General features: G+C 45.6%; 1 protein-coding gene across 1 annotated transcript; it reads right to left on the bottom strand.

Annotated features, from left to right (window-relative positions):
* Positions 1–45299: 45299 nt before the first annotated feature.
* LOC121279269 (dolichyl-diphosphooligosaccharide--protein glycosyltransferase subunit DAD1-like) lies at positions 45300–45629 on the bottom strand. Its single transcript, XM_041190370.1, has one exon. It carries the CDS (start codon positions 45627–45629, stop codon positions 45300–45302), a length of 330 nt encoding a protein of 109 aa, XP_041046304.1.
* Between the last annotated feature and the right edge of the window lie 97978 nt (positions 45630–143607).

Genomic DNA, 143607 nt, shown 5'->3' with positions numbered 1-143607 from the left:
AGAGTGAGTGTGTGTGGTAGTGAGAGAGAGTGAGTGTGTGTGTGGTAGTGAGAGAGAGTGAGTGTGTGTGGTAGTGAGAGAGAGTGAGTGTGTGTGGTAGTGAGAGAGAGTGAGTGTGTGTGGTAGTGAGAGAGAGTGAGTGTGTGTGATAGTGAGAGAGAGTGAGTGTGTGTGGTAGTGAGAGAGAGTGAGTGTGTGTGGTAGTGAGACAGAGTGAGTGTGTGTGATAGTGAGAGAGAGTGAGTGTGTGTGGTAGTGAGAGAGAGTGAGTGTGTGTGGTAATGAGAGAGAGTGAGTGTGTGTGGTAGTGAGAGAGAGTGAGTGTGTGTGGTAGTGAGAGAGAGTGAGCGTGGGTGGTAGTGAGAGAGAGTGAGCGTGTGTGATAGTGAGAGAGAGTGAGCGTGTGTGGTAGTGAGAGAGAGTGAGTGTGTGTGGTAGTGAGAGAGAGTGAGTGTGTGTGGTAGTGAGAGAGAGTGAGTGTGTGTGGTAGTGAGAGAGAGTGAGTGTGTGTGGTAGTGAGAGAGAGTGAGTGTGTGTGGTAGTGAGAGAGAGTGAGTGTGTGTGGTAGTGAGAGAGAGTGAGTGTGTGTGGTAGTGAGAGAGAGTGAGTGTGTGTGGTAGTGAGAGAGAGTGAGTGTGTGTGGTAGTGAGAGAGAGTGAGTGTGTGTGATAGTGAGAGAGAGTGAGTGTGTGTGGTAGTGAGAGAGAGTGAGTGTGTGTGGTAGTGAGAGAGAGTGAGTGTGTGTGGTAGTGAGAGAGAGTGAGTGTGTGTGGTAGTGAGAGACAGTGAGTGTGTGTGGTATTGAGAGAGAGTGCGTGTGTGTGGTAGTGAGAGAGAGTGAGTGTGTGTGGTAGTGAGAGAGAGTGAGTGTGTGTGGTAGTGAGAGAGAGTGAGTGTGTGTGGTAGTGAGAGAGAGTGAGTGTGTGTGGTAGTGAGAGAGAGTGAGTGTGTGTGGTAATGAGAGAGAGTGAGTGTTTGTGGTAGTGAGAGAGACTGATTGTGTGTGGTAGTGAGAGAGAGTGAGTGTGTGTGGTAGTGAGAGAGAGTGAAGGTGTGTGTGGTAGTGAGAGTGAGTGTGTGTGGTAGTGAGAGAGAGTGAGTGTGTGTGGTAGTGAGAGAGAGTGAGTGTGTGTGGTAGTGAGAGTGAGTGTGTGTGGTAGTGAGAGAGAGTGAGTGTGTGTGGTAGTGAGAGAGAGTGAGTGTGTCTGATAGTGAGAGAGAGTGAGTGTGTGTGGTAGTGAGAGAGAGTGAGTGTGTGTGGTAGTGAGAGAGAGTGAGTGTGTGGTAGTGAGAGAGAGTGAGTGTGTGTTGTAGTGAGATAGAGTGAGTGTGTGTGGTAGTGAGAGAGAGTGAGTGTGTGTGGTAGTGAGAGAGAGTGAGTGTGTGTGGTAGTGAGAGTGAGTGAGTGTGTGTGGTAGTGAGAGAGAGTGAAGGTGTGTGGTAGTGAGAGAGAGTGAGTGTGTGTGGTAGTGAGAGAGAGTGAAGGTGTGTGTGGTAGTGAGAGAGAGTGAGTGTGTGTGGTAGTGAGAGAGAGTGAGTGTGTGTGGTAGTGAGAGAGAGTGAGTGTGTGTGGTAGTGAGAGAGAGTGAGTGTGTATATTAGTGAGAGAGAGTGAGTGTGTGTGATAGTGAGAGAGAGTGAGTGTGTGTGATGGTGAGAGAGAGTGAGGTTGTGTGGTAGTGAGAGAGAGTGAGTGTGTGTGATAGTGAGAGTGAGTGTGTGTGGTAGTGAGAGAGAGTGAGTGTGTGTGGTAGTGAGAGAGAGTGAGTGTGTGGTAGTGAGAGAGAGTGAAGGTGTGTGTGGTAGTGAGAGAGAGTGAGTGTGTGTGATAGTGAGAGAGAGTGAGTGTGTGTGGTAGTGAGAGAGAGTGAGTGTGTGTGGTAGTGAGAGAGAGTGTGTGTGGTAGTGAGAGAGAAGTGAAGGTGTGTGTGGTAGTGAGAGAGAGTGAGTGTGTGTGGTAGTGAGAGAGAGTGAAGGTGTGTGTGGTAGTGAGAGAGAGTGTGTGTGATAGTGAGAGAGAGTGAGTGTGTGTGGTAGTGAGAGAGAGTGAGTGTGTGTGGTAGTGAGAGAGAGTGAGTGTGTGTGGTAGTGAGAGAGAGTGAAGGTGTGTGTGGTAGTGAGAGAGAGTGAGTGTGTGTGGTAGTGAGAGAGAGTGAGTGTGTGTGGTAGTGAGAGAGAGTGAGTGTGTGTGGTAGTGAGAGAGAGTGAGTGTGTGTGATGGTGAGAGAGAGTGAGTGTGTGTGATGGTGAGAGAGAGTGTGTGTGGAAGTGAGAGAGAGTGAGTGTGTGTGATAGTGAGAGAGAGAGAGTGTGTGTGGTAGTGAGAGAGAGTGAGTGTGTGTGTGGTAGTGAGAGAGAGTGAGTGTGTGTGGTAGTGAGAGAGAGTGAGTGTGTGTGGTAGTGAGAGAGAGTGAGTGTGTGTGGTAGTGAGAGAGAGTGAGTGTGTGTGATAGTGAGAGAGAGTGAGTGTGTGTGGTAGTGAGAGAGAGTGAGTGTGTGTGGTAGTGAGACAGAGTGAGTGTGTGTGATAGTGAGAGAGAGTGAGTGTGTGTGGTAGTGAGAGAGAGTGAGTGTGTGTGGTAGTGAGAGAGAGTGAGTGTGTGTGGTAGTGAGAGAGAGTGAGTGTGTGTGGTAGTGAGAGAGAGTGAGCGTGGGTGGTAGTGAGAGAGAGTGAGCGTGTGTGATAGTGAGAGAGAGTGAGCGTGTGTGGTAGTGAGAGAGAGTGAGTGTGTGTGGTAGTGAGAGAGAGTGAGTGTGTGTGGTAGTGAGAGAGAGTGAGTGTGTGTGGTAGTGAGAGAGAGTGAGTGTGTGTGGTAGTGAGAGAGAGAGTGAGTGTGTGTGGTAGTGAGAGAGAGTGAGTGTGTGTGGTAGTGAGAGAGAGTGAGTGTGTGTGGTAGTGAGAGAGAGTGAGTGTGTGTGGTAGTGAGAGAGAGTGAGTGTGTGTGGTAGTGAGAGAGAGTGAGTGTGTGTGATAGTGAGAGAGAGTGAGTGTGTGTGGTAGTGAGAGAGAGTGAGTGTGTGTGGTAGTGAGAGAGAGTGAGTGTGTGTGGTAGTGAGAGAGAGTGAGTGTGTGTGGTAGTGAGAGACAGTGAGTGTGTGTGGTATTGAGAGAGAGTGCGTGTGTGTGGTAGTGAGAGAGAGTGAGTGTGTGTGGTAGTGAGAGAGAGTGAGTGTGTGTGGTAGTGAGAGAGAGTGAGTGTGTGTGGTAATGAGAGAGAGTGAGTGTTTGTGGTAGTGAGAGGGACTGATTGTGTGTGGTAGTGAGAGAGAGTGAGTGTGTGTGGTAGTGAGAGAGAGTGAAGGTGTGTGTGGTAGTGAGAGTGAGTGTGTGTGGTAGTGAGAGAGAGTGAGTGTGTGTGGTAGTGAGAGAGAGTGAGTGTGTGTGGTAGTGAGAGTGAGTGTGTGTGGTAGTGAGAGAGAGTGAGTGTGTGTGGTAGTGAGAGAGAGTGAGTGTGTCTGATAGTGAGAGAGAGTGAGTGTGTGTGGTAGTGAGAGAGAGTGAGTGTGTGTGGTAGTGAGAGAGAGTGAGTGTGTGGTAGTGAGAGAGAGTGAGTGTGTGTTGTAGTGAGATAGAGTGAGTGTGTGTGGTAGTGAGAGAGAGTGAGTGTGTGTGGTAGTGAGAGAGACTGAGTGTGTGTGGTAGTGAGAGTGAGTGAGTGTGTGTGGTAGTGAGAGAGAGTGAAGGTGTGTGGTAGTGAGAGAGAGTGAGTGTGTGTGGTAGTGAGAGAGAGTGAAGGTGTGTGTGGTAGTGAGAGAGAGTGAGTGTGTGTGGTAGTGAGAGAGACTGAGTGTGTGTGGTAGTGAGAGAGAGTGAGTGTGTGTGGTAGTGAGAGAGAGTGAGTGTGTATGTTAGTGAGAGAGAGTGAGTGTGTGTGATAGTGAGAGAGAGTGAGTGTGTGTGATGGTGAGAGAGAGTGAGGGTGTGTGGTAGTGAGAGAGAGTGAGTGTGTGTGATAGTGAGAGTGAGTGTGTGTGGTAGTGAGTGAGAGTGAAGGTGTGTGTGGTAGTGAGAGAGAGTGAGTGTGTGTGGTAGTGAGAGAGAGTGAGTGTGTGTGGTAGTGAGAGAGAGTGAGTGTGTGTGGTAGTGAGAGAGAGTGAGTGTGTGTGATGGTGAGAGAGAGTGAGGGTGTGTGGTAGTGAGAGAGAGTGAATGTGTGTGATAGTGAGAGAGAGTGAGTGTGTGGGGTAGTGAGAGAGAGTGAGTGTGTGTGTGGTAGTGAGAGAGAGTGAGTGTGTGTGGTAGTGAGAGAGAGTGAGTGTGTGTGGTAGTGAGAGAGAGTGAGTGTGTGTGGTAGTGAGAGAGAGTGAAGGTGTGTGTGGTAGTGAGAGAGAGTGAGTGTGTGTGATAGTGAGAGAGAGTGAGTGTGTGTGGTAGTGAGAGAGAGTGAGTGTGTGTGGTAGTGAGAGAGAGTGTGTGTGGTAGTGAGAGAGAGTGAAGGTGTGTGTGGTAGTGAGAGAGAGTGAAGGTGTGTGTGGTAGTGAGAGAGAGTGTGTGTGATAGTGAGAGAGAGTGAGTGTGTGTTGTAGTGAGAGAGAGTGAGTGTGTGTGGTAGTGAGAGAGAGTGAGTGTGTGTGGTAGTGAGAGAGAGTGAAGGTGTGTGTGGTAGTGAGAGAGAGTGAGTGTGTGTGGTAGTGAGAGAGAGTGAGTGTGTGTGGTAGTGAGAGAGAGTGAGTGTGAGTGGTAGTGAGAGAGAGTGAGTGTGTGTGATGGTGAGAGAGAGTGAGTGTGTGTGATGGTGAGAGAGAGTGTGTGTGGAAGTGAGAGAGAGTGAGTGTGTGTGATAGTGAGAGAGAGTGAGTGTGTGTGGTAGTGAGAGAGAGTGAGTGTGTGTGTGGTAGTGAGAGAGAGTGAGTGTGTGTGGTAGTGAGAGAGAGTGAGTGTGTGTGGTAGTGAGAGTGAGTGAGTGTGTGTGGTAGTGAGAGAGAGTGAAGGTGTGTGGTAGTGAGAGAGAGTGAGTGTGTGTGGTAGTGAGAGAGAGTGAAGGTGTGTGTGGTAGTGAGAGAGAGTGAGTGTGTGTGGTAGTGAGAGAGAGTGAGTGTGTGTGGTAGTGAGAGAGAGTGAGTGTGTGTGGTAGTGAGAGAGAGTGAGTGTGTATGTTAGTGAGAGAGAGTGAGTGTGTGTGATAGTGAGAGAGAGTGAGTGTGTGTGATGGTGAGAGAGAGTGAGGGTGTGTGGTAGTGAGAGAGAGTGAGTGTGTGTGATAGTGAGAGTGAGTGTGTGTGGTAGTGAGTGAGAGTGAAGGTGTGTGTGGTAGTGAGAGAGAGTGAGTGTGTGTGGTAGTGAGAGAGAGTGAGTGTGTGTGGTAGTGAGAGAGAGTGAGTGTGTGTGGTAGTGAGAGAGAGTGAGTGTGTGTGATGGTGAGAGAGAGTGAGGGTGTGTGGTAGTGAGAGAGAGTGAATGTGTGTGATAGTGAGAGAGAGTGAGTGTGTGGGGTAGTGAGAGAGAGTGAGTGTGTGTGTGGTAGTGAGAGAGAGTGAGTGTGTGTGGTAGTGAGAGAGAGTGAGTGTGTGTGGTAGTGAGAGAGAGTGAGTGTGTGTGGTAGTGAGAGAGAGTGAAGGTGTGTGTGGTAGTGAGAGAGAGTGAGTGTGTGTGATAGTGAGAGAGAGTGAGTGTGTGTGGTAGTGAGAGAGAGTGAGTGTGTGTGGTAGTGAGAGAGAGTGTGTGTGGTAGTGAGAGAGAGTGAAGGTGTGTGTGGTAGTGAGAGAGAGTGAAGGTGTGTGTGGTAGTGAGAGAGAGTGTGTGTGATAGTGAGAGAGAGTGAGTGTGTGTTGTAGTGAGAGAGAGTGAGTGTGTGTGGTAGTGAGAGAGAGTGAGTGTGTGTGGTAGTGAGAGAGAGTGAAGGTGTGTGTGGTAGTGAGAGAGAGTGAGTGTGTGTGGTAGTGAGAGAGAGTGAGTGTGTGTGGTAGTGAGAGAGAGTGAGTGTGAGTGGTAGTGAGAGAGAGTGAGTGTGTGTGATGGTGAGAGAGAGTGAGTGTGTGTGATGGTGAGAGAGAGTGTGTGTGGAAGTGAGAGAGAGTGAGTGTGTGTGATAGTGAGAGAGAGTGAGTGTGTGTGGTAGTGAGAGAGAGTGAGTGTGTGTGTGGTAGTGAGAGAGAGTGAGTGTGTGTGGTAGTGAGAGAGAGTGAGTGTGTGTGGTAGTGAGAGAGAGTGAGTGTGTGTGGTAGTGAGAGAGAGTGAGTGTGTTTGATAGTGAGAGAGAGTGAGTGTGTGTGGTAGTGAGAGAGAGTGAGTGTGTGTGGTAGTGAGAGAGAGTGAGTGTGTGTGATAGTGAGAGAGAGTGAGTGTGTGTGGTAGTGAGAGAGAGTGAGTGTGTGTGGTAGTGAGAGAGAGTGAGTGTGTGTGGTAGTGAGAGAGAGTGAGTGTGTGTGATAGTGAGAGAGAGTGAGTGTGTGTGGTAGTGAGAGAGAGTGAGTGTGTGTGATAGTGAGAGAGAGTGAGTGTGTGTGGTAGTGAGAGAGAGTGAGTGTGTGTGGTAGTGAGAGAGAGAGAGTGTGTGTGGTAGTGAGAGAGAGTGAGTGTGTGTGGTAGTGAGAGAGAGTGAGTGTGTGTGGTAGTGAGAGAGAGTGAGTGTGTGTGGTAGTGAGAGAGAGTGAGTGTGTGTGATAGTGAGAGAGAGTGAGTGTGTGTGGTAGTGAGAGAGAGTGAGTGTGTGTGGTAGTGAGAGAGAGTGAGTGTGTGTGCTATTGAGAGAGAGTGAGTGTGTGTGGTAGTGAGAGAGAGTGAGTGTGTGTGGTAGTGAGAGAGAGTGAGTGTGTGTGGTAGTGAGAGAGAGTGAGTGTGGGTGATAGTGAGAGAGAGTGAGTGTGTGTGGTAGTGAGAGAGAGTGAGTGTGTGTGGTAGTGAGAGAGAGTGAGTGTGTGTGGTAGTGAGAGAGAGTGAGTGTGTGTGGTAGTGAGAGAGAGTGAGTGTGGGTGGTAGTGAGAGAGAGTGAGTGTGGGTGGTAGTGAGAGAGAGTGAGTGTGTGTGGTAGTGAGAGAGAGTGAGTGTGTGTGGTAGTGAGAGAGAGTGAGTTTGTGTGGTAGTGGGAGAGAGTGAGTGTGTGTGGTAGTGAGAGAGAGTGAGTGTGTGTGGTAGTGAGAGAGAGTGAGTGTGTGTGGTAGTGAGAGAGAGTGAGTGTGTGTGGTAGTGAGAGAGAGTGAGTGTGTGTGGTAGTGAGAGAGAGTGAGTGTGTGTGGTAGTGAGAGAGAGTGAGTGTGTGTGGTAGTGAGAGAGAGTGAGTGTGTGTGGTAGTGAGAGAGAGTGTGTGTGTGTGGTAGTGAGAGAGAGTGAGTGTGGTAGTGAGAGAGAGTGAGTGTGTGTGGTAGTGAGAGAGAGTGAGTGTGTGTGGTAGTGAGAGAGAGTGAGAGTGTGTGGTAGTGAGAGAGAGTGAGAGTGTGTGGTAGTGAGAGAGAGTGAGTGTGTGTGGTAGTGAGAGAGAGTGAGTGTGTGTGGTAGTGAGAGAGAGTGAGTGTATGTGTTAGTGAGAGAGAGTGAGTGTGTGTGGTAGTGAGAGAGAGTAAGTGTGTGTGGTAGTGAGAGTGAGTGTGTGTGCTAGTGAGAGAGAGTGAGTGTGTGTGGTAGTGAGAGAGAGTGAGTGTGTGTGATAGTGAGAGAGAGTGAGTGTGTGTGGTAGTGAGAGAGAGTGAGTGTGTGTGGTAGTGAGAGAGAGTGAGTGTGTGTGGTAGTGAGCGAGAGTGAGTGTGGGTGGTAGTGAGAGAGAGTGAGTGTGGGTGGTAGTGAGAGAGAGTGAGTGTGTGTGGTAGTGAGAGAGAGTGAGTGTTTGTGGTAGTGAGAGAGAGTGAGTGTGTGTGGTAGTGAGAGAGAGTGAGTGTGTGTGGTAGTGAGAGAGAGTGAGTGTGTGTGGTAGTGAGAGAGAGTGAGTGTGTGTGGTAGTGAGAGAGAGTGAGTGTGTGTGGTAGTGAGAGAGAGTGAGTGTGTGTGGTAGTGAGAGAGAGTGAGTGTGTGTGGTAGTGAGAGAGAGTGAGTGTGTGTGGTAGTGAGAGAGAGTGAGTGTGTGTGGTAGTGGGAGAGAGTGAGTGTGTGTGGTAGTGAGAGAGAGTGTGTGTGTGTGGTAGTGAGAGAGAGTGAGTGTGGTAGTGAGAGAGAGTGAGTGTGTGTGGTAGTGAGAGAGAGTGAGTGTGTGTGGTAGTGAGAGAGAGTGAGAGTGTGTGGTAGTGAGAGAGAGTGAGAGTGTGTGGTAGTGAGAGAGAGTGAGTGTGTGTGGTAGTGAGAGAGAGTGAGTGTGTGTGGTAGCGAGAGAGAGTGAGTGTATGTGGTAGTGAGAGAGAGTGAGTGTGTGTGGTAGTGAGAGAGAGTAAGTGTGTGTGGTAGTGAGAGTGAGTGTGTGTGCTAGTGAGAGAGAGTGAGTGTGTGTGGTAGTGAGAGAGAGTGAGTGTGTGTGATAGTGAGAGAGAGTGAGTGTGTGTGGTAGTGAGAGAGAGTGAGTGTGTGTGGTAGTGAGAGAGAGTGAGTGTGTGTGGTAGTGAGCGAGAGTGAGTGTGTGTGGTAGTGAGAGAGAGTGAGTGTGTGTGGTAGTGAAAGAGAGTGAGTGTGTGTGGTAGTGAGAGAGAGTGAGTGTGTGTGGTAGTGAGAGAGAGTGAGTGTGTGTGGTAGTGAGAGAGAGTGAGTGTGTGTGGTAGTGAGAGAGAGTGAGTGTGTGTGGTAGTGAGAGAGAGTGAGTGTGTGTGGTAGTGAGAGAGAGTGAGTGTGTGTGGTAGTGAGAGAGAGTGAGTGTGTGTGGTAGTGAGAGAGAGTGAGTGTGTGTGGTAGTGAGAGAGAGTGAGTGTGTGTGGTAGTGAGAGAGAGAGTGTGTGCGGTAGTGAGAGAGAGAGAGTGTGTGCGGTAGTGAGAGAGAGTGAGTGTGTGTGGTAGTGAGAGAGAGTGAGTGTGTGTGGTAGTGAGAGAGAGTGAGTGTGTGTGGTAGTGAGAGAGAGTGAGTGTGTGTGGTAGTGGGAGAGAGTGAGTGTGTGTGGTAGTGAGAGAGAGTGAGAGTGTGTGGTAGTGAGAGAGAGTGAGTGTGTGTGGTAGTGAGAGAGAGTGAGTGTGTGTGGTAGTGAGAGAGAGTGAGTGTGGGTGATAGTGAGAGAGAGTGAGTGTGGGTGGTAGTGAGAGAGAGTGAGTGTGTGTGGTAGTGAGAGAGAGTGAGTGTGTGTGGTAGTGAGAGAGAGTGAGTGTGTGTGGTAGTGAGAGAGAGTGAGTGTCGGTGGTAGTGAGAGAGAGTGAGTGTGGTGGTAGTGAGAGAGAGTGAGTGTGTGTGGTAGTGAGAGAGAGTGAGTGTGTGTGGTAGTGAGAGAGAGGGAGTGTGTGTGGTAGTGGGAGAGAGTGAGTGTGTGTGGTAGTGAGAGTGAGTGAGTGTGTGTGGTAGTGAGAGAGAGTGAGTGTGTGTGGTAGTGTGAGAGAGTGAGTGTGTGTGGTAGTGAGAGAGAGTGAGTGTGTGTGGTAGTGAGAGAGAGTGAGTGTGTGTGGTAGTGAGAGAGAGTGAGTGTGTGTGGTAGTGAGAGAGAGTGAGTGTGTGTGGTAGTGAGAGAGAGTGAGTGTGTGTGGTAGTGAGGGAGAGTGTGTGTGTGTGGTAGTGAGAGAGAGTGAGTGTGGTAGTGAGAGAGAGTGAGTGTGTGTGGTAGTGAGAGAGAGTGAGTGTGTGTGGTAGTGAGAGAGAGTGAGAGTGTGTGGTAGTGAGAGAGAGTGAGAGTGTGTGGTAGTGAGAGAGAGTGAGTGTGTGTGGTAGTGAGAGAGAGTGAGTGTGTGTGGTAGTGAGAGAGAGTGAGTGTATGTGGTAGTGAGAGAGAGTGAGTGTGTGTGGTAGTGAGAGAGAGTAAGTGTGTGTGGTAGTGAGAGTGAGTGTGTGTGCTAGTGAGAGAGAGTGAGTGTGTGTGGTAGTGAGAGAGAGTGAGTGTGTGTGATAGTGAGAGAGAGTGAGTGTGTGTGGTAGTGAGAGAGAGTGAGTGTGTGTGGTAGTGAGAGAGAGTGAGTGTGTGTGGTAGTGAGCGAGAGTGAGTGTGGGTGGTAGTGAGAGAGAGTGAGTGTGGGTGGTAGTGAGAGAGAGTGAGTGTGTGTGGTAGTGAGAGAGAGTGAGTGTTTGTGGTAGTGAGAGAGAGTGAGTGTGTGTGGTAGTGGGAGAGAGTGAGTGTGTGTGGTAGTGAGAGAGAGTGAGTGTGTGTGGTAGTGAGAGAGAGTGAGTGTGTGTGGTAGTGAGAGAGAGTGAGTGTGTGTGGTAGTGAGAGAGAGTGAGTGTGTGTGGTAGTGAGAGAGAGTGAGTGTGTGTGGTAGTGAGAGAGAGTGAGTGTGTGTGGTAGTGAGAGAGAGTGAGTGTGTGTGGTAGTGAGAGAGAGTGAGTGTGTGTGGTAGTGAGAGAGTGTGTGTGTGTGTGGTAGTGAGAGAGAGTGAGTGTGGTAGTGAGAGAGAGTGAGTGTGTGTGGTAGTGAGAGAGAGTGAGAGTGTGTGGTAGTGAGAGAGAGTGAGAGTGTGTGGTAGTGAGAGAGAGTGAGTGTGTGTGGTAGTGAGAGAGAGTGAGTGTGTGTGGTAGTGAGAGAGAGTGAGTGTATGTGGTAGTGAGAGAGAGTGAGTGTGTGTGGTAGTGAGAGAGAGTAAGTGTGTGTGGTAGTGAGAGTGAGTGTGTGTGCTAGTGAGAGAGAGTGAGTGTGTGTGGTAGTGAGAGAGAGTGAGTGTGTGTGATAGTGAGAGAGAGTGAGTGTGTGTGATAGTGAGAGAGAGTGAGTGTGTGTGGTAGTGAGAGAGAGTGAGTGTGTGTGATAGTGAGAGAGAGTGAGTGTATGTGGTAGTGAGAGAGAGTGAGTGTGTGTGGTATTGAGAGAGAGTGTGTGTGTGTGGTAGTGAGCGAGAGTGAGTGTGGGTGGTAGTGAGAGAGAGTGAGTGTGGGTGGTAGTGAGAGAGAGTGAGTGTGTGTGGTAGTGAGAGAGAGTGAGTGTTTGTGGTAGTGAGAGAGAGTGAGTGTGTGTGGTAGTGGGAGAGAGTGAGTGTGTGTGGTAGTGAGAGAGAGTGAGTGTGTGTGGTAGTGAGAGAGAGTGAGTGTGTGTGGTAGTGAGAGAGAGTGAGTGTGTGTGGTAGTGAGAGAGAGTGAGTGTGTGTGGTAGTGAGAGAGAGTGAGTGTGTGTGGTAGTGAGAGAGAGTGAGTGTGTGTGGTAGTGAGAGAGAGTGTGTGTGTGTGGTAGTGAGAGAGAGTGAGTGTGGTAGTGAGAGAGAGTGAGTGTGTGTGGTAGTGAGAGAGAGTGAGTGTGTGTGGTAGTGAGAGAGAGTGAGAGTGTGTGGTAGTGAGAGAGAGTGAGAGTGTGTGGTAGTGAGAGAGAGTGAGTGTGTGTGGTAGTGAGAGAGAGTGAGTGTGTGTGGTAGCGAGAGAGAGTGAGTGTATGTGGTAGTGAGAGAGAGTGAGTGTGTGTGGTAGTGAGAGAGAGTAAGTGTGTGTGGTAGTGAGAGTGAGTGTGTGTGGTAGTGAGAGAGAGTGAGTGTGTGTGGTAGTGAGAGAGAGTGAGTGTGTGTGATAGTGAGAGAGAGTGAGTGTGTGTGGTAGTGAGAGAGAGTGAGTGTGTGTGGTAGTGAGAGAGAGTGAGTGTGTGTGGTAGTGAGCGAGAGTGAGTGTGTGTGGTAGTGAGAGAGAGTGAGTGTGTGTGGTAGTGAAAGAGAGTGAGTGTGTGTGGTAGTGAGAGAGAGTGAGTGTGTGTGGTAGTGAGAGAGAGTGAGTGTGTGTGGTAGTGAGAGAGAGTGAGTGTGTGTGGTAGTGAGAGAGAGTGAGTGTGTGTGGTAGTGAGAGAGAGTGAGTGTGTGTGGTAGTGAGAGTGAGTGTGTGTGGTAGTGAGAGAGAGTGAGTGTGTGTGGTAGTGAGAGAGAGAGTGTGTGTGGTAGTGAGAGAGAGAGAGTTTGTGAGGTAGTGAGAGAGAGTGAGTGTGTGTGGTAGTGAGAGAGAGTGAGTGTGTGTGGTAGTGAGAGAGAGTGAGTGTGTGTGGTAGTGAGAGAGAGTGAGTGTGTGTGGTAGTGAGAGAGAGTGAGTGTGTGTGGTAGTGAGAGAGAGTGAGTGTGTGTGGTAGTGAGAGAGAGTGAGTGTGTGTGGTAGTGAGAGAGAGGGAGTGTGCGTGGTAGTGAGAGAGAGTGAGTGTGTGTGGTAGTGAGAGAGAGTGAGTGTGTGTGGTAGTGAGAGAGAGTGAGTGTGTGTGGTAGTGAGAGAGAGTGAGTGTGTGTGGTAGTGAGAGAGAGTGAGTGTGTGTGATAGTGAGAGAGAGTGAGTGTGTGTGGTAGTGAGAGAGCGTGAGTGTGTGTGGTAGTGAGAGAGAGTGAGTGTGTGTGGTAGTGAGAGAGAGTGAGTGTGTGTGGTAGTGAGAGAGAGTGAGTGTGTGTGGTAGTGAGAGAGAGTCAGTGTGTGTGGTAGTGAGAGAGAGTCAGTGTGTGTGGTAGTGAGAGAGAGTGAGCGTGTGTGGTAGTGACAGAGAGTGAGTGTGTGTGGTAGTGAGAGAGAGTGAGTGTGTGTGGTAGTGAGAGAGAGTGAGTGTGTGTGGTAGTGAGAGAGAGTGAGTGTGTGTGGTAGTGAGAGAGAGTGAGTGTGTGTGGTAGTGAGAGAGAGTGAGTGTGTGTGGTAGTGAGAGAGAGTGAAGGTGTGTGTGGTAGTGAGAGAGAGTGAGTGTGTGTGGTAGTGAGAGAGAGTGAGTGTGTGTGGTAGTGAGAGAGAGTCTGTGTGGTAGTGAGAGAGAGTGAAGGTGTGTGTGGTAGTGAGAGAGAGTGAGTTTGTGTGGTAGTGAGAGAGAGTGAAGGTGTGTGTGGAAGTGAGAGAGAGAGTGCGTGATAGTGAGAGAGAGTGAGTGTGTGTGGTAGTGAGAGAGACTGAGTGTGTGTGGTAGTGAGAGAGAGTGAGTGTGTGTGGTAGTGAGAGAGAGTGAAGGTGTGTGTGGTAGTGAGAGAGAGTGAGTGTGTGTGGTAGTGAGAGAGAGTGAGTGTGTGTGGTAGTGAGAGAGATTGAGTGTGTGTGATAGTGAGAGAGAGTGAGTGTGTGTGATGGTGAGAGAGAGTGAGGGTGTGTGGTAGTGAGAGAGAGTGAGTTTGTGTGATAGTGAGAGAGAGTGAGTCTGTGTGGTAGTGAGAGAGAGTGACGGTGCGTGTGGTAGTGAGAGAGAGTGAGTGTGTGTGGTAGTGAGAGAGAGTGAGTGTGTGTGGTAGTGAGAGAGAGTGAGTGTGTGTGGTAGTGAGAGAGAGTGAGTGTGTGTGATAGTGAGAGAGAGTGAGTGTGTGTGATGGTGAGAGAGAGTGAGGGTGTGTGGTAGTGAGAGAGAGTGAGTGTGTGTGATAGTGAGAGAGAGTGAGTGTGTGTGGTAGTGAGAGAGAGTGAGTGTGTGTGTGGTAGTGAGAGAGAGTGAGTTTGTGTGGTAGTGAGAGAGAGTGAGTGTGTGTGGTAGTGAGAGAGAGTGAGTGTGTGTGGTAGTGAGAGAGAGTGAGTGCGTGTGGTAGTGAGAGAGAGTGAGTGTGTGTGGTAGTGAGAGAGAGTGAGTGCGTGTGATAGTGAGAGAGAGTGAGTGCGTGTGGTAGTGAGAGAGAGTGAGTGTGTGTGATAGTGAGATAGAGTGAGTGTGTGTGGTAGTGAGAGAGAGTGAGTGTGTGTGATAGTGAGAGAGAGTGAGTGTGTGTGGTAGTGAGAGAGAGTGAGTGTGTGTGGTAGTGAGAGAGAGTGAGTGTGTGTGGTAGTGAGAGAGAGTGAGTGTGTGTGGTAGTGAGAGAGAGTGAGTGTGTGTGGTAGTGAGAGAGAGTGAGTGTGTGTGGTAGTGAGAGAGAGTGAGTGTGTGTGGTAGTGAGAGAGAGTGAGTGTGTGTGGTAGTGATAGAGAGTGAGTGTGTGTGGTAGTGAGAGAGAGTGAGTGTGTGTGGTAGTGAGAGAGAGTGAGTGTGTGTTGTAGTGAGAGAGAGTGAGTGTGTGTGGTAGTGAGAGAGAGTGAGTGTGTGTGGTAGTGAGAGAGAGTGAGTGTGTGTGGTAGTGAGAGAGAGTGAGTGTGTGTGGTAGTGAGAGAGAGTGAGTGTGTGTGGTAGTGAGAGAGAGTGAGTGTGTGTGGTAGTGAGAGAGAGTGAGTGTGTGTGGTAGTGAGAGAGAGTGAGTGTGTGTGGTAGTGAGAGAGAGTGAGTGTGTGTGGTAGTGAGAGAGAGTGAGTGTGTGTGGTAGTGAGAGAGAGTGAGTGTGTGTGGTAGTGAGAGAGAGTGAGTGTGTGTGATGGTGAGAGAGAGTGAGTGTGTATGATGGTGAGAGAGAGTGTGTGTGGAAGTGAGAGAGAGTGAGTGTGTGTGATAGTGAGAGAGAGTGAGTGTGTGTGGTAGTGAGAGAGAGTGAGTGTGTGTGTGGTAGTGAGAGAGAGTGAGTGTGTGTGGTAGTGAGAGAGAGTGAGTGTGTGTGGTAGTGAGAGAGAGTGAGTGTGTGTGGTAGTGAGAGAGAGTGAGTGTGTGTGGTAGTGAGAGAGAGTGAGTGTGTGTGGTAGTGAGAGAGAGTGAGTGTGTGTGATAGTGAGAGAGAGTGAGTGTGTGTGGTAGTGAGAGAGAGTGAGTGTGTGTGGTAGTGAGAGAGAGTGAGTGTGTGTGGTAGTGAGAGAGAGTGAGTGTGTGTGATAGTGAGTGAGAGTGAGTGTGTGTGGTAGTGAGAGAGAGTGAGTGTGTGTGATAGTGAGAGAGAGAGTGAGTGTGTGTGGTAGTGAGGGAGAGTGAGTGTGTGTGGTAGTGAGAGAGAGTGAGTGTGTGTGGTAGTGAGAGAGAGTGAGTGTGTGTGGTAGTGAGAGAGAGTGTGTGTGTGGTAGTGAGAGAGAGTGAGTGTGTGTGGTAGTGAGAGAGAGTGAGTGTGTGTGGTAGTGAGAGAGAGTGAGTGTGTGTGGTAGTGAGAGAGAGTGAGTGTGTGTGGTAGTGAGAGAGAGTGAGTGTGTGTGGTAGTGAGAGAGAGTGAGTGTGTGTGATATTGAGAGAGAGTGAGTGTGTGTGGTAGTGAGAGAGAGTGAGTGTGTGTGGTAGTGAGAGAGAGTGAGTGTGTGTGGTAGTGAGAGAGAGTGAGTGTGGGTGATAGTGAGAGAGAGTGAGTGTGTGTGGTAGTGAGAGAGAGTGAGTGTGTGTGGTAGTGAGAGAGAGTGAGTGTGTGTGGTAGTGAGAGAGAGTGAGTGTGGGTGGTAGTGAGAGAGAGTGAGTGTGGGTGGTAGTGAGAGAGAGTGAGTGTGTGTGGTAGTGAGAGAGAGTGAGTGTGTGTGGTAGAGAGAGAGAGTGAGTGTGTGTGGTAGTGGGAGAGAGTGAGTGTGTTTGGTAGTGAGAGAGAGTGAGTGTGTGTGGTAGTGAGAGAGAGTGAGTGTGTGTGGTAGTGAGAGAGAGTGAGTGTGTGTGGTAGTGAGAGAGAGTGAGTGTGTGTGGTAGTGAGAGAGAGTGAGTGTGTGTGGTAGTGAGAGAGAGTGAGTGTGTGTGGTAGTGAGAGAGAGTGTGTGTGTGTGGTAGTGAGAGAGAGTGAGTGTGGTAGTGAGAGAGAGTGAGTGTGTGTGGTAGTGAGAGAGAGTGAGTGTGTGTGGTAGTGAGAGAGAGTGAGAGTGTGTGGTAGTGAGAGAGAGTGAGAGTGTGTGGTAGTGAGAGAGAGTGAGTGTGTGTGGTAGTGAGAGAGAGTGAGTGTGTGTGGTAGTGAGAGAGAGTGAGTGTGTGTGGTAGTGAGAGAGAGTGTGTGTGGTAGTGAGAGAGAGTAAGTGTGTGTGGTAGTGAGAGTGAGTGTGTGTGCTAGTGAGAGAGAGTGAGTGTGTGTGGTAGTGAGAGAGAGTGAGTGTGTGTGATAGTGAGAGAGAGTGAGTGTGTGTGGTAGTGAGAGAGAGTGAGTGTGTGTGGTAGTGAGAGAGAGTGAGTGTGTGTGGTAGTGAGCGAGAGTGAGTGTGTGTGGTAGTGAGAGAGAGTGAGTGTGTGTGGTAGTGAAAGAGAGTGAGTGTGTGTGGTAGTGAGAGAGAGTGAGTGTGTGTGGTAGTGAGAGAGAGTGAGTGTGTGTGGTAGTGAGAGAGAGTGAGTGTGTGTGGTAGTGAGAGAGAGTGAGTGTGTGTGGTAGTGAGAGAGAGTGAGTGTGTGTGGTAGTGAGAGAGAGTGAGTGTGTGTGGTAGTGAGAGAGAGTGAGTGTGTGTGGTAGTGAGAGAGAGTGAGTGTGTGTGGTAGTGAGAGAGAGTGTGTGTGTGTGGTAGTGAGAGAGAGTGAGTGTGGTAGTGAGAGAGAGTGAGTGTGCGTGGTAGTGAGAGAGAGTGAGTGTGTGTGGTAGTGAGAGAGAGTGAGAGTGTGTGGTAGTGAGAGAGAGTGAGAGTGTGTGGTAGTGAGAGAGAGTGAGTGTGTGTGGTAGTGAGAGAGAGTGAGTGTGTGTGGTAGCGAGAGAGAGTGAGTGTATGTGGTAGTGAGAGAGAGTGAGTGTGTGTGGTAGTGAGAGAGAGTAAGTGTGTGTGGTAGTGAGAGTGAGTGTGTGTGCTAGTGAGAGAGAGTGAGTGTGTGTGGTAGTGAGAGAGAGTGAGTGTGTGTGATAGTGAGAGAGAGTGAGTGTGTGTGGTAGTGAGAGAGAGTGACTGTGTGTGGTAGTGAGAGAGAGTGAGTGTGTGTGGTAGTGAGCGAGAGTGAGTGTGTGTGGTAGTGAGAGAGAGTGAGTGTGTGTGGTAGTGAAAGAGAGTGAGTGTGTGTGGTAGTGAGAGAGAGTGAGTGTGTGTGGTAGTGAGAGAGAGTGAGTGTGTGTGGTAGTGAGAGAGAGTGAGTGTGTGTGGTAGTGAGAGAGAGTTAGAGTGTGTGGTAGTGAGAGAGAGTGAGTGTGTGTGGTAGTGAGAGAGAGTGAGTGTGTGTGGTAGTGAGAGAGAGTGAGTGTGTGTGGTAGTGAGAGAGAGTGAGTGTGTGTGGTAGTGAGAGAGAGTGAGTGTGTGTGGTAGTGAGAGAGAGAGTGTGTGCGGTAGTGAGAGAGAGAGAGTGTGTGCGGTAGTGAGAGAGAGTGAGTGTGTGTGGTAGTGAGAGAGAGTGAGTGTGTGTGGTAGTGAGAGAGAGTGAGTGTGTGTGGTAGTGAGAGAGAGTGAGTGTGTGTGGTAGTGAGAGAGAGTGAGTGTGTGTGGTAGTGAGAGAGAGTGAGTGTGTGTGGTAGTGAGAGAGAGTGAGTGTGTGTGGTAGTGAGAGAGAGTGAGTGTGTGTGGTAGTGAGAGAGAGTGAGTGTGGGTGATAGTGAGAGAGAGTGAGTGTGGGTGGTAGTGAGAGAGAGTGAGTGTGTGTGGTAGTGAGAGAGAGTGAGTGTGTGTGGTAGTGAGAGAGAGTGAGTGTGTGTGGTAGTGAGAGAGAGTGAGTGTCGGTGGTAGTGAGAGAGAGTGAGTGTGGTGGTAGTGAGAGAGAGTGAGTGTGTGTGGTAGTGAGAGAGAGTGAGTGTGTGTGGTAGTGAGAGAGAGTGAGTGTGTGTGGTAGTGGGAGAGAGTGAGTGTGTGTGGTAGTGAGAGTGAGTGAGTGTGTGTGGTAGTGAGAGAGAGTGAGTGTGTGTGGTAGTGTGAGAGAGTGAGTGTGTGTGGTAGTGAGAGAGAGTGAGTGTGTGTGGTAGTGAGAGAGAGTGAGTGTGTGTGGTAGTGAGAGAGAGTGAGTGTGTGTGGTAGTGAGAGAGAGTGAGTGTGTGTGGTAGTGAGAGAGAGTGAGTGTGTGTGGTAGTGAGAGAGAGTGTGTGTGTGTGGTAGTGAGAGAGAGTGAGTGTGGTAGTGAGAGAGAGTGAGTGTGTGTGGTAGTGAGAGAGAGTGAGTGTGTGTGGTAGTGAGAGAGAGTGAGAGTGTGTGGTAGTGAGAGAGAGTGAGAGTGTGTGGTAGTGAGAGAGAGTGAGTGTGTGTGGTAGTGAGAGAGAGTGAGTGTGTGTGGTAGTGAGAGAGAGTGAGTGTATGTGGTAGTGAGAGAGAGTGAGTGTGTGTGGTAGTGAGAGAGAGTAAGTGTGTGTGGTAGTGAGAGTGAGTGTGTGTGCTAGTGAGAGAGAGTGAGTGTGTGTGGTAGTGAGAGAGAGTGAGTGTGTGTGATAGTGAGAGAGAGTGAGTGTGTGTGGTAGTGAGAGAGAGTGATTGTGTGTGGTAGTGAGAGAGAGTGAGTGTGTGTGGTAGTGAGCGAGAGTGAGTGTGGGTGGTAGTGAGAGAGAGTGAGTGTGGGTGGTAGTGAGAGAGAGTGAGTGTGTGTGGTAGTGAGAGAGAGTGAGTGTTTGTGGTAGTGAGAGAGAGTGAGTGTGTGTGGTAGTGGGAGAGAGTGAGTGTGTGTGGTAGTGAGAGAGAGTGAGTGTGTGTGGTAGTGAGAGAGAGTGAGTGTGTGTGGTAGTGAGAGAGAGTGAGTGTGTGTGGTAGTGAGAGAGAGTGAGTGTGTGTGGTAGTGAGAGAGAGTGAGTGTGTGTGGTAGTGAGAGAGAGTGAGTGTGTGTGGTAGTGAGAGAGAGTGAGTGTGTGTGGTAGTGAGAGAGAGTGAGTGTGTGTGGTAGTGAGAGAGAGTGTGTGTGTGTGGTAGTGAGAGAGAGTGAGTGTGGTAGTGAGAGAGAGTGAGTGTGTGTGGTAGTGAGAGAGAGTGAGAGTGTGTGGTAGTGAGAGAGAGTGAGAGTGTGTGGTAGTGAGAGAGAGTGAGTGTGTGTGGTAGTGAGAGAGAGTGAGTGTGTGTGGTAGCGAGAGAGAGTGAGTGTATGTGGTAGTGAGAGAGAGTGAGTGTGTGTGGTAGTGAGAGAGAGTAAGTGTGTGTGGTAGTGAGAGTGAGTGTGTGTGGTAGTGAGAGAGAGTGAGTGTGTGTGGTAGTGAGAGAGAGTGAGTGTGTGTGATAGTGAGAGAGAGTGAGTGTGTGTGGTAGTGAGAGAGAGTGAGTGTGTGTGGTAGTGAGAGAGAGTGAGTGTGTGTGGTAGTGAGCGAGAGTGAGTGTGTGTGGTAGTGAGAGAGAGTGAGTGTGTGTGGTAGTGAAAGAGAGTGAGTGTGTGTGGTAGTGAGAGAGAGTGAGTGTGTGTGGTAGTGAGAGAGAGTGAGTGTGTGTGGTAGTGAGAGAGAGTGTGTGTGTGTGGTAGTGAGAGAGAGTGAGTGTGTGTGGTAGTGAGAGAGAGTGAGTGTGTGTGGTAGTGAGAGAGAGTGAGTGTGTGTGGTAGTGAGAGAGAGTGAGTGTGTGTGGTAGTGAGAGAGAGAGTGTGTGTGGTAGTGAGAGAGAGAGAGTTTGTGAGGTAGTGAGAGAGAGTGAGTGTGTGTGGTAGTGAGAGAGAGTGAGTGTGTGTGGTAGTGAGAGAGAGTGAGTGTGTGTGGTAGTGAGAGAGAGTGAGTGTGTGTGGTAGTGAGAGAGAGTGAGTGTGTGTGGTAGTGAGAGAGAGTGAGTGTGTGTGGTAGTGAGAGAGAGTGAGTGTGTGTGGTAGTGAGAGAGAGGGAGTGTGCGTGGTAGTGAGAGAGAGTGAGTGTGTGTGGTAGTGAGAGAGAGTGAGTGTGTGTGGTAGTGAGAGAGAGTGAGTGTGTGTGGTAGTGAGAGAGAGTGAGTGTGTGTGGTAGTGAGAGAGAGTGAGTGTGTGTGATAGTGAGAGAGAGTGAGTGTGTGTGGTAGTGAGAGAGCGTGAGTGTGTGTGGTAGTGAGAGAGAGTGAGTGTGTGTGGTAGTGAGAGAGAGTGAGTGTGTGTGGTAGTGAGAGAGAGTGAGTGTGTGTGGTAGTGAGAGAGAGTCAGTGTGTGTGGTAGTGAGAGAGAGTCAGTGTGTGTGGTAGTGAGAGAGAGTGAGCGTGTGTGGTAGTGACAGAGAGTGAGTGTGTGTGGTAGTGAGAGAGAGTGAGTGTGTGTGGTAGTGAGAGAGAGTGAGTGTGTGTGGTAGTGAGAGAGAGTGAGTGTGTGTGGTAGTGAGAGAGAGTGAGTGTGTGTGGTAGTGAGAGAGAGTGAGTGTGTGTGGTAGTGAGAGAGAGTGAAGGTGTGTGTGGTAGTGAGAGAGAGTGAGTGTGTGTGGTAGTGAGAGAGAGTGAGTGTGTGTGGTAGTGAGAGAGAGTCTGTGTGGTAGTGAGAGAGAGTGAAGGTGTGTGTGGTAGTGAGAGAGAGTGAGTTTGTGTGGTAGTGAGAGAGAGTGAAGGTGTGTGTGGTAGTGAGAGAGAGAGTGTGTGATAGTGAGAGAGAGTGAGTGTGTGTGGTAGTGAGAGAGACTGAGTGTGTGTGGTAGTGAGAGAGAGTGAGTGTGTGTGGTAGTGAGAGAGAGTGAAGGTGTGTGTGGTAGTGAGAGAGAGTGAGTGTGTGTGGTAGTGAGAGAGAGTGAGTGTGTGTGGTAGTGAGAGAGATTGAGTGTGTGTGTTAGTGAGAGAGAGTGAGTGTGTGTGATGGTGAGAGAGAGTGAGGGTGTGTGGTAGTGAGAGAGAGTGAGTTTGTGTGATAGTGAGAGAGAGTGAGTCTGTGTGGTAGTGAGAGAGAGTGAAGGTGCGTGTGGTAGTGAGAGAGAGTGAGTGTGTGTGGTAGTGAGAGAGAGTGAGTGTGTGTGGTAGTGAGAGAGAGTGAGTGTGTGTGGTAGTGAGAGAGAGTGAGTGTGTGTGATAGTGAGAGAGAGTGAGTGTGTGTGATGGTGAGAGAGAGTGAGGGTGTGTGGTAGTGAGAGAGAGTGAGTGTGTGTGATAGTGAGAGAGAGTGAGTGTGTGTGGTAGTGAGAGAGAGTGAGTGTGTGTGTGGTAGTGAGAGAGAGTGAGTTTGTGTGGTAGTGAGAGAGAGTGAGTGTGTGTGGTAGTGAGAGAGAGTGAGTGTGTGTGGTAGTGAGAGAGAGTGAGTGCGTGTGGTAGTGAGAGAGAGTGAGTGTGTGTGGTAGTGAGAGAGAGTGAGTGCGTGTGATAGTGAGAGAGAGTGAGTGCGTGTGGTAGTGAGAGAGAGTGAGTGTGTGTGATAGTGAGATAGAGTGAGTGTGTGTGGTAGTGAGAGAGAGTGAGTGTGTGTGATAGTGAGAGAGAGTGAGAGTGTGTGGTAGTGAGAGAGAGTGAGTGTGTGTGGTAGTGAGAGAGAGTGAGTGTGTGTGGTAGTGAGAGAGAGTGAGTGTGTGTGGTAGTGAGAGAGAGTGAGTGTGTGTGGTAGTGAGAGAGAGTGAGTGTGTGTGGTAGTGAGAGAGAGTGAGTGTGTGTAGTAGTGATAAAGAGTGAGTGTGTGTGGTAGTGAGAGAGAGTGAGTGTGTGTGGTAGTGAGAGAGAGTGAGTGTGTGTTGTAGTGAGAGAGAGTGAGTGTGTGTGGTAGTGAGAGAGAGTGAGTGTGTGTGGTAGTGAGAGAGAGTGAGTGTGTGTGGTAGTGAGAGAGAGTGAGTGTGTGTGGTAGTGAGAGAGAGTGAGTGTGTGTGGTAGTGAGAGAGAGTGAGTGTGTGTGGTAGTGAGAGAGAGTGAGTGTGTGTGGTAGTGAGAGAGAGTGAGTGTGTGTGGTAGTGAGAGAGAGTGAGTGTGTGTGGTAGTGAGAGAGAGTGAGTGTGTGTGGTAGTGAGAGAGAGTGAGTGTGTGTGGTAGTGAGAGAGAGTGAGTGTGTGTGATGGTGAGAGAGAGTGAGTGTGTGTGATGGTGAGAGAGAGTGTGTGTGGAAGTGAGAGAGAGTGAGTGTGTGTGATAGTGAGAGAGAGTGAGTGTGTGTGGTAGTGAGAGAGAGTGAGTGTGTGTGATAGTGAGAGAGAGTGAGTGTGTGTGGTAGTGAGGGAGAGTGAGTGTGTGTGGTAGTGAGAGAGAGTGAGTGTGTGTGGTAGTGAGAGAGAGTGAGTGTGTGTGGTAGTGAGAGAGAGTGTGTGTGTGGTAGTGAGAGAGAGTGAGTGTGTGTGGTAGTGAGAGAGAGTGAGTGTGTGTGGTAGTGAGAGAGAGTGAGTGTGTGTGGTAGTGAGAGAGAGTGAGTGTGTGTGGTAGTGAGAGAGAGTGAGTGTGTGTGGTAGTGAGAGAGAGTGAGTGTGTGTGCTATTGAGAGAGAGTGAGTGTGTGTGGTAGTGAGAGAGAGTGAGTGTGTGTGGTAGTGAGAGAGAGTGAGTGTGTGTGGTAGTGAGAGAGAGTGAGTGTGGGTGATAGTGAGAGAGAGTGAGTGTGTGTGGTAGTGAGAGAGAGTGAGTGTGTGTGGTAGTGAGAGAGAGTGAGTGTGTGTGGTAGTGAGAGAGAGTGAGTGTGGGTGGTAGTGAGAGAGAGAGAGTGTGGGTGGTAGTGAGAGAGAGTGAGTGTGTGTGGTAGTGAGAGAGAGTGAGTGTGTGTGGTAGAGAGAGAGAGTGAGTGTGTGTGGTAGTGGGAGAGAGTGAGTGTGTTTGGTAGTGAGAGAGAGTGAGTGTGTGTGGTAGTGAGAGAGAGTGAGTGTGTGTGGTAGTGAGAGAGAGTGAGTGTGTGTGGTAGTGAGAGAGAGTGAGTGTGTGTGGTAGTGAGAGAGAGTGAGTGTGTGTGGTAGTGAGAGAGAGTGAGTGTGTGTGGTAGTGAGAGAGAGTGTGTGTGTGTGGTAGTGAGAGAGAGTGAGTGTGGTAGTGAGAGAGAGTGAGTGTGTGTGGTAGTGAGAGAGAGTGAGTGTGTGTGGTAGTGAGAGAGAGTGAGAGTGTGTGGTAGTGAGAGAGAGTGAGAGTGTGTGGTAGTGAGAGAGAGTGAGTGTGTGTGGTAGTGAGAGAGAGTGAGTGTGTGTGGTAGTGAGAGAGAGTGAGTGTGTGTGGTAGTGAGAGAGAGTGTGTGTGGTAGTGAGAGAGAGTAAGTGTGTGTGGTAGTGAGAGTGAGTGTGTGTGCTAGTGAGAGAGAGTGAGTGTGTGTGGTAGTGAGAGAGAGTGAGTGTGTGTGATAGTGAGAGAGAGTGAGTGTGTGTGGTAGTGAGAGAGAGTGAGTGTGTGTGGTAGTGAGAGAGAGTGAGTGTGTGTGGTAGTGAGCGAGAGTGAGTGTGTGTGGTAGTGAGAGAGAGTGAGTGTGTGTGGTAGTGAAAGAGAGTGAGTGTGTGTGGTAGTGAGAGAGAGTGAGTGTGTGTGGTAGTGAGAGAGAGTGAGTGTGTGTGGTAGTGAGAGAGAGTGAGTGTGTGTGGTAGTGAGAGAGAGTGAGTGTGTGTGGTAGTGAGAGAGAGTGAGTGTGTGTGGTAGTGAGAGAGAGTGAGTGTGTGTGGTAGTGAGAGAGAGTGAGTGTGTGTGGTAGTGAGAGAGAGTGAGTGTGTGTGGTAGTGAGAGAGAGTGAGTGTGTGTGGTGGTGAGAGAGAGTGAGTGTGTGTGGTAGTGAGAGAGAGTGAGTGTGCGTGGTAGTGAGAGAGAGTGAGTGTGTGTGGTAGTGAGAGAGAGTGAGTGTGTGTGGTAGTGAGAGAGAGTGAGTGTGTGTGGTAGTGAGAGAGAGTGAGTGTGTGTGGTAGTGAGAGAGGGTGAGTGTGTGTGATAGTGAGAGAGAGTGAGTGTGTGTGGTAGTGAGAGAGCGTGAGTGTGTGTGGTAGTGAGAGAGAGTGAGTGTGTGTGGTAGTGAGAGAGAGTGAGTGTGTGTGGTAGTGAGAGAGAGTGAGTGTGTGTGGTAGTGAGAGAGAGTGAGTGTGTGTGGTAGTGAGAGAGAGTCAGTGTGTGTGGTAGTGAGAGAGAGTGAGTGTGTGTGGTAGTGACAGAGAGTGAGTGTGTGTGGTAGTGAGAGAGAGTGAGTGTGTGTGGTAGTGAGAGAGAGTGAGTGTGTGTGGTAGTGAGAGAGAGTGTGTGTGTGTGGTAGTGAGAGAGAGTGAGTGTGTGTGGTAGTGAGAGAGAGTGAGTGTGTGTGGTAGTGAGAGAGAGTGAAGGTGTGTGTGGTAGTGAGAGAGAGTGAGTGTGTGTGGTAGTGAGAGAGAGTGAGTGTGTGTGGTAGTGAGAGAGAGTCTGTGTGGTAGTGAGAGAGAGTGAAGGTGTGTGTGGTAGTGAGAGAGAGTGAGTGTGTGTGGTAGTGAGAGAGAGTGAAGGTGTGTGTGGTAGTGAGAGAGAGTGTGTGTGATAGTGAGAGAGAGTGAGTGTGTGTGGTAGTGAGAGAGAGTGAGTGTGTGTGGTAGTGAGAGAGAGTGAGTGTGTGTGGTAGTGAGAGAGAGTGAAGGTGTGTGTGGTAGTGAGAGAGAGTGAGTGTGTGTGGTAGTGAGAGAGAGTGAGTGTGTGTGGTAGTGAGAGAGAGTGAGTGTGTGTGGTAGTGAGAGAGATTGAGTGTGTGTGATAGTGAGAGAGAGTGAGTGTGTGTGATGGTGAGAGAGAGTGAGGGTGTGTGGTAGTGAGAGAGAGTGAGTTTGTGTCATAGTGAGAGAGAGTGAGTCTGTGTGGTAGTGAGAGAGAGTGAAGGTGTGTGTGGTAGTGAGAGAGAGTGAGTGTGTGTGGTAGTGAGAGAGAGTGAGTGTGTGTGGTAGTGAGAGAGAGTGAGTGTGTGTGGTAGTGACAGATAGTGAGTGTGTGTGATAGTGAGAGAGAGTGAGTGTGTGTGATGGTGAGAGAGAGTGAGGGTGTGTGGTAGTGAGAGAGAGTGAGTGTGTGTGATAGTGAGAGAGAGTGAGTGTGTGTGGTAGTGAGAGAGAGTGAGTGTGTGTGTGGTAGTGAGAGAGAGTGAGTTTGTGTGGTAGTGAGAGAGAGTGAGTGTGTGTGGTAGTGAGAGAGAGTGAGTGTGTGTGGTAGTGAGAGAGAGTGAGTGCGTGTGGTAGTGAGAGAGAGTGAGTGTGTGTGGTAGTGAGAGAGAGTGAGTGCGTGTGATAGTGAGAGAGAGTGAGTGCGTGTGGTAGTGAGAGAGAGTGAGTGTGTGTGATAGTGAGATAGAGTGAGTGTGTGTGGTAGTGAGAGAGAGTGAGTGAGTGTGTGTGATAGTGAGAGAGAGTGAGTGTGTGTGGTAGTGAGAGAGAGTGAGTGTGTGTGGTAGTGAGAAAGAGTGAGTGTGTGTGGTAGTGAGAGAGTGTGAGTGTGTGTGGTAGTGAGAGAGAGTGAGTGTGTGTGGTAGTGAGAGAGAGTGAGTGTGTGTGGTAGTGAGAGAGAGTGAGTGTGTGTGGTAGTGAGAGAGAGTGAGTGTGTGTGGTAGTGAGAGAGAGTGAGTGTGTGTGGTAGTGAGAGAGAGTGAGTGTGTGTGGTAGTGAGAGAGAGTGAGTGTGTGTGGTAGTGAGAGAGAGTGAGTGTGTGTGGTAGTGAGAGAGAGTGTGTGTTGTAGTGAGAGAGAGTGAGTGTGTGTGGTAGTGAGAGAGAGTGAGTGTGTGTGGTAGTGAGAGAGATTGAGTGTGTGTGGTAGTGAGAGAGAGTGAGTGTGTGTGGTAGTGAGAGAGAGTGAGTGTGTGTGGTAGTGAGAGGGAGTGAGTGTGTGTGGTAGTGAGAGAGAGTGAGTGTGTGTGGTAGTGAGAGAGAGTGAGTGTGTGTGGTAGTGAGAGAGAGTGAGTGTGTGTGGTAGTGAGAGAGAGTGAGTGTGTGTGGTAGTGAGAGAGAGAGTGAGTGTGTGTGGTAGTGAGAGAGAGTGAGTGTGTGTGGTAGTGAGAGAGAGTGAGTGTGTGTGATAGTGAGAGAGAGTGAGTGTGTGTGGTAGTGAGAGAGAGTGAGTGTGTGTGGTAGTGAGAGAGTGTGTGTGGTAGTGAGAGAGACTGAAGGTGTGTGTGGTAGTGAGAGAGAGTGAGTGTGTGTGGTAGCGAGAGAGAGTGAAGGTGTGTGTGGTAGTGAGAGAGAGTGTGTGTGGTAGTGAGAGAGAGTGAGTGTGTGTGGTAGTGAGAGAGAGTGAGTGTGTGTGGTAGTGAGAGAGAGTGAGTGTGTGTGGTAGTGAGAGAGAGTGAGTGTGTGTGATAGTGAGAGAGAGTGAGTGTGTGATGGTGAGAGAGAGTGTGTGTGTCTGGTAGTGAGAGAGAGTGAGTGTGTGTGGTAGTGAGGGAGAGTGAGTGTGTGTGGTAGTGAGAGAGAGTGAGTGTGTGTGGTAGTGAGAGAGAGTGAGTGTGTGTGGTATTGAGAGAGAATGAGTGTGTGTGGTAGTGAGAGAGAGTGAGTGTGTGTGGTAGTGAGAGGGAGTGAGTGTGTGTGGTAGTGAGAGAGAGTGAGTGTGTGTGGTAGTGAGAGAGAGTGAGTGTGTGTGATAGTGAGAGAGAGTGAGTGTGTGTGGTAGTGAGAGAGAGTGAGTGTGTGTGATAGTGAGAGAGAGTGAGTGTGTGTGCTAGTGAGAGAGAGTGAGTGTGTGTGGTAGTGAGAGAGAGTGAGTGTGTGTGATAGTGAGAGAGAGTGTGTGTGGTAGTGAGAGAGAGTGAGTGTGTGTGGTAGTGAGAGAGAGTGAGTGTGTGTGATAGTGAGAGAGAGTGAGTGTGTGTGGTAGTGAGAGAGAGTGAGTGTGTGTGGTAGTGAGAGAGAGTGAGTATGTGTGGTAGTGAGAGAGAGTGAGTGTGTGTGGTAGTGAGAGAGAGTGAGTGTGTGTGATAGTGAGAGAGAGTGAGTGTGTGTGGTAGTGAGAGAGAGTGAGTGTGTGTGGTAGTGAGAGAGACTGAGTGTGTGTGGTAGTGAGAGAGAGTGAGTGTGTGTGGTAGTGAGAGAGAGTGAGTGTGTGTGGTAGTGAGAGAGAGTGAGTGTGTGTGATAGTGAGAGAGAGTGAGTGTGTGTGGTAGTGAGAGAGAGTGAGTGTGTGTGGTAGTGAGAGAGAGTGAGTGTGTGTGATAGTGAGAGAGAGTGAGTGTGTGTGGTAGTGAGAGAGAGTGAGTGTGTGTGGTAGTGAGAGAGAGTGAGTGTGTGTGATATTGAGAGAGAGTGAGTGTGTGTGGTAGTGAGAGAGAGTGAGTGTGTGTGATAGTGAGAGAGAGTGAGTGTGTGTGGTAGTGAGAGAGAGTGAGTGTGTGTGGTAGTGAGAGAGAGTGAAGGTGTGTGGTAGTGAGAGAGAGTGAGTGTGTGTGATAGTGAGAGAGAGTGAGTGTGTGTGGTAGTGAGAGAGAGTGAGTGTGTGTGATAGTGAGAGAGAGTGAGTGTGTGTGGTAGTGAGAGAGAGTGAGTGTGTGTGGTAGTGAGAGAGAGTGAAGGTGTGTGGTAGTGAGAGAGAGTGAGTGTGTGTGTTTGTGAGAGAGAGTGAGTGTGTGTGGTAGTGAGAGAGAGTGAGTGTGTGTGGTAGTGAGAGAGAGTGAGTGTGTGTGGTAGTGAGAGAGAGTGAGTGTGTGTGGTAGTGAGAGAGAGTGAGTGTGTGTGATAGTGAGAGAGAGTGAGTGTGTGTGGTAGTGAGAGAGAGTGAGTGTGTGTGGTAGTGAGAGAGAGTGAGTGTGTGTGGTAGTGAGAGAGAGTGAGTGTGTGTGGTAGTGAGAGAGAGTGAGTGTGTGTGGTAGTGAGAGAGAGTGAGTGTGTGTGATAGTGAGAGAGAGTGAGTGTGTGTGGTAGTGAGAGAGAGTGAGTGTGTGTGGTAGTGAGAGAGAGTGAGTGTGTGTGATCGTGAGAGAGAGTGAGTGTGTGTGGTAGTGAGAGAGAGTGAGTGTGTGTGGTAGTGAGAGAGAGTGAGTGTGTGTGATAGTGAGAGAGAGTGAGTGTGTGTGGTAGTGAGAGAGAGTGAGTGTGTGTGATAGTGAGAGAGAGTGAGTGTGTGTGGTAGTGAGAGAGAGTGAGTGTGTGTGGTAGTGAGAGAGAGTGAAGGTGTGTGGTAGTGAGAGAGAGTGAGTGTGTGTGATAGTGAGAGAGAGTGAGTGTGTGTGGTAGTGAGAGAGAGTGAGTCTGTGTGATAGTGAGAGAGAGTGAGTGTGTGTGGTAGTGAGAGAGAGTGAGTGTGTGTGGTAGTGAGAGAGAGTGAAGGTGTGTGGTAGTGAGAGAGAGTGAGTGTGTGTGTTTGTGAGAGAGAGTGAGTGTGTTTGGTAGTGAGAGAGAGTGAGTGTGTGTGGTAGTGAGAGAGAGTGAGTGTGTGTGGTAGTGAGAGAGAGTGAGTGTGTGTGGTAGTGAGAGAGATTGAGTGTGTGTAGTAGTGAGAGAGAGTGAGTGTGTGTGGTAGTGAGAGAGAGTGAGTGTGTGTGATAGTGAGAGAGAGTGAGTGTGTGTGGTAGTGAGAGAGAGTGAGTGTGTGTGGTAGTGAGAGAGAGTGAGTGTGTGTGGTAGTGAGAGAGAGTGAGTGTGTGTGGTAGTGAGAGAGAGTGAGTGTGTGTGGTAGTGAGAGAGTGAGTGTGTGTGGTAGTGAGAGAGAGTGAGTGTGTGTGGTAGTGAGAGAGAGTGAGTGTGTGTGGTAGTGAGATAGAGTGAGTGTGTGTGGTAGTGAGAGAGAGTGAGTGTGTGTGGTAGTGAGAGAGAGTGAGTGTGTGTGGTAGTGAGAGAGAGTGAGTGTGTGTGGTAGTGAGAGAGAGTGAGTGTGTGTGATAGTGAGAGAGAGTGAGTGTGTGTGGTAGTGAGAGAGAGTGAGTGTGTGATTATGTGTCTGCCTTACTTCCAGTCTCAGGTTTCTCACTTACCCTCACCACACACCAACACATACACATACCCATCACATCCAGTCATGGGGGAGGAGGCACCACAAATATCGCCATCCTCAATAATGGGGGATCCCAACACATCAGTGCAAAAGATAAGGCTGAAGCATTTGCAACAATCTTCAGCCCGAAGTGCCAAGTGGATGATTCATCTTGGCCTCCTCACAGATGCCAGTCTTCAGCCAATTCGATTCACTCATGCGATATCAAGAAACAGCCGAAGGCTACGGGCCCTGACAATATTCTGGCAATAGTTCTGAAGGCTCGTGCTCCAGGACTTATTCCCCACCACCCCAGCCAAGCTGTTCCAGTACAGCTACAACACTGGCATCTACAACACTGTGGAAAATTGCTCAGGTATGTCCTGTACACAAAAAGCAGGGCAATTCCAACCCAGCCAACTGCCATCCCATGAGTCTACTCTCATTCATGAGTAAAGTGACAGAAGGGGTCATCAACAGTGCAATCAAGTGGCACTTCCTTAGCAATAACCTGCTCACTAATGTTAAAATTGGGTCCTTCCAGGGGTCACTCAGCTCCTGACCTCATTAAAGCCTTGGTTCAAACATGGACAAAAGAGTTGAACTCCAGAGATGAAGTGAGAGTGATTGCCTTTGACATGTCAAGAAACTATCATACTTTTCCTAATATTATTGTGGGCTATTTTAAAGCAGGCTAATGCATGTGTGTGTGTATGTGTGTGTGTGTGTGTGTGTATGTGTATTGTTGTATGTGTGTGTAGCTAATTTAATTAAATTAGAGACAGTTAGACTGCAACGTTTAAATTATCAAAGAAGTGAGGTGTAAAACAAGTGTTTGAAATGGACATGAGCAAAGCTAAGGTGAGGTCAACAGATATGGTGTGAATGAAATTTGCATTTTTAGATAAGTGGAGAAGTGTTTGATCTTCAAAGGGACATGAAAGATTTTTATAACTAGCAAGATAAATAAAGCAAGGTTATTACATTGATTTTTCCCAAAAGTGCTGGCCATAATGAGAACATGAAAGATTTTTATATCCTGGGAAAAATAACTTCTAAAGGCAAGTGGAAACAATGGGACTTACAGATCAAAAGGGAGACATTTTTTAAAGAAGGTTGGAAGGCTGTGTTTTTTTAATACATCCATGGGATGTGCGTGTCGCTGGCTAGGCCAGCATTTATTGCCCATCTCTAATTGGCCTTGTTCAAAGGGCACTTAAAAGTCAACCACATTGCTGTGGGCCTGGAGTCACAAATAAGCTAGACCAGGTAAGGACAGCAGATTTCCTTCCGTAAAGAACATTAGTGAACTAGGTGAGTTTTTACAACAATTGACAATAGCTTCATGGTCATCGGTAGACCCTTAATTCCAGATTTTTATTGGATTCATATTGTGCCATCTGCCATCGCAGGATTTGAACCCAGGTCCCCAGAGCATTACCCTGGGTCTCTGGATTACTAGTCCAATAACAATACTACTACACCATTGCCTCCCCTCAGTGAGATGTGGCCTTATGAGATCTTGAAAGGTGACCGCGTGAAACAGGCTTGGGGGGGGGTGGTGGGGGGTTCAGTGGTTGGGGTGGGGGGGGGAGGTTGCTTCTAGCCACCCTGCGGAAGTTTGCTGTTCCAGTAACCAAAGTTCTGTTAAAAGCCTTTGGAATTCCATTGACCAGTGGACGCTTATGGTAAAATTGCTGGATGACTTTATAAATTTGGAATCTATTCAGACTGTTGCCTTAAAGGGGGTATATAGTTGGGAGTTTGGTTAAGTGGAAATTTTGGGGGCTGTTATAACTGTGTAACTGTAATCTTGTGTGTTTAAGTTTGTTCTTCTTTTTGTTAATTAATGTTTTAATTTAACCTTTAAAATCTCTAAAGGTGGTAGTGGACCCATTACTTCTGACAGCAGTGCACAAGCCTTCTGATAATAAATACAATTTTCAAAATCATTATGATAGCATGGCCAAGTTTCCCTTTGGGATTTGGTTAGCCTGGCAAATACCACCTGCCATATCATATCAGACATCAAGGCAGCATTTGACTGAGTGTGATATCAAGGAGCCCTAGCAAAACTGGAGTCAATGGGAATCGGGTAAATCTCCACTGGTTGGAATCATACCTAGCACAAAGGAAGATGGCTGTGGTTGTTGGAGGTCAATCATCTCAGAACCAGGACATTACTGCAGGAGTTCCTCAGGGCAGTGTCCTCGGCCCAACTATCTTCAATTGCTTCCTCAATGGCTTTCCTTCCATCATAAGGTCAGAAGTGGGGATGTTTGCTGATGATTGCACAATGTTCAGCACCACTTGCGACTCCTCAGATACTGAAGCAGTCCATGTCCAAATGCAGCAAGATCTGAACAATATCCAGGCTTGGGCTGACAAATGGCAAGTAACATTTGCATCATATAAGTGCCAGGCAATGACCATATCCAACAAGAGAGGATCTTACCATCACCTCTTGACATTCAATTGCATTGCCATTGCTGAATCCCTCATTGTCAACATCCTGGGGGTTACCATTGACCAGAAAATGAACTGGACTAGCCAGATAAATACTGTGGCTATAAGAGCAGTTCAGAGGCTTGGAATCCTGCACCAACTAACTCACCTCCTGACTCCCCAAAGCCTGTCCACCATCTACAAGGTCCAAGTCAGGAGTATGATGGAATACTCTCCACTTGCCTGGATGAGTGCAGCTCCTACAACACTCAAGAAGTTTGATGCTGTCCAGGACAAAGCAGCTTGCTTAATTGTGTGGGAAGATGTTGGAGGGAGGGGTGAGAAAGAGGTTGATAGCAGTGGGGGCACCTATATTTTTCACTTAAAAAGTATAGTTTTACTGACTTTTGGGGACTCAAATGATTAATACATAGGAAAGCAACACAATAACAGATTTAGAAATTATATGGCCAACACATTTTCTTAGAGCTCTGGCACCTCAAAATTTGGCACTACACCCCTGCTCAGAACCAAGGTCCTATGAAGTCATTACATACAGAGGTGCAACTGAGGAAAAATCAGATCCATTCCAGCTCCTCCACCACCATGGAGCCCTATTGGTATCTAGGAAAAGATACCGAATGAAACCAGGAACAACATTCAAGAATGATAACCCCACAGATGACTGTGAGCAATTAAAGACACTCCAGACAAGGTTACCATTAGAAGAGCTGGATGTACCAGCAGATTACCCCTATACTTTAGAGACTCATAGATTCATCAGTTCTATACACTTATGTAATGGTAAGTAAACATGAGCATTTATTGTAAATAATTCTACTTGCTTGGAAGGGGAGGAAAGTATATTTAACAAGAAAAGGGGTGCTTTAATATTTCTTTAAGGGTTAGCAGCATCCCATCACTAGAAGGGAAGTGTGTCATGTGATCCAGTCTCAGTTTCATTTTGGCCTGTGAGCAGAACACAGCCCACACAGTTCTGCTGCTGATGTCTTCAAGATTTATATCTATGTATATATGTCCTCATGTGCTTAGTTTGTTAGGAAATAGAGAGAATTTAAGTAAGTTATATTTGCATTTTGTGCATGTTAGGAATGAGTTTTAGCTTTAAAGTTTAAGTTTAATTTGTATTTCTGTAACTGGATGTTAAGAAAGTTCAAATGAAGTTTTAGTTTCACTTTAATAAGGTACTTGCATTTCTAATGTCTAGAGTTTTACAACTTAAGCTAAGGTAAACAAACAAGGGTAGAAGAATTGAACTGTTGCCTAGCAACAGGGAGCCAGTGAGGCAGGTCCCTCCCAAAGACACACACATAAAAACTAAAGAAACAGTAGTTTTAAGTTCAGCTTGAAGCCAGGACCCCAGAGAGATTGGACACTGGGAGAGGGAGCTACAGATTTCCCAAAAGAAAAAAAAATCCCAAGGTCAAAGGAGTGAGACAGGGACAGGGGAAAGTCCTACGAAGACCTTCTAGTCAAAGGAAGGACAGGAACCTGAAAAAGCTCCTGTTAATGAAGTTTTGAGGGGCAGAGAGAAAGGATCCAATCTTCAGATCCAAATAAGCAAAAGGCGCAGAAAGTGGATTTAAAGTGAGAATAGCTTACAAGAGGCAAGAAGGTCCAAAGAGTCAGCTGAAGGTCTATCACTCTTTGCTATGGGCACATGGAGCAGTGGTACTGTTTATGGCTGAGTTGGTGAGAGAGAGTGTGTGGAAGAAAGCTTGAATGCATATGGTGACTCAGGGAGGAGGAACATCAGAAGGAGAGTTCGAAACGCTGGAGATGAACCCTTATGAAAAGCGTCTGAGAGAAAGTGTTGGTTAGGGAGAAGATTACAAAGTGAGTCCTTGAAGAATGGAGATTGAAAACCCTTGTGTGAAAGACAGAGTTCAGTGAGACTGGCTGGCTCACAAGTGTGTGGACGGAGTTGAAGAGAGATTCATAACATCTGGTTGAGGTGGTATTTGTCACTTGGTTTCAGGGTGTGTTGTGTCTGACCACAGGGTACCATAGATTTACATGGACTGTGTATGTACTGTGAACATTAGAGTATAATATAGCTTTTGTAACTTGTGTTATCTTTACAAATCTGTACAAATCTGTAAAGATGTAGATGTGGATGATGGAATATTGCAATATAGTTCATCTTATCTTGTTGAATAAATGTTTTATTCTTGTGTTGAAGATTCGTCAGCTGACTGGTGTGACTCTGTTCAGTAGCTACTCACTACGTATCTAAACGAACAAATAAAAGTTAGGATCTATCAAGCTAGGTTCCACCCTGCGATCAGGCTTGTCCAGGGTAATCTCAGCTGGGATCATAACAAGTTTAAATAAATGAATCCACAACATGTTTATCCAATCTCTGATGAGTGATTGGTGCCTTTATATCATTATAAAAACACAACACCTACACCACATACCTGCAGCAGTTCAAGAAGGTGGCTCACCACCAGCTTCTCAAGGGCAATTAGGGAAGGGCAATAATGCTGGCCTTGCCAGCAATACCCACGTCCCATCAAAGAATAGATATTTTAAAAAACTGATGAGAAATTCCACTGCCGCACTATTAACCCATGAAAAGTTATACCTTGTTGAACAAGGTAACTTGGGCCAGCATCTTCCTGTCGGTGAGCGGGGGTGGGGATTGCTCGCCGACATGTAAAATGATGCAGGGTGACATCAGGCATGTGTCCCAACGTCACCCCGTGTAAGTTAGATTGTCAGTTCAGTGGGCACGCATCCGAGTCAGATCCGCACCCACCGACCTGTCAACAGCCTACTAAGGCCATTAAAAAACCAATTGGACCTGCCCGTCCAATGGACCTGCCCGTCCAACCTTAAGGTTGGTGGGCAGGCCAGGAGCCCAGGCAGGCTTGTGAAAAAACATGAGACCTCATCCAATGGCGGGATGGGGTTTCATGAGTAATTTAAAAAATGCTGAATATTTTACATTAAAAGTTATGGACATGTCCCAACTCATGTGACAGTGTCACATGAGGGGACATAGCAGGGAAATTTTTTTCTAATCTTTATTCGAAGTTTTAAATTAGAGCCGATCTCCCTGAGGCAGCACTGTGCCTCAGGGAGATCTGAGCGCTCTTCCACACGTATGCAGGAAAGAGCACACTCCCGGCTGAGGGAATCCCCCCCGCTGCCCTCGCAGGGAGTGCATGGTGCTTCCTGTCGCACATCACGCTGAGCGGATCTTAATTGGCTCGCCCACGTAAAATGGTGGCACACTACAAATGGGGGCGCCGATCGGAAATGCGCCCACCCGCACACATTCCTGCGCTTCCCCCCCAACCCCCAACAGGGGGGAAAATGTTGCCCTTGATTTTTAACAGCATACTAAGTTAACGATTATTGCTTAACCGCCTCATTGACCTTGAAAAAGTAATTTTATATTTGTTGAATGTCAAATTTCTTCAATATGATTAAAAAATCCTCAAAGACTTTATTATATAAGTGTAATTTGGGATTTTAGATTCCACTTTGAACCTCTATAATGTCCCAATCAGTTTTTTCACTGTCAAATTTAAAATTTGTGGTGGTGTGGTGGTAATGTCACTGGGCTAGTAATCCTAGAGGCCCAGGCTAATGACCTAGGGATGTGGGTTCAGATAGCACCACGGCAGCTGGTGGAATTTAAATTCAATTAATAAATCTGGAATTGAAAGCTAGTTTCAGCAATGGTGACCATGGAAACTATTGTCAATTGTCGTAAAAATCCACCTGGTTCACTAATGTCCTTTAGGGAAGGAAATCTGCCAAGCTTATCTGGCCTGGCCTACATGTGTTTCCAGACCCACAACGATGTGGTTGACTTTTATCTGCCCACTGAAATGGCCTCACAAGCTTGTTCAAGGGAAATTAGGGATGGGCAACAAATGCTGGCCTTGACAGCAATGCCCAGACCCCATGAAAGGAATAAAAAAAAGTGAAGGAATTTACTCGATTTTACTTCTTAGTTTACTCTGTGGGCAGAATTTTCCCCTTGATGGGCGGGTGGGTCCCACCGGCTTGGCGGCGGCCGGGTAGCCAATCGCTGCCGCCGAAACGGGCCCCACTGCCATTTTAAGTGGGCAGGCCAATTAAGGCCCGCCTAGTGGGCCTTCCGACAGGAAGCACTATGCACTTTCTGTGCGGGCTGGGGGGGGTGGCGATTCCCCAACTGTGAGAGTGCGCTCATTCGCGCATCTCCCTGAGACTAAGTGCTGCCTCAGGCAGATCGCTGAAAGTGTTTGAAAGTTTAAAAGTAGAAAAGTAAAATATTCTTGACATGTCCTCCTCATGTGACAATGTCACACGAGATGGGACATGTTATTAAATATCACAAAAACTTGATTAAAGTTTTTTAAACCCTACATGAAACGTCCTCCTGTCGGTGGATGAGGTTTCATGTTTTTTCAGAAGCCCGCCGGGGCTCCTGGCCTGTCTGCCAACCTTAAGATTGGATGGGCATGGCCTTTACTTGATTTAACTACCCTCAATTGGTCATTGATAGGTCGGTGGGCGGACAGCTGATCGCACCATCCCCCCGCCTTCCTGAATATTTAAATGGGGCGGGATGACGTCGGGAATTACCCCCGACATCATCCTGCATCAGTTGTCGCGTCGGCAAGTGGTCCCCAACTCACCGACGGAAAAATTCTGCCCCGTGAGTATTTCAGCATGATTGGCTGCTAAATTGACTGTTTGATGACATTACTGCTGCTGGACGCCTAGCGATTCCTTTACTTGCTGCCAAATTCAAACTGACTTTGAAAAAGGGAAAATCCATTTTTGAGAGGACCTATTCCGTTTTGCACGCTAGTGTGTATGTGTATGTACGTCACAGGTTTGGGATGCACTTTTACCTTGTTAGTAAGTTTTATATTTTTACCTGAGTGAGTTTTTAACAATAAAACTAACTTTTTACTTGTTAACTCAAGAGATCTGGCTAGCTTATTTCTTCACATAGCTTTACACATGGTCAAGTACATACTGAATTGGGAAAAATCACAATCTTCGAAAAAAAATCAAACTCCCATGGCCAACATCAGGAGTGGGAAAGAAGTGGGAATTTATTTACCCCTCTGGACTTGGTCACAACATTAGAAAATCATAATAGGATCAGGAGGAGTCAATATTTTTTGTGGAAGGGAAATGATTTTTAACTAATTTATTGGAGTTTTTTGACGAAGCAACAGCAAGGTGGATAAAGGAGAACCTTTAGATGTGGTGTACTAGGATTTCTAAAAGGCATTTAATAAAGTGCCACATTCAAAGGTTATTACACAAGATAAGAGTACATGGTGTAGGGAGTGACATATTAAAATCGATAAAGTATTGGTTAGCTGACAGAAAGCAGAGTAGAGATAATTGTGTCCTTTTTGGGTTGGCAAGTCATAACTAATGGAGTGCCATTGTGGTCAGTGTTGGGGCCTCAACTATTTACAATCTACATCAATGACTTGGATCAAGGGACTGAATGTATGGTGGTTATATTTACTGATGATTCCAGGATAGGTGTCAAGTTCTCATGAGGAGGTAAAGAGTTTGCAAAAGGGTATAGATAGGTTAAGTAAGTGGGCAAAAAATTGACAGATGTAGTATAATGTGGGAAAATATGAACTTGTCCATTTTGGCAGGAAGAATAAAAGAGCAGCATATTATTTAAATGGGGAGAGATTTCAGAACTCTGAGGTACAGAGTGATCTGGGCATCCTGGTATATGAAACACAAAAAGTTAGTATGTAAGTACACAATTAGGAAGGCAAATAGAAAGTTTTTGTTTACTGTAAGGAAAATGGAATGTAAAAGCAGGGAAGTTTTACTGCAGCTGTACAGGGCCTTGGTGTGGCCACATCTGGAGTACTGTATACAGCTTTGGTCTCCTTTTTGAAAAAAGGTATAATTGTATAAGAAGCAGTTCAGAGAAGGTTACTTGATTCATTTCTAGAATGAAGGGCTTATCTTAGGAAGAAAGTTTGAACAGATTGGGTCTATGCCCATTGGAGTTTAGAAGAATGAGAGGTGATCTTACTGAAACATAAGATCTTGAGGGGACTAGATAGGGTGAGTACAGGGAAGATGTTTCCTCTTGTGGGGGAAACTAGAACTAGGGGTACACAATTTAAGAATAAAACATCTCCCTTTTAAGATTGACCGTTTTTTTTCTCTCAAATGGTCATTAGCCTGTGGAATTCTCTTATTTGCTCATGGGATGTAGGCATTGCCAGCATTTATTGCTCATCCCTCATTGCCCTTGAGAACATGGTGGTGAACTGAATGGCTTGCTAGGCCATTTCAGAGGGCATTTAAGAGTCAACCTCATTGCTGTGGGCCTGGAGTCACATGTAGGCCAGATCGGGTAAGGATAGCTAAAGGACATTAGTGAAGCAGATGGTTTTTACGACAATCAGCAATGGTTTCATGGTCATCGTTAGACTTCTAATTCCAGATCTTTATTGAATTAAAATTCCACCATCTACTGTGGTGGGATTTGAACCCCAGTCCACAAAGCATTACCCTGGGTCTCTGGATTGCTAGTGCATTGATCATACCACTACGCCACCATCTCCCTGAAACTGGTGGAGGCTGGGTCATTGAATTTATTCAAGATTGAATTAGACAGATTTTTGATAGACAGGTGAATCAAGGATTGTGGGGGGGCAGACAGGAAAGTGGATTTGAGACCAGATCCAGATCAGCCATGATCTTATTGAATGATGGAGCAGGCTTAAAGGGCAGAATGACAAACTCCTGCTCCGAGATCCTATGTTCCTATGTCAGAGCATGCAATGTCAGGGGACAAGTAGCAGAATAGACAATTAGCTGGCTGCAAGACAAAGCAGAGGGTAAGGATAAAGGCTAGTTATTCAGAGGCAGAATGTGGAAAGTGGAGTCCCACAAGGATCAGTGCTTGGACCATTATCGTTCACAAGTTATATAATTATTTGTGCTCTGTAATCATAAACACAGGGCAAATCATCCTAGGTTTGCAATAAGTGCAATAGCAGGCAGGAAAAAGAATGTTTTACCCACTGGCTGTAATGGTGACTTCTCATGCTGTATTGTCCCAATCCCACCTCATTAATCATGCATTCTCAGGAAATGCGCCATTTCGATGGCGGGCGGGCTCTTGTTTGCCCACCTCACTGCTTCCTCACACCAAACACCATATTTAAAATACAGCCAGCTGTACACCTCTCAGTGTTTCCAGCCCAGGACTGCTGCACAGAACACATGGCCCTGAAAGGCAAGAAGACTGCAGCCCCCCGATTCAGTGGCGCATCCCTGGAATGTCTTCCTGATGCCATGGAGTCCCACCGTGATGTCCTGTACCCCCACTCTGGAGGAGATCCAGCAATCTCCCCACTGCAGCTTGGTAGGCGATGACAGTGGTGATCAATGCTGCACAGAAGAGGTTGGCTGTCCAATGCAAAAAGAGGATGAATGATCTCATCCATGCTGCCAGAGTAAGGCAACCATCTCATCCCTCTAAACGCACACACTCAAGCCCATCAAACATTCACTGGCATCTCGCTCACTGCCAGCTCAAGGACATCACCACTCACTCTGCCACACAGGCCCTCACATCTCCATCTGGCCTCATCTCCCCTGGACACTGCCCCCTCAGCGCTCAACATCTTGAGGCCACTTGCACAAATTAACTTGTGCCCCCACGCACACCCTGGGATACCCCATTTCCCCATTACAGCCCTTTCCCTGTAGCCTCTCCCCTTGCCTGAGGCCACTTCCCCTCCTCTCCCAAACAAGCCTTAGCCCTGTAACTGTTGAAAAGCCTCCCTCACCTTATGGCTGGTCTGGTAGGTAGAGACCTGCCAGTGAACCCCGCTAAAAGTGATATAGTGCTGCCTGCGAAGCCTGGTGCTGATGGCCGTAAGTGATGCCCAAAGCAAGGCAGGCAAACAAACCTCCAAGTCCTCAGTGAAGAGCAGTTCGCCAGGTGTACGTCACTTATGTTCAGCTGTGAGTCACTGCATGCCTTTGTGCTCGGATGATCCAGCGTCGGGGGATGATTCTGGTGAGCTGGACTTATAATGTGAAGTTCCTGACATCCAAAGGTGGGAAACGCCGCCTGCCATTGGCAGGCAGAGCAGACGATAGCAAACCGGTTTCCCAACTTCGTGAAACTGATTTTTAGCCTTCTTGCCATTTTGTCTGCTCACGCCACCAAACACGCCCGCTGCCAACAGGTAGGGAAAATTCCACCCACAATTTCTAAAGTTGTAAATGACACCAAATTGGGGAAATAGTCAATGCTGAGGAGGATTGCAATAAGTTATCAGGAGGCATTAACAAACCTGCAGAATGAACAAATAATTGACAAATAAATTTCGATACAGCTAAATGTCAAGTATTACATTTTGGTAAGAAAATTAAGTGGGTCAGTAGCGGAACAACGGGACCTGAGAGCACAAATAGAGAAATCACTAAACATAGTGAAGCCAGCTAATAAGACAGTTAAAAAAAAATCAAACCATGCACTCAGGTTTATTTTTAATTTGTTTTTTAGTGGGATATAATTAAAAGTAGAGAAGTTATGCTAAACTTGTGTCAAAACCTTGTTAGACTACACTTGGATTATAATGTGCAGATTTGATTGCCATATCAAAGTATATATAGGCACTAGAGAAGGTTAGAAAAATTACAAGGATGGGATCAGAAATGTGTGGTTATACCTATAAGGAAAAGATGAACAGAATGGGACTCTTTTCTCTTGAAAAGAAGAGGCTGAGTGGTAACCTAATAGAGGTTTTTACCAGTCTGAAACATTTTGTGAGAGTACACACAGAGAGAATTCAATTTATGGAGATCATTAAAAACTAGAGGCCATCAATGTAAGATATACAATACACAGTACATAATATATAATATATAAGATATACAGAATATAAAATGTATAATACCAAGAAATCAAGTAAGGAATCCAGAAGAAACTTCTTTACCCAGAAAGTACTGAGGATTTGGAACTCACTAACACAGGGAGTTGTTGTGGTGAATATTATATATGCATTTAAGGAGAGGCTAGATAAGACTCTGAGGGAGAATGGGATAAAGGATATGCTGAAAAAGTGAAGAAGGATGGGAGAAGGCTTGGGTGGAACATAAATATCAAAATGGACATGTTGGGCTGTACTGGCTGTTCCCGTACTTTATATTCTGTGTGATTCTAAGGAACTCTTTCCCTAAACCTCTCCTTCAAACCTAATTTTAATCAAACTTTTGGTCATTTGCTCTAATGTTTCTTTATGTGGCTTGGTGTCAAATTTTGTTTAAGAACACTACTTTGAAACATCTTGGGAATATTTTGCTACATTCAAGGCACTATCATGCTTAAGTGATTTATAAGCTTCTCTGTTGCATATAGAGGACAATTTTCCAGGATACCTCAGGTGGCAGAGAACCTCCAAGGTGGCCAAGGTAGGGTTTTGAGCTTGAATGGCGGTTTAGTCAGCATTTAGCACCATATACCATCTTGGTAAAGGATTTGAAGCATGTGCTAGTGAAGCACTCTCTACCCAAGCACACCCCCCACCCCCCACCCCACTGCCCCCCTCAACACCCCCCACCTTGGATCTCTATGGATCCCATTGATAAATAAATCTCCTACTAGCTCCCATCAAAGAGGCTGCAGATTGGCAACTAGGACTTCAGCTTTTGGCCTCTCCTATCGGAGATGCAGATGCAAGCTGATGTTGAGGATTTCCAGTGCTATTTAAAGTTATCTTAGCTTTTACTGTTCTCTTGCTGCTTGATGTTTGAAGAGGACTTTTGTGACACAATGGAAGACTTTCTGGAATAGTGTCAAAAATTTACCAACACTCTTATCAACTTTTATCCTAGAAATTCCCTGAGGACCTCACCTAAAAAGAGTAAGTGCTGTGCTACAATACCTTATTGGAGTCACAAGGAGAAGGGGAGTACTTGGTCAAGGGAATCTAGCTAGGTTTCCCTCTTGGTTTGCAGGAGGAACTGGAGGAGGATGTGAGGGCAGATAGAGCAGCACCTGCAAGAGAGGGGGACAGGAGGGTGAATTGGACTCCTTCCTCCATGTTAGTACAGGCCATCACTCCTCCTATGGACCTCTTTTACCAGGACTTCAAGTGCCATGTTCAAGAACCTGTGCAGTCTCTCCTTTGGCCCTTAAGCCACACTGAAACATGCCATTTTGTGTCAGCGAGTGCACTCCATACCTTCAGTGGGAGATAGTTGCATATATAGCCCCATGCACTTCAGGGAAATTGCTTTAATCAGTATTTGAGCACTAAACGTGCAGATGTTTTAGCTCCTCCAGGCAACTTCAAATCATGGCAAGTAGCAAATAGCCCCAAAATTGCATGCTAACCCCAAACTTTCAAACCGTTGTGGCTTATTAGCACAAAATCTGTTCTCAAGCTTTCACTAAAATAACCCCCATTAAATTCATCTCATTGCGTTAGCCATTTGACCCACTTGGACTGTTGTAGCATCAAGAATTCTGTATATTAGAAGGTGTTAGCAGTCATAACACATGGAAACCAGTATTTTGGTAAGAATCCCAAGGGCAGAATTTTCCGTTTGTCGGTCGGTCGGGCGGCTGACTTAAGACCCACCCAATGGGTAAGCGACTCCTGTGGAGAACAGGAAAATAGTCGCGGGGTTTGGCAGCCTCAGGCTGCCGGTTCCAATGGGGAACTGGTAGCCTGTATAAAGAGTGGCCAGGCAGCCTGCTTGAGGCAGTGCACCATGGCTACTCGGGGAGTGAGGGAGAAAGGACCAATTACACAGCAGCATGAGGAGGGGGGGTCAGGCTGCAGGAGAGGCCAGTGGAAGGGGCCACTGCGCCTCCCCGATTTTCTGATGCATGCCTTGCTGTCCTTTTGAAAATGTGTCTATCAGTCAGCACCTTCTGTATTCAGAGAATGCGAGGATGGGGAGGGCCTCCCATGTCACCAGCCAGGCATGGGAGGAGGTGGGTGACGCTGTCAGTGCCGATGATGTGCGGCACCCAGTGCAGAAAAAGATTCAATGATTTGCTGCGCTCTGGATGAGTGAGTACCATGTCGGTCTTGGCCATTTGAACCAGAAGGTAGCCTTAGCCTTTGAGCACCCCCCCACCCCCCCACCCCGCCCCCCACCCATGTCTTACTGTCGTTACTGCATAGGGCATCTGGTGCACGCTGGGTGGCCATATGGGTACTGATCATGCTTACATCAGCCTTAGTGGTTAAGGAGAAGAAGGGTTCTCCTCGCAGCATATGTTGGTGTGTATGGCATTTGAGTGGTCTGGGGGCATGTCCCATCTCCCCTAGAGCCAGTCCCAAAGTCCCAAGAATCTAAAGCCCTCCCTCCTGCATCATCTTTCCAGCCACACACTCATCTGTTTTATCTTCTTAATTCTATAGTCACTTGCATGTGGCACTGGGAGTAATCCAGATGAGATTACTACTGGTTGTTCGCCCTCCTCTCTCAGGCCTGCAGCCACTTAGTGACATTCTTGGCCCTGGCACCAGGGAGGCAACATACTATCCTGGATTCACGTCTGCGGCCATTGAGATCTGCGGACACCTGGCGGAGCTCCCTGAGGCAATACACACTCATGCACTGCGAATGATCATCCATCGTGATGATGAGTTCAATCTTGTTTCAGGGCTCGACTGCATGTCCTTCAACCATGAGAGACTGGCCAATCTCATGGAAAGTCACATGCAGCATCATCCCAGTGGATGCAAAAGCAGCGTGACTTCCTGTAGAAGGAACAAGGCTCATTCAGTAGCCTGGAGCAGTTTGATCAGAGGATACATGAGGAGCTGTGCACCCATAACAGGACGTTCTCGCTGGTGGTACAATGCTGGAACTGATGACAGCTATGTCCCAGCAACCCACTCCATCCAACCCTCCAGACAGCCATCCCAGGGCAGAAGAAGCTCTGTCTACAGCATGCTAAACAGCAGAAGCAGCATGCTTTGGACAGAACTAAGCGATCCCACAGCCAAAATCAAAGCTCTACAGACCTGCCACATCCAGTTGTGAATGGTGGTAGAGGATGAAACAACTAACTAGAGGAAGAGGCTCCATGAAACCCCATTTTCAATAATAGGGGAGCTCAACACATCAGTGTAAAAGTCAAGGCTGAAGCATTTGCAATCATCTTCAGCCAAAAGTGCAAAGTGGATGATCTATCTTGGCCCCTAACGTCACAGATTCCAGTCTTTAGCCAATTTGATTCACTTTGCAGGCTATCAAGAAATGGCTGAAGGTACTTGAAACAGTAAAGGCTATAGGTCATGACAACATCCTGGCTGTAGTGCTGAGGACTTGAACTCCAGAACTAACCACACCTCTACTAAACTGTTCCAGTACAGCTGCAACACTGGCATCTACCTGACAATGTGGAAGATTGCCCAAGTATATCCTGTACACAAAAAGCAGGACAAATCCAATCCGATCAATTAACACCCTATCATTCTACTCTCAATCATCAGAAAAGTGATGGAAGGTGTCATTGACAGTGTTATCACAAGAATAACTGTTCACCAGTGCTCAATTTGTGTTCTACTAGGGATACTGACTCCTGACCATATTATAAACGTGGACAAAACAACTCAATTCAGAGGTGAGGTGAAGAATGACTGTTCTTGACATCAAACCAGCATTTGACCGGGACATCAAGAGGCCCTAACAAAATTGAAGTCAATGGAAATCAGGGGGAAAGCTCTCCATTGGCTGGAGTAACACTGAACCCAAGGGAAGATGGTTGTGGTTGTTGGAGGCCAATCATCTTAGAACACCACTGCAGAAGTTCCTCAGTGTAATGTCCTAGGCCCAGCCATCTTCAACTGCTTTATCAATGACTTTCCTTCCATCATATGGTCAGAAATGGGGATGTGCACTGATGATTGCACAATTTGTGACACCACAGGTACTGAAGCAGCCCATTTCCATATGCAGAAAGACCTGGATTACATTCAGATTTGGTCTGATAAATGGGAAGTAACATTCGCGCTGCACAAGTGCCAGGCAATGACCATCTCCGACAAGAGAGAATCTAATGATCTGTCCTTGACATTCAATGTCAGTACTATCACTGAATCCCCCACTATCAATATCCTGGGAGGAGCTCTTGTGCTTCAGTGGTAGCGCCCCTACCTCCAGGCTGGAATCTCAATGTTCAAATCCCTCTCCAGGGCTTGTTGGGCATGGCAGGAGCATTCATGATGTGGTTCAGTAGGCTGATAATGAGCGTGTGAATCTTTCCATCATTTCCCCAATATGCCGCAAAGAGGAAAAGTGTGTGAAAATACACTAAAAAAAACATCCTGGGTGTTACCATTAACTTGAAAATGAACTGGACTAGCCATATAAATACTATAAGGACAGGTCAGAGGCTCAGAATCCTGTGGTGAGTAACTTACCTCCTGACTCCCCAAAGCCTGTTCACCATCTACAAGGCATAAGTCCGTGATGGAATACTCTCCACCTGCCTGGATGAGTGCAGCTCCAACAACACTCAGAAAGCTTGACACTGTCCAGGACAAAGCAGGCCGCTTGATTGGTACCCCATCTATGACCTTAATCATTTGCTCTCTACACCATCAGCGCATAATGCCATTCATAAGATGTACTACCGCAAGTCGCCAGACCACCTTCAGCAGCACCTTTCAAAACAGCAACCTCTACCACCCCAAAGAACAAGTGCAGCAGGTGGATGGGAATTTCACCACTTGCAAGTCTTCCTCTAATTCACACACCATCCTAATTTGGAACTGTATCTCAGTTCCTTCACTGGCATTAGGTCAAAACCTGGAATTCACTTCCTAGATGCACTCAGGGTATACCCAGGTGGTTCAAGAAAGCTTTAACCAATTGACTTGGTGATTGATCAATGCATTCTAATTTCTAAAAATATTAAGTAATCCCATTGGCTATTCTATGGAGGGAATTTTACAGGGGATGGTAGAAAAGTCAGTCTTGAGCTGACGGATTTTTTTTAAAAAAGGCTGCCCCACAGCAATAATATGTTCGGAGCAGCCTTAACAAGCTGAGTGTGACTTCTGACCTTCAGGGAAAAGAAGTCCATTCCTCGAGAGCTGATTGGCCAACAGTTTATTAGTCCCAGCAACGCCAGACCTCAGAGTGGCCACTGCTAGTAGTACCTGCAGTCCCAAGGAGAAGGAACATGGATGCTAGACTGAAAGGTGAGTCTGGGATCTTTGGTCAGGGAGGATTGGGATCCTAGATAGGGGGTGGGGTTGGGATTCATGTTCTGGTGGCCAGCACACCAGGGAAGACACAAAGGGATGGGGGGGGGCGGTGTTGGGGGGAGGGTACCATCTTGGGGGTGGTCCCCCATTGGGCACAGGGTCCCCCACAAGGTGTACCCTTCCCAAGGATGTATCCCACTTCCTTCCAGCTTTTTAGCTCAAGTTGGTGAAAAAGCAGGCTGGCCTCCTTCATTCCAGCTTCCCCAGCTGCGTGTATTTCTTTCTGTGTAAAAGATGTTTTTTTTTCTGTGTATATACGGAACAGAACAAAATGTGTAAACAAAGTTCAAGCAGATCCATTGCAGCGGCAATACGAGTTCCGGTCCCTCATTATTTCTGCTGCATGGCAATGTGTACACTCAACCTATGAAGTTGATAGCCACTGGATGAAGATTGGTACTAGCAAAGAGGAAGTCTGCAAAAAGTCTGCTCGCTCAGGTGAGATGCCAATGAAATCTCCTTTGTTCTGAGGGTTGATCTGTATCCGCAAGCAAACTGCCAGCATGAAGGCGATGAATCCGGACAGGAAGGAGTTGAAGGGGTAAGTATCGACCAGCGCGCAGTAAAGATACTGAGCTACTCCACTCAGTGCCATGTACAGCAGGTATGAGTCCAGCAGCTTCATTCGGAGCGGAGTCCCCATCGCGTATTCCTGAGAAGAGTGGCTGAGCACCGATAATACCGAACCATGCATCATTACAGGGAGGCCGAGCCGGGGGAACACTATCACCCAGATGCCTAACCCCACATCAGCAAACTTGCTGCAGATATAGAAACAGTCCCTAAATTGGCCATTCATTTGGCCATGGGACTCAACAGGCCTAAGGGTGGACAGGTTGGCTGATGCCTTACCCGTTCATTGTATTATGGGGGATGGGCGGGAAGATGGTGGGCTAGCCACCCATCCTAATTCACATGTCCTCCTCCTACCTGTAAATACACAGCGGGGGAGGGGGGGGTGGGGGCCGTAAAATTCAGCCCTATGAATCTATGGCCAGGATTTCCCGGTCAGAGAGTGGGGGGTGAGGCCCACTCGCCAACGCAGAAAATGAGGCGGGATGACGTCAGGTGCAAGTCCCAGCATCACAGCCTCTTATTTCAATTTTCAGGTCGGTGGGGGCTTGGCAGAATCAGCTGTGCACCCGCCGACCTGTCACTGGCCAATTGAGGCCATTGACAAAGTAGTTAAAGTGACTAGTGGACCTGCCCGTCCAACCTTAAGGTTGGTGGGTAGGCCGGGAGCCCTGGCAGGCTTCAGAAAATGCATGAAACCTCATCCACGGGCGGGATGAGGTTTCATGTAGGTTTTAAAATGTTTAATAATAGTGTTAATGAAAGTGATGGACATGTCCCAACTCATGAGGGCACATGTCAGAGGAATTTATCTGTTCTGTTTTTTAAAATTTTTCACACAGGAGCAGATCTCCCTGAGGCAGCACTTAGCCTTAGGGAGATGAGTGCGCTTTTTTGTGCGCATGTGGGAAAGAGCACATTCCCAGCTAGGGAAATCCCCCCCTGCCCTCACAGGAAACATCCTTGTGGACGTCATGCTGGGAGGGCCTTAATTGGCCCGCCGACATAAAGTGGCGGTGCTCCCCCAGCGGGGGCGCTGATCGGAGGCGCACCTCCACGCACCCGCTCCTCAACCTGGGAAAATTCCGCCCTATGACTTCCTTCATTCTGACTTGCAACCCATCTTCTAGTAGTTCTAATCTTGCCTTTTGTTCTTAAATGAGGTGCTGACCTTGGATTAGGATGGTTAAGCATTTCTTGGAATTGTTTTACCTCTGCAGCGAGAATTGTTATCTTGCTTATTTTTTACAGACACTGATTTCTGGATGTTGATTGTGTAATAAGTTGTTTTATTAACCTTTATAGTCTTGATAGAATTCTGGGCAGCTGCCTTCTCTGCTCCTCATCTCTTATCACACTTTTGTACAGTTTTTACCCTTACCCCTCTAGGCATCATTTAGAGATCCGTAAAGGGTTACTTTACTCACTTCAATTCTTGATTTTTTTTGTTTTTCAATTAGGTTCTATTCCTATCAGTTTATCACAAGGTCTTAAGTGCTCCACTATAGTTATCAAGGTTTTAAATTGGTTCCACTGCTCAATCTCTGTTTTCCTAGAGATGTAGCTGGAACTGTTCACTTACAAGTGGATCTTTCAGTCTGTTGACATTATATGGCAGTCAAGAGCACTTGAATTTGTTTCTATTTGTTATATTGGTCTTAACTATTACTTGATAGTGGTCACTTCTAATGTCTGATCCTTTATATGATCAGACATCTTGTAGAGATTTTCACCACTTAGCTCGGATACTCAGTCCAATTTCTGACTACACTTCCTGAAAAGCTAGGCATGATAATCTGGATATCTTTGTGTGCAAAATAGGTTCAGCAATTATTAATTTCCAGCAGAAAAGAAATCCCTTACTATTTTCACTTATCATACCAATGTTGTATGCATCAGTTCCTCCTTCAAATATCTTGCATCCTGTCCCAGTTTTTCAATTCAGTTCTCCAGTGACCATAAGTTTATCATGATTTCCTTTGTTGCTATATATAAATCATCAGCCAACTTGTCATAAAAAATCTTGTTTCTCTTGCTCAAAACCATTACTTGGTGGAGCATAACATTCTATTAATGCAAGTTTTCCAATGGCTGGTGATGAATTTTACTGTGGTAATTTGATAATTCAGTGGATTCCACTCTCTTTAATGCTTTTGCAGTTAATTGATTGGGAAGAATAGCTATGCACTGGCCACGTCTATTTTCTGTTCTCTTATAGTGTAATGCAATCTTATGGTAACTGTTCCAGTTCATTGACTCTTGCTTATACCTTGGATATCTGATCAGTAAGTACCCACATCCCTGAAGAGTTCAAGGGGAGTAAAAATAAAAACTGTAGTTGATGCTTTCAAAGTATTTCAATTTTATATTCTAAACTTATAATACTTTCTTCACCAGGAACAGGCCAAGTAGGTATATTCGTTTCCACATTTAGAAATGTATATTTCACACAAAGCTGCAATGAATTGATTTTTCAGATACTGACAATTTTTGCTTAAGAAGATTCATCTGAAATGACCACATCCAAGATGTGGGGATGGTAGCTTAAGATGTTGCATTAGGAATCAGAATTAGGATTGCTACAATTTAAGCTCTTATAATGCTGACTAAATTCTTCATAATTGTGCTTTCTCGACTGGTGATTATCAAGAATAATATAGATTGGCATGGTTATAACGTTCATATATTTTTTTGCTACTAAATTAAGACATTTATGGAATTTCAGGATGAATATTCTTAAAGTTGAAAATATATTTCATTTGAAATTATTCTGTGGTAGCAGTATTCTTATTTCATAGACTAGGGTGAGGGGTTTTTATGGAGCCAACAAGGGCGGAAAATGTGGAATGCAGGGTAACTTAATTAAACGGATCCAAAATTTAGATTTGTCGTGAGGCTATGCCCCTTTATTTTTGAAAGTGTGACTTCTCAACTTTCAACTGATTGGAAATTTTGCAATTTCAAATGAGACACACCAAACTACTTGAAAATGCAATGCCATCTTCCAAGGTGAAGGTGATAAAGCAAACAAGACACCCTCGGGGAGTGTGAAGAGAGGGACATTTCCTATAATTCAAAGATCCATCAAAACTCATCACTGTCTAAGGAAGAGACGTTAAAATGCAACATACTGGATATTGAAACAATGGCTTCCACAGACAGTGCCAGCCAAAAGCCCTTGGAAATACGCAGCGGGTGAAGTGTAACAGGCCAAGCTGCAGTCACTGAAGAGAGATTGCAAGAAGGACTTCAGCAGAAGAAACAGGCTGAAAGCTTTACCTCTCTTGCCCTCTCCCTCTTTTGGAACGAGTGTATTAACCGGTCTGGAAGTCAGCTTCACTAGAAATCGACCAGCAAACCAAGATCTCGTAATAATTGCAACATCTTCTACATCTGACCCCATTCACGAAACCAGCTAATCCAAATCGGCTGAAACGTTTAAAAATCTATGCCTCAAGGACAATCAAAGGACACTTAATCCTATATTCTTTTAACGTTTTTGATTAGACTCTAACTTCCTGTATATGTGTTCGATGTCATGTTTTTATTATTTTTTCTCAGCTTCAGTGCTTAATAAATTTGCACTTTCTTTAACTCAAAGAACATTGTTGATTGGCACCTTATTGCTCAAAGCTTAAATAGTTAGACACATATGGATTTAGAAAATGCATACCCTTGTGAAAAAGAAATTAAATCTTTGTTGTGGCTAACTGAGGAGGTTGAATAGAGGGGAGCCAGTTCATTCCTTCTCACCTAGTCATCACAATGAGAAGAAGGAGGGCTCTTGCTGTCCTGCAACAGAAGCCTCAAGGCCAACAGCGGGCAGCAACAGGGAGGCTGGTTCAGATGCAGACATTGAGGGATGGTATCAGCGAAGACTGGCATTGACAGATCATCGCATGCAGAGGACAAAAACAAACTACCTCCCGATGTCAGAGAGGCAACACCAGAGATGTCCGAGGATGTCCCGGGAAAATGTCCCCGAGATATATCGGATTGTTCATCAAGAAGTGCAGCCACATGGATTTGGTGGCAACCCCATGCCAGTGGCCCTCAAGGTTACAGTGGGGCTCAATTCCTACACCGGTAGTGGCTTCCAGGGTGTGACAGTGACATGTGTGGCATCTCACAGGCTGCCACACACATGTGCATAAAAGAAAGGATCAATACCCTATTTAGTCATGCCAATGGTTTTATCCACTTCACTTCCGATGAAGGCAGTCAGGCTACAAGGTCAGCCAAGTTTGGTGGCATTGCTGAGTTTCTTTGAGTGCAAGGTGTCATCAACTGCACTCATGAGGCCATAAAAGCTGACTGGGAACAGCCAGCTGCATTTGTAAATCGGAAAGGTTTTCACTCCTTGAACATACAACTGATGTGCGACCACAGGAGAAGAATAATGCAGGTCTGTGCTCATTTCCCAGGGAGCTGTCACGATGCATACATCTTGCATAACTCACAGCTCCCAGAGCTTTTTGAAGCCCAAGCCCATGTTGAAAGATGAATCTTTCCACTGCCTTGACCAGTCTGGAAGGGCTCTGCAATATGTATCGCAGAGGGTGTCAGGAATAGTAGTGTGCTACTGTGCACTGCACAACCTGGCACTGCAATGTGGACAGATGTTACAAGGGGAAGAGCATGAGGTACATAAGTGCTTCTCAGTTGATGAGGATTTGTCAGAGTATGAGGAGGAGCCTTTCCTGGATGCCAGGCTATGGAGACACTTTGAAGTGCTTTGAATGCACCTGCAAGAGCTTAATTTATACCCACTGAGAGTGAACACGACCATTATCTTCTACAGTGCATAGATGAGGGGGCCACTTATTTTAAGCCATGTTCCACAGAATTATCACCACAGAATTTTCAATTCACATGATCATTCAATGAAGAATACACAAAAAACACAACAGAACTCATTCAGGAATCATGCTTGTGTCCCTACATCCTCTCTAACCATCACATGGCGAGAAACATAAGGTGGGCTATGACTGCCACATTTAGTATTATGACGGACCCTAACACTTCTCAATAATTGCAAACGATTACAGAAAATAAATTACATTGAACATATTTTAACAAGTGAGACAGACGTGGAAAAATCACCCGTGCCACCTTAGTGCTCATACTTTAAGCAATTTCCTTTTTCCACCCATACCTCTAGGTGCAATCCAAATATCAGCAGCCGGAAGGTGGGATGGGGATGCTCAGTGTCGTGCCCAGCTACCTTGGGTGACCATGGCGGGAGTCCACGGGAGGCATGGAGCCTTGAGGACTCCAGCCTACTGGGGGTCTCCTGGACTGGTGCAGGTCATCCCCCTCGGCCTCGCCTGCTGGAGCTTTTGGGGTTAAGGAGACATCACTAACCTTGGGGGTGTCCTGAGATAAAGGCACTGGGACAGCTGGCACACACTCCTCCTCCATCTAGTTGTACAAGGGCACCTCCCTGCCTTCCTTAGGGGAAGGTGCTGCTGGAGGGAGGCCCAGGAGCTTCATCCCCTTTTGCCTAGCCACAGCTGCACTTAGCCCATGGCTAGAGCAATGAAATGTAAGTCAGAGTATGTATGGATCGATTGCTTGACCTGTCTCCATCGACCTGGCTCGATTTCCTTAGAGGCTGTGAGGAGCCTCAGTTCAGAAATTTCTGCTCCTGTGCATCTCCTCTCCCAGGCATTGTGGGTCTGCTTATCCTGTATGACAAAGTGCAGAGTTAGTGATATGTCAGGTGTCACCTAATTCCTTTGTCTGTTTGCATCCCCATCACACATATGGCCCTGACATGCACATGTTGCTTCCAAATACACAATGGGCAAACTTCCACATGCTTTGGCCTCAGATGCCTTGTGGACCTAAAGTTGATCATGTACTGGCTCTTCTGGCATAGCTGCCTGCTCACACATATTGATAACTGCATGAGAGACTCCTGTTGAAGATGCAATATTGGCACTTACTCTTATGAATTGGAGCAGGACCCAGGTTTGCCTTGTCACCCCATGGGAGCTCATCTCCACTGTCATCTCCATCCAGGCCGCCTTGGTCAAGGAGGAGGGCCTTCTGATGCCATCCTCAGGAAAGAGCACCTCCCACCTTCCCTTGTCAGCCCGGAGGAGAATGTGCAGGCAGGCATTGCTGAACCGTAGGGCTGGTCTGGTTCAGCGGTCAGACATTTCTTTAAATAATATGGCAATCTCAAGCAGTGGAGCATCCTGGCCATGATGTACAGCCTGCTTGTTGAATGGGAGGCTTTTTAATAGGCTGCCCATATGCAGCATTATCAGCTGATGGTAGGTTTTACCAATGAAAAGCTTCCCCCCCTGAGGAATTGCACATGTTTTTCTTGCATGCCCAGGAACTTAGAATTTAATTATCATCGTATGGGAAAGGGCAAAAAGAGAGAAAGTGGAAGTGGGGCACAGTTCCAGTGGCAAAATCAGGAATAACATGTTGGCATAATCCCAGCCTATGGTGTTTTTACCAACAAGCAGAATTTTACCAGTCTCCCATTTACATATGGTGCATCATGTTAAATATCACAGAAACTTTACACATTTATACTATAGGCTACCTCAGATGGGAGATGAAAGAACAAAAGGAACCACAAAATATATGGTGGTAGTATGTGGGATACAACTGCCTTGTACTTGAACCAACTGTGCCCATGGCCAGAATATGCACCAAGTTATTTGTTGAGGTCAAACAAGTAGTGATGGCACAATCAAGAGTTCAGAAGCTAATTGAGTATGCAAAACTGTTGCAAACCTGACCACTCTATGTTACATAAGCTCAGCCTTCCATTTCCTTTAAATGGGGAGGGCATCCAAGTGAGACAGACTCAAATATCCTAATTTAATGTCTCTTCATCCTTCAGCATGTACAATTCCAAAAGAGCTAAATGAGGAGGAGCAGCCTCAAGAAGAAGAAGGCCTGGGGCTCCATATACTTGTAGGTCACCAAGAGGAGGACATTGAGGAAACATTATATCAGGGTTCTATTGTTCTGTCCTCAACTAACACTACACTATTTTAGCCAGCTGGCAGCACCTCTGTCTCAATAGCAGTGTTACCTGGCTCATGGTTTAATGGCAGCAGTTATCCCCATGCTCCAGTATGCTTTGGAGAGTTAGACAACCTACAGGAGGCAGCTCAAAGCGCAGGTGAATTACCACCACCGGTGCCTTCACAAGATCCTCCAAATCTAGTGGCAAGGAAGGTCCAAATGCAACATCCTCTCCCAGGCCAATATGCCAGCATCAAGGTACTAATCATTCAAAACCAGTCCACTGAGCAGGACATGTTGTTCGTATGGCTGACATCAGACTCCTGTAGTAGCTGTTCTACTCAGAACTTAGTCAGGTCTGGAGATTCCCAGGAGGACAGTGGAAACATTTTAGGGATGTCCTCAAAGGGTCCCTGAAGAGATCAAACATGCCTGCTGACTCATGGGAGCCTCTGGTTTATGACTAGCCAAAATGGGGAAAGTTTATGTGGGAAAACACCAAACACATTGACAGAATTCATGGACGGTGGGGTGGGGTGGGGTACGGGCACACAGAGGCAAAGTTGAGGTACAAACTTTCAAACACCTCATCTACCCAACCCTTCAAGCACCACTTGCCCTGCATATGGCAGATTCTGCAGATTGTGCATTGGACATAGCAGCCATCTCAGAACCCATCAAACCAAGTGGAAGTAAGTCATCCTTGATCCCAAGGGGCTGTCTAAGAAGAGTCCTGGCTCTTGTGTTTGTGGTACCTCTGCTCACAGAGGTGGCTAGTTTTGTTGAGCTCAGCAATCTTACTGGCTGAATGTGATAGCTTAGGGGACTAGGAAGAGTGGGAGGTGGGAAATATTTGGCCAGTTGTCCACAGAAGAAGAGAGGCCAAGGACTGAAGATTCATGGGACCCAGAACTTGTGGGTTGTAAATTAAGAGATACATGTTCCAGAAAGAGGAAGGATATGTAAACGTTGTGGGGACCATATGTGATTTTCAACAATCACAGTGCTGGTTACAGAACCTAATGCCAGGATTTTCCTGTCCTGCTTGCAACAGGAATCGGTGTGGGTGGGACAGAAAATTTGATCGACCAGCCAAAGGTCCGTTGACTTCAGGCAGGAAAATCTTGGCCCACAGCTCTGATAAGTAGCAACATAATGGAGAAACATAAACAGACAATGCTGGAAAAGCTCAGCAGGTCTAACAGCATCTGTGGAGAGAAAAAAAACAGAGCTAACTTTTTGAGTCCATATGATTCTTCTTTGGGGTTGAAGAAGAGTCATAAGGACTCAAAACGTTAACTCTGTTTCTTTCTCTCCACGGATGCTGTTAGACCTGCTGAGTTTTTCCAGCATTTTCTCTTTTTGTTTCAGGTTTCCAGCATCTGCAGTGTTTTGCTTTTAACATAATGGAGAAGGTGTCTGCCCCACATGACCTGAAACAGATAGTGGCAACTGCATTGGGACATAAAGCAGATCCTCAGATGGGAGGTAGACCGGTCAGGGCTCCTAGCTCCATGGAAGTTCAGACAGCAGCTTTGGTAGCCTTGAGGAACAGTTTGGAGGGCATTCTGAATCATCGCTCCTAGTGTCTGACTAATGTAGTGACTCAGGATTTGCAGGTTTTGGTGGCCATCATCATACCAGTCACCCAGCTGGTGTCTGAGGCTACAGATCCAGGACTAAGTGGAAGGATTGCAGTCCAAGGGCTGGTTCTCAGTTCAGTAGCACCTGCCAGGCCCTTCATCCTCAGGCCAACCCACCAGTGCAATATGGCAGACAAGACTAGGCTGTAGAAGAATTTCCTGCAAGGATACAGGCTGAGATTTTCCACGCCCGCTGCTGTCGGGCGTGTTTGGTGTTGTGAGCGGACAATATGGCATGATCGGTTTCATGACAGCATGAAACCAGTTCGCGATCGTCTGCTCAGCCCATTGATGGTGGGCCACGTTCTCAGCCATCAGACTTAGGGAACCTCAATGTGATACATCAGCATATCGTTATTAGGCCTGCCCGCCGGAATCGCCCCTGCCCCCACCGCCCCGCACACCGCCCCCCCCCCCCCCCCCCCCCACCCCCCCCAAACCCCGCCGCTGGATCATTCACCCATGTTGGTGGGAAAACACGCTTGTGTAGAACATATCTTGACAAGTGTGACATGTATAAGTTGGGACTTCCCACCAGGACTTTGCTCACATCGCGGACATCCAAAGAGCAGAAGATGCTGGAGCCTGACAGCAACGGCACACTGGAGGAATGTCCATGACATGCTGGGTGGGTTCTCATGGACATGGCTCTGCTGCAAAGCAGCTCACGGAAGATGGAAAGTCACCATTGATGCTCACGATGGATGATGGTCGAGGTGGGGGAGAAGAGGAAGGTCTTGGATCGACTGGGAGAAGAAGAGGAGTTGGGGGAGTGAGGTTGAGGGAGGAATTAAGGTGTCAGAATAGGGTGAGGTTGGAAGGGGGTAATGAAGGTATCAGGATAGGGTGAAGTTGGGAGGGGGGAATGAAGGTGTTGGGGTGGAGTTCGGGGGTGAGGAAGAAAGAGGGAGGAGGGGGTAATGGGAGAGAAGACGGCAACTGAGGAGGTAGGTGTAAGGGGGGGTGGAAGGTGCAAGTGGAGGAGGGTGGAGAGGGGAGGGTGTCTGGGGGGAGGAGAGGGTGCGGAGAGGGGACTGTGTTGGGGGGGAGGAAGGGGTGTGGAAGGGGAATGTAACCATGTGGGAGGAAGGTATGCAGAGAGAGGTGGGAGTAAAGGTGGAGGAAGAAGAGTAGGAATAGCAATAAGGCTGGAGGAAGAGGTGAGGCTGGGGGAAGGAGTCAGGAGATGGAAGGAGCTCAGTGTGGTGGAAGAGGTAATAGTGGAGGAAGGAGTCAGGAAGGAGGAGGAACTAAGCTGGGACGGGGAGTTCGGGCTTGTGGGAGGACTGGAGGTGGGGTAGGGGTTCTGGGAGGAAGGGGCGTGAAGGGGGGAAGAAGTGCGAAGGGGTGGTGAAGGGGGGAAGGGGTGCTGAAGGGGGGGATGTGCAGGTGAATGTGCATGGGAGAGGTCAGATAGGTCCATATCTGCCTCCTGGGGAGTGAAATGAAGGTGAGTGTGGTAGGAGGAAGGGTGAGAAGGACTGAGGGTAGAGTGAAGTGGTGGGGTGGAAAGATGAGGATTCAACAGTAGCAATAGAAGGGATGGCAAGAGCGGTTGTTGGGAACTGGAGGCAGACATGGGCCATGGGGGTGGGAAGCAGGAGGTCAGGGAAGTGAATGAGGACGGGGGTGGGATTTTTGGGAAGGAAGGGAACGTGCACTTTTACCTGTGCAACACTGAAGGAAAAGGGCTGGGGCTGGTAGGTCACAGAGGGCAGGTGGAAGATGATACTGGGGGGTCAACTGTGATGGGGAAAGGAAATGGGTGACTGGGGAGGGTAAAGGACAAAGAGAGTGAAAGTAAAACCGAATTAGCACCATTGTCCAAATTGAAATCGAAATGAGAGTCGTGATGGGCGAGATCAGGTGTTAGATGGGAATGTGATCAGTGGGTGGGTGGAGATGCAGGTCAGCTCAGATGGACAACTGAAAGTGAACCCCAGCAGGCAGCATTGAAAATGCTCAGGACATTGTGATGAGTGTGAAACATGAACGGTCCGTGTGTGTGTTCAAGTGCTTGTAAGAGGTTCCAGAAGGCCCTGCTAAACATACTTTTCCCTCCAGAATCACTTGTGGGTTGGCTGCTCCCTCTGTGGTGATGGGTCTTCTGGGTCGCTAATTTCCACCCCTTCAGTGGAGGAGGTGTCCTCTTGGCTGGAGGTGAGGACCTGAATGGAGCTGAGGGATTGGCTGGCTGAGGGTGTTGGTTGCTTGGCAGAGCTCCCTGTGAACCAGTCGAGATAATTAGTGCATGGCAGCAGAGTCAAAAACAGGAGAGAGAGCACTCACAATTGTGTTGAGAGAGGGATGACGTGGTGCAGGAACCTCAGGTGGGTGTTCGCCGCAGGCATGGACCATGTCCTCACAGTTAGCACGATGGCACACTACTCAAAGCGAGTGAGGGGCCACCCCTGGTCTGCGACCTGTCCCTGCTGATGTGAGCAGGCTGTTCCTACATGAAAACAGATGGAGAGCGTGTGAGCATGGCACAAGGCACTGAATGGAATGTTTGTGTGGTGAGCCATGCCATGGACAGGAATGAGAGTGTGAGCTCGAGAGGATATGACTCTGATGGAGATGAGGGTGTGCGTAAGTTAGTGGTGTTGCCGCTTGAGGTGTGAAATCCCTGTGGATGTGTGATGGGTTTGTGAGTGTGTGAGTTGGGAGTTATGAGAAGAGTGGCTTATCCTGGTGGAACGGATGAGACCATTCATCCTGTAGCAGCACTGGGTGGCTGTCCTCTTTTGCAGGGCATTGGCGCTGACCACTGCTGCCACCAACCCCCAAGCCTGGTTGGTAATGCCGCTGCCCATCCTGCAGCCAGAACAGGGGTAGAGGATATCACGGCGGGCCTCCATGGCATCCAAAAGGCATTCCAGTGATCGTGGCTAAGCCTGGGTGCTGCAGTCTTCTTGCCTTTTATGGACATCTTCCCTGCAGTAGTCATGTCATGGAAATGCTGACATGTGCATAAGCGACTGGACTTAAATATGGTGCCCAGCAGAATGAAGTGGCGAAGTGATGGCAGGCAGGCAAAGAGAGCCCACCCGCCATGGAAACGGCGTGTTTTCCGGGAATGCATAAAAAATGTGGCTGGGTTGGGATGATACAGCGTAAAAACCCACCTTTGTGGCTGACATTTTACCCACACACTACCGCACATTGTGCAAACCTGGGATGATTCCGGCTACAGTCAGAGCAGCTACCTGACAGGTGTGAGCTGTCATGAGTCAGGAGGCACTTCAGTACCAAGATCCTTCAGCCAAGTACAGAGCCCACCATTTCCCACCTTGCTGAAACTGAGAATATCATTAAGTACAGTAGTCAAATATTTATCAGGAAGGCATCAGGGGCTATGTGGTATCTTGGAAAGAAGTGGTGTGACTGTAGTAATTATGGTTTTATTTAGTGAGCAATGCACCTTTAAGAATAATACTTGTTAGGCAAGGTCACATGATCTGTAGTAACCAATAGGAGAGTAGTGTGGGATAACCCAGCAGTGAATGTAGAGATAGAATTGGAGTTGGAGGCACACGTCTAGTTGCTGCCGAGTATATTTTAAATAAACCTAATGTTTCCACCCAAGAAGTGTCTGCAGATCAACTCTAACACCAATAGCGCAACTCAGCCACCCTACAACAAACTGGCAATGAGGATTACAACAGGATTGAACAGAAGAAATCAAGTTAAAAAGAAATTGGCACTGTACCTCGCCCAGAGATTGTAAGTAGCAAGCTCCATTAGAATTGAAGAATCTCCTGTCAAAATGCCACAATTTGGGAGATTTGATCCTTTTGAACCTGCCACAGACGATTGGTCTCAATACATAGAATTCCTCACGTTCTATTTTCAAGTGAATGAGATTATGGGGGAAAAGAAGAGGTGTGTGATCCTCTTGAGTATTTGTGGGAGCAAAATCTACAGCTTGATTCAAAGTTTGACAGCACCCAATGCCCCAGATTTGAAAAAAAATGATTAATTGGTGGACCTCATGAAGGATCACTTTCAACCCAAGCCCTCAGTCACAATACAGAGGTTCAGGTTTAATTTGCGAAATAGAGCCCCAGGTGAGACAATTGCATGCTATGTGGCAAAGTTTAAATAGAACAGTGTGAGTTTGTTACAACTCTGGATGACATGCTCAGAGATCATTTAGTATATGGTGTGAAGGAGTACACTATTCGGAAAAGATTATTGTCTGAACTGAATCTGGATTGCAACAAGGCGCTTGAGATAGTGCTAGACATGGAAAGTGCAGTAAGATATTCAAAAGCAATACAGGGTGCGTAAAATTGCGCCATCCTCCACATCGGGCAAGAAACCTCAGCCAAAAGAAGAGCGATAAAGCAAGACTCTGCTGACAGGCGGGAAACAGCCCCCACTAGATGAAGAATAAAGAAAAATAACTTAGCAGCAAGATCGAAGAATAATTTTAATAGAGGTGGAAACAAGCAGTCTTTTAGCGATAGGCAGTTTAAAAAAATCAAATGATACTACTGTCATAGAAACGGACATATGATGAGGCAATGCAACGAAAGATTCAAGCAGGCTTGTAAACAAAAGAATAAGCCCAGTGAAATCTACAACGTAGAAGAGCCTTAAACAACAAATTCAGACATTTACCAATTGTTTAATTTGAAGTTTGGAAAGACAGAACCAATATTCTTCACAGTGAAAGTAAATGGCAAACCTGTTAGAATGGAAGTAGATACAGGAGCTCCCATACAGTAATTGAGGAGCATACCTTGAGATATTTGAATAATAGTGAACATCAATTATGTTTAGAAGAAACAGCTGCCTAACTAAAAACATACACAGGTGAAGACATTCAGGTAAAAGGCATAAGCAGAGTAGCTGTCTATTATGGAAGCCAATCGGCAAAGCTACCAGTGTTGGTATTGAGAGGCAGAGGACCAAGCCTTCTAGGGTGAAGTTGGCTAAGGGAAATCAACCTTGATTGGCCACTGAGATTCCAAAAGGAAGCTGGAAGTGTTCCTCTTTTGAAAAAGAAGGGTGCAAGGACTCAACAACCTGAAGAAATGCAGGCTGTCTTATGCCAAACCCTGGGAGAACAGCAGAAAAAGAGACCCTGCTTGATGACAGCGTTCGATACGAGGTGAGCAACCTTCGAAGGGAAAAGAAAACCTGCTGAAAGACCTTCACACACTTCAAGATTCTCTCAGGTCAAAGTTTGTACCTCTGGAAAAGTATAAACAGAAACAGAAAGAATTCAACACCTCCCTGAATAAGCTGAAAAATCTGTTGGCAGAGAAGACACAACAATGTTCAATTTTCCAGGAGGCAGCAAACAAATACAAAAAAGAGACAAAAGAGCTGAAGAATCAGCTAAGTGAAGCCGAAGAGGCTTTGGAAGCAAAAGTCGCAGAATTTTCCAAGAAACAGACAGATGATGAAATTTTGGGAGACTCAGCCACTGAGCTCGGACAAGTTGAGCTTGCATCTGACAAAGGTCTGGCCAACAGTGAAGTCTAAAAGAAGGCTGAGATTAAAGTCTGTGCTAGAAAGAAGAAGGCACATAGAAATAAGGTACAGAAATACTAATAGGGCTTTAATTCTGGAAGCATATGAATATACTTGCGTACATAGGGCTGGCAATCTTAGACATTTGCCTTTACAAGAAAATGATGAGCATGCTCCAGTTACACAGGAACTTGTTTTATTGTCAAATTTCTTAGATTCCTTGCCGGTATGTGCTTGACAGATCAGAGATTGGACAAGTTGGGACCCACTCCTATCTCAAGTACGAGAACAAGTGCTACATGTTTGGTCACAGGAACCTATATCTGATGAAATGAAACAGTACTCCAATAGAAGACATGAAATAATGAGCCAGGGTGGCATCTTATTGTGGGGAGCATGAATGATAGTTCCTCCATAGGGAAGGGAGCCACTGTTCATTGAACTGCACTGTGCCCATCTAGGAATTTCCCGAATGAAGAACATAGCATGCAGCAATCTATGATGGCGAAATAGAGAGTTTATTAAAGCACTGTGTGTAATGTCAGCACTGCAAAGGTTGCCAGTGACAGCTCCATTACACCTATGGAAGTGGCTAGGTAGACCCTGGGTATGGTTACACATTGACAACATTGGACTTTTCCAGCAACTTAGCTTGCACGCTTTCTTTTTCATTATAGGACTACCCCTCATACAACAACAGGTGTCACACCTGAGGAGTTATTGTTGAAACACTATCTCAGGATGAGTTTAAGCTTAATAACCGCTGAATTTAGAGGGGTAAGTGGAAAGGAGTCAGGGAAGCCAGAAAACTAGACATGACTGGCATATTCGCAAGAGGAAATTTACCGTGGGACAGCCGGTTTACGTGAAAAATTTTGGGGAAGGATCAAAGTGGTTACCGGGTGAAGTAAGTGCAGTGATTGGACCTCTATCTTACCACATGGAGGTGGAAGGCTGGATCATCCATAAACATGTGAACCATTTAAGGAAGAGAAAGACAAATCATCAAGATATGGTTCCACCAGTGATCATGATCAGGTCTGTGTTTCCTGTTGAGGATACTCAACCCAGGACTGACATGTCTGATGTTCCTCTAAGAGTTGAAGATACAGAACCGCAAGTGATGTTCAGGTAACTCCAGAAAAGGAGGTTCCTGACAAAGAATCTGAAGTTGTGGAGCAGTGACATTCCACACGTACCAGGAAACCACCTGAAAGACTGAACTTGTAAATTCCTTACCCAGTGTAAAATATTATGTTGTCTTGAAAAATATGTACTTGTAGATATATTATGTACAGCCAAGTTAAAGGGGGAGGAATGAAGTAATTACGGTTTGATTTAGTGTGCAATGTAGCTTTAAGAATAGTACATGTTAGGCATGATCACATGATCTGTAGTAACCAATAGGAGAGCAGCACAGACTACCTCAGCAGTCAGTGTAGAGATAGAATTGGAGTTGAAAGCTCATGTGTAGTTGCTGTTGAGTATATTGTAAATGAACTTAATGTTTCCACCCAAGAAGTGTCTGCTGATCAACTGTCACTAACAGCACAATTTGGCCACCCTACAACAGTGACTCCTTCCATCAGGCCATTGATCATGTGTAATACAAAGTGCACTTTTTTGCTTGTTCCTATTCTTGGAGCTGTTTTTTGTATGTTGCCAGCATGGCAGTTGATTGTGCACTTCTTGTGTTCTGAGTTACTGAATGGTGGTATATTTATTTTTGGCAATTTTTGTATTAAGGTTCAATGTCTATTATTACAGTTTTATGGGAGTTTTTTTTATCTTATTACTCATGTATGCAGTATGACAGTACACGTATCCTGTTCTGAGTCATTGAGACAGCCCTGTTAGTCTTTGGGCATTGCTTGACTAAAGTTCAATGTGCACAGATACAATGTTATATGGAGAATGTTTATAACTTGCAATTAACAAATATAGTGAGCACACATTCTACTCTGCATCAGAAGTGCTGTTCTATGGAGAATGCTTTGGATCTTGCAATTAATAGTTTACTTATTTTGTGCCTTGTCATAATGGAAGTCTATTTGCATTTCATTTATTGTTGTATTAAAGTTGAATTATCAATTTTTATTCTTTAGTTTGTTAATCATTGAAATCACAGTCCATGAGAGGAGAAATCATATACAATCTTTGTAAAAGTTATGTGTAGTAAAGAGAATATCAATTTCCCCACATTTTCTTATACTCTCATCTCGTCTTGTTTACTTTAGATTTTATCTTTGATTTGATCAACTCTTAGGGCAGGAATTTCCTCATTAATACTAAATTGACTATATTGCCTTCCTTAACTTGCTGGTGTCATATACTGCTGTGAACCAGCTTTAATTTCTCAGTGCATCATCATGACGTGCTTTAGTTTCAAGCAGTTTGTCCCTGTGGGACAGGAAAAGCCAGTGTTGTTCCCGTAGCTGAAATAGCCGAAGTAGCCATTTTGTGTCTGTGATGCTATGGCTCTTGTGATGTCTAAGGTTAGTTTTCTTCAGAATGCCGAATATCATAAATGTCAAGGATCTTCAGCTTAGGTGCTACAGTTTCTACGTGAGAAGGGAAAGATTCAGCTTTATGGCCACAAAAGGATGCAACCCTTATAAGGCCTCATCCAAGCCAGAAGATGGATTTAGCTTTCACAGTGAATACCCACCTCATCCCATTAAGGAATGCCTTCCAAAATATAGCTTACATTGCACATAAATTGTCAGATTTGCTGTTAGTGAAGTGATATTGTCACTCCTTCTGGATATGAATAATGATTTGATGTAAGATGGGGAAATGGCTTCATGAAAAAATAACAGATCAATCTCGAATTGAATGCTTTAAACCCTAATTATTTTTGATCACTGACTCAAACTCCGTCCCACAGCCACTGATTCTATCACCCTCTCTGGCCACAGTCTGAGTATGAACCGGACTATTCAAAACTTCAACATTCCATTTGACTGTAAACTGAGTCTCCTATCTCATATATTCTCCCAATCACCAAAACTGCCTACTTATCCCTCCCTCGTATCACCCATTTCCGCCCTGCCTCAGCCCATCTGCTGCTGAGATGCTCATCTATGCCTTTGTTACCTCCACGCTATGAATATTCTAATGCTTTCCTGGGCCCATTCTCCCATGACCCCCTCTGCTCACTGACCTAATTTGATGCTGAGTCCAACAATGCCTCATTTTAAAATTCTCACCCTGTGTCAAAATCTCTCCATGACCTTGCTCCTCCCTATCTTTCTAACCTCATCCAGTTTCACAACCCTCCAAGAACTCAGCATTTCTCTGTAATGTATTGAGAATTGCACTGTGCACTTTGTCTGCTTAAGGCTACTATATACATGTATCAGTAGATGGAGTCTGGAAAGAGAATAAAAGGAATCCATTGTTTAACTGTACATGTAGTTCTGCTCCTGAATGAATCTTACTAGACAACTCATCTTTCCTTCCCAATGGTGACGAAGGTGGTGAAAATATGAAACATTACTTTCAGATATGCAACTTCAGGAAGGTGTTTGTTAATATTTTGGAGACAGTATTTGACTGTGGAACATCAAGGAACATTAGAAAAATAGAAATCAGTGGGAATCAGGGGGAAAACTCTCCACTGGTTGGGGTCATACCTTGCACAAAGGAAGAGGGTTGTGGTTGTTGGCAAGCAATAATCTCAATTCCAGGACATCATCGCAGGAGTTCCCAAGGATGGTGTGATAGGGCCAACTATCTTCAGCTGCCTCATCAATGAACTTCTTTCTATCATAAGGTCAGAGTGGGGATGTTTTTGATACTTTCACAATGTTCAGCACCATTCACGACTCCTCAGGTACTAAAGCAGTCCATATCCATATGCAACAAGATCTGGACAACATTCAGGCTTGGGCTGATAGGTGGCAAGTAACATTCATGCCATACAAGTGCGAGATAATGACCATCTCCAGCAAGAGAGAATCTATCACCCCTTGACATTCAATGGCATTCCCATCACTGAATCACCAACTATCAGCATCCAGGGGATTATCAGAAACTGGACCAGCCATAAAAATACTGTGGCTTACAGGGCAGGTAGGAGACTGGGAATTCTGAGGCAAGTGACTCACCTCCTGACTCCCCAAAGCCTGTCCACCATCTACAAGGCACAGTTCAGGAGTGTGATGGAATACTCCCCATTTGCCTAGATGAGTGCAGCTCCAACTTGTTGAGTGTTTCGAGAAGCTCAACACCATTTAGGACAAAGCAGCCAGCTTGATCGGCATTCCCATCCATCAACTTAAACATTCACTTCCTCCACCATTGATGCACAGACATACAAGATTATTGCTGAAGAAAGACACATGCTGTTGAAACTTTTTGCTTTGCACTCATCAGGGCAGATGCAAAATGCCAAATTTCAAAGTGAGCAACAATTTATACTGCATGAGAAAAGGGTGCTGATTGGTTGGCAAGCCGGCTCTCATTGGTCAAGGCATTGACATATTGTTCCCCACACTTCTGTTTTTTTCAAAGATATGCAATCCCTGGACATGTTATTTTGCCTGAAGAGGACAGGTACCTGAGAGTGAGTAAATACAGCTTCTAGCATGCCTAAATGAGTCACATTGTGAGTCCAGCTGATAATCCAAAATTAGTTGGTGTAATTTTTAGCACATACAGGATTTTTCAGATAGTGTTGTCTAATCGCAGAATCACATCTAATATTAAGCATTATGCTCCGAGTTTTGCAAGCACTAGCACAAGTCAGTACTCTGCCTATTGCGAATAGCCAAGTCTCTATGCTGATGGTGTGTCCTGGTAAAATATGTTTACTGGTTCAAAAGAAACTTAAATTCTCTTCATTTTTTAAAATGTAATTTAATACATATGAAACCTGAGCTATGATTTTTATTCAGGCTGTGTTGCCGGGGAGGGGGGAAGGGGGAAAAGGCTAAATGCAAGTTCGGAGAGACAACAGGCCATTTTAATCTCCGGTCCTCATCACCATATTTGAAATTGGAATCCTGCCTGCGGTCTGCAGGAATGGCGCCATGGACACTGGACAGAGCAGGAAGTTCCCATCAGGCCCATGGAAATGGTCACTAGAAATGTAACTGGGTTTGGAGGGGTGTCAGTGGCGGGGGTGGGGTGGGGTGTGTAGTGGGTTCAGTGGTGGGGTGTGGATGAGATGACCATGGTTGCAGGAAAGAAAACATAAGCCTAGTGCAATCCTCTCCTTCCAGGTCACAAGGAAACTGTTAAAACTAGTAAATCATTACTTAACTGGGCTTCTTCATCGGGGACTGCTTGACAGCAATTGGACTCCATTTCTTGAATACTTGTTAGCTTGTTGCCAAGCAGCAATGAGAGTTTCACATAGTACCCAAAATCCAAGAGTTATAATTTAGGTTGATGAGAGCATTTTTAAATTCATTCATGGGATGTAGGCGCCAATGGTTAGACCAGCATTTATTACCCATCCCTAATTGCCCTTGAGATGGTGGTGGTGAGCCTCCTTCTTGAACCACTGCAGTCCATGAGAGTGTGGCAAGGTAAGCCTCCACTCCTACTTTAAGCCCCCATTCACATCATGTACAGGGAGTTAAAATCAGAGCCCCAGTCATTATTAGAAGTTCTTTTTAATAAGAAGGTGAATGTGAAAACCATTCAATTTCAGATGAACTCATTGGAAGTAACTTTTTGAAGTATAGCAAGTGTAGAATATAATTCCAATCAAAAAATAAATTTTAAAAATGTCATATTGGACAAAAAGGTAATACACAAAACATTTTTTACTTGTACATTTCCCTAAGTTGAGCTTTACTCTCAGCCTTATGTTCACTGTTGGAGAAAAACTGAGAGGGGTTGTTACTGGGAATTACTTTCACCTCATAGTGGCCAACTTCAGGGGAGAATTGACAGAACGCTTACAAATCACCGGCTCTAATACAGTGATAGTATGTGAATGCAGGGAGACCCAGAAAGGAAATGTTAGGAAATATTAAAATGTACAATAGTAATGCACAATTTCTTTAACTTTACAGATAGAGATCTATCATGTTTATTGCACTGAAGGTCAAATCCGTCTGTTTAGTATCAGTAATGTCCTCAAATCACAAAGGGTGCCTCTTTTCCCTGAAAAGTACATAGGTTATGGTAAATACCTAGTGCATGAACAACCAAAACTTACTGTGTGACGCATGGGTTGAACTTTTCATTTCCTCCCTGGCCTATGGGGATATCTTGCAAGCTTGCTCTGGTGAATAATGATACATCTCAGACCAGATGAAACATTCTGTTTTTGCTCAGGGGAACAGAACTTGCCTAGCTCTAGTCTATAATTTTTTTAAAAGCCTGCTGAGGGTTGGATTTTACCTGCAGGCCTTCTAATGCTCCACAAAAATCCAAGGTTTCAACTTCACCAAATTTTGCCTTTGCAACATTGAAATCTTTTTTAAAAATTAGTGTATTTATTCTGTACTATTTAGTTCTGCATTACTGAGAATGGTCAAAAATACTATTCATCTCTCTTCATGCGTTTAGAGCATTAATTAGCATGCTGTGAGCCTTTCTGACAGTTATGAGTGCAACAGTTGGCTTTTGTGTGAATAAAAGATGAATATGTTTGTGTTCCAACCAGAAAAAATCTAGCTTTCAGGAATCACTTTAATAAAAATAATTGGTGTGAATGACAAACGATTAAAATTGTATCAACACACCCATGTTTGGCTGGCTCACTTTGTGTCTGCCACCTTCCTTTTATCTGTTAACCCTAATAAATATGATGTTACTCATAGTTGGGATACACAGTGATTTGTCCAAATGTTAACATTATTTAACACCTTTCTAGAATGACGCTGCTGTGCCAGCGAATATAGTAATTGATCCTGGATGCCCAACAAACATTATTGATGAGAAAACCAAAAAAAAACAGAAATACCTGGAAAAACTCAGTAGGTCTGGCAGCATCGGTGAAGAAGAGCAAAGTTGACGTTTCGAGTCCTCATGACCCTTCAACAGAACAGATGAGCGCAGATATGGAAATTAAGTTAAATGTTAGCTCAAAGCTAAGTAAGTTCAAGGGTGTTGTTTTTTTGTAACTCTGACACACATCTGTTTGAGCTTGCTGAGTTTATGGAAACAATAAAGGTAGAAGAAAGAGTCACAAATGGTGAATTGTAGGACAGGAAGCTAGGAAAAGGTGGAGGGATATCTCTGTTAATTAAGGATAACATTAGTAAAATAGAAAAAGATTATCTTACTTCTAAAGATCAAGATATAGAATCAGTTTGGGGAGAGATAAGGAATTCACTTGTGGGAGTAAATCATAGGGTCACTAACAGTAACCACACAATAGGACTGAATATATAGGAAGATATCATGGGGACTTACAGGAAAGGTATAGTGATAATCATGGGTGGTTTTAACTACATATATATTGGATGAATCAAATTGCCAAAGGTAGCCTGGAAAATTAGTTCATGGAGAATTTTTGGGACAATTTCTTAGAGAAGCATATGTTAGAGTCAACCAGAGAGCAGGCTATTCTAGATCTGGTAATGTGCAATGAGACAGGATTAATTAATTACTTCATAGTAAAGGTGCCCTTAGGTAGCAGTGATCATAACATGATTGAATTTCACATTCAGTTTGAGGGAGAGAAGAGTGGATCTAAGACTACTGTTTTCAACTTAAATAAGGGCAGTTATTAAGGTATGAAGACAGAGTTGGCTAGTGAACTGGGAAATTGGATTTAGGGATAAATCAGTAATAATGGAGATGTAATGGCAGACATTTAAGGAAATACTTCCTAACACGCAGCAAAGATGCATTTCAGTAAGAAAGAAAGATTCTAAGGAAAGGACGTATCATCCATGACTAACTGAGGATGTTAAAGATAGTATCAAATTGAAAGAAAAAGTGTACAATACTGCAAAGATTAGTGGAGGGTTAGAAGCTTAGACAGAATATAAAATACAGTAAAGAATGGTTATAAAGATAATAAGGAGCAATAAATTAGAGTATGAGAGAAAGCTAGCTAGAAACATAAAAACAGATAGTAAGAGTTTCTACAGGGGTTTAAAAAGGAAAAGGGTAAGTCAAATAAATATTGGTCATCTACAGAGTGAGTCTGGAGAATTAATAATGGAAAATAAGAAAATGGCGGAAGAATTAAACAGACATTCTGTATCTGTCTTCATATTACAGAATACAAATAACATCCCAGAAATAAGCATACGTCAAGAGGTGAGGGAAGGGAGGAAATTAAAACAATTACAATCACCAGGGCAAGAGAGCCGAGAAAATTATTAGAACTAATAGCTGACAAGTCCCCAGTCCCTGATGGACTTTATCCTAGAGTCTTAAAAGAAGTAGCTATAAGATAGTAGATGCATTTGTTTTAACTTTCCAAAATTTCCTAGATTCTGGAAAGTTCCAATCCAGTTGGAAACTACTGAATATAACTCCTCTTTTCAAAATAGGATGGAGCTAGAAAACAGGAAACTACAGGCCAGTTAACTTAACATCACAGAGAAATTGCTGGAATCCACTATTAAGCAAGTTGTAGCAGGGCACTTAGAAAATCTCAATGCAATCAGGCAGATTCAACATGGTTTTGTGAAAGGGAAACCATGCTTGACTAATTTATTAGAGTTCTTTGAGGAAGTAACAAGCAACATGGATAAAGGGGAACTGTGGATGTGCTGAACTTAGATTTCCAAAAGACATTTGACAAAGTGCCATGTTAAATGTTACTACACAAGATAGGGGTAACATTTTAGTAGAGATAGAGGGTTGGCTAGTGGACAGGAAGCAGAGAATAGGCATAAATGGGTCATTTTTGGGTTGGTAAGATGTAACAAGTGGAGTGCCACGGGGATCAGTGCTGGGGCCTCAACTACTTACAATCTGTATTAATGACTTGGATGACAGGACTGAACATATGATTGCTAAATTTGCTGATGACACCGAGATAGGTAGGAAAGTAAGTTGTGAAGAGAACGTAACGAGTCGGCAAAGGGGCATAGATAGCTAAAATGAATGGTCAAACATTTGACAGTTGGAGTATAACGTGGGGAAATGTGAAATTGTCCACGTTGGCAGGAAGAAAGCAAAAGCAGCATGTTACTGAAATGGGGAGAGATTGCAGAATGCTGAGGTACAGAGGGATCTAGGTTCCTGCTAAATGAATCACAAAAAGTTAGTATGCAGGTACACAAGTGATTAGGAAGGCAAATGGAATGTTGTTGTTGTTTATTGCAAGGGGCATGTAATATAAAAATAGGGATATTTTGGTACAGTTATGTAGGGTATTGGTGGGACCACATCTAGTACTGTGTACAGTTTTGGCCTCCTTATTTAAGGACATAATTGCATTAGAACAGTTCGGAGAAGTTCACTCCACTGATTCCTGGGATGAGAGGATTATCTTATGAGGAAAGATTGGACAAGTTGAGCCTGCATCCGCTGGAGTTTAAAAGAATGAGAGGTGATCTTATTGAAACATATAAGATCCTGAGGGGACTTGACAGGATGGATGCTGAAAGAATGTTTTCCCTTGTGGGAGAGATTAGGACTAGAGGACACAGTTTAAAAATGAGAGGTCTCCCATTGAAGACGGAGGTGAGGAGGATTTTTTTTCTCTTAGAGGGTTGTGAGTCTGTAGATCTGTTTACCCCAGAGAGTGGTGGAGGCAGGATCATTGAATATTTTTAAGGCTGAGTTACATAGATTATTGATTGACAAGGGGGAGAATTTTCTCCCCTTTGGGCGGGCGGTTTGGGAGCGGGCATGGGTGGACACGTAGCCGATCGCCACCAGTGATCGGCTGAGCACTGCCATTTTGCATGAGTGGGCCAATTAAGTCCCACCCAGTGTGACGTGCACCCAGAAGTGCTGAGCGCTCCCTGTGCGTGTGAGGGGAGGAGGGAGAGTCGGGGCCTACGCTTTATCGCGCATGCATGCAAAAGAGCACAGGAATCTCCTTGAGGCACACAGCTGCCTCAGGGAGATTAGTTTGCTTATGAAAATTGAAAAAAAGAAAAGAAGTTATTCAGAATTGTCCCCTCATGTGACAGTGTCACATGAGCTGGGACATGTCAATGAATTTTAATAAAAAATTTTATTAAACATATAAACCCTTCATGAAGCCTCATCCCGCCCATGGATGAGGTTCCATGAAAAAGTGCGAAGGCCACCTGGGCTCTTTGCCAGCCCGTCATCCTTAAGGTTGGATGGGCAGCCCTGAGAATCAGTTTAATTAGTTAATTAATTACCTTGATAGGCCTTTGATAGTTCGGCGAGCGCCCAGCCGACTCCGCTGCACATCTGCCGAACTGAGAATTGGAATGACGCGGGGTGACGTCGGGACACACGCCCAACGACACCGTGCATCATTTTACGCGTCAGCGAGTGGGGCCCGCCCCTTCATGCTGACCAGAAGATTCAGGCCAAGGAAGTCAAAGGGTATAGGGGATAGGAAGGAAAGTGGAGTTGAGGCCTCAATAAAATCAACCATAATCTTATTGAAAGGCAAGCAGGCTTGAGGGGGCCAAATGACCCACTCCTGCTCCTAATTGCTATGTTCATATGTACATTTTGCAGGCAATACTGGGTAATTTTTTAAGCCCACAGGCAGAGCAAAAGATGCAGCTCCTGAAGATGAGTTATGAAGTAAATGAATTGATGGAAAACAGTGTTGCTGATGTAGTATGTAATAGATTTCCAAATGTCTCCAAAGGCATCAACGAGTTAAATTGTGTGCAAATATAACTACACTAAGTTGCATTCATGTCATCAGATGCACAGGGAGATAAAAATACCTCAATTTCCATTAAATAAATCAGAGAAGTTAAATGAATGAACAGAAAGAAAAGTGGAATTGAAGATACAAATGTTCCTTTTTAATTGATCTCACCAAAAACAGAAATGATAATATCTGGTTATGTATGAATATGCATGATGCAAACCAAATAATCAAATAAGAGCAGCATAACACACTGCCACTAGATTGATGTCACTTTAGAAATTAATGCATGTCTTCTTCAAGTTCTATCCACATTCAGAAATTTGTCATAGTATGCAACTCTTCACTTATACTGGTCTCACATAATTCACAAGATTGAACTTTGCATTCTCACCGACAGTCAAGATACATTCTACTCCATTTATAATGGATGTGGATATAATTTATAGGCATGGTCAAGGAACAAAACAGCAAACTTCCAAACAAACACACGAACCTAGAAAATAGTATTGGTATTGGTGTATACTTGTTTATTGTACTCATATGATGGTTTCAAATCTACCATTTTAAAGAGACACTGCCCTGACCCTATTATTTTTGTGCCATTGTTAAATTAACACAATAGATTGTGATGCAAATTTGTTCATATGTATAGGTTAATATTCCAATTGTTTCTAAGTTCAACAATCAACAGATGTAATCATAAAATGTGATCCTAAAAACTCTAGTAAAGTCCAAGAATTGCACCTGATAAAAATAGAATGTGATTTAATTGGGGGATTCCCCTCTTCGTAGTAGAGTTCTGATGGGGGAGGATTTCTGCTACTTCTCTATATCTGCCCGGGCCTTATCCTGCTATGGGATTCATTAACGTTGCATAGTAAGCTCCCAATAGGGTTCCCACTGCCAGAAAGGACCCACCATTGCTGCTGCAACACTATCAGATCCAGCAAGGAACCTTAAAGGAACAGAAGCACCCTAAAGATCTGAAATGAAGAGCCACTGTAGCCCTCTGTGGAGATTGGGGCCTATGACTAGTTAAGAGATCAGATAGCATGGAGCAGGAGAGAAATCTACTACAAAGCCATCTTTCTCTAGGGGAACAACTCTGGGCAGTCATTGCCACCTTACCCATTGGAGTACCCTAGAAGTAACAATGACATTGGCAAAGAAGGTAGACAATCCACTGGGAATTGAGACTCTTGCCCCTCCTGGCATTTATATGTAGACGAGGCAGCTCCAGGCAGCAGCAGTCCTAGTAGGGACAGGGGAAAAGAAGACAATATATGGTCTTGGCATTGTCACTTCCTACAATGAGTAGAATCAAGTGCTAAGTATTGAGATGGATTTGTGAGGTGGAGAATGATCAAAGTGTGGACTTCCAAATGGAGTTCCTGGATGAAATTTACAAGAAAGATGGTCTGCTAAATGCCTATGAGGCATGGGCAGAATTTGATAGATTTCATATAATAGATAGTCATTCCATGAAACAATATATTCTGGACTTCTAATGGATTGTATACAAGATTAACAAAATACAATTTGGGATACCTGAATTGGTTAAAATGTTACATTGATGCATTAGGTAGTGAGGATCAATGCAAGGTTAAAGAATATAAAAGTACTACTTTAGGTTTGGTGATGACAAAACATTAAGCTCCCTAAAGAGGTGTAATTCTATGTAAGATAGGTGTGAGCTATTTTATAGGTAATGATGTCATCTCTAGTGAGATACCCATGCTGTTGAGTAGCCCTTCTATGAAAAAGGCACAAATGAAACTTGACATGCAGCTTAATAAGGCAGCTATTTTTTAGGAATAAGCAGACCTGAAGTTTACCCAGTCAGGACATTATTTTATCCTCTTAACAAAACCTGATATTTCTCATCTGAGTTAGACGTGTATTAGGTGATAATCATAGAGAAAAATAGTCTTAAAATTGCATAGGCAATTTGCTCAACATCTTGTCAGAGGTTAAAATCTTGCTCAAGGATGCAGGTATGGTGGATGAAGAGTATACAAGGTTAATAAGAGAAATTAGTGAAAAGTATGAAATCTTAAAAGTATCAGAAGATGACATCAGATCCTATCGTAAGACTTCCATTGGCATGTGGCTTTAACAAGGTAGTTGCTATGAATCTAAAGACAGAAGGCCATTAAAGAGAGAAACATTTTCATTTACATTTTATAGCTCTAGTGATCAGATTTGGTCTTTCTACATGAAAACCAAGGAAGGCCAGAAGGCCAGATTAAATCACGGAGAAATGGATAGGGATCAGAGTGTCACCAGCAACATTTTTGATTGAGAATAGAGGGGAATTGCCAACAAGAAGTTCAGAGACATCATGGGTATGAATACCACAGCTGAAAGTCCTATCAGCAATGGACTCTGATAAAGAATTATGTGGTGACTGATGAAGTGCTGCAGAAAAGTTTAGCTGGTCGATCGGACTGGAAGCTAACAACCCCCTGACTTAGGCAGTTCATGCAATGCGTTTACTCCAGGGGCAGCATTTCCTGGTCGGCGAGCGGAGGCGGGGCCTGCTCACCAACCTGTAAAATGATGCTGGGTGACGTTGGGCGTGCATCCCAGCATCACCCTGTGTCATTTAGATTTTCAGTTCGGCGGGCGCGTAGCCAAGTCGGCTCTGTGACCGCCGACCCGTCATAGGCCTATTAAGATTATTAAAAAAGTAATTAAAATGATTAATGAACCAGCAGGCAGGCGAAGAGCCCAGGTGGCCTTCCGAAAAAGCATGAAACCTCATCCATGGCTGGGATGAGGTTTCATGAGGGGTTTTAAATGTTCGGAAAAATTTTTAAATAAAAGTAATGGACATGCCCCAGCTCTTGTGACAGTGTCACATGAAGGGACATGGCAGGAAAATTTTTTCTTTTCTTTATTAAATTTTAAAAGTTCAACCGATGTCCCTGAGGCAGCACTTTGCCTCAGGGGGATCTATGTGCTCTTCCGCGTGTATGCGTGAAACAGTGCACAGAGCTGCTTAGGGAACTTCCCCCCCCCAACCCCACTCACACAGGGAGTGCACAGCACTTCCGGGCAGACGTCATGCTGGGCAGGCTTTAATTGGTCTGCCCACGTAAAATGGCGGCATACCCCCGACCAGGGGCACCGATCGAGAACCCGCCCGCTCATGCCCGCTCCTGCACAACCCCCCCCCGATAGGGGGCAAATGCTGCCCCAGGTGTTTGGAGGCTATAGTCCCATATCAATTAGTCCACTGGAAAAAATCCCACATTTCCTTCTGTTCAATGCGAAAGTCCTCCTGTGCTAGAAGATACTAAAACTAGTTTCAATTTTTTTCTGCATATTTGAATGCTTTACACGCAGGGAAGCTGGCTTTCATCAAGGCTAAGGTCTCAGGGAAAATTCAGAGAGCATCGATGCATTGGATAAAACCATCTAAGACAGAGTTCAATTCAGGAGATTTTGTATACTAGAAAAGAGAACGTGATAGGTAATGAAAATGCCCAGGCAGGATGAAACGTTGGGATGGTAAGACAGCACTTGTCAAACTTGGCAATCAAATTGTTAAAGTTTATAGATCTAGATTAACTGGAACTAATTACAAAGTTCCAGACTCTGAGAAGCCAAAAGAAGTAAATATGACATATTCTACCTCAAGTGTTCAAGTATTCTGTGATGAAGAATCCGAGGAATTGAACACGGTTCTGGATTGTGGTAATGTGTGAGACATGGGCTGAATTTTCCCCCCATTAGGGGGGGAGTTGATTGGCAGGCACATTTCCGATTAGTGCCCCCGATTGGAGGCACGGCGCCATTTTATGTGGGCAGGACAATTAAGGTCGGCCCAGCGTGACATCCGCAGGGAAGTGCTTTGCGCTCCCTGTGTGGGCGGGGGTGGATTCCTAAAATCGAGAGTGCACTCTTTCGTGCATGCACACGAAAGAGTGCATTCATTTCCCTGAGGCTAAGTGCAGCCTCAAGGAAATCGGCTGTACATGCAAAAATATTAAAAATAGGAAAAAAAAAATCCCCTTACAGGTCCCCTCATGTGACAATGTCACATGAGTTGGGACAAAACAAAACTTTATTAAAATGTTTAAAACCCTACATGAAACCTCATCCCGCCTGTGGATGAAGTTTCATGTTTTTTCTACTTACCGCCGGGTCTCCTGGCCTGCCCACCAGCCTTAATGTTGGACGGGCAGGTCCACTAATTATTTTAATTGATCCTGTCAATGGCCTCAATTGGCCATTGACAGGGCGGTAGGTGTGGAGCTGATTTTGCTGTGCCCCACCTTCCTGAAAATTTAAATGGGGCGCGGTGATGTCGGGAGTTCTGCCCCACCCCCGCTCGCTGACGGTAAAATCCTGCCCCCGATATACATGACAAAGCTATCACACACAAAGGCCAATTACCTATAGCGGGTACTCAGGTGATATCTATTCCAGAGGGGCCAAGTCAATGGAAAAATGCAAAAATTGTGGGATGTGCAGGGAAAGCTACAGAGAAGTGTAAATATTAGTTGAATGTTCAGGATAACAAGAAGTGAGATCAATAGACTTGCAGAATGGGGTGAAAGTTGAGTATAAGAAAATGCAGTACTGATAGTGTGACTGGAAGAGACTCTTACATCAGAAAACAATCACATACCCAAGAAAGTACCTTTGATAGTGCAAGAGGGAGATCTTGCAGTGGTAGTCCTGGCAGATGTAAAAGTGGAAGTGGAGGCCATAGCTTGAATGGATTGCACAATGAAGTGAAGGCCACAGAGCAGTCTCTGAACAGAACTAGGGGCACAATTTTGCCCTTGGCATGCAGGCTCGACAGGGGCGGGCAGTGGTGGTCGGGAAGCTGACCGCCGCCCGTGATTGGCACCGCACCACGATTTAATGCTAGTGGGCCAATTAAGGCCCGACCACCGTGGAACGCGAGCGGCAGCGCTCAGCACTACCTGTGCAGGCAGTGGAAAAGGGTGAGCAGTCCGAGCACGAACTTTGTACGTGCGCGCAAGTGAGCACTTCATAATCTCCCTGAGGCACAAAGCTGCCACAGGGAGATGAAGCGCTGTCAAAAAAAAAATAAGGAAAATAAAAATGTCATAAAACATGTCCCCTCATGTAACTCTGTCATATGAGCGGGGACAAGTTTTTAATTCAAGTGTAAAATTTTTATTTGATCTTTATTTGCTTTAGGAAACCTCATCTCGCCCATGGATGAGATTTCCTAAAAAGTGCAAAGGCCACTTGGTCTTTTTGCCTGCCCGTCAACCGTTAGGTTGGACGGGCAGTGTAAATTTGAACTCAATTGCCTTTTTAATGCCCTTAACAGGCCTTTAAATTGTCGACAGGCGTGCTGCCGATGTATGCTCGCCGAACAAAATATCGAGGGAATGCGCAATGACATCAGGACACTCGCCCAACGTCATCTCGCTTCATTTTACACTCGGCCGGGTTGGGCGTGTGCTCGCCCGCTGAACTGAATATTCTGCCTTAGAAGTTGAAGTCCTCATGATTGTGAAGTTTTCCTGGTTGTCCATAAACTAGAGGATAAATTAATAAAAGAGACCAAAGAGAGTTAAGTAGTTGGAGAGGGTTTGGAATTTGTGCTGAGGTATCAGATAAGGGGCTTTACCAAATAGGTAGATATCTATGGAAAAGATCCTTGCCGATGGGTAATACAGATTTACCTCTTTTTATCACAACTTCATGAGTGTAGACCAATTGACCAAAGGCACATTTCTGAAGGGTGATACTTTTTAGAGAGAAGTGTTTCTGAAACCATCCTGGGAGGCAGCAGATGCAGAAGGAAAACTGTGTAAGCTAAAGAAATGTGTATATGGCCTGAATGATGCCTCCAGGGTGAGTTCTATTTTGCCGAAAACAGATCCTGCAATATTTTGTTGGCATCTTAAAGGAAAACTTTCAGGCACCTTTATGACACATGTTGATGATTTCTTATAGGGTAGAACTGTGGAATTTGAGAAATAGGCTATTATTGACATTACTATTATTGAGGTTAGAGTAGAATTTAAAATTGGGAGTCAGACTTCCGGGACTTTTAAATATATTGGTTTAGGTATTAAACAAAGTAGGCCTGGAATGATTTTAAGTCAAAAATTCTATTTGGGGAGTGGTACCCCCATCATGGCTAACTGTTCTAGGTTATCACAGAAAGATGGTGTTATACCTAAAGAAGAGACAGAGCAATTGTGAATCTCGATTGATCAGTTGAACCAGCTGGGAGCTCAGTCTAAACCAGATGCTAGTTTTGAGGTGCTGGGGTTAAGCACAACAATGAAACACTTTAAAGTGGAGAATGTTTTAAGGGCCTTAAAACATTTTTAAAAATCAAATTTGGATAAATATGTATATAAACTTCCCATTCTTAGGGAAGTCTAAGAACATGAAGCTAGTCACTTTTATTGATACCTCACATGCTAATCTGCTGATGGGTATTCTAGTGCAGTTAGTTTCATAATATTTCCGATCGGTGAGAGTGGGAGATGTTGTCCTTTGGTTTGGGAAGCTAAGTAAATAAAAAGCGTTGTTAAAAAGTACTTTGACTACTGACATTCTGGGCAGTTGGTTTGAAGGCAGCGGGCCTCATAAAATGCAGCCTAACTGCCCATCCCATCCTACCTCCCATTTTATGGAAGGGCAATGAAAGTGCTGGGTGGCCCACATGCCCTTGGGCCTCACCCCACCCCACTGCTAATTTACCCAGAGACAGACAGAGGCCCATGCCAGGTGGGCAGCTCAGCAGCTTTTAATGCATGAGCTGGTTTTGGGCAAGGTGGTGCCTCCTTTGCGGCTCCCTGTGCCCATCAGAGGCAACCCCCCGCACAAGGCCATACCCCTCCAATAATCCTCCCTCCCCAGCATCTCAAACCTGCACCCCCCCCATCCTGTTCGCTGCCCAGAATGAAAAACAACAAAAATTGGGAAATAGGAATACTGATCCAAACTGGTCTTGGCCAGCCAAGCTCCACCAATACTATGGACTTACCTTCAGTTTGGCCTCCATTAGGTCCTCTTCTTTGGAGACTGGCTGTAGTCCCAGCAGTGGCCACCACTTGAACCTGGCGCTGCTGGTAGTGCAGAGCCTGGCCAAACAAATTGACAGGCAGCTCTCTAAGGCGGGACTTCCTCCCCAGATGGGCCACAAGTTTTACCCTTAACCAAATAACGTCCTGCCAAATGTTAAATGGCGGGAGGGCTACTGGTATCGGTGGGGATGTATTCCCTGTCGATTCTTTGAGTCACAGGGTGGGAAATCCCACTATCCGAAAAGGTCTGCCCCTCTGATTCTTGTAGGGGCAGTGGTTATGGGATTCTATTTGTCAACAATTTTAAATTGGAGTCTGTACAAGGGGCATAATGAACATAGTTTACTTAGTTTACTCATTGAATGTTAGGTAGACAATCAGTTCTGGTGGGATAATGTACAGTCTACGAAAAGTGTGAGTGAGAAAAGGTTATAGTTTGACCTTGCTGGCTTGAAACAAATGCAAGAGGGAAAGAAAATCTCAACAATTAAGTAGGTCAAGTCTCTTCTCATGCAATATAAATTGTTGTTCCCTTGTTACTGTTGGAAAATTCTTGCGAGCTATCCTGATGAGTGCAAGGTGAAAAGCTTTGAGAGCATGTCTCTTTTTTTCAGCAATATTCAATTGTTGGATTGTTTTACCAAAATAAATGCTTGTTCAAAGAGACGGTTAGGGGTCCAAGAGGAGGAAATGTAATGCTTTGAACAAAACATGGGTCAGAATTTTCTGCTTGGTGTGTGGGGGGCAGGCCCCGTGTGTCAGCACATAAAATGATGCATGGTGCCGTTGGCCAAGCATCCCGACGTCACTGCGCACCATCACGATATTTCGTTGGGTGCACATGCGAGGAAGTGCGATGTGCGCCCGCCGTTAATTAATGGGCTAGTTAAGGCCCTTAAATCAGCAATTGACGCCTACATCCTCAGACACTCCCAGGTGCTGGGGCTCTTCAGTGCTCCAGCCTGGCTGGATGGATGGCTGCTGGGTGACAAGGGCTATCCCCTCAGAAGATGGCTCATGACGCCTCTCAGCCATCCAAGAACAGAAGCTGAGCAGCGGTACAATAGGAGCCACACCTCCACAAGGGCTGTGGTGGAGAGAGCCATTGGCCTTTCAAGATGCGCTTCCGATGCCTGGACCACACAGGGGGAGCACTCCAGTACCCCCCAAATCGCATCTCTGTGATAGTGGTAGCATGCTGCGCTCTCCACAATCTTGCATTGGAAAGGGGGGAACGCAGTGGACGACAAAGCCGTTGACACAGTGGATGTGGCTGCACATGATGAGTCCAGTAGTGAGTCTGAGGATGAGGGAGCTCAGGGGTAGGATGAGGGGCTAAACGCTAACCCGGGACTACACCAAGGAGGCAGGGACACCTGGGACACTACAATCCAATGAACTTTCAGCTAGCTCCACACAAATGGATCAGGAGGACCAGCATTGCCTGGCACTTCCTTATGCAGCACTTAAGTGCTACATCTTCCACTTCATCAGCTGCAACTAAGGGCTTTGGACATAAGCCACTCAAACACTCATGACATATGTAAAACATACAAATACGGAACAAAGGAGCCACCCTCAGCCATGGTAACACATCTGGTTTTAATTTTCTCCATCATATGATCAAACAAAATGAAAGCAAAATGTTGTTCAACCATAAAGAAATAATAATTCCCTAATCTCGGGCCAACACAAAAGTACCAGTGAGAAACCCATGGTGTGCCTAAGGTGCCTTATGCTTCGGTTTGCAGGTGCTATGTCTTGGCACATCCCCATCGCTCGGAGTGACATCTGAAACAGCCTGCTGACTCTGCTGTCCTGCTGGCCTCGATGACCTTGGCGGACGTCCTCTGGCCTGTGGAGCCTGTGCTGGCCCCGCCTGGGAAGGATCTGCCAGGTCCACATCTGGCATCTCCCCAGTCATCGCAGCTTCACCTGATGAAGCTGTCACTGGCAGAGGGGTGGAGCAGCTGTTGCCCTCATCTGGAGCGCCCTGAGAGGAGCCCGCAGAAAAGACAGGCAGCTGCTCCGCTGACGTGAGGTTGCCCCAGACCTCCCTGCTCACCGTCAATGGAAGGGCAATGAGCTGGGAAGCTTGAAGTTCAGACAATCTCCCACATTGGCAATGACCAGCTGTGGCCACTGGCGCTGTGAGGGCTTGCAGGTCCGAGCGTATCCCTAGGAGAAGTTGCTTGTTCTCCTGGAATCCCCTCTCTACTAGAGTCGCCATTCTCTCCATGGAGGAAGCATGATGCTCTGCCATGAGGCTCATGGCATCACTGATGCTCCGCCTGGACTCCTCCATCACGGACACCAAGCAAAGTACAGCCTCATGTATCACTCCCAGATGCTCCCACACACCTCGCCGCATTTCCTGCAGCTGCTGCATCACAGATGACTCCAGAGGCACATCACCAGGTACCAAATGAGCATGTGCCTGGTCCCCTATGGTCCTCCAACTGCTGGCACCATCTGCACTCTCTGTCTCTGCCAGCTCCTCCAGCGATTGCAAAGTGCCCTCTCCACTGTGCCCCGGGACACTAGCCGATGTTGTAATGCCCACCAAGGTGCTAGTATCTGCGCTGGTGCCTGCCTTGCAGAAATGGTGTGATCCAGATGACAGTTGAGGGCCCTCAGGTGTGAGAGGGGGCATCTGAAATTGCTCCTGGTCGATGTTGAAAATAACAACAAGGACAGTGGATGAGTTAGGATCCACACTGTGACACACTTCATCTCTTTCCCCCTGGCTCATTATGCGCTCAACCTTCCAGAACCCATGGAGACGAATATTGGTGGGGTGGCATTTAGTCAGGAGGAGGCCCAAACATTACAGGCAGATACAGATGGGCTGGTCAGGTAGCCTAAGGAATACTAAATGGAATGTTGTGTGGATAAGTGTGAGGTGATGCACTTGAGCAGGAGAAACAACGTACGAGAATACATGAGGAATGTATACATGAGGACTGTGGAAAGTAAGGAGGATCAGAGGGACCATGGTGGGCACATTGACAGACCTGTTAAGGTAGCAGGACAGGTACATAAGGCATTTAAGAAGATAAATGCCATACTAGCCTTTATTAGCCAAGGAATAGAATGTAGGAACAGGGAGGTCATGTTGCAAGTGCAGAAGATGCTACCTAGGCCACAGCTATTGTTCTGCATGCAGTTGTGATCAGTGCTTCATGAGGCAGATGTGATTGGAGTGGAGAGAGTGCAGAGGTCACTGACCATGATGCTGGCTGGGTTGGAGAGTTGGAGTTATGAGGAGACATAGCATAGACTGGGGATATTTCCCCTGGAGCAGAGGAGAGTGAGGGGTGACATTAATGAGCTTTATAACATTATGAGGGGCATAGATAGGGTCGACAGAAAGGAACTTTTCCCCTTGGCGGAGCGATGAGTAACCTGGTGGCATTGATTTAAGGTAAGGGGCATGAGGTTGACAGGTGAGGTGATGAGGAACTTTTGCACACAGTAATTTGGGACGCACTGCCTGAAAGGATGGTGGGCGCAGAAACCCTCCTAACATGCAATAAGTATTTGGATGTGCAGTTGCGATGCCATGGCATACAAGGTCATGGGGAAAGTGGTCGGAAATGGGAAAAGGTGACTTTGGAAGGTGGTTGACATGCACATCTTTGAAGGTCTGAGGGACCTTTGTCTATGACCCACACCTCTGACTCTATCAGTCTGTGAATGAGCAATGTTGCAACAATCACGATTCAATCATCAGTGCTATGGATGGTGGGAAGACAGAATGGATGCCACTGTGGACCTCAAATACCTGGCTGCTCCACCCCAGCCTCACTGACACCAGTAGACCTGGGAACATGGCATCTCTCAAGTTCTAGGGTCTCCTGATCGAAGCAGCTTAAAATCATCAGCTGGGCCTGGCTGCCTCCAGTCCATGAATACTCACATGCATTGTGAGCATTTTTCTCCTAAAAAACAGAGAAGACCATTCATTGTGGCTAATCGCACATGAACTCCGCATGTGCACGCCGCACCCCAACCACAGTGGCCCATCTCAGGCCTCCTGTGCCTCCTCTCCACGCTACTGTTGATCAGTCCACAAAGATAGTACGCCTGCTCCCAACTCCCTCCAATAGCCACGTTGGACAAATTCCATGTCCATCACTTTAGGAAAGACACGGTCTTAGCTCCCATAGCAAGGAGACATAACTAGGCATAGCGTCGAGGGCAGCAGATGGCTCTTAACCATTAGACCTTTAGGCTGCCCTTCCACAATCTCATCACCGTGAATAGGGTATGTGTTGGATTTCTGAGTATGTGCCTAGCTGCATCTCTAGCAGGTTGCCCCCAGACTAGAAATGTGCCACTAAGAGCAACACGTGGTGCGGGGGAGAACTCATCTCCTCATGAACCACTGAGGCTGATCTAAGCACGGGCATTATCTGCCTGCCCACCCAGCGTATGAGAAATGTCCAACATAATTCAATGCAGTCACGAAAGTAAGGCTTGATGGGGGGGTGGCCCCCAAAGGCTAAGGCTACCTGCTGGGTTAAATGCCCAATGCCAACATGGTACTCACCCTTCCAGAGTGTAACAACTCATTGAAGCACAGACGGCACTGGATCTAGGTGCACCGCATCACATCGCAGGAGCTCACCACCTCCTTCCATGCATGTTTGGTCATGTGGGGGGGCCTCCTCCTCCCATCCTGGGGAACCAGCACCTCCCGCCATGCTGCCACCTCCTCCAGGAGGGCAGCAATGCAATCGTCAGGAAGATGATGGGCGCATTAGCCCCCTGCTGGCCTACCCTGCAGCCTGCCCTGCTCCAGTGGCTGACCCTGCAGCCTGCCCTGCTCCTCTGCCTCTTCCCTCCAGGGTGCCCTGCTGAGCAAACCCCCTGCAGTTTGATCCCGACCCGGCCATTGTAAGCAGCCTACAGGAGGCTGCCAGGCCTTCCTTTAAACAGACTGCCGGGTTGCCATTGGACCCGGCAGTCTGTACATGCCCGCTGCAGCCCGCACACTCCCACTATCCACAGAAGTTGGAAATGTGCTGGGCAGGCTTTAATTGGCCCACCCGCACAAAATGGCAGAGCAGCCCCAATCCCGGGCCCCGATTGGGTCCACACCCGCGTCTGCTCCTGCTCTGCCTGCCAAACAGAAAATTTTGGCCATGAAGATCTTTGATTTCATTTGTTTTGACATTTTGATTGTACTAATGGGCAAAATTTTTAGCTCAGTGGGCAGATGCACGCCCGACCCGATCCAGTGTGAAATCGCGCGAGATGATGTCGGGCAAGCGTCCTGACATCATTCTGCGCTCGGGTGATAGTTCAGTCGGCAGGCACGCGCAAAATTCGGAAGCACACCCGCTGACAATTAAGAGGCCAATTAAGGTTATTAAAGGTGCATTTGTCTCCGATTTCTCGTGGTCCGTCCAACTTTACAGTTGACGGACGAGCAAATTGGCCAGGCAGATTTTGCATTTTTCATGAAACCTCTTCCAAGAGCGGGATGAGGTTTCCGTTATTAAATGGACAAAAAATACAAACCTATGGACAGCATTTTTATCATGTATATGTTCAGGTGACTGATTGTGAAGCTTGGACATTCTTTTGCTGATCTTAAACTCTTTATTTAATGCTTTTCGTTTCTTCAGCTGCCTGAGGCAGCTCTCTGCCTTAAGGGAGCTTTCTGTCAGCGCTCGCCCTCCTCCCACTACCACCCCAGCAATACTGAACTTCTGAGTGTGCGCTTCACGCTGGCTGGCCGTTAATTGGCCAACGAGCATGAAATCGTGGTCTGCGGCCATTTGTGGTTGATGGTTCGTTCCCAGCCGATCCTGGATCGCGCCCACCTGTTGACCTTAAAATTCTGCCCTATGTTTTTTTTTAATTTAAAGAGAGAGAAGGGAACCTATTAATTGTATTTACTTGTATGCAGGTGGTGTGTATTAACTTGTGCCCCTATAAAAAGAAACTGGTTGTTGAGTGAGGAGTGCGTGTTTGTAACAAAAACAAAAAATGCTGGAAAATCTCAGCAGGTCTGACAGCATCTGTGGAGAGAGAAACAGAGTTAACGTTTCGAGTCTGTTTAATTCTTTTTCAGAGCTGAGCTAAGAGTCATACAGACTCAAAACGTTTACTCTATCTTTCTCTCTACAGATGCTATCAGACCTGCTGAGTCTTTCCAGCATTTTTGGCTTTTGTTTCAGATTTCCAGCATCCACAGTAATTTATTTTTATCCAGGTGCATATTTGTATTGTGTATCTCAGTAAATAACTGCTTCAGCGTCACTGACAAGTCCATGCCAGATAGTGTAACCTGCACTCTGTGTATGCCAGTGCACATTTCCTGCATGCACTACCTTGCGCTGCAATATATGGCTCTCCAGGGGTTGGCCACTTTCTCCATGGAGTAGCTCATGCACTCAAAGTCCTGAACCATTGTGGTGCACAGGAGCTGGATGGACTTCTCCATTACCTGCCCATGACCCTGCAAAGCCTCAGACAACTCTAGCACGTGGGAGCAAATCTGTTGCTGCTAGTGTAGGTAGAGCCTCCATTCCTGAGGCTCTTCACCTGCACCCAGCTGAGCAGGAATGTGTCCATCCTTCATCCTCCGAGGGGGACTTCCCACAGCTGCCTCAGCCTCTGGCACTTCCTTTTTGCACACCATTGCTTTGCCCATCACCCAGTGCCTCTCTATTTAACCGTGTTGCAAGGACCCACTGAGGTACCTGTATCTGATCTGGTGGGGGGTGTACTTCTAAGGTTTGACAGTGCCATTTCAGAGCCCTGGTGTTGCTGCTCTCAGCAGGTGATGGTAAGGAAGATGTTTTATTTGCTTCAACATCTGCAACTGTGAGAGACGCAAGAAGGGATAATAAGAATTAGCCTTCAGGAGCTGAAGCCTCTGCAGTTCTGAGATTTCCCAATCTAGCTTGATCTTTGGTATGCTGTCAGACCCCCTAATGAATGCATTGCACTCTCTAAACACATCTTTACCATGGGTGCCCATCTTACCTTCCCCAACTTTCTCATTGTTCATGATCTTGGTGATGTCCATTGATTCCTCTTCCATGAGTGTGATCATGTAAAGGTAAAGAACCCCTCAGATGTCAAACTCTAAAAGATCCCACGACACTATTTTGAAGAGAAAAGCAAAGCTGCCCCCACTTAGTGCCCTAGTTAACTTCATCCCTGAAGCAACACCCCTAAGGAAAGCAAGCTGTCTGGTGATTATCTCACTTCTGTTTGTGGGAGCTTGCTGTGTGTGAACTAGCTGCTGCATTTCCTACATTTCCCCTACACCAGTCTGGGCCCTCTCCCCTGCATTATGAGTCTAAGTCTCCTGCAAGGACAAAAGGGAGCATGGTAAGGCACTGTTGTCTTCTATGTTGTTAGCTGCTCCTATTCACTAGAAGCTGCAGGTTTCAGTACTGGCAGGTACTCAGGAGCACTCTGGCTCAGAGCTATTCTGAGTGCCCTGGTCACACACTTCTCCCATATTCAGGAGCAGCTCGTGCCCCGAGGCCCCTCAGCTGTCCAGTCCTGAGGGTTGGGTGTAGCACTCACTTTGCCAGAGTGTGTCAGATTATTAAGCACCTTCCTATACTGTCTCCAATTTCTGCCACCATACATCTCCCCTGACTGTTAACCATCTCCATCCATGCCTGCCTGGTTTGTGTGGATGGCCTCCTCCTGTCGCCCTCCGGAATGATGACCTCTCCCCTCTCTCTGACTGCCTGCTGGAGGACATCCAAGTCCGCATTCGCAATTTGAGGGGCTGCCCTGTCCTGGGTTCCAGGCCTCTGGCTCTCCTGAGACGATCCAAGTTTCTCTAAAAGTATGGTCAGAATTTTACATTCCGCGGGCGAGCGCACGCCCAACCAGTTGGCGTAAAATCTCGCAAGATGACATCGGGCAAGAGGCCTGACATCATTGCGTACTCCACGACATTTCACTCAGTGGGCATGTGTAGCAGCCAAAAGTCCACCCGCTAACAATTAAGAGGGCGATTAAGCCCATTACGCCGCAATTGAACCCGATTTTACGTGGCCCGACCGACCTTATGGTTGGCAGACGGGCCAATCGGCCAGGCAGCTTTTACATTTCTCATGTAAACCTCATCCAAGGGCGGGATGAAATCTCCGTTAGGAAATAGAATAAAAAGAAATATCCGGGGACAGCATTTTTTCTGAAACATGTTTTCAGGTGCTTGATTGTACTGCGTGGGCATTTTTTTGCAACTTTTATATGCTTTATTTTACCATTTGCATATCTGCAGCTCCCTGAGACAGCTGTCTGCCTTCAGGACGTTCTCTCACAGCGCTCATCAGCTCCCACGGTAACGTCATTGCTCGCCCTCTTCCCGCCCCCACCCCAGCAGCACTGAGATTTTCAATGCGCGTTTCACGCTGGTTGGCCATTAATTGGCCAGACAGCGTGGAATTACGGCCGGGGGCTGATGGCAGCCGGGGGCCCACTTCCTGACCGCTCCCAGGCTTTGCCTGGCAAGCAAAATATTCAGGCCTATGATCCTGCAAGCAGATGGTACAGCAGTGTAATGGCAGCCAAAGTAATGGTTGTCTGCACTTGAGCTGTCCCCATTCTGTTCTTGTCTCCGCCAAAACCATTTCTAGACTAACTAAGGGGGCGCCCCATGAAACATGGGGCCAATGACTGCTTCCTCTGGGGCAGAACCGGAGAAGTTTCCATTTCCTTTTCCGGCCCCCGGAGGAAAATTCCTGCCCTTTTTCTCCATATGACCCCGAGGTGTTTCGTTTCTTTGTTGCTGATTCTAAACATTTGTTAGGGGAGGTAACAGAGGCCATAAAGGAGAATTTTTCTGAAAACAATGTGACATTTTTTGTATAATTCTATTGGAAAAAAACCCCCATAAAATTCGAGGCCCACTTCCAGACCAGAATTTGATTTTGAGTCATTGCAATTCACAGTAAAAATGGTGGCCTCCTTAGAGGGTTAGCAATGGTATTTGCTGCTACTTATGCTTGTCGGAGTTTATCACTAAAGTGGAACTGTACACTGACACCCATGCTTGATTTGTCTATTTGTCGAGTGAGGCTCCACCCTGTGAGAACAAGCTCATAAAATATCTGTGGATTTTTGGAAAAGGAATAATTCCCTCTTTATAATGTTTTACAAATACAAATGGCAAAGGAAAGAGATGCCCTTTGAGATACCCATTCAATATTCAGGGACAGGAAGAGGTGATTATCATGACAGAAATGCCACTTTCCAACTTTAGCATGATTGTTAAGTGAAATAATGTGTCATCAGTTTTTTTATCTACCTTTGATGTCTTTTATTCAAGTTTTCCTCGTATTTCTGGCTTAATGTTGAAAGTTAAATTTACCCTAGGCTTCAAAAAGAATAATTGTTACAGAATATAGGAAAGCTGAAAGCAGTAGCTATACTTGTGTTGAATTATTTTATTCATCAAACTGAGAGTAAACTGGACATCAAAGAGGATGGGCTTATTGAAGCCATGTAATGTGTTTGATGGAGTGTTGCCTTGCTACATGATGGGCCCTGGTGTAATACCATAATTGTGCTCTCAACTGCAAGAAGCTGAAGGCTATTTCTCAACTCGAAGGGAAAGCTGGAACAGCCCAAACTAGGGGAGTCTTGACTGACTTTTGAAGAGGCTGTCCTCCACAATGGGAACAAAAAGGAAATGGAGAAGGGTGAAACCAGTAGCTTCTTTTAAGCTAGCGCACAAGAAATATGAGCAGAAAAGGATCTGAGTCTCCTGTGTTTCATCTGGAGAATTGCCAGTGCTCATAGGTTGAATGTGGCCCTCAGGCTGGAGTTCATGGTCTAGCTGACTAGGATCAGTGAGGGTGCAGGCCAGGGAATGAGGGCAGAATGGGGTCACAGGGAGGTGGTCACTAGCTATTTGGGGAAGGAGGTTTGGAAAAAAGGACAAGGGGTAGCTCTCAACAGGCCCCTCACCTTCCTGATTCTGGTTGCCTTGGTCAGGCACTAAATATCTGACAACAAGACACCACGCACCCCGCCCCCACCCCCACCCCACCCCCCAACCACCCTCCACCACACCACCCCTCAAACCTTGGGACCCACAAGTGAACATAACAGGGTTTGCTTTTCAGACTTCCCGAGTGGTGACTGTCCACTTAAGGGCCTCAATTTGCATTGGGGTGGGAAGGCCATTCATGAGCCTTCCTGCCCTGGACTTAATCAGGGCAGAGACAGGAAGGTGACAGTGTCACCACCTGCCCACCTGGCACCCTCCCACCTGATTCACCTCAGTGGAGGACATTAAATTCCAACCAAAGAATGCATCCTGAGAATAAGATGTTAAATTATAGAGTACCACATATTGTTCTTGTTAAATTAAGGTATAACGTGATTTTTTTTCCTCCATGGTCATAAAAAATAATTTATTTATAAGTGTAGCATTTTACAAAATGCCCTTCAATAAATAAAACTTTCTCCCTGTCTTACATTTACTACACACACTGACCATGATTTTTCCCATAGGATAAAAACATTACAAGGAGGAAATTCATCCTCCAATTCTAATAACTGAAATCAAGGTAAATAAGGTGACATGTGCTCACACATAACATGGGGGTGGAGTTAGGGGAAAATCTAATGAGAGGACTTTGGACCTTGCGTTTTTTATAACCAAGCTGCACTGGGTTCACAGGAGACTTGCATTGCTAGTAGGTAAAAGTTTCATTTAAGGACGTAAAAAGTAATATTAATTAGTCAAGTGTTCTCTGCCTTGCATTTTGTGTTCTCTGCTCCAGATGTATGGCCTTTGCCACGAGGGAGGCACTCCATGGGCCACAGAATGCCTATTAAGGAGGGACCCCTGAGCCCACAGGGAGGCCATCAATTTTTGCTGGGTGGCCTCCCCACGTGGTGTACAGCCCTTCTTCCCACCACTGGTAGAAAACCAGCAACGGTGGGATAAGGCCCTTAAATGGCCATATATTGGCCACTTAAGGGCCTCAGTTGGTCTCCAGACTGAAAAGCTTGACATTCCCCCTCCCCAACTTAATACATGCTGATCACGTGGGTTGCTTTGTCCTCGATTGTATTGGTTCTTCTGTGTTGTGGAGCTGCACTCATTCAGGAAAGTGGAAAGTATCACACTCTTGATTTATGCCTTGTAGATTGCGGGCAAGCTTTGGGGAGTCAAGAGGTGAGTTACTCACTGTAGGAATCTCAGCCTCTGACCTGCTCTTGCAACCATAGTATTTATATGGCTGGTCCAGTTAAGTTTCTGGTCAATGGTAACTCCCAGGATGTTAACAGTTGCGGATACAGTGATGGCAATACCATTGAATGTCAAGGGAGGATAGATTGCCTCTTGTTGGAGATGGACTTTGCTTGGCACTTGTGTGGCATGAATGTTACTTGCCAGTTATCAGTCCAAGCCTGAATGTTGTCCAGGTCTTGTGCATATGGAGATGGACTGTGTCAATATCAGAGTGGTCTCAAATAGTACTCTACACAGTACAATCATCAGTGAACAACCCCCACTTCTGACCTTATGATGAAGGTAAAGTCATGAATGAAGCAGCTGAAGATTGTTGCATTTAGGACACTGAGGAAATCCAGCAGCAAAGTCCTGGGACTGAGATGATTGCTCATTGGGTGGAATCTGGTGGAGGTGATGGGGGTCTCAGCCATCAGATAGAGAACCAGCGAGGTGTCCATGCTGCATCTTGTGCCACTCAGGCGTGTCCAGGCTAGTGACAGGCCTTCCCTGGGATCAAGGCCCCAGGGGTGTAAGTCCTACCCACTGAGAGTGGCAGACCAATCAGAGGCCAGTAGCCCTTCTGTATTCAGCAGCGCCACTGAGGAGGTAGTTGCTCCTGCTGATACTACACCCATCTGAGGCCGAGGATGAGTGATGGCAGGAAGGAGGTTGTGGGTTTGGAGTCACATGGGAGCAACTGGAGGGGATTGGCAACAAGGGCATGGGAGTGACTCTCAACAGGCAGCCCTGCTTCCTGATGCCTCAATCAGGTACTCAGTGCCTTTGAACAAGGGACCCCTCCATGCCCTCCCTCCATCTCCCCAGGAGCTAGCAAAAAAAACCCATGGTTTGCTTGTCATAGCCCCTTGCATGGTGAGGCCGCCCTCTCACCACTGGGTTAGAAACATAGAAACATAGAAACTAGGAGCAGGAGTAGGCCATTCGGCCCTTTGAGCCTGCTCCGCCATTCATTATGATCATGGCTGATCATCCAACTCAATAGCCTGCTCCCGCTTTCTCTGCATTTCCTTTGATCCCTTTCGCCCCAAGAGCTATATCTAATTCCTTCTTGAAAACATACAATGTTTTGACCTCAACTACTTTCTGTGGTAACGAATTCCACAGGCTCACCACTCCCTGGGTGAAGAAATTTCTCCTCATCTCAGTCCTAAATGGTCTACCCCATATCCACAGACTGTGACCCCTGGTTCTGGACTCCCCCCACCATCGGGAACATCCTTCCTGCATCTACCCTGTCTAGTCCTGTTAGAATTTTATAGGTTTCTATGAGATCCCCCCTCATTCTTCTGAACTCCAGTGAATATAATTCTAACCGACTCAATCTCTCCTTATATGTCAGTCCCACCATCCCAGGAATTAGTCGGGTAAACCTTCGCTGCATTCCCTCTATAGCAAGTACATCCTTCCTCAGATGAGGAGACCAAAACTGCACACAATATTCCAGGTGTGGTCTCACCAATTGCAGCAAGACATTCCTGGTCCTGTACTCAAATCCCCTGGCTATGAAGGCCAACATACCATTTGCCTTCTTTACCACCTGCTGCACCTGCACGCTTACCTTTAGCGACTGGTGTACGAGGACAGCCAGGTCTCGTTGCACATTCCCCTCTCTCAATTTATAGCCATTCAAATAATAATCTGCTTTCCTGTTTTTGCTACCAAAGTGGATAACCTCACATTTATCCACATACGACATCTGCCGTGCATTTGCCCACTCACTCAGCTTGTCCAAATCACACTGAAGCATCTCTGCATCCTCCTCACAGCTCAGTCTCCCACCCAGCTTTGTGTCATCTGCAAATTTGGAGATATTACATTTAGTTCCCTCATCTAAATCATTAATATATATTGTGAATAACTGGGGTTCCAGCACCGATCCCTGCGGTACCCCACTAATCACTGCCTGCCATTCAGAAAAAGACTCATTTATTCCTACTCTTTGCTTCCTGTCTACCAACCAGTTTTCTATCTATCTCAATACACTACCCCCAATCCCATGCGCTTTAATTTTAAACGCCAATATCTTATGTGGGACTTTGTCAAAAGCCTTCTGAAAGTCCAAATAAACCACAACCTCTGGCTCCCCCTCATCAACTCTACTAGTTACATCCTTGAAAATTTCCAGTAGATTTGTCAAGCATGATTTCCCTTTCATAAATCCATGCTGATTCTGTCCTATTCTGCCTCTGTTTTCCACGTGCTCAGCTATTAGACTTTTCATAAAGGACTCTAGAATTTTCCCCACTACCAACGTCAGGCTGATTAGTCTGTCATTCTCTGTTTTCTCTCTGCCTCCCTTTTTAAATAGTGGGGTTACATTAGCTACTCTCCAATTTGTAGGAACTGTTCCAGAGTCTATAGAATCTCAGAAGATGACCACCAATGCATCCACTATTTCTAGGGCCACTTCCTTAAGTGCTCTGGGATGTGGATTATCAGGCCCTGGGGATTTATTGGCCTTCAATCACATCAATTTCCCCAACACTATTTCCCTAATAATACTGATTTCTTTCAGTTCCTCCCTGTCACTAAACCCTGTATTCCCCACCATTTCTGGGATGTTATTTGTGTCCTCCTTTGTGAAGACAGAATCAAAGTATGTATTGAGTTGGTCAGCCATTTCTTTGTTCCCCATTATAAATTCCCCTGCTTCTGACTGTAAGGGACCTACATTTGTCTTCACCAATCTTTTTCTCTTCACATACCTATAGAAACTTTTACAGTCAGTTTTTATGTTCCCCGCAAGTTTACTCTCGTACACTATTTTCCCCTTCTTAATCAATCCCTTGGTCCTCCTTTGCTGAATTCTAAACTGCTCCCAATCCTCAGGTCTGTTGTTTTTTCTGTCCAATTTGTATGCCTCTTCCTTGCTTCTAATGCTATCTCTAATTTCCCTTGTTTAGCCACCTTTCCTGTTTTACTTGAGCGCCAGATAGGAATAAACAATTGTTGCATTTCACCCACGTGCACATCGAATGTTTGCCATTGCCTATCCACCATTATCCCTTTAAGTAACATTTCACGTCATACCATCGTAGTTTCCTTTATTAAGATTCAGGACCTTAGTCTCAGAATCAACTATGTCACTCTATCTTGACGAAGAATGCTATCCTTTTATGGTCACTCATCCCCAAGGGGCCTTGCCTGATACCAGCAGCAGCGAGGAGGCCCATGTGTGTGCATTAACTGCTCAATTAAGGCCCTCATTTGACAGTAGGTCAGGATGGCCCTCCATGGGTCTTTTCGCTCTGAGCTTAACCATGGTGGAGGCAGGAAGGTGGCAAAGCTCACCAACCACCACCCTCCCACCCGAATAAATGCCCCCGACACCAAACTCACCTCGAGGAGGGCCCAAAATTCCACCCAATGTGTGCTCAGTCATAACATGTTCACTGAAAACATTACAAATATATTTGTTGTAACTGAAGTGATTGATTATGCGATAGTTTAAGATCATTACTTGGTAGCTTTCAACTGCTTGTTGGCTGTTCCTTGACAGTTGTCCTGCATGTGTGACCATTTTTAAGGCACAACATTATTTAGTTTATGAAGACATTTTTTGGGAATATACTTGAGCCAATTAGTACTTCAGTTTGCTTGAGCAAGCTTAGTTTGCATGATGGACACATTTGCACCATTTGTCCATGGATTCTGTGGATCTTCTATTGAAGTTATGACAGGATTAGGAGAAGTTAAAGAATCTAGGGCAAAACTTTTATTAATATAGGGATTAAGTTCCAGAAAGTCTGGATAAAACTGTAAAATTGAGCTTCCTTTATTTGTCTTATTGCACCGATGGTACGTTTTGTTAGATTGTAATTCACAAATATTGACTGTGCTGTTAAATTGCTTAAGACAGGAGAAGAAATGGATGGAGACACCATTGACAACATTAACAATTAACGTTGACAGTGTATGATTTTGTAAGGAAAGATTATCACAATTTTATTAATCACAACAGTGATGACACCATGCTATCTGCGCTGTCAATTCCCTGCAAATGGAACTTTCTTTCCAGGTAGTGGTGCTTTGGGCTTGTGCGTGCCTCTTATGTTGATCTGGCACAACTGTCAGATTTGAAGATTATCATCATAGGTGAAAAATGACAGATACAATTATCATTGCTTCTTAATGTCACACTGTCTTAGCATGTCAGAGCACTGATAAATTGGGACATCCTGATTAACAATTTTTTTATAATAAAAGTTGAAGGAGGCTGCATTTTCTACTGAATAGATCACTGTGAGCTTTATGAACAATGTTCTGGCACAGGTAACACATTTTATCTTATGGTCTTGATTTATTCAGCATGTTTCACGCCTACCCATGGGCCAATCAATTTATTGAAGCGCATTGTATAAAGTAAAATGTTACAATGGTAGACTTATTTTGTTAATACCCATTTAATTAATTTTAATGAAAATGCTTTAGGACAAAGTATACCATTTTTTGAACCTGAAAATAGCATCATAGCAAAGAAAAACTGAGCCATAAAACTTTGAGACTTAGAAGGCATTCATAATTTTACAAACTGATATGATTTTTATGTGCAGGTATCAATTTGGAGGCATTAAGCCATGTTTTTGATTTTGCTTCATTTGCCATTCCTAGCAGAAGAAACAAAGCAAAAATGGGGTAGAAATTGGTATATGCTGTGCTCGGTTTTTTTTTGCTTAAAGTAGGCTCAGAACATACTCATTTAGCAGTGAGAGAGCCTGCACACAACCTGCGCAGATATTGATCCCATGGCTAATTTTGTGAGGATCATTTATTAGGCATCTCTGGTGGATACCTCTATCACAGCATCAGAACACAATTTTCCACTTTCCCATTCAGCACGCCATCCACTGGTGCGCTAGCATGTGCTTATAGCTTTAAAGGATCGTATCTTAGACTGCTGTCAATCACTACTACTACCACTGTCACAGGATATGATATATTAGTTCCATGGCTTGCAGTCAGTCAGCCAGCAGCAGGGGTAGGAGTAAGATGTGTGCATAATCGTGTCCCAGTTAACTCAATCTGTAAATAGTCTTATTTTCAAATAAAGAACCAACATCATTGTTTCCCAATCCTTGTGTATGATTGGTGTGTTTACATCGCAGAGAAGAAGAACATAATGGGGGTATGATTAGAACTGACAACTCGCCGATCACATGCTTGTTAGGCCTCCCACAGATTGCATCGGTTCAAAGGTTGATCAGGACTCTGCATATGCTGTTGGATGAGTTTAGCTGGGAGGTGGCTTGTGTGGTGTAAATGGAATTACAATCAGAACATTGGAATCCAATTTGTACTTTCCAGTTATAACTTGCTAAGATTACTTGAGGTATTGTTTTTCATAACATACACTTCCTATATTGAATTCATCTTTCTGAACAGCACATAGGAGGGTCAACTTTTTTTAAAAATCTGTGGCAATGGAATAGACCAAATTATATATTTCTGCACTGTAATATTTTGATTCTACAAACTAAAGCCTCTTCGGTTCTCAATTATTACTTTCAATTCACAAATACAAAAATCAAGAAATTAAAGGTTGAATATTACAATCTTAAACTTGTACTGCAGAAAAAACAACTTGCAGGACATAAATGGGTCCAGCAAAATGGAGCAAAATGATTTTCTGTGGTGCTGCATCTTACTACAATTCTAAATATCAGTAAATCCAAACAAAATACAGACCATCCGAAAATGTAATGTAATGAAAATGACTGAAGCTAATTCCAGAGATGGACGATTAATTTCTCTCTTTACATGTCTCACATCATGTGACTCAATAAGAGGCACAAAATAAAACAAATCAAATCCCTTGTTGTTGATATCCAGTAGTTGAACGTGAAAATTAGGTTACATGTTGGCCTAGGTCTCCTGCTCAGCAGCAAAGCTGGGTGCATTTTTTGACTCAACTATGCTATCCATTTCTTCTGGGATCTTTGGATCCCAGCTGAAGCAGAATGGGCAGTGCAGACACCCCAGGGTAAGTCCAGCGAGTGTGGGAGAGTCACAGGAAGGAGAGGACCCCCCCCCCCCCCCCCGGCCCCCCTCCAACACCCCCCCCCCCCCCCCAACCAACCCCCCCGTTTTATGACAGTAGCTGCTGTATTCAATTAAGTTTTTCACAGTCTTAATTCTTTTACTGAATGAGCGTGGGTGAATGAATGGGTAGCTGGGTGTGTGGGTGAGGGGGGTGAGTGGATAAGGGGAGTAAATGAGTGAGTGGGTGGGTGGGTGAGATGGGCGAGGGGTAGGTGAGTATGTAGATGAGTAGGTGAGGTTGGTTGTAGTTTGATCAGGGGTAGTGGTATCAGAGGTAGTTGGATTGTTGGGAGATAGTTGGGTGGTTGAGGGGTAGTCAGGTCTGATGGAGGGTGGAGGGGTAGTTGGTGGTTGAGGGGGTTAGTTGGGGTGGGTCAGGGGGTTAGGCAAGTGGTTGGTGGGGTGATTGTGGGGGGTCGTTGTGTTGTTCAGTTGAGTTACACAGCTGTTAGGCCGGGTTGTAAACAGTCTAACATTTCCTGGGTAAGCATGCGTTTCTGGTCCAAGTCTCCGTCCTGGGCTCAGTGTTGGAGACATTCATGGAACGTCCTGGGCAGCAAGGAATCAGCCCATCAGTAGTTTAAACTTCCTGTGCAATTCCCACATGTGTCTGTACATCAGAATTTCCACTGGATCCGATGTGCATCTCCGACGATCCAGAAGCAGGAAGATTTGGGTGATTATTCAGTATTGATTTGATTTAAGCCAATGTAATCAATAAGATTGTGCCATTATTCACACAAAGTATGCCAAAGGTTGTCTTCATTCTTTGTTCACATTTTTCCCCATATTGACCTTTTGTTGTAAGTGAATAGGTATTAGTATAACTTCACATTTTATATTGCACCAACCAGCCACCCTTCTCCCATCCCAGCTGTCCACCCCAACTAACCTCTGCTAACAGATTCTAAGTGCCTTTCTCAAACTGTATCTCTTTCCATCACATTCTCAGCAAGTGCTTCCTGCTACCTCTAAAAGCTGAAGTAACCATTTCACCCTTTTCTGATTTAACATCAATTAATTAGATTAAAGCTTTAACATATTCCTCAGGCCTTTTATACCTTGGACAGCACTCACCGTGAGGGGAAGAGAGTCAAAGGCCAGAGCTTGGGCCTGCACCTGTCACGCTCAACCTACTGCTCAGTTATATTACGTTTCAGTGGCTGGTGGTTGCAATCCCAATACATTTGAGGCTAGTTTGTGAAAATATTGAGTAACGCCTTCGGAGCCAGGGTTGCAGGGCTATTTGAGACCTCAGGGGGTGGTCATCCCTGCCCTTTTGTGAGTCACCCCAGGCCCAGGTAAGGGTACCATCCTCAGCATTACGAACCCTGACCAATGGTGGGGAAGCAACAAATTTTTGGTGATTAGGGCAGAAGAGCGAGAGCCTCAAAGGACAATGGCTACTTATAGGTGGAGCATTCTTTGAGAAGAGGACTTGTGTTTCCTTAACAGCACACATGAGAAAGGCAATGGGAAACGATGTCAGGTATTACTTTCCCAGTCATATTGCTAATTTCTCATTGAACTTGAAATTGGGAGGCTCTTACTGAAGAAGGAAGTGCGAGACTGCAAGATGTGGAGAAATGACCAGAGGACTTGCCCTTAGGCAGATCACTGCAGTTACCTTCATAGTAAAAATATATTCTATAAGAATATGAAAGAAGAGTGAGATTCCCATCATTCACAAAGATATCTCTTAACTATTGCATAAATGGTTATACATTTGTATAGCTGGAGAACAAGCCATAAAATTGAGCAGCTCCTAGCCCATAATCAATGATCCTTCATCCATCTGGGGGACAAGCAGGGCCTACAAAAGTCACATTTCTGAAAGCCTATCAAAAGTCCCAAGATTTTAGAGACCTCTATGAGATCTTTGGAGCGGCTTAATTTTACCATGATGTGGGCCCAGATCTCCTGAGGACCAGCAATCATCGTCAGATTGCCTCTCTGCTCAATGACCTGCCTCAATGCTGTTCAGCATTTCTTGCCAGGTCTTCCAAGCCCAACTTTACCAGATATGCACAGCATGACATCCTTCGGGATACTCAGTCGCAGAGCTGTAGAGTTGGGGGGTGGGAAGATACACCACATAACACTAACTATGGTATGGTAATGTTAAATGTCTGGTGTGGATGTTAGTGAATGGGTGAATGGTAAGTAGATGAATGAGTGAATGGGTAGGGTGAGTAGGTGGGTGACTTAAGTGGGAATGTGGATAGGGTGACTCAGGTAGGTGGGTGGCATGAGTGAGATGGAGGTGGGTGAGCTGATAGGTGTGTAGGGTGGCAGGTGAATGAGGTGATAAGTAGGAAAGGTGGCAGGTGGGTGTGGTGGCAGATAGATAGGATTGTAGGTGGGTAGGGTGGCAGGTGGGTGAGGTGGTAGGTGAGTAAGGTTGTAGGTGGGTAGGCTGGCAAGTGGTGATGTGGTAGCTGGGTGAGCAGCAAGTGGGTAGGGTGGCAGTTGGATGAGATGGTAGATGGATAGAGTGGGTAAGATGGTGAGGTGGTAGGTGGGTGAGGTGGGTGAGTGATTAGGGTTGTATGTGGATTGGGGAGTAGTCAGCTCGGGTCAGTGGGGTAGTCGAGTCGGGTCAGGCAGGATAGTAATAAAGGGGGGTAGTTGGCTGGTCAGGTGGGGCAATTGGGGGTTAGTCAGGGGGTAGGTCGGGGAGATCAGAGGGTAGTCAGGTGATTGAGAAGTGTGGTTGGTCGAGGTAGTGCTGGGGGGTCAATGTGAGTGATTGTGAGCGGGTGGGAGTCGATTCTGTAGTGATTGTAGATGTAACCTTTCATACTACCTTTAAGGGTCATGTGATTGTATTGACGAAGGAGGCCTAGGCACAGGTAACCTTGGGGGCGGAGCTTTCTAGTCACAGATCTGGTTCAAGCATATAGCTTCTACAAGAGCTCTGTAATAAAGTTAAAAGCAAGCTACTGCGGATGCTGAAAATCTGAAATAAAAACAGAAAATGCTGGAAAAACTCAGCAGGTAGAACTTTCACCCCATTGGTGGGGGGAGGTTGATGGGCGGGCAGGTGCGGGCATGCTTCCGATCGGCGCCCCCAATCAGAGGCGCGGCACCATTTTTTGTGGGTGGGCCAATTAAGGCCCTCCCAGCGTGACGTCCACAGGGAAGCACTCTGTGCTCCCTGTGCGGGTGGGGGGGAATCCCTAAAATCAAGAGAACGCTGTATCGCGCATGCGCATGAAAGATGGCACTCATCTCCCTGAGGCTAAGTGCAGCCTCAGGGAGATCGGCTCTACTTTCAACAATATTAAATATAGAAAAAAAAAATTCCCTTACATGTCACCTCATGTGACATTGTCACATGAGTTCAGATATGTCCATAATTTCCATAACAACTTCATTAAAATTTTAAAAACCCTACATGAAATCTCATCCCGCCGGTGGATGAGGTTTCATGTTTTTTCTAGTTGCCGCTGGGGCTCCTGGCCTGCCCACCAACCTTAAGGTTGGATGGGCAGGTCCTTTAATTGCTTAATTAAACCTGTCAATGGCCTCAATTGGCCATTGACAGGTCGGCAGGTGAGCAGCTCTTTTTGCTGCTCCCCCCGCCTTCCTGAAAATTTAAATGGAGCGGGGTGACGTCGGGAGTTCTGCCCGACGTCATCCTGTGCCATTTTACGTGTCAGCGAGCGGGCCCTGCCCCCGCTCACTATTGGTAAAATCCTGTCCAGCAAGTCTGACAGCATCCGAGAAGAGAAAAAATGTAGTTAGCGTTGCGAATCCTTGTGACTCTTCCGCAGAACTGACTCTGTAATAATGTTATCTGTTTCAAGTAAGAAACTTGTCTGACACTTCAAGTTCATCACAGTAGCTATCCAGATGTGTCAATGGAGCTGTATGAAGTCTTCAACTCAAACTCAGAATTGGACACTTTTGTGGAGGGTCCTGAGGAATTACTCATTGGAAGTTCAAACTTCCCTGGCAATTCCCACATAGGTCTGGGTTTCTGCAGGGCTCATCCTGGATTGTACATCTGGTCTCCAATGACCTGTGTGCCAGAATATTTGGGCCTTCATGCATTCCTTAAAACTTTCAGTGCTTATTGATTAGCTTTGGTTAAATGTCTGTGAATTTATATTAAAGAGACTTACCTATAGTGCAAACTCAAACCAGTGAGACAGCCTGGTCCCTCAGGTACTCTCAGTAACCTCGTGAACTGCACTCGTACTAACATTTGCCGAAAACTACATCATACTGATACGGAAGTAGAAAATAAACAATATCTCTAACCTTTTACTTACAGTTTCATTGTTTCTCTGAGGCTTCCAACTAGCATTTTTTACCAGCTGACTGGACCGCTCTGCTGCTAATACACAAACTCACAAGATCTGCTGACTCCCTAATGAAATATAAACCCTCAGGATTAATAGTGAACAAGAGTTAGATACAAGATTTGCACTAATTATTTCCTTTAGGAGCAATCACAATAATTGAACAATTTGTCTGCTGTTCACACAATCAACTCCAATTTCATTGGTCTAATATCACAGCGTGAACTGACAATTCAAAGAAACACTTTAACATATACTTAATTACCTGAAGGCATTCATGGATTGTATACTGTAAAAATATTAGTGTAACTTTTGAAATATCGCGTGTATTGCAAAAGAAAAATATGCATTGTAAAACCATAGAGTACCAAGTCCATCCCGCTTCTGAGAGAGACCTCACGACTCATGAGGTCAGGTATGAAGGCTTTAAAAATGGAATATTTTGATTGTTACTCAATTTTAAAGTGTGATACATATATGAGGCAGCCCATGAAGAATGCTGCACACTGAACAAGGGCAGCACTCAGATTCAATGATGCCTCACGTTGATGTCATGCCGGGTTCTTTTTTAATTCTTCCATGGGACGTGGGGGGTCATTGGCTAGACCAGCACTTTTATTGCCCATATCTAATTGCCCTTGAGAAGGTGGTGATGAGCTGCCTTCTTGAACTGCTGTAGTCCATGTGCTGTAGGTACACCCACAGTGCTGCTAGGAAGGGAGTTTCAGGATTTTGACCCAGCGACAGTGAAGGAATGATGGTATATTTCCAAATTAGGATGGTAAGTGACTTGGAGGGGAACTTGCAGGTGGTGGTGTTCCCATGTATCTGCCTTTGCCCTTCCAGATGGAAGAGGTTGTGGGTTTGGAATGTGCTGTCGAAGGAGCCTTGGTGAATTGCTGCAGTGCACCTCATCGATGGTACACACTCTACCAGTCAGTGGTAGAGGGAGTGGATGCGGAAGGCAGTGGATGGGATGCTAATCAAGCAGGCTGCTTTGTCCTTGATGGTGTCGACTTTCTTGAACATTGTTGGAGCTTCGCGAGATATAAATGTTTCCCCAGCAATGAAAGGAAGGAATTTTCAGCTCCCATCTAAAAGGCATGTTTGGAGGTAACTAAGGTGAGTGCTGTTTCCCAGTTTTGAATGCAATGTAGCAAGTGCATTTATGACCTAAACAGGTCAGGAAAAGTGAGCACATTTTGCTGATTCAACTAAATACTGTGGTTTAAGCCCATTCCTTTCATTCTGTCATGTCAAGTGTGCTCAATCTTATCATCCCTCGCATTTATTCAACTTTCAGCAGCAACCAACCTTCATTTTCTAACCACTTCACCTCCACATTTATCCATGCAATTTGACCAGTCATCGAAAAACCTTATGCAATGTGATGCATGTGTATTTTAGTCACTCTCACTAAATGCACCACATCCTGAATACCTGACCTTCATTCACTGACTCACCGGTCTGTTTTCGCATCCCTATAGCAGAGGAGAGTGCAAAATACAAGGCACAGGTATAGGATTGGAGATGGGCAGCCACAAATAGTACAGCTTATAGAGGAGGACACCCTGGAGATAAGTGGCATCTCAGTCAATGATGGGGAGACTGGAGATGGCATTGGCACTAGTGCGGTAGTGGGCGAGATAGATGACGTTTTACCCACCGGCTGCAATGGCGGCTTTTCATGCTGTATCATCCTAAACCTGCCGCATTAATTATGCATTCCCAGGAAACACGCCATTTCCATGGTGGGCGGGCACTCATTCACCCACCACGCCATCATCTCGCCACTTCATCACACCAGGCGCCATATTTAAAGTGCAGCCACACGCGCACATCTCAGTGCTTCCAACCCAGGACTGCTGCACAAAAGACAAGATGGCCCTGAAAGGCAAGAGGACTGCAGCCCCTCCCCACACTCCAGGTTTAGTGATGTGTCCCTCAAGAACCTTTTGGATGCCGTGGAGTCCCACCATGATGTTCCCTGCCCCTGCTCTGACTGCAGGATGGGCAGCTGTATCACCAATCCAGCATGGGAGGTGATAGCAGCAGTGGTCAGTGCCAATGCCCTACAAAAGAAGACAGCCACCCAGTGCCGCTACAGGATGAATGGTCGCATTAGTTGTACCGGGGTAACTCACTCTTCTTATCACTCTCAACTCACACACTCACAAACTCATCACACACCCACAGGGATCCCACACCTCAAGGGACAACATCACTAACTCTCAGACACACCCTCACATCTCCATCAGTCTCATATCCTCTGGAGCTCATGTCCTCATCCTATCCATGGCTCCGCTCACCACACAAACATTCCACCCAGTGCCATGTACCCTGCTCACACTCTCTCCATCTGTTTCCATGCAGGAGAAGCCTGCTCACATCGGCAGGGAGAGGTCCCAGACCGGGGATGGAGTGGCCCACATTAGACCCCTCACTCACTTTGAGGAGTGTGCGATCGCCCTGTCTGGTGAGGACATGGACCCTGTCTATGGCAACAGTGAGTTCGACGGCAAACACCCCTCGTGAGGATCCTGCACCACATCATCCCTCTCTTAACAGAACTGTGAGTGCTGTCTCTCCTGCTTTTGACTCTGCTGCCATGCACTAATTATCTCTACGTTGGTTCACAGGGAGCTCAGCCAAGCGACTGACACCCTGAGCCAGCCAGTCCCTCAGCTCCATCCAGGTCCTTACCTCCAGCCAAGAGGACATCTCCTCCATTGAAGAGCTGGAAATAAGCAGCCTAGAAGACCCGTCACAGCGTTTACCCACACCCTGCCCCAGCGCAGAGAGACACACCTCGGTGGGACCTAGATCTAGAGCAGGCTCGGGTTCACAATCTGGTGGTCATCGCACGGAGACGTCTGCAGCGGGAGGAGGCAGGTTCAGCTGAGCTTCCTGGTGTTCGGAGGACTGCTGGGAAAGAGGCATCTATGAGGTCTGAGTCAGATGATGAGCCTCTGGATTTGGCCTTCCAACTCATCCTGGAGAGTCATCAGATGGCATGAGAACACTACACAGAGCTGTTGGAAGCCCCCAACAGAGTGACATGTGAGTCAGAGGAGTGTGTCTGCCTGCTTTCTGATGACGTGGTGCCCACATGTGTTGTATGGAGGTCCCTATAGGAAAGATGGCGGATGTTATGGAGACCTGGGCCCAGCAGAATACAGGGACGTGAGCAGACCTGCACTCTGTCGTGGGAGCCATGGGCGAACTCCTGCAGTGGCAACACAAGAGGGAAATGGGACACCTTGACATCTCTCCAGGTGCCCCTTCCTCTCAAGGAATCTGGCTGGGCCCTTGGGCACAGGAAGGGAGGAGGAGCAGCAGCTGAACACCCCTGGGTCACCCAATCAATAATCTCAGAGGCTGTCCTCTCCCTCCGAGTCCCCTTTGCCTGTGAGCTCCTCAACCTCATCCTCTGTCACCGCAGAGGGAGCAACCGGCCAATGAGTGATTCTGGAGGGAGAAGTGTGTGTGTGGCTGGGCCTTTTGGAGCCTGGTGCAAGCACTCTCCCACGCACATGAATTACTCTCATATCACAATAATCTCACTGCCCTGAACATTTTCAGTGCTGCCTGCTGGGGTTCACTTTCAGTTGTCTATCTGAGCTGACCTGCATCTCTGCCCACCCACTGATCATACTCCCATGCAGCACCTGATCTCACCCATCATGACTCTCTTTTCACTTTCGATTTGGACAGCATGGTTGTGATTCAGCTTTTCGTGCACCCCCCTGTCTTTTCCCCTCCTCCAGTCACCCATTTCTTTTCCCCCATCACAGCTGACTCCCCAGCATCTCCTTCCGCCTCCCCTCCATGACCTACCATCCACAACCCTTTTCCTTCGGGGATGTCCAGATGAATGTGCACGTTCCCTTCCTTCCTGAAAATCACACCCCCATCCACATTTACCTCCACAACCTTTTTCCCACCCCGGGGTCCCTGTCTGCCTCCGAGACCCCACCAACGACCCTCGCCGTCCCTTCTATCGCGACCGCCAAACCCTCACCCTCCCACCCTACCACCTCACTATGCCCTCGGTCATTCCCACCATTCCCTCGTTCACATCAACGCTCACTTCGTTCCCCAGGAGGCAGTCATGGACTCATCAGAACTCTCCCTTATATGTTCACCTGAACTCCCTCCCTCTGGTCCCCTCTTCCCTCCACCGGAATCCCCCTCCATTTAGTTCTCTCCTTTCCCCAGACTCCTTTCCCCTTGGTCCTCCCCCTGCCAGACTCCACACTCACTTATTCCTTCCCTCTTCCTGATTTCTTCAGACAACCTTGCTCCTTCCACCACCCTTAGTCCTTCTCCTATCCTGACTCTTTCCTCAGCCTTACCCCTTCCTCCAGCATTATTCCTTCCCCCTTCCTGACTCCTTCAGACACCCTTACCTCTTCCTCCAGCCTTAACTTTTCCTCTAGCCTCACTCCATACCCTCTCCGTACTCTTTCCTCCCCCCTCCGGACTCCCTCCCCTCTCCACACTCCTTCCCCCTGTCCGAGCTCCTTTCCCTTACACCTTCCATTCTTATTATACCTGCCTCCCCAGTTGGCGTCTTCTCCCCTATTACCCCCTCCTCCCCCTGTGCCCCCACTCCTCAACCTCCCCCCCAATACCTTCATTCCCCACCTCCCAACCTCACCCCATTAATTCCCACACTCCCAACCTCACCACATCCTGACACCTTCATCTCCCACTTCCAACCTTACCCCATCCTGGCACATCTTCCTCTCCCAGTCGATCATAGACCATTGTCTAGGATCCTACCTGTTGGTACATTCTCTCACCCAAACAAAGCTGGACCTTCCTCTCCATCCCCTCGAGCATCATCTGTTGTGCGCAGACGCTCAATGGTGACTTTCCACCTTCCATGAGCTGCTTTGCAGCAGAGCCATGTCCATGAGAATCCACCCAGTATGGCATGGACGTTCCTCCAGTGTGCCATTGCTGTCGGAATCCAGCATTTTCTGCTCCTTGGATGTCTGCGGTGTGAGCAAGGCCCTGATAGTAAGTCCCAACATCTGCATGTCACAGTTGTTAAGATATGTTCCGTACTGGCCACGCCCCTAGCCAAGCTGTTCCAGTACAGCTACAACACTGGCATCTAGCTGGCTATTTGGAAAATTGCACAGGTATGTCCAGCACACAAAAAGCAGGACAAATCCAGGCCGGCCAATTACCGCCCCATCAGTCTACTCTCGATCATCAGTATGGTAATGGAAGGAGTCATCAAAGGTGCTATAAAACAGCACTTGCTTAGCAATTACCTGCTCACTCTTGGGCTCCGCCAAGGCCGCTCAGCTCCTGATCTTATTACAGCCTTTGATCAAACATGGACAAAAGAGCTGAACTCCCGAGGTGAGGTGAGAGTGACTGTCCTTGATATCAAGGCAGCTTTTGACCAAGTGTGACACCAAGGAGCTCTAGCAAAACTGGAGTCAATGGGAATCAGGTGGAAAATTCTCTGCTGGTTGGAGTCATAACTAGCACAAAGGAAGATGGTTGTGGTTGTTGGAGATCAGTCATCTCAGCTCCAGGATATCACTGCAGGAATCCATCAGGGCAGTACCCTCAGCCCAATGTTCTTCAGCTACTTCATCAATGACCTTCCTTCCATCATAAGGTCAGAAGTGGGGATGTTTGCTGATGATTGCACACTGTTCATCACCGTCCACGACTCCTCAGATACTGAAGCAGTCCATGTCCAAATGCAGCAAGACCTGCACAATATCCAGGTTTGGGCTGACAAGTGGCAAGTAACATTCACGCCACATAAGTGTCAGGAAATGACCATCTCCAACAAGAGAAAATCCAACCATCGCCCCTTAATGTTCAATGGCACTATCATCACTGAATCCCCCACTATAAACATCCTGGGGGTTACCATTGACCAGGAACTGAACAGACTAGCCATATAAATACCGTGGCTATAAAAGCAAGTCAGAGGCTAGGAATCCTGTGATGAGTAACTCACCTCTTGACTCCCCAAAGCCTGTCCACCATCTACAAGCCACAATTCAGGAGAGTGATGGAATGCTCCCCATTTGCCCGAATGAGTGCAGCTCCCACAACACTCAAGAAGCTTGACACCATCCAGGACAAAGCAGCCGCTTGATTGGCACCACATCCACAAACATCCACTCCCTCCACCACCGACACACAGTAGCAGCAGTGTGTACCATATACAAGATGCACTGCAGGAAATTCACCAAGGCTCCTTAGACAGCACATTCCAAACCCACGACCACTACCATCTAGAAGGACAAGGTCAGCAGATAGATAGGAACACCACTACCTGGAAGTCACTTACCATCCTGACTTTAAAATATAACACCGTTCCTTCACTGTCCCTGGGTCAAAATCCTGGAACTCCCTTCCTAACAGCATTGTGGTTGTACCTACACCACATGGACTGCAGCGGTTCAAGAAGGCAGCTCACCACCACCTTCTCAAGGGCAATTGGGATGGGCAATAAATGCTCGCCTAGCCAGCAAAGCCCACATCCCATGAATAAATTTTAAAAACAATCACGCCAACATGGGTGGAAGATCCAGCGGGGGGAGGGGGTGATAGGTGTGGTGCGCTGGCCTTATAATGATATGCAGGTGTATTAAAACGAGGTTCCTGATGTCAGACGGGGAATACAACCCGTCATCGATGGGCTGAGCGGACAATCGCAAACTGGTTTTATTATGCCTTGAAACCGATTTCTGGCTTTCTTGCAATATTGTCCACTCATGCCGCCAAGCATGCCCAATGCCAGTGGGCACAGAAATTTCCACCCAGGGAGCTTGCAGATAGCTGGTGACAGAATTACAAATACCTCTGTCATACATGTGCTGACTTTATTTTATCAGTGATTTAACCAGCAGAAAACTAATTCTAGTCAATGTTAAGATTGTGGCTTTGCCACAATTAAATCATATCCCTTTCTGCTGATTATTCACGTCTCACAAGTGAGCAAGAGCAGACACTGGAGGCAGGGTCAGTTGAGGAGAATCTTTGTTGGGGGTGCAATCATCACCAAGATCCACTCAGCTAGATATAGGCGTTGAACCCAGGGGGCTATCATTGAGAAGGAGAATGATTGACATCCATTGACAATGTAACCTGGTACTGACAGATGTGCCTTGCATATTCTCCATAATAGTGGAGAGGATGAAGGAGTCCAACTCAATTGTTAATGGATTGGTGACCCAGGGAATTGTGAGAATGTTGTGGAGAGTGAGTGGCCTCCAGGTAGCATCAATCACAGATCTTTAATGGGTCCATGCAGGCCATGACCACAGCCATACAGGAGATGTTAATCACCTTAAACAGGATGTGGCCTTACCATGCATCACTAATCTCCACTAAGCTGGTCTGCAGCAAAAAGGTAGGCTGGTCCAGGAGCAATGATGGCAAAAGGGGACATGGAAGTGGGAACTCCACACAAACACCCCCACTTCTCACCTGATTGCTCCCTCTTCAGCTAATATCAGACATGCTGGGCAGAATTTTCTATGCCTGCTGGCGTAGGGCCTGTTTGGCGGCATAAGTGGACAATATGGTGAGAAGGCCAAAAATCAATTTCACAATGTCATGAAGTCGGCTCTGCCTATCAGTGGCAGGCCACGTTTCTCACCGTCAGACAGCTAACCCACGCTTCTCTCTCTTTCACCCTGCAGGAGGAGTATATCAGGAGCATGGAGCATGGAAGGACAAGCAGCACACTCAGGAAGAAGGGGCAGCTGGGGCTCCTGCACATACCACTGAAGAGCCACAGTGAGCCATCACTGGTCGGCGCCTAGCTAGACCCAGGGTCTATAGACGCCGCCTTTCATTCCTGCAGAGGACTGAAAACTAGTGTCACTGAAGACTGCACATGTCACATCTGCCAGCTGCTGCAGGATTTGGCACCACGTGGACAAAAAAGGCATCCCTTCTTTCTGAGGGTGCTGCTCCTCCATCTGCCTCCACCTCTGTCACTCTCTTCTCTGTTGTCCATGCTCTTTGTAAGCCATGAGGCATACAGCTAGTTCACCAGGCTCCATGCTCCTGATGTACTCCTCCTGCAGGATGAAAGAGAGAAACGCATGGGTTAGCATGTTCCAAGGACCTCTCTTGGTTAAGTCTGAAGGCCCCTGAATGCATTCCGGAGAGTGCTGACCACCACTTGCCCGTGGCCATGAAAGTTACCATGGCACTCCATTTCTATGCCAGTGGCCCCTTTCAGGGCTCCACAGGTGACCTCAGTGGTTTATCACAAGCCTCCACCCACAAATGCATCTATGAGGTTACAAATGCCATCTTGCTGAAGGAACACAATTTTGGGCATTTCACCCGGGACCAGGAAAGCCAGGATGCAAGTGCACTGGGATTGCCCAGATCTCAGGTTTTGCGCAGGTGCAGGGCGCCGTCGACTGCCCTCATATGGCGCTCATATCTCCATCACAACAAGCGATCAACTATGTCAACCGCAAGGGCTTCCACCTGCTGAATGTTCAGCTGGTGTGCGACCACCACAAGTGTATCCTGCAGGTCTGCACTCGGTTCCCAGGGAATGTCCACAACTCCTACATTCTCAGCCGGTCACAGATCCCTGATGCCTTCCAGGGTCCACAGAGGCTGCAGGGATGACTCCTTAGAGACAAGGGCTACCCGCAGAGGATGTGGGTGATGACACCCATGTGGCAGCCTCAGATTGCAGCAGAGCGACAGTATAACGAGGCTCATGCTACAACCGCAACTTGGTGGAGCAAACCATCGGGATGCAGAAAATGAGGTTCCAGTGTCTGGACCGGTCTGGTGGAGCCCTGCAATATAGTTCACAGAGGGTGTCACACATTGTGGTTGCCTGCTGCATACTTTACAACCTGGTGCTGCAATGGGGAAGGGAGCTAGCTGAGGAGGAGATGGAGGAGCTGGAGGAGCTGGAGGTATCCTCCAATGAGGAGGGCGTCAATGGGGATGAGGGTGAGGAAGTCCTTGAAGGCGACAATAACCATCACACTGGTCAGACAAGGCAGGCGTGCGCGGGAGGCCCTCATAGCTGCTAGATTTGTGGAGGATGGTGAAGGCATGCAGTGAGGAGATATCATAGGTCCTCAAATTGTATCTGTGAACGTTTGACTCCAGTCTGGCTTACGGCAATCTTGTGTGCCAGATTGTCCTGCATGAATAGAGATGGAATGAGTGTAAGCAGGATGCCTGCCAGGCCAGATGATAAATATGCCTGGCAGTGTGGATGGTGACTGGTCCCATGAACGGGATGAGGACAATAGTCGCTCAATTCCAGGCGGATGATGATGATATGCAGTAAGGAAGATGTGCTGGACGCTCTCAAGGTCACCTGGATGGTTGGCTCCAGGGTGTGCACCTGCTGCTTCTCCGCCCAATGGGTACCAGAGGACCTCTGGCTGGCTCCTTGAGGAGAAGGGGTAACTGGAGTGAGATCGAGCTGCCCACCACCCATCTCGTATATACACTGTTGGAGGCCAACTATGACATTAGTGATGGAGTTAGCTCACACAGCAGTGCAGGAGAGGTGTCCTGGACCAAGATCTCCATGTTGCCTGCCATCCTATCAGTGTTAAGCTTAGTGTGTTGGCATGCTGATGCTATCACCTCAGCCTGAAGGTGGATGTTCTCCTCCATTGTACCATGCAGTCTGAGGAGTGCAGCGGACACCCCTTCCTGATGTTCCTGAGCTTGCCTTTGCAGCTCTGGCAACTGAGGTATGACCGAGTCCAGAGGCTCCTCATCTGACTTAGACTCAGCAGATTTCTGGCCTCCAGCAGCCCTCCAAGTGCTGGACATCTGAAAAGTCCCTGCTGCCACCTGCTGTGGATCAGACAGTGTGTTGCGCTCACCAGATTGTGATTCCAAGGCTACTCTAAAGCTAGGTCCCACCTTGGTGTGTGTCTCTGCATTGGTGGAAGGTATGGGTGAGCGCTGTGATGGGACTTCATGGAGGATCCTTTCAGATTCCTCTTCAGAGGTTTTTTCAGGGCTTGATTGGAGGCCCTGAGTCATGGACTCTGTCATCTGTTTGGCTGATGTAGCTGCAAATGCAAGGAGAGATAATTAGTGTAGAGCAGTGGCCTGTGGAACAGGACGTATCACTCACAATATGGTTGTCTGATGGATGTTGCACTGCTGGATCCTCACTTGGTAGATCAGCGCCGACCTCACCATCAGCACAGGACCAGTCCAGATCCTTGCCAGCCCTGTGGATGGCTCTGTTTTCAAAGTCTATAAGGGCCTTGATTTCAGGCATTCCTCCAGCGGTCTGCGACTTCTCCCTCTTGTTGTGTGCCAGATTGTCCTGCATGAATACAGATGGAATGAGTGCAAGCAGGATGCCTGCCAGGCCAGATGATAAATATGCCTGGCAGTGTGGATGGTGAGTGGTCCCATGAACGGGATGAGGACAATGAAGGTGTGTGTGAGAGAGTGAATGGTGATGTCACTTGACCTGCCAGTGAGTGAGGGCCCTGAGGATGTGCGATGGGTTTGTGAGTGCATGAGTTGAGAGTGATGAGAAGTGTGACTTGCCCAGCTGGAACAAACAAGTTCACTCATCGTTTTTCGGCACTGGGTGGCTGTCCTCTTTTTCAGGGCATTGACACTGACCACAGATGCCACCACCTCCCACGCTGGATTGGTGATGTTGCTGGCCCTCCTGAGGCTTGAGTGGGGGTAGAGGTCTTCATGGCGGGCCTCCAAAAGGTGCTTGAGGTATGCAACATTAAACCAGGAAGCTTCTATCTTCTTGCCTTTTGGGGCCATGTCTTCTCATGGGCTGGAAGCACTGAGAGGTGTGCATCCAGCTGCTCTTTAAATATGGTGCCCAGCGACAAGGTGATGGCATTGTGGGCAAATGAGAGCCCACCTACTATTGAAATGGCGTGTTTCCTAGGAATGCATTATTATTGAGGCAGAATTGGGACAATACAGCATCAAAAGCCACCATTGCAGCCAATGAGTAAAATGTCCTTTCTCGCGCCCGCTACTGCAATTAGTGCAAATCTGGGACGATTTTGTCCACTGTCCAGTCTCCCATTGATAGAACTGCCCCTGCGTGCAGGTGGAGCAGTCTTTGGTGGTGCCTTCAGAGGCTCCAAAACCCAGGGGGTGGAGGCTGAACATACCTTAACAGTCAGGGCAGGGATCTGAGCAGTCTGCCTCTACTTCTGTTGAAGCCACACACGATCCTCCATGCAGAAGTGGTAGGAAGCAAATGTTAAAAAGATTGTAATTCACCAAGTGTATGCATATGGGTGTTTTTCAAAATGTTATGTTCTTAAGTTTCCCTTTTTTAGTAATTCCAAATAAAATTTATTGATTAGCACCACTTCCACTCCTTGCCCGTTATTGCATCCAAGTGTCAACTTGCCCTTTCACTAGTTTCATGGAGAATGTCAACACAAAACTGGATCCATTTGGTGGATTTACAGTGGGTGAATGAATGGTTGAAGAATTGTACAAGAGAAAGGGTCCAGTGGGGTTGGGAACAAATTGCAGGATTTCATTTCTTATGCTTTGCTATGTGAGTCAACATTAGGTGAATGTTCACAATATTAAGACATTCCTGGCATCCTGGGCAGCAACGTCAGTGACTGGTCTGGTGATGAGTACTGCTCCCTGTAAAATTTCAGAGAGGTAGGGGCAGGCAAGTAGGTGGCAGGAAGGCCACCTGCTGGATTTTACATTCACACAGCCTTCAAACTCACTGGCAAGGGAACATAAAGCGCAGCCCATTGAGCCAGATATATATATAGAATGATACAGCACAAAAGGAGGTTGGTTGGCTCATTGTGCCTGGGCTAGCTGGGGAAGATTGGGGCACAGTGGTAATTTCATTGGCCTAGCAATCCTGACTCCCAGGCTAATGGTTTGGGGATGTGGGTTCAAATCCCACCATAGTAGATGGTGGAATTTAAATGCAGTTAATAAATCTGGAATTATGAAGCAAATCTCAGTAATGGTGAGTGTGATAGCTATCATTGATTGCTGTAAAAATACAGGGGAGACAATGGCATAGTGGTATTGTTGCTGGTAATCCTGAGACGCAGGGTAATCCTCTGGGGACCTGGGTTCAAATCCAAACATGATGTTGGAATTTGAATTTAATAAAAATATGGAATTAAAAATCTAATGATGATTATAAAACCATTGTTGATTGCAATAAAAACACAGCTGGTTCACTAATGTCCTTTAGGGAAGGAAATCTGCTGTTCTTACCTGGTCTGGCCTCCATGTGACTGCAGACCCACAGGAATGTGGTTGACTCTTAAATGCCCTCTGAACTAGGGGGAAACTAGGGATGGGTAATAAATGCTGGCCTGGCCAGTGACACCCACATCCCATGAACGAATAAATAAAAACATCTGGTTCACTAAAGTGCTTTAGGAAAGGAAATCTGCTATTTTTATCTGGTCTGACCTCCATCTAATTCCGGACCCACAGCAGTGTGGCTGACTCTTACCTGCCCTCTGAAATGGCCTAGCCTAGCAAGTCACTCAGCCCAAATAGGAATGGGTAACAAATGCTGGCCTTGCTAGTAAAACACACATCCCATGAAAGAATAAAAAATATCGCTTTGAAAGAGATCTCTCCTGGTCTACTCCTGCCCTTTCTCCACACCTCTTCAAATTTTTACCCATATATCTCTGGCTCAATGGGCTGTGCTTTATGTTCCCTCGCCAGCGAGTTTGAAGGCTGTGTAAATGTAGTCGCTCTTGATCTTTTCATTGAGAACTGACAGCGTACCATCGGCCATCTTAAGTTCTCTGCTCCCTTCACCCACTCTAACCTATCTCCCTCTGAACTTGCTGTATTCCATTCTGACTTTGTTATCAAAGTATTTATTCAATTTCCTTTGAAAGTTATTATCTATTTCTATCACCCTTTCAGGCAATGCATTTCGCTTTGTAAAAAAACTTCTCAACTTGACTTTGGTTCTTCAATCCCTGGTTCCTGACCCTCTACCACTGGAAACAGTTTTCCCTTCAGTCAAAATTCTCTAAGTGTCCCTTTAACATTTCCGGTTCTGAAGAGAGCAACCCTAAGTTCTGTAGTATCTCTGCTTAACTGAATTGTGTTGAGTTAAAAGAAAACATAACAAAGTCTCGGAAAAATGAAATTACCCACTACAAATGATCTCATAACTCTTGTTGTGGTGCACTCAGTGATTGCTGACCTGATTCCTGAATTAAACCATCATTATTATTCTATACAAGAAATTCCTCCACATTGACATCATCTGGTTGGCCCTTATTATTTATTCTACCTATTATTTAGATATCAATCAACGACAGCAACAGCTTACAAATATATAGTGTCTTTAACATAGTAAAGTGTCCCCAAGAACTCCAACAACTTATTGGTGCCAACACTCCTCCAGATCCTTCCTCCCCTTCCCCTTCCCTCTGACTCCATCCCTTCTTCTAATCCCAGCTCTTATTGTGTATTCACTATACCCTCTGACCTTCTGCTCTCTGATGCTGAACGAGCTGTACTCAACAAAGGATTCAGTTATATCCCCTTATGCCCTCAACTCAATGAATTTTGGGCTCAACATGACACTGAACTCCTTGTCCATCACCTTTGCCTTTGTGCACACTTCTTTGGGCAGGAGTTGGCCCCCTGCTCAATGGACCCTTTCACCCCTTCTAGTATTCTCCCTCTACCTAGACCCCTCCCTCTGGCCTCTTAGTCGCTCTTGATCTTTTCATTGAGAACTGACAGCGTACCATCGGCCATCTTAAGTTCTCTGCTCCCCTCACCCACTCTAACCTATCTCCCTCTGAACTTGCTGCATTCCATTCTGACTTTGTTATCAAATCTGCTGACAATGGTGCTGTCCTTCTTGCCTGGAGTATCAACCTTGCAGAGGCTGAGCACTAACTTTCAAACACTTCTTCCTACCTCCCCCTGGACCATGGCCCCACCACTGAACATCAGGACAATGTTTCTAGGATAGTCACTGACCTCACCTCCTTTGGAGACTTTCCCTCCACAGCCTCCAACCTCATAATCCTTCAGCCCTGTACAGCCCACTTCTATCTTCATCCCAAAATTCGCAAACAGGACTGTCCTAATAGAGCCATTGTTTCAGCCTGTTTCTACCCCAAGGAACATATTTCTCACTACCTTGACTCTATTTTTTCTCCCCTTGTCCAGTCTCTGCCCACCAAATTTGTGATTCTTCTAATACCTTATATCAACAATTTCCACAATTTCCAGTTCCCTGGCCCTTACTGCCTCCTCTTCCCTATGAATGTCCAATCCTTCTACACCAGCATCCCTCACCAGGACAGTTCCAAAGAAGAGTCATATTGAACTTGAAACATTAACACTATTTCTTTTTCCACAAATGCAGCCACACTGGCTCCATTTTTCCAGCACTTTCTGTTTTTGTTCATCCCAAAGTACTTCACGGCAGCATGTCAATAATGTGACATAAAACCATAAAAGGGAATATTATGAGAGGGGACCAAAAAGATTTGTCAAAAAGATAGGTTCTAGATGCGTCTCAAAGAAGGAGAATGAAGAGGTTTAGGGAGGGAAGTCCAGAACTTAGGGCCTACACTGGCAGAGTGATAGAAATCTGGGATTCCCAAGACACCAAGGCCTGGATTTTCCCCTTGGCAATTTGGTGCAGGGCCCGCTCGCCGAGGGGAAAATGACACAGGATGACATTTGGGGGGAAACACCTGATGTCATCCCATCCCTTTAAAAACTTTTCAGGAAGGTGGGGGCACAGCCAAATCAGCTGTGCACCCGCCGACCTGTCAATGGCCAACTGAGGCCATTGACAGGATCATTGAAACAATTAAAGGACCTGCCCGTCCAACCTTAAGGTTGGTGGGCAGGCCAGGAGCCCCAGCGGGCTTCTGAATAAACATGAAACCTCATCCACTGGTGGGATGAAGTTTCATGTAGTGTTTAAAAAAGTGTAATAAAGTTTTTGTGAAATTTATTAACACGTCCCATCTCATGTGACATTGTCACATGAGAGGGATATGTTAAGGATTTTATTTTTCTATTTTTAATATTTTTAAAAGTGTCAGCGATCTCCCCGAGGCAGCACTGAGCCTCAGGGAGATGTGCGCTCTTTCGTGCGCATGCGTGAAAGAGCGCACTCTCGCTTTTGGGGAATACCCCCCTGCCCACACAGGAAACGCATAGCGCTTTCCACCGGGCATCACGCTAGGCAGGCCTTAATTGGCCTGCCCACTAAAAATGGTGGTGGGACCTGCTTCTCCGGCAGGGATCGGCTCCCTGCCTGCCGGAGATTGGGTTGGGTCTGCCCACCCGGTAGCCAGAAGATTCTGCCCTAGATTTTTTTCATGTTGCAAATTGTTATGACTGGGAATGCACTGCCTGAAAAAGATGCTGGAAGCAGATTCAATAGTAATGTTCAAAAGGAAATCTTGTAGGGCTATGGACAAAAACTGTGTAAGTAGGATTAATTAGATATCTCTTTCAAATGGCTGACACAGTCATGGTGCGCTGTGTGGCCTCTTCCTATGCTGTAACATTCCATAATCCTGTAATCCTATGGGCTGAATATTAATTCCAATAGTGGACTCACATCAGATGTTTATACAAAATGTGAAACAGGAACCTAACCCACTCGGCCTCTTTAATCACTGGCTTTAATCGAGCCAGGATGAGGAGCGTGCGACCGATCTCCTCGCTGGAAGCAAGTTGGTGGTTTAAATATTATGAAGATGTTGCTACCTTCAATTTAGCAATTGTTCCATTTTTAACCACAGTCAGTTGGGCTTCCCATAACTTTGGGAGTTCAACAGCATAAAGGAGGTGAGCGAGACTGATTCCATAAGCTAAGTGCTTTTACACTGCTGCTTGTGGGCCAGGAGGAGCAGGGAGCCTTTCACACTAAACACCACACCAAAGCTCCGCACTGCCCTGTGATCTGTCTGCTTGCATCCCCAACCTCCAACTACTCCACCCAACCCTACATCTGTTGCCCCCGCCCACCATCGAACTCCCTATCCATGATTGGGATCGCCAGGCCACCACTGGACTCCCCTCCATGATGTGGACTGCCACCCCTTCTCCGTGATCCTGTCATCAATCTCCAACCTCCACGCCCACAATGCAGAACTTCCCTCCCCATGCTGCACTTGAAATCCCACCCATCCCCCACAACAATCTCTCTAACTCCCCTAACAGACCTACCTGGTTTTATAGGCTTCAGCTCTTTGGAGCAGTATTCCCAAACGAGAGGCCTCTAGATTGTCAATCAGGCTGCCTTTGGGTGGGACCCCACCTAAAGGAGCACTGAAGTTTGATTCTACAGGACATGCAGGAAACTGGATGTTCTGGGTTTCCTGACTTCACAACAGCATTCACCACACATAAAACTCAACTCCAGATTAAAATCCAGATCTATGATAATCCACTGATAACCGTTTTCTAATCTAAATTAGCATTGTTACATTTTCTCAGAGAGTTGATAGTTCCACCATTCCGCTGATTATGTATTATGCAAGAGCAACTTTGTTGACAGCACTGTCCCTTTAATACAACAGTTGTGGAACTAATGCTGATCTAATTGAATCAACACTATTGTAGTTAAGATAATCTGTGTAGTGTAAATTAGTTTCTGCCAGTGGGTGCTTATGCTACTTAGGGGTAAAAGTTCTGTGACCATTTTATCTGAAACTTCTAAAAAGCTTGAGAATTTTGTGTATATATCAGTTTGATAAATCTTTCTGTGATAAACACTTCATTGCATACACAGTTTCTATATTGTCTCATTTTTCACCTTAGTTGTTGTTAGTTGTTTATAGACACAGGTTAGAAGTGTATATAACATGATAAAAAAATTACCCAATGAATATCTTTTGCCCAAATTTTACATTATCATGAAAAATATCAACAGAATATATCATATCTATGGATTAAAGTAATGAGTTGTACACTGAACTTTGAAAGGGACGAACCATTTCCAGGGAAGTTGCATTACTTTTGACTTCTGAAATATCTAATAAGAATCTAATTCAAAATTTCCATTTCTGTTTTACATTTACATCAAATGTAAGTATTGAAATAAGAAAAAGATGTTAACATAAATGCAACACATTATTGAACATTACATGACAAATTCTTTAGTAACAGTCTTTGAGATACCCATTTATATTTGTTACAACTGTCACATTTTACAATAGACACAACATTTTCCACAGTTCGATAGCAAAAAAAAAATCAGACAATCTGTTTGAAATATGTGAATCTATCTTAAAGGAATGACACATTCTGCTCTAGTGCTCACAGCACCATTTCAGTTTAATATTAAGAATCTTTTCTGCTTGACCGCTAGGGTAGAACCTGAATTAATCACCAAGGATCAAGTGAATGGGCATGATTTTTGAAAAATATGGCAATGCACAGCACATTCGTTTCTGGCCGTGTGTCTTCCTTATGTTCTTTCAACACAGTGAGGGTAATTTTGGCTTTGTGTGATAGTGTAATAGAGAAACTCTTGATTTTTGTTACCACTATAAAAATGAATGTAAAAATTTGCAGGTCTATGAGGTAAGAGCAGTCAAATGGGAGTAATTGAATGGATCTTTCAAAGAGCTAGTAAAGGTATGATGGGCTGAATGGTCCCCTCCTATGCTATATGATTTTATGCTTCTATATGGGTCAATTCTATGAGAAATTAACAATGGCTGTTGATTCTCTATTTTGCACTATTACATAAGCCATATAATTGGAAATGTGGATGAGTAAATATTTGATTGATTGACATGTAAATGGTGATAGCCTCATGAGAATACAATTCAGAATAGTTTGCAGATACTTGTTCAAGATGCAAAGACTAGTTATACAAACAGCAATGTGTGTTTGTCTTTATGATCATTCAGGACGTTACACCCGTTTTTGTATACTGTTACAGAAAATCAGTAAGTCAGGCCTTTTAAAAATATAAAATATTATAAAAATCTTAGAATTTTATCCAATTCAAAATTTTCTATGGCAGAAATCACTTAGTGGAGTGGATGTGAATGTGAGTCCATTGGACGTCTGTCCATGTGAACATACCAAAGTGACACTGGAGTTTAGAAGACTAAGAAGTGACTTGATTAAAACCTTTAAAATCCTGAGGGGTCTTGACAGGGTGGATGTGGAGAGGATTCCTCCTGTGGGAGAATCTAGAATTAGGGGTTGCCGTTTAACAATAAGGAGCAGCTCATTTAAGACAGAGATGAGGGTCAGTGAGCGGGGGCGGGCCTTGCTCACCGACGTGTAAAATGACGCGCGGTGATGTCGGGTGTGCGTCCCGGCGCCACCACTTGTCATTCAGATATTCAGTTCAGCGAGCGCACACTGAAGTAGGCTGCGCCCCGCCGAACTGCCAAAAGCCTATTAAGGTCATTTAAATATAAATTAAAATACTTAACTGAGCTGCCCATCCAACCTTAACGCCCAGACGGCCTTCACATTTATCAGGAAACCTCATCCATGGGCGGCATGAGATTCCATGAAGGTTTTTTAAAGTTTAATAACTTTTTTAAATAAAATTCTTTGACATGTCCCAGCTACTGTTACGTGAGGGGGCATGTCTTGAAAACATTTTTTTCTGTCTTTATTAAAATTTTTCAAGAACAAACTAAGCTCTTTGCCTCAGGGAGATTTCTGCGCTCTTTCGCAAGCATGCAGATTCCGACTCAACCTACTCGCCCGTACAAGAAGTGCTCAGCGCTTTTGGGTGCGCGTCACGTTGGGTGGGGTGGGCCTTTATTGGCCCGCCCATGTAAAATGGCGGCACGCAGCCAATCGCGGGCAGTGACCTGTGCCCGCTCCCATCCAACCCCCCTGATGGGGAAAAATTTCTCCCTAAGGAGAAATATTTTCTCTCAGAGGATGGCGAGTCTTTGGAACTTTCTTCTTCAAAAGGCAGTGGAAGCAAGAGCTAGATAGATCCTTGATTAACAAGGGGGTGAAAGGTTATTTGGGGGTAGGCAGGTATGTGGGGTTGAGGTTACAGTCAGATCAGCTATGTTAGTGGCGGAGCAGCTTGAGGGCTGAGTGGCCTCCTCCTGCTCATAATTCGAATGTTTGTTCGTACGTTCGTATGACAGGTTATTCACTTTGATTCAATACCTCAGCTTCAATTCAGAACAAAAAACCAGCAGAATTTACACATAAATTCCATTGCTACTTGTAGGATCCCAGCACTGAAACAAAATTGGTTTTGGACAATAGTAAACAATGTGTGGTTTAACATTAATCACCTGTTACACTCCTGCCCAACATTCGGCTTTATTTACATTAATCAAGCTGAATATTTGATGGGCATATAACAGATAACAATGTAATATCACCCATTTTACACAATCATCCAAGGCCAATTCTATGACTAAAAATTGTATGATTTTGGAGGTGACATATTTAGTGATTGGATGCCATAATAAGATCTGGGCAACAAACTGTGGACTTCCTTTTTAAAACATTGATAGTGGTAGCAGCAGTTGTAGTACTGGTTTTCTACCTTTAGATGTTGTTAGTGGGCTTTGTAAATACAACACTATATCAGTGTGTGTATTAGTGCTCAGGTCATGAATGCCACTATTTTTAGTCTCAGTGGTAAGGAATGGAATGCCTTTTTTAAAATACATGCCCCTTACAATTCATTTTACCATTGACGAATATGATAGACAAGCTTTGCCATGAACTGTTCCATTGTGATGTATTCCACAAGCTGCCCAGAAAGACACTGAACATTTCAAGTGGAGGTCAAGTCCCACTGTTGGGGATGAAAATGAGGCCTGGCCCTGCTCCAGGAAGTGGCAGTACCCCAAGGCAGCATTTTGCCAGCAGTGGCCAATAAACAGATGACTGCCATGGCTGCCATCGAATTGATCTCAGCAGCCTGAAACTCCCCGGAGGGCTGGCAGCACAGCAGCCTTAGCTAAATGCAGGGATCAGAAAATTCGCTTTTTGGAGGAATCCTGACTTTTGGATCACAGAATTCCACCCTTTTCATTTTTTCTGACCTTTGCCTGGCCAAGGGGAACCATCACTCAGCCCCTTGGCAGCAATTGCCACTTTCTGCCACCTCTGACTTGGCCTGCTTGGGACCCTGGTTCTTTCCAAGCACCCAGTGATGTGCTCCCCAACTCACGGATTATGCCTTTTGGGGTCCGAGCTCCTATTCCCCAGGGAGGTAGTTCACCATTCCCCTGGCAGTGCAAGTCTAAGTGGCGCAGGCTGAGGAGGAGCCATGGCCACCCAATGACAGGGGAAGTGGCAGCAATGAGGACCTGAGTCCGGGCAAAGTGGAGAGATCTAGTAGCGGGATAAGTGGAGAAGACGGAAGGGATGAGTGAGTGGATCTGGGCGGGGAGGAAGGGAGAGAAAGGCTAAGTGAGTGGGGACGGAGGGAGGGAAGGTTGTGAGTGGGGTCTCAGTAGGCAGGGAGGTTTGAATGATTGAAGGGGAAGAGGTTAGGGCAGAGAGCCTGCTGAATGAGTGAGTTTGTGGGTAGGATGTGGATTGGGAAGAGGTATATGTGTGTTTGTGTGCATGCGCATGTGTGTGTGTGTACGCGTGTGTGCATGCGGTGGGAGAGTAGCTAGTTACAATGTGTTTGGTTGGGTGGAGAGGGGCTTCACTGAGTCTTCTGTCAATATGGATTATGGAGAGTTTGGCTGAAACCTACACAAGTACATGAAATAATATTTTTTACAAAGCATTTTAAAAACACAGATTTTCATATTTATATGATGGATTATTATATGTTGATCGATAATACATTAATTTAAATAATAACATACCAAATGTTACTATGCTGTTATTGTTGTTTTGTTTTTGCTATTGGCTGGAGTCATGTTAATTTTTAAGAGGTTTTTTAAAATATATATTCATTCATAAGATGTGGGTATCATTGGTAAGGTTAGCGTTTGTTGCCCATCCCTAATTGCATTTGGGAATGTAGTGGTGGGTTAAAATAGGGTCACATTGGAAAATACTTTGTGAAGGACTGCACATCGTAATCCTTATCCACTTTGCATGAATATAATCAAGCAAGGTTATGTGCTGTGGTTCAAATGGACTTCATCATGTATTACATGCAGTATCTGCATCAAATGCTGAAGTGCTGAGATCACTGCTGATTTGATACAAATGCATTGATCCACAGTCTTGGTGGTGACTGAAGGTAAACAAAGGGAAAACTAATGTTTCTACCCACCTGAGGTCTAATAATTCCACCTATATGAAGTAGCCTACAAGTACTTATATTTCACTACAGGTCATAAAAAAGTTACGGGATTCCTTGTCACAAAACTTTTAAGAATTTTTAGTCTTTGGCCAGTCTCACAACCTTAAATGGGATAGATTCACAATAGATCTAGCAGCTCAAACTGGGAAACCAATTCTGCAGAATTGTGGCTGGATGTGACAGAATTGTTTTCTACCACAATCTATAACCCCTATAACTCCTTACTCCACTGTTAAGCTATGTGACCAGCTCTGGTCCAATCAAGAGTATAGAAGGCCATGCCAGGAACAACACTTGACATACCTGAATATTAGTTGCCAACCTGGTGAAGTTACAACATAGGACTACATGCATGCTAAACAGTGGACACAATGTGCTATAAATTGAGTTAAATGATCCCATAGCCAATAAATCAGATCAAAGCTCTGCAATCCTGCCACATCCAGCCACAAATGGTAATGAACAATTACACAACTGATGAAAGGAGGAGGATCCACAAACATCCCCAATCTCAATGGTAGCAGAGCCCATCACATCAGTACAAAAACAAGCTTTATGATTTGCAACCACCTTCAGCCAGAAACGCCGAGAGGATGTTAAATCCAGGCCACCTCCTAAGGCCTCCACCATTACAGATGCCAGTGTTCAGGCAAGTCAATTCACTCCATGTGATAGAAACAGTTGAGTGCACTGGGTGCAGCAACAGCTATGGGCCCTGACAACCTCCTGACTGTAGTACTGAAAATTTGTGCTTCAGAGCTAGCCACATCCCTAGCCAAGCTATTCCAATACAGTTACAATACTGGCATCTACTCGACAATGTGGAAAATTGCCCAAGTACGTTCTGCCCACAAAAGCAGGACAAATCCAATTCAGTCAATTATTGCTCCATAAACCTACTCTTGGGGAAAAATTTTCTCCCTGTAGGGGGGGAAAGGGAAGGAGCGAGCAGGTAGGCCTCCCTCCGATTGGCACCCCTAATCAAGGGCTCACTGCCATTTTATGTGGGTGGGCCAGTTAAGGCCCGCCAGGGCTCCCGGCCTGCCGGCCAACCTTAAGGTTGGATGGCAGGTCCATTAATTATGTCAATTACTTTTTAAATGGCCTCAATAGGCTGTTGGCAGGTCAGCGGGAGTGCAGCTGATTCGGCTGCGCCTCCACCAACCTGAAAATGGAAATGATGCGTGGTGACGCCAAGAGTTCCACTCGACATCATCCCATGTCATTTTACACGCTGGCGAGCGGGCCCCACCCCCTGCTCACCGACTGAAAGGTCCTCCCCTTGATTAACAGCAATGTGATGGAAGATGTCACTGGCTGTGCTAACAAACGGTTCTTCCTCCATCAGTAACCTGCTTACCAGTGCTCAGTTTGGATTCCACCAGGACCACAAGGCTGCAAAAGTCATTACAGCCTTGGTCCAAACATAGATAAAAGAGCTGAATTCCAGAGGCAGGGTGAGAGAGACCGCCCTTGACATCAAATTAAAATAAATAGGAATCAAGGGAAAAATTCTCCACTGGTTGGAGTCATACTTAGCATTAAGGAAGACGGCTATGGTTGTTGGAGGAAAATTATCGGAGCCCCAGGACATTGCTGCAAAAGCTTCTTAGGGCAGTGCTCTGGATACAGTTATATCCAATTGCTTTATCAATGATCGTCCCCCAACATGTTCACTGATGATTGCACAGTGTTCAGTTCCATTTAATATTCCTCATATAATGAAACAATCCATGCCCACATGCAGCAAGGCTTGGACAAAATTAAAGCTTGGACTGATAAGTGGCAAGTAACATTCATGATACACATATGCCAGGTGTTGTGAAGTATTTTAAACTAACACTCAACACAGGGTCTTTCGTGCAAACGTTAAGCAACCTTTGTTTTTACACTGATGGGGAGACAATCTCTACTGGTAAACCAGGAGACTTCTCCAACAATACAAAGTTTCAAGCAGTTTATATACTATTCTAATTGTGTTACAATCACAGTGCTACCTACAACAGAACTGATACTATTAAAAGGACTGGAATTTAGGACATCACGACAATGACATAGGAAGACCACCATCATGTAATCTAATTAAGAAATGAAGGAGGCAATTGTAACAACCAAATGGCCCCAGACAACATCCATTCAGCCCTGTCACAGAAGGAGAGAAATATTTTACATAAAGATCAACTTTGGAGCCAGGGTCAGCTCATCTTGGTGGGATCCATTGTTTTTAGTTGTGGAAATAACATCAGCACTGAGCAGGTCTGTCCAGAACAGACTTGCTGGATCAAAGTGTGTGCTAAACACCAATCATCCAACAAGATGTCCTCAAGAGATATTTTTGTGATACTCTATAAGCTTAACTTTAGGGAGCCATTTTAACACCATAATTGCTGTAGAGCTTGAAAGCCCTACTTCAGGGCTCCACTTTACAAGCAATGACCATCTCCAATAAGGGAGAATCTAGCCATTGCCCCCTGATGTTCAATGGCATTACCATCCCTGAATCCCCTACTATCAATATCCTACGGGTTACCATTGACAAGAAACTGAACTGGACTAGCCATATAAATATTGTGGCTACAAGAGCAGGTCAGAAGCTAGGAATCCTGTGGCAAGTAACTCACCTCCTGACTTCCCAAAGACTGTCCACCATCTACAAGGCACAAGTCAGGAGTGTGACGGAATACTCCCCACTTACCTGCAGCTCCGACAACACTCAAGAAGCTTGACACCATCCAGGGCAAAGAAGCCTGCTTGATTGGCATCCAATACACAAACATTCACTCCCTCCACCACCAATGCACAGTAGCAACAGTGTGTACCATTTACAAGATGCACTGCAGGGACTCACCAAGACTCCTTCGAAAGCACCTTCCAAACGCACGACCACTACCATCTAGAAGGACAAGGGCAGCAGATGGGTGGGAACACCATCAGCTGGAATTTCCCCTCTAAGCCACTCACCATCCTGACTTGGAAATATATTGCCGGTCCTTCACTGTCACTGGGTCAGAAACCTGAACTCCCTTCCTAACAGCACTGGGGTGTACCTACACCACATGGACTGCAGTGGTTCAAGATGGCAGCTCACCACCAAATTCTCAAGGATAATTAGGGATAATTAGGGATGGTCTAGCCAGCAACTCTTACATCCCATGAATGAGTAAACAAAAATGGAGGCAACTTCTGTAGCTTTGGGAAAAATTAAATATTGTGCATGGCCATGTGCTGTCAGGCATCTTTGTGGAAGGGGTGTTGTGTTGGTGTGACAGAGAATAGGCATGATGGCCCTGGGCCTCTCCAGCCTCAGTGGTGGATGCATCCTGGTGAATCTACCAATATTCCTCTAATTGGTTTATTTATGGGGCTAATTGGCTACTGCCTGCTGCAGGCAAGTAGCCTCTGCTGTGTTAACCCTGCCTCTGTTCAGATTGCTATTTTGCACCTTTGCTTCCCATACTGCAGAGGCGATACAGCCCAACATTTCAGGTTGGTGACCCTTTGTCAGAACTGAAGGCACATGAGAATGCCACCACCTCCTAGCTCCCTTCCAAGTTACATACCATCCTGACTTGGAAATATATTACTGCTCCTTCCTTGTCGCAGTGTCAAATTTCTGACACTCCCTCTCTTGCAGTGCTGTGGGAATATCTTCAGCCCACAGAATGCAGCGATTCAAGAGGACGGCTCATACCATCTTCTCAAGGGCAATTAGGAATGGAGGTTAAATGCTGGCCCTGTCAACAATGTACACATACTGTGCATGAATAAATAATAAAAAAATTCCTGGACTCCAGCTTGATTTAGCTCTTTAATTTCTTCATTTGTCTTAATCTAAGTGACGTGCTCCCTGTGGGAGAACCATAAACCAAAATAACCAAACTTACCAAACAACCCCCAAATGAAGAAATTAGCAACAAGATTTCACTTCTTGTAACTTTTACATTAACACAAATGAGAACCAATGTAAATTAAATATGAATTAACAGGTGAATGCTACTTAACATAAAAAGGAAAATTTCACTTTAAAGAGTCAATACAACAAAGATACATCTTACATAACCACAAGCATTCACATCGCTCCCTGCGGACATGTGGCACTACAGTTCCACACAGTTCCCCAATATGCTGCTCTTTATTCACAAAGGGTAGATTAGGAGCCCTATCTGACAACAGCTTTCACATTCGAGTATGATTATCATCAACAAGGCACGCTTCTACGAATTCCTTTCCCTCAGGTCATGATAGTGTTGACGGTGTCATTTTCCAAGTCCCTGTTCAACCAAACAACCAATGACACCTTGGTTCCAGAAATTGAAAAACACCCAGCCCTTCAGCAACTCCAAACTATCCACACAGTTTTCCAGATTTTAGCCAGTTTGAAAAGTGCCTGTTTCCCATTCTGCCAAACAAAAAAAATGGCCTCTTCGTAGAGAGCTTTTTTGGCTTCATGTCACAAGAATTCTGTATTTCCCTTTCTGTCTCTGTCTGCTTTCTTGTTGTATCTGCAGCTGTGTACAGAACACCTTCACCTTCCAACCTCTCCTTTGTACCTGGCCACATGGCTTCTGTCTTAACTTCCTTCTTGTTGATACTGCTTCGAGTTTAAGGGTCACCAGGTCACGTAGACCAACATTTTTTATTATCCAAGAAAATTACAATTGATCCCTTTCCAACTGATGCAAACATTTAAAAGTCCTTTGCTGAGATTTTAGAAACAATTACAGATTCCACAGACATTTTAATGGAATTGCAAATTTTCCTTATTGTGCTGCTTCCAGGTGGTCATCACAATTTTTTATTTTGATATTTAACTTTTAGATTAAACACAAATCAATTATTTCAAAACATCATATCTAGATTATCCCACTTGCTGGTTTTTGGAACGCAACTCGGGGTGATCATTACTCCCTCCACCACCTGAAAATTAGGTTGGACCATTTCCTGCTCTATTTATGCTGCTACTCCAGCCACCTTTACCTTGGAAAGGGTCCTTATCAAGCAATCTGATCTCTTAACTTCTTCAGACAGGATGGCTTGGAAATTGGGGTCCTATATGTCCATAGGGTTTAATTTCACTTTGCTCCTTAAAGTGAAAACTGGAGGCTATTCAAAAAGTTGTAGGAGGACCATCAGTGATATCTCTGGGCCCATCAAAAAACTCCCAACCACTGTTAGCCCACTCAAGGTCCCACACCTCTGGATGCCTCCCTGTCACCAGGCTCCGGCTGTTGGATGACTCACTGAGGAACTCGCCAATTTTCTACCTTTCATCAATTGACGAACTGCAACGGGACACCAGTTTGACCTGTGCAGCTTGTTGGTGGAACGTAACTGAGGCCTGGGCTTCTGTACAGTTGAGGCCTCAGGTTGGCAGGAATGGATGGGCAGCAGTCATTTTCATACAATTGTTAAAATTGCCCTTCTTGTTTTCTAATAGAATGTCTTTTGACAGTTAGATATTCCTGATATTGTTCTTATTTTAATTACCAAACTTTACAGCGTTCATCATTACTCAAATCAGGTTAATTTATCCCCCACCCCACTCCATTTAACATACATTACACCAGCAACATGCACTTTATTATGTGACAGTTTACTATTCACTTGCTGTATTCTTGCCTCATGAATTACTGATCACATTATTTAAATAATTGATAATTTTCATTAAGCAGTTTTTCATTTAATTTTCTAAAGATTTTTACCTCATAGAAAATTTATTCAGCTTCCTGTCTTATTAATGCTTAATATACCTAGGTTACATGTGATTCATCAGGCTTTGAATTAATATGAAAACATGATGACTGATAGAATCATACAGCACAGAAGGCAGCCATTCAGTTCAAGGTGCCTGTGCTAGCTCTTTGATTAACTGTCCAATTAACCAGTCTCTTGCTTTCCCCATAGCCAGATTTTTATTTTATTTTCAAGTATTTATCCAATTTATTTTTGAAAGCTACTACTGAATCTGGTTTCACCACCCTTTTAGGCAGTGCGTTTCAGATCATAACAATTTGCTAGTTAAATATTTTTTCCTATCCTGCTTTCTCATTGTTTTGCCACTAACCTAAAACCATGTCCTTTGGTTATCAAGGCACCTCCCACCAACCCCCAACCACCAACCACATAGCGGAGACAATTTCTTATTACTTTGCATGAAACCCCTTTATACTTTTGAACCTCTCTGTTAAATCTCCACTTAACCTCCTCTGCTCAGAGAATAATTCCAGCGTCTCTGGTCTTAATTGAATGAAAGTTTCCTCTGTTTGTTGACTGAAGGCCTTGTGTGAAGAGGGTTTACACAATTTCAGCCCAGTTGCGTGAATATACTGCATAAAGCTGCTCATAGTTTAATGTTAGCATTAATCATCACTATAATGGAACTTGGTTTAAGGAGGGGCAAAAATGGCAGCTCAACATTCAGACAGGATAGGGAGGGGGATAAAAAAGGTGAGGGTGTAGCATTATTGGTTAAAGAGTCAATTACAACTGTGCGGAAGGATGCTACACTAAATGAAGCATCAAATTAAGTCATATGGGTTGAGCTCAGAAATAAAAAAAGGGGCAGTCACATTGCTAGGACTGTACTATGGATCGCCAAATAATGGAAAGGAGTTAGAAGAGCAAATATGTAGACAGATTTCTGAGTGCAAAAGCAATAGGGCAGTAGTCATTGGGGACTTCAATTACCCTAATATCATTTGGAATATGAACAGTGTGAAGGGCACAGAGGGCACAGAATTCTTGAAATACATTCAAGAGAACATTTTTAGCCAGCATTTAACAAGTCCAATGAGAGGGGACGCAATTCTAAATTTAGTTTTAGGAAATGAAGTGGGTCAAGTGGATAAAGTAGCAGTGGGGGATGGGGGACCATTTTGGAGATAGTGACCATAATATAGTTAGATTTAGCATCATCATGGAAAAGGACAAAGATAGAACAGGAATAAAAGTTCTAAACTGGGGAAAGACAAGTTTTACAAATCTGAAAGGTGAGCTGGTGAGAGTGGACTGGACACAGCTACTTGAAGGAAAAACTGTGTCAAATCAGTGGGAAATTCTATGGGGACAGTGTATACCTGTCCCCACAAATAAAAATCTAGAGCTCCCTGGTTATCCAGAAGCATACATGCCAAGATAAAACAGGAAAAGGAGCCAATGATAGTCACAAAAGACTTAATACTGTAGAAAGTCTGGAGGGGCATAAAAAGTACATGGGTGAAGTAAAAATGGAAATTAGGAAAGTAAAGCAAGGATATGAAAAAATACCAGCAGATAAAATCAAAGAAAATCCTAAGATGTTTTACCAGGACATTAGAGCAAGAGCAACCCACTTGAATTTATTACACTCCTTTCAAGTGAAACAGCATTTCACTTGCATTTCCCCTAACTTAGTCTACTGCATTCGTTGCTCCCAATGCGGTCTCCTCTACATTGGAGAGACCAAACGTAAACTGGGCAACCGCTTTGCAGAACACCTGCGGTCTGTCCACAAGAATGACCCAAACCTCCCTGTCGCTTGCCATTTTAACACTCCACCCTGATCTCTTGCCCACATGTCCTTGGCTTGCTGCATTGTTCCAGTGAAGCCCAACGCAAACTGGAGGAACAGCATCTTCTGACTAGGCACTTTACAGCCTTCCGGACTGAATATTGAATTCAACAACCTTAGAACTTGAACTCCCTCCTCCATCCCCACCCCCTTTCCGTTTCTTCCCCCTTCCTTTAGTTTTTTCCAATAATTTATATAGATTTTTCTATTCCCACCTATTTCCATTATTTTTAAATCTTGTATGCCCTGCTAGCCTTTCCACCCCACCCCCACTAGAGCTGTACCTTGAATGCCCTGTCATCCATTCTTAATTAGCACATTCGTTTAGATAATATCACCACCTTCAACATCTCTTTGTCCCTTTGTCTGTGACATCTTTTGATTATCTGCTCCTATCACTGCTTGCTTGTCCCTACAACCACACCACCACCGGCCCCCCACTTCTCTCCCCCCACCCCCGCCCCCACTTTAAACCAGCTTATATTTCACCCCTCTCCTAATATTCACTCAGTTCTGTTGAAGGGTCATGAGGACTCGAAACGTCAACTCTTTTCTTCTCCGCCAATGTTGCCGGACCTGCTGAGTTTTTCCAGGTAATTCTGTTTTTGTATAGATGTAATGATGGAACTGTATAAAAGGCTGGTTAGGCCACAGCTGAAATTTTGTGTACAGGTCTGGTCACCACATTACAGGAATGACATAATTGCTCTGGAGAGAGTGCAGAGGAGATTCACAAGGGAATGCTGCCAGGGTTTGAAAATTGCAGCTATGAGGAGAGATTGGATAGGCTAGGATTGTTTTCCTTAGAACAGAAAAGGCTTAGGGGTGACCTAATTGAGGTGTACAAACTTATGAGGGGCCTAGGTAGGGTAGAAAGGAAAGACTTGTTTCCCCAAGCTGAAGGGTCAAATACCAGGGGGCAAAGATTTAAGGTGATTGGTAGAAGGATTAAAGGGGAATTCTTTTCCCTCCAGAGGGTGATTGGTGTCTGGAATTAACTGCCTAAGTTGGTAGTTGAGGCTGAAATGCTCAACTAATTTAAAAGGTACTTGGACCTGCATCTGAAGTGCTGTAACCTACAAGACTACAGACCAGGTGCTGGAAAGTGGGATTAAAATGATCTTCTAGTTTCTTTTTTCTCTTTTTGGCCAGTGCAGACACAATGGGGTGAATGGCCTCTTTCTGCACTGTAACTTTTCTTTGGTGCTATGATTCTAAATTATCTCTCTTACTCAAAGTCCATCAAAAGCCTGACTGGAGTGGGAAATGAAAATGCTACATTACTGCTCCATTTAGATTGTGTAGTTGTTGGTGGTGGATTTGGAAAATTTCTGTCTTTGCCCAGTTGTAGAATACCTGGCCTGATTATAACATCAGGTGTACAGGAAGGAATTATGTGCCCTATTCCTTTGTACGGTCATTATTTATGTCATGAACACATTTCACAGAAAAACTGGTAGTTCCGGTCATGTGACTGAAGGGTTACCCAGTTTGTCAATACAATTTAGATGTCTTCTTTTGGCTAAGTTGAATCTTAAAAATTTTAACAACAAAAAAAGTGAATGAAGGCATAATGTTCCTTTAACTGTAACATTAAATTCTTAATCATAAGTTACACTCAATTGATTTTTTTAGTGGCAGAAACAGGCCCAAACAACGTTACAAATATAGTGCAGTTTATAGAAAATATCGCATGGAATCAATGATTCATAGAATTACTTAGAGTGTATGGCATAGAACAGACCATTCAACTCAACAATTTGATGCCTGTGTTTGCCCTCCGCACAAATCTCCTGCCACCCTTCTTCATCCAATCTTATCTCGAACGACTTAGTTGGACATCTGGAATAAGGTACATGATTTAAAAACAAGTACAAAAGTAAGGCATGAATGTTATAAAGTAGCAGCTAAGGTAATATATGGGCATAACAGAACATAACATTTGCTTATGGTCTGTACAGAAAACAGATAACTGGCATGATTCCAATCATCCTTATCTTCATATGCATTGACCTGTTTTGGCTGTCCATCACCCTTCTCCACATCTCTCCATGGTCTCACCCTATCATGTCTCTGCACCCTTCTCCAGCTTATTAACCCCACCTTAGAGTCATAGAGTCATAGATGTCTACGGCACAGAGAAAGGCCTTTCGCCCCATCAAATCTGTGCTGGTCAAACAAGTACCTAGCTATTCTAATCCCATTTTCCAGCACTAGGCTCATAGCCTTGTATGCCATGGCATTGCAAGTGCACATCCAAATACTACTTAAATGTTATGAAGGTTTCTGCCTCTACCACCCTTTCAGGCAGTGAGTTCCAGATTTCCATCACACTCTGGATGAAAAAATTCTTCCTCACATCCCCTCTAAACCTCCTGCCCCTTAACTTAAATCTATGCCCACTGGTTATTGATCCCTCCACCAAGGGGAAAAGTTCCTTCCTGTCTACCATATCCATGCCCCTTATAATTTTATACACCTCAATCATGTCCCCCCTCAATCTCCTCTGCTCCAGGGAAAATAACCCCAGTTTATTCAATCTCTCCTCATAACTAAAACTCTCGAGCCCAGGTAACATCCTGGTAAATCTCCCCTGCACTCTCTCTAGTGCAATCACACCCTTCCTATAATGCGGATTCCAGAACTGCATGCAATACTCCAGCTGTGGCCTAACCAGCGTTTTATACAGTTCCAGCATAACCTCCCTGCTCTTATATTCTATGCCTTAGCCAAAAAAGGTAAGTATCCCATATGCCTTCTTAACCACCTTATCTACCTGTCCCACTACCTTAAGGGACTGGTGAACATGCACACCAAGGTCCCTTTGATCCTCGGTACTTCCCAGGTTCCTACCACTCATCTTGTATTCCAGTGTCTTGTTTATCCTGCCCAAGTGCATCACCTCGCACTTATCCAGATTAATTCCATTCGCCACTGATCAGCCCATCTGACCAGCCCGCCTATATCCTCCTGTAAGCTAAGGCTATCCTCCTCACTATTTGCCACCCCACCAATTTACATGTCATCCGCGAACTTACTGATCTACCCTCCTACATTCAAGTCTAAATCATTTATATATACCACAAAGAGCAAGCGACCCAAAACTGATCCCTGTGGAACCCCAGTGGACACAGGCATCCAGTCACAAAAGCGCCCCTTGGCCATCACCCTCTGCTTCCTGCCACTCAGTCAATTCTGGATCCAATTTGCCAAATTGCCTTGGATCCCATGGGCTCTTACCTTCATTATCAGTCTCCCATGTGGGACCTTATCAAAAACCTTGCTGAAGTCCAAGCAGACTAAGTCAAATGCATTGCCCTCATCTACACACCTGGTCACCTCTTCGAAAAATTCAATCAAATTGATCAGACATGACCTCCCCTTAACAAAACCATGCTGACTGTCCTTGATTAATCCCTGCCTCTCCAAATGTAGATTAATTCTGTCTCTCAGAATTGCTTCCAGTAGTTTCCCCACCACTGAGGTTAGACTGACTGGCCTTGCCCCATTATCCCAGAATCACAGTACGGTCACAGAAAATAAGGAAACTATTCGGCTCGTGGTGTCTGTGTTGGCTCTCACCTAGGCAATTCACTTAGTTCCACTCCCTGCCATCTCCCTGTAGCCCTGCGCAGATAATAATCTAAATCCCTTTTGAATGCCTCAATTGGAACCTACCTCCACTAACTCTCAGGCAGTGCATTTTAGAGAGTAATAACTTGGTGCGTGAAAGCATTTTTCTTCATGTCTCTGTTGCTTCTTTTGCCAATTACCCCAAATCTGTGCCCTCTCATTCTCGATCCTTCCACCAGTGGGAACAGTTTCTCCCTATCTATTCTGTCCAGACCCCTCGTGATCTTGAATACTTCTATCAGCTCTCTCTCAACCTTCTCTTCTCCAAGGAAAACAGTCCCAACTTCTCAAATTTATCTGTGCAATTGACATTGTTCATCCCTGGAACCTTTCTCGTGAATCTTTTCCACACACTCTCTAGTGCCTTCATGTGTCTTCACCACAACCATTCCATTGGTTATTTTGGCAAAGCCCTTCCTGGATCTGCATTCATTTTCCTTACATGCATCTCTGAAATGCCTTGGAATATGTTTTAAATTAAAGGCCACTATATAAATATAAGTCATTATTATTGCCTCTGTGATGAATCAAAGCCTATCATCATAGAACTCCACTGACAGATCAGTTGAACATAAACTTAATAGGAACAAGGGTAGACCATATGGCCCATCGAGCCTGCTCTGCCATTTAAAAAGATGATGGCTCATCTTGGACTTCAGGTACACAGAAAACCATCTACCTTAGCCTTAAATATCTTCAAAGATGATGCATCCACAACCGTCTGCAGTAGAGAATTTAAAGATTCACAATCCCTTTGAATGAGGAAGTTTCTTCTCATCTCAGTCCAAAATGATTGGCCCCTTATCCTGAAACTACCCTCATGTTGTAGTTTCCCCAGCTAGGGAAACAATCTCTCAGTATCGATTCTGTCAAACCCTTTCATAACCTTGAATGTTTCAAAGAGATCATCTCTTGTTCTTCTACACTCCAGAGAACATAGACTCAATGAGCTTAGCCTCTCATCATAAGACAGCCACCTCATCCCAGGGACCAATCGAATGAACCTTCGTGTACTGCCTTCAGTGTAAGTATATCCTTCCTTAAATTTGAGGACCAAAATTGTGCAGAGTATGTCAGGTGTGGGACAGAATCTTGTAGAGGCAACAGAGGTCTCATCCATGGGCTAGAGAGCTGGTGAGGCCCCCACATCGCTTCTTTTTGAGAAGGCCTGCTGCACCTTGTGCTACTCAAGCACTTAACAGGCCAGGGATCAAGGACCCCAGGAGTGGAAATCCTGCCTGTTGAGAGCTGCCAGCCAATCAGAGGCTGGCATCTCTCCTATTGTTAGCTGTTGCCAATAAGACCCCATCGAGGCCTAGGATGGAGGAGGGTTCCCAGCACAGGTGAGTGATGATAGGAGGGGGTGGCATTCATAGTTAGGGAGTCAGAGAGAATGGAGGGGGATATAGGTTAGCAGCCAGAGCAGAGGGGTAGCTTTCAGCAGGTCCACTCTTGCCGTAGACAGGTCAGGTACCGAGTGCCTTTGGAAGAGAGGCCCCCTCACCCCCGCCCCCTCCCCTTCCCCCAACCCCCCAATCCCAGTAGCCTGCAAGCAAGTATGTCAGTGATTGATTGTCTTCCTCACTGCATTGTTCACCCTCCTCCTGCTGCTGGTTTAATACAAGTAATGACGGATGAGGCCTTGACATGGGTGTTAAATCTCGCTTAAGGGCCTCAATTATGTCAAGGCAGGAAGGCACCCACGGACCATTCTTCCCCGGAATTAGTGAGGGTGAAAGTGGGAAGGTGGTGGGGTTCCCACCTGCTGCCCTTCTGCCTGATTAAATAATTCCCAGCACCAAACTCGCCACCAGGGGGTTGGGGGGAGCGGGGTTGGGAGGGGGGAGGTGGCAGGCACAAGATTCTACTCGTGGTCAGTTTTGTCATCCTCCTTGCAGCCACTGCTGTCACCCATAAGCTACAAGAGCCCCGATCCTGTTAGACAATTGAAGGGGCTGAGGCCTCTGCATTGCTACCTTCTGGGTCACAAAATTTGCCTCACTCAAGTCACAACCACCTGTCATTGATAATGGACCAAACAGCAGTACCTAGCCAAAGGTGTGTGACTGCCTCCTGGAACAAAGTGTCCAAGTAACGGGGCCCCACAATGATGCATCGAGGTGTCCACAGCTCAGACCCAGCTCATCAACTTAGACCCGAAGTTCCACGAGCTGCAGATGCGGTTTCCATGGATCACACTGGCCTCCATCAGCTGCAACATATCACCTGTCCTATCATCTTTATTGTGTTTTATTTAATTAACTCTGTATCAAATTTAGAAATACCACTTAATTGTTATCCATAGTTATATTAAGTAGTTTACCTAATTAAGCTATTGTTATGCCAATCAGCAGCATGCCATCTTCCTAACTTTTAAGATATGAATTCTGTTCAATGTGGACTCTTTGAAGTTGACTTTTCCTTCAAAAGGCAGACTGCAAAGATGGCCGCTGAAGGTCTGTTGACCCGGCTTGAGTATACAAAAACTGGCTCCCTATCCAACAGAGTAAAAACCAGACGAAAAGGTGTCAACTGCACATATCCTGAGATCATCAGAAGATATTCCTGAATTGAATGGGTCTTATTTGAAACAAAGCAGATGATTCTCATAACCCCCCTCAGGGCGAGTGTCTTAAAACAATAAATCAGGATGTGGGTCATCAACCTAAGACCACCCCCATATTTTGAAAAGGAATGTGAGGAGTCACGTACTAAGGTAGCCACGTTTGCCTCCTTTTAATCTTTAAAAGCTGCCTGCAGAAAGACAGACACAACAGGAAGGACAATAACATCTCATCTCTGTTTTAAGAACCAGAGATTTAACATCATAAGGTTTCCAAGCCTGTTCCTTTTAAGGTCCAACAATACAGCGAACTGGCCTCTTGGTAATGAGACTACAAGCAACTAACTTCGTTACCTGCAGAAAGCCTATCCATTCAAGAGAATCCTGAAATAACTCTGGCAAATTACTCCAGCTGTTAAATTCACACAAGCAACTTTTCAGTAATGGTGATATCTTCTTCATCAAGTATGACTTTTGGAACAAGACAATCATGTGAATGAGGAACTATTTTTTGCTTATAACCTGTAAAAGTGCACTATTCTCTTTAACCGCACCTTCCTTGAATATGTTTCTGTGTGACTGTGTTAGTGAGTACAGTGGCATTAGATTTCAGGGTGAGTCCATGCACTCAATGGTTAAAATAAATACACACACAAAAACACAACTTCCTCTCAAAAGCCTACTAATTATAGGCAGTTGGGAAGGGAACAAGGATTTCAGCAGTTCTCTCTTACCCTGTCTATGATGCTATAACTTTAATGCAATACTTAAATCTCTCCAATACCCTCATTTAGAGGGCTACTACTGCCCCAGTTTAGTGGAATAAAAACTTAAAACTCATCAATGAATCACCTACCTACTTACACACCTTTGAATATTTATCAGCTACTGGAGGATGAAAGAAAGGTATAAAAGTGGTACCTCATGCCCCTCTACACTAATTCCCACCTACAACAAATTTCAAAGTTAGCACCCATTCTGTGAGGTCTCCACTCTGTGCTCTCACTCCGTGTGGTCACAAAACCTGAGTATTTTTCTAGAGGGTTGGTGACTCACTTATAAGTTGCAACTACTAAGTCACCTTCCCGCTGCAGTAATTAACACCTATTCAGGCAACCATCTTCAATTATATAAAAGCAAGATACTGCAGATGCTGGAAATCTGAAATAAAAACAGAAAATGCTGGAAAAACTCAGCAGGTCTGACAGCATCTATGGAGAAGGAAACAGTTAATGTTTCGAGTCTGTATGACCCTTCTTCAGAGCTCTGAAGAAGGGTTATACAGACTCAAAATGTTAACTCTTCTTCTGTTTTTAAACTCATTTTTTGTTTTTATAACCATTCTCAATTGAATGACAGATACCTGCCACTGATTGGCTAGGCCTTTTAACTAGATTATAGTTTTAAAGTTCTAAGTCAGAGCCTGGCTGTTAATCTAAATTTCAATTTGAGAGAAACTTGCCACAGAATACAGACCTGCGCCAAATTCCCAAGTTAGCACTCATTCCTTGTTGCACTCAAGCCTTGTTGTCTCTACAATTTGCTCCCACTCTTTATTGCATTCCTACCTGAGTTAAAAATTAAGGAATAATGGTGAGCATGCATGGTTTTTCACTTTATTTGCCTCGCCTCCCTAAATTGCTGCACATATCCCTCTCCCTCCTGAACACATTCCCATATTGAAAACCATTGATCACATTTCGTACACTTAATTAAAATAGGGATCTGGTGTATTCCATCTTACAAAGTTTTCTGAACAATTAAGTGAATAAAAAGCATAGTTAAAGGATGGTTAAAGCATGGTTAAAAAATGCCCACTAATTTACATATATTCTTCAAAACTTGCAGTTCATCTTCCTTTGGTCCATTACATGAAGACTTCTCAGCTACGGTCAAGTAATGCTGAATGCTTGCTGTACATGGATGTGTTAATGAGTGATTTCAGGTTTAGTGTAGTAATGCATAAATAGTGAGATCTCTATATGGCACCATCTAATCTTAATTTTAATATGTTAATGAAGTGTATAATTATAGGATGAGGTCAAATTTAATTGGTTTCTCCCATTCACATGAGATAACAGAACTGAAAATTCTATCTAATGGCTCCTGTGCACCTGGGAAGAGGGATAAAGTGTTTGTGAAGGCAAACTGATTGGGATTGAATAATGGATATGGTGGAGTAGATAAAGATACATCAAAGGAATGATTGATTAACTTTGGTGAACAGGGAATATTTCTGCCCTGGTTAATTTGGGAGATTGAATGGGTGGGATAAACTCTAGAATAGAATTACTTGCAAATGGTTTGTGGAAACAGTGTGGGCGGGCTGCATGATCTTTTCTCATTCTTCACTTTCTTCCTCTTTATATTCTTGATGATTTGATGTGGTGACAGGTAGGAATATCATAGACATGGGGTGTAATTTTCCTCTGTGATACCACCAGCAGACATATCGTCCCCTTCCCTCTTCTCTCCACTTTCTTCTGTGACATCCTTTTTCACTCTTCTACCACTGCTACATCCAACTGCCACAACTCTGGCTTCTTTCCATATAAACATATGAGGTACAACATTTCTCGAACAATTGATCGGAACCAAAATGTTACTTTAGTATGAAATAGTGATTTATGTGTACCTCTGCTTGTTCAGTATACTGGATTTTCTTGCTCATAATGTTATCTCCCCAATATAGGGGAAACAGATTAAGTGATCACTTTACATAGTAACATAGAAACTAGGAGCAGGAGTAGGCCATTTGGCCCTTTGAGCCTGCTCTGCCATTCAATATGATCATGGCTGATCCTCTATCTCAATGCCATATTCCAGCTTTCTCTCAATACCCCTTGATGCCCCTAATATCCAAAAATTGATCAATTTCTTTCTTGAATATATTCAGTGACCCGGCCTCCAAAGCCTTCTGTGGTAGAGAATTCCACAAGTTGACAATCCTCTGAGTGAAGAAAGCTTTCCTCATCTCAGTCCTAAATGGTCTGCCCCATATGCTGCTGGTTCTAGACTCCCCAACTAGGGGAAACATCCTCCCTGCATCCAGTCTGTCTAGCCCTGTTAGAATTTTATATATGTTTCAATCAGATCCCCTCTCATTCTTCTAAATTCTAGTGAATCCAGGCACAGTCAAACCAATCTCTCCTCATACGACAGTCCTGCCATCCCTGGTGTCAGTCTAGTGAACCTTCGCTGTATTCCCTCTATGGCAAGTATATCCCTTCTTAGGTAGGGAGACCAAAACTGCACACAATACTCCAGATGTGGTCTCACCAAGGCACTGTATAACAGCAGTAAGGCATCCCTACTTCGGAACTCAAATCTTCTTGCAATGAAGGCCAACACACCATTTGCCTTTCTAATTGCTTGCAGCACCTGCCTATTTATTTTCATTGACTGGTGTACAAGGGCACGCGGATCCCTTTGTACATCTACATTTCCCAATATATCACCACTTAAATAATACTTTGCCTTTCTGTTTTTCACACCTAAGCATATAACTTCATATTTATCCAAGTTATACTGCATCTGCCATGTGTTTCCCCACACTCACAACTTATCTAAATCGCCCTGAAACCTCCTTGCATCCTCCTTACAACTCACAACCCCACCCAGTTTTGTGTCATCAGCAAACTTGGAAATATTGCATTTCGTTCCCTCATCCAAGTCATTTATATATATCATGAATAGCTGGGGCCCAAGCACTGGTCCTTGCAGTACACCACTAGTCACTGCCTGCAACCCGGAAAAAGACCCATTTACTCCCACTCTGTGTCCAATCTGTCAACCAATTCTTAATCCATGCCAGTATATTACCTCCAATCCCATGTGCTTTAATTTTGCCCACTAGCCTCCTTTTTGGGATCTTATCAAAAGCCTTCCTGAAATCCAAATACACCACATCCACCAGTTCTCCCTTATCTATTCTACTAGTTACATCCTCAAAAAACTCCATTAAATTAGTTAAGTATGATTTCCCTTTCATAAACCCATGCTGACTTTGTCCAATCCCGTTAATATTTTCCAAGTATTCTGTTACCAGATTTTTTATAACAGACTCTAGCATTTTCCCCATTACTGATATTAGGCTGTAATTCTCTGTAATTCTCTGTAATTCTCTGTTTTCTCTCTCCCTCCTTTTTTTAAATAGTGGGGTTACATTTACCACCCTTCAGCCTATAGGAACTGTTCCAAAGTCCATAGAATTTTGGAAGATGACCACCAATGCATCCAATATTTCTAGGGCCACTTCCTTTAGTACTCTGGGATGTAGATTATCAGGCACTGGGATTTTTCAGCCTGTAACCCCATTATTTTCTCTAGCACCAATTTTTTACTAATATTGATTTTCTTCAATTCCTCCCTCTCACTAGACCCTTGGTTCCCTAACATTTCTGGAAAATTATTTGTGTCCTCTTTTGTGAAGACAGAACCAAAATATGTGTTCAATTCTTGTGCCATTTCTTTGTTCCCCATTATAATTTCCCACGTTTCTGACTGTAAGGGAACTACATTTGTCTTTGCTAATCTTTTTCTCTTTACATATTTATAGAAGCTTTTTTAGTCAGTTTTTATGTTCCTTGCATTATTACTCTCATACTCCATTTTCCCCTTCTTGATCAATCTTTTTGCCCACTTTTGCTGAATTCTGAACTATTCCCAATCCTCAGGCTTGCTGCTTTTCCTGGCAACTTTATATGTCTCCTCTTTGGATTTAATACAATCCCTAATTTCTTTTGTAAACCATGGTTCAGCCACCTTTCCTGTTTTATTTTTATGCCAGACAGGAATGAACAATTGTTGTAATTCACGTATACATTCATTAAATATTAGCCATTACCTATCCACTGTCAGCCCTTTTAGTAAGGTTCCCCAATCCATCATTGCAAACTTGCACTCTCATACCCTCGTAGTTCCCTTTATTTAGATTCAGGACCCTAGTTTCAGATTCAACTTCTTCACTCTCCATCCTAATGAACAATTCTATCATTTTATGGCTGCTCTTCCCCAAGAGTTCCCCAAGCGCAACAAGATTGTTAATTAATCCTTTCTCATTGCACAATACCCAGTCTAAGATAGCTTGTTCTCTAATTGGTTCCTCAATGTATTAGTCTACACACTCCAGGAAATCCTCTTCCACAGTACTATTACTAGTTTGGTTTGTCCAATCTGTATGTAGATTAAAGTCACCCATGATTACAGTTGTACCCTTATGGCATGTGTCTCTAATTTCTTGTCTAATGTCTTCCCTTACATCACCATTACTGTTTGGGGGCCTATAGACAATCCCAACTAACTTTTTATTATGTTTCTTATCTCCACCCAAACAGATTCCACATCATAATTTGTTGAGCCAATATCGTTCCTCACTATTGCATTGATTTCCTCTTTGACTAACAATGCTACCCCACCTCCTTTCCCTATTTGTCTGTCCTTCCTAAATATTGAATATCCCTGGATGTTCAGTTCCTATCCTTGGTCACCCTGCAGCAAAGTCTCTGTAATTGCAACTTTATCGTAACCGTTTATATCTATTTGCATTGTTAATTTATCTACCTTATTGCAAATGCTCCACACATTAAGGTACAATGCCCTTAGACTTGTCTTTTTAACCTTGTTGGTCATCTTAGCTTTATTTTGCACTATGACCCCATTTGTTTCTCGCCCTTGTTTTTTCTGCCTTCCACATTTGCTTCTAACTTTTCTGTCTTTTGTTTCTATCCTTGTTTCCTGCTGCTTTGTCTCCCTGCTTAGGTTCCCATCCCCCTGCCATTCTAGTTTACACCTTCCCTGACCGCACTAGTAAACAACACCCCGCACCCCCCGACCCCCAAAGACATTGGTTCCGGTCCTGCAAACCGTCCTGTTTGTACTGGTTCCACCTTCCCCAGAACCAGTCCCAATGTCCCAGGAATCTGAATCCCTCCCCCAATCACCATTTCTTCAGCCACGTTTTCATCTGATATATCCTGTTATTTCTACTCTCGCTAGCACATGGCACTGGTAGTAATACGGAGATCACTACCTTTGAGGTCCTACTTTTTAATTTACATCCTAACTCCCTATATTCAGCTTGTAGGACCTCATCCCCTTTTTTTTAACCTATGCCTTTGGTATCAATATATACCACGACCACTGGATCTTCACCCTCCCCTTTCAGAATGCCCTGCAGCCTCTCTGAGACATCATTGAGTCTGGCACCAGGGAGGCAACGTACCATCCTGGAGTCTCTTTTGCGGCCACAGGAATGCCTGTCTGTTCCCTTTACTATTGAATCCCCTATCACTGTAGCCCTGCCACTCTTCTTCCTCCCCTCTTGTGCAGCTGAGCCGCCCATGGTGCCATGGACTTGGCTCCTGATGCTTTCCCCCAACAGTATCCAAATCAGTGTATCTATTAGAGGGGTGCGGCTACAGGGGACTTCTGCACTTCCTGCCTTCCTGGTGGTCACCCATCCCCTTTCTGCCTGTTCAGTCTTTACCTGTAGTGTGACCACCTTACTGAACATGCTGTCCATGGTATTCTCAGCATCTCAGATGCTCCACAGTGAATCCACCTGCAGCTCTAGCTCTGAAATGTAGTTAGGCAGTATCTGCAGCTGGACACACTTCGTGCTCACATGGTAACTGGGATACTGGTAGTGTCATGACTTCCCACATAATGCTGCAAGAGCATGTCACGGGTGTAAGCTCTGCTGCCATGACTTCCCTTTGGATTAAGCTCATAAGTTACTCCCTTTAAAGAATACCAATTATGCTAGGGGCCTTATTCCACTCCAAACACACCCACTACAGTCCAAAGTCCTCATTTTATTTTGTTTAAGCTAATGGACTGCAGCAGTTTAATTAGTAGAAAAAGTAGAAGTATAAGTGCTCACCTAACCCGACTTATCAATCAGCTGACTCCCCTGTGCCGTGTCACTTTCTGAATCGTCACTTCAAGCTCCACCGCCTCTCCTTTCCAGTATCAGCCTCTGTTTTTCATGCCCTTTTATACCATTCTCACTGGCCTCTCCTCTCCAGTCAGCCCTGAGTCTCACCGGAATTCTCCCTCTGTCCTCGTGCCACTTTCAGCCCCGAGTCTCTCTGGAACTTTGCTCAGTCCTCACACCGCTTTCAGCCCCAAGTTCAGCTCCTCTTTTCCAATCTCCACTGTCTGAGTTCCTGCTCTTTTTCAATCTCTGCTCTGACTCTCAGCTCATGCTCTTTTTAAATCTTATTCAAGGCCGCCGCTCCTCTTGCACTGCCTCCTGGTCCCTTGCACTGCTTCCCGGAGAGGTGACATGCCAAACGTATCCATTCTATCTGCAAGTTAGCTAACTGGGCTCACCATTTTCACTCCCTCCCTTTTCAATTCTTTGCCATTGAACACTGTGCCAATGAAGCTCAATGTGAACTTTACAAACAATATCTCATTTGTCTCCTAGCCAGCCTTCAACTATTTGAGCTGAACAGCATCACTACATAGCTTTATTCTCACTTTTAAACCTGTTTTAATTTCACACCTCACCCTCAGTTTTTCTATCGATCCCATGTTTTCACACTTCCCCAGGCTTTACACTTCCTTACATTCATCTGAATTTAGTGTAGGTGATGCAGGTTCAGCTCACCAGTGGAAGAACTGGTGGGAAACCCATGTCACCTCTCCAAGGCGCGCCTGATGCTAGTTAAGTGCGAAAAAATTAGGCAATTAAGTGGACAGTGTCGGACCTCCCACAGAATTAATTCCTCAGAAGGGTGAAATTCCACCCCAGAGAGCTGCCAGCCAATCAGAGGCCTGCAGCTCTCCATTACAGGCAGCACCACTGGGAGCAGTGGCTGGTGCCAGTAATGCAGTGAGCCTTTCCTGGATCTCTGGAGATAGGTAAGTGTGAATCGCAGGGAGGGGATTGCAAGTGAGGTAGGGGAGGGGGATCATTTGCAAAGACAGGGGTTGGCACCCCCTTTCCCGATGCTGGGTCCCTCAATGGGGCACAGGGCCCCTTTGAAAGAGGGGTTGCCCGGGAGGCTGTTGAACCTAACAGGATTTGCTGGCAGCCTTCAGGGGTCATGGGAGATGAGTTCAGGAGAATCCCTAAGCCGCCACTAAATCCTGGTGGGCTCAGGGCTAATGGGCTTCAAGTGGCTCAATAACTAGCTTAATTAGCCAGTGGGCAGATTTTGCTCATCGGCCACTACTGCTGCTGACTAAATAGGGGACCATCTTTCTGCTGATTGGGAGGGATCACGCAGCCTCCCCTGTAATTATGTGGGCCCACCCGCCAGATAGCTCACTCTGGCAGGTTCCATTAAATCCCACCATTATTTCTGAACATTACTGCTACATCACTCCACTCATGATTCACTTCTGGGTTTGTCTCTGTAATATATACATGTTTTTCACCCTTCCCCCCTGACACAATGAATTTGGGTGTTGTGTTGCACACTTAACCACTTCAGTTGAAATGCTAACCTGAGCTGACATTCATATTCAAGTTTAGGTAATGATGACAGGAACCCAGTCAATATTCCCTCTGAGTTGCACGGGTGCAGCAATCAGGGATATGCGAAAATAAGCCACGCGCAAGCAACATTCCCTTTGAGATGCATGCATGCATGCCTCCATGGCAAATGTAAAGGGATCGCACAGTGCAACAAGCCAGCCATGCAAGGGAGGAAGAAATTAGAGGGAGCATTGGACCTGACTAAATTGACTACATAATTATTCAGTACAAAAACAATTAGAGGCAAGGTGCTTTGATTGAAAGAAGGGAAAATTAGCAAGAGTTGCATTTTCAGATTATACCCTGTCTCCTTCCTTGTTGTTTGGCCATATAAAGGAATACTTTCCTAATAACAGCACCTCCATTGCTACCACTAGAACAGTTATAGTATAAACAATGGGCATAGCTGTGGGCATGCAACCCTTTACCCAAATAGTCTTGTGTGTGGTGCAAATGGTCAAGTGAGCTATTGCACATATTTATGTGTGAAATGTCAAGAGCCAAAAAGAGACCTTAATGCATTTTTGCTCTTTAAAATTTTGTATGTGTTATCTGTGCTGCTGTGAGCAGCTGCCTATCCTTAATTGTCAACTAGGGCTTTGATTAAATGCCAAAAAAAATACACTTTACTGTACTGCATGAACGGGCATGAATTAAACTCACACTTGTGGTAAAATGGCAGTCGTTCAGCATGTCTAAACCAAATATTTCTCAGAATTTGTGTCAAAGGTATGTTTTCAAAGGTAGCTGGAAAAATATTATCTGTGGAATGGATAGTGAGCTAATGTTACTAACAGTTGTCAGGAGAGTTCTGTTTATAAATTCTGCTTTACCAGTCAGGACAAACTTGCAGCTCTTTTTTCCACATACATTTACTCAGGATTTCGGTGTCATCTTGGAAATAGCCACTAAATTTCCCTTGAAGGATTGAGAACATGTCTAGCCTAACAGCAACAGTCCTAAAGGAATTCAATTCTACCAAGAAATCTTTGCCTTTTTTGCATTTGTCACATTGTGGTGTTAACTTTTATTTTTCTGAATTCTAGTTTGAAATGATAAAGCCACAAATGTTATCTTTTAAGAGGCAAAATGGATGCAAAAATATTAAAATCTTTATTTAAAAAAAAACA

Source organism: Carcharodon carcharias, chromosome 6, assembly GCF_017639515.1.
Source record: "Carcharodon carcharias isolate sCarCar2 chromosome 6, sCarCar2.pri, whole genome shotgun sequence".
Lineage (NCBI taxonomy): Eukaryota > Metazoa > Chordata > Chondrichthyes > Lamniformes > Lamnidae > Carcharodon > Carcharodon carcharias.
This window is presented reverse-complemented; position numbering and strand designations above follow the sequence as displayed.

Excerpts from the sequence above, each read along its gene's own strand:
- LOC121279269 (XM_041190370.1), bottom strand. The coding sequence starts at position 45,629 with ATGCATGGTTCGGTATTATCGGTGCTCAGCCACTCTTCTCAGGAATAC.